General features: G+C 32.0%; 6 protein-coding genes across 9 annotated transcripts; all 6 read right to left on the minus strand.

Moving 5' to 3' along the window:
• Nucleotides 1–15463: 15463 nt before the first annotated feature.
• LOC128162151 (uncharacterized) lies at nucleotides 15464–16426 on the minus strand. The gene has a single exon (XM_052825341.1). The coding sequence runs from the start codon at nucleotides 16424–16426 to the stop codon at nucleotides 15464–15466; it is 963 nt and encodes a 320-aa protein (XP_052681301.1).
• A 19693-nt stretch (nucleotides 16427–36119) lies between these two features.
• LOC128162152 (uncharacterized) lies at nucleotides 36120–42477 on the minus strand. Its single transcript, XM_052825342.1, has 3 exons — nucleotides 42429–42477; nucleotides 40625–40696; nucleotides 36120–38483 (listed from the first exon to the last, which is right to left on the minus strand). The coding sequence occupies exons 1-3, from the start codon at nucleotides 42475–42477 to the stop codon at nucleotides 37000–37002; spliced, it is 1605 nt and encodes a 534-aa protein (XP_052681302.1). The 3' UTR covers nucleotides 36120–36999.
• Nucleotides 42478–50906: 8429 nt separating this feature from the next.
• Nucleotides 50907–53529, minus strand: LOC128162153 (uncharacterized). Its single transcript, XM_052825343.1, has 4 exons — nucleotides 53479–53529; nucleotides 53283–53352; nucleotides 52566–52592; nucleotides 50907–52360 (listed from the first exon to the last, which is right to left on the minus strand). Exons 2-4 carry the CDS (start codon nucleotides 53323–53325, stop codon nucleotides 50907–50909), a joined length of 1524 nt encoding a protein of 507 aa, XP_052681303.1. The 5' UTR covers nucleotides 53326–53352; nucleotides 53479–53529.
• A 5129-nt stretch (nucleotides 53530–58658) lies between these two features.
• On the minus strand, nucleotides 58659–67332 carry LOC128162398 (uncharacterized). Its single transcript, XM_052825590.1, has 4 exons — nucleotides 67202–67332; nucleotides 64228–64293; nucleotides 63199–63252; nucleotides 58659–62819 (listed from the first exon to the last, which is right to left on the minus strand). Exons 2-4 carry the CDS (start codon nucleotides 64274–64276, stop codon nucleotides 61282–61284), a joined length of 1641 nt encoding a protein of 546 aa, XP_052681550.1. The 5' UTR covers nucleotides 64277–64293; nucleotides 67202–67332; the 3' UTR covers nucleotides 58659–61281.
• A 7515-nt stretch (nucleotides 67333–74847) lies between these two features.
• Nucleotides 74848–75705, minus strand: LOC128162154 (myb-related transcription factor, partner of profilin-like). The gene is given in 3 exon segments (XM_052825344.1): nucleotides 74848–75050; nucleotides 75250–75414; nucleotides 75417–75705. Coding segments are annotated over 3 exon segments (657 nt in total).
• A 4618-nt stretch (nucleotides 75706–80323) lies between these two features.
• On the minus strand, nucleotides 80324–114557 carry LOC128163879 (uncharacterized). 4 transcript variants are annotated; one of them, XM_052827556.1, is made up of 8 exons: nucleotides 114469–114557; nucleotides 111862–111916; nucleotides 102510–102572; nucleotides 100231–100275; nucleotides 99686–99721; nucleotides 99466–99492; nucleotides 86098–86130; nucleotides 80324–82246 (listed from the first exon to the last, which is right to left on the minus strand). In XM_052827556.1, exons 2-8 carry the CDS (start codon nucleotides 111902–111904, stop codon nucleotides 80805–80807), a joined length of 1689 nt encoding a protein of 562 aa, XP_052683516.1. In that variant the 5' UTR covers nucleotides 111905–111916; nucleotides 114469–114557; the 3' UTR covers nucleotides 80324–80804. The 4 variants fall into 4 exon arrangements, with proteins under 4 accessions (XP_052683516.1, XP_052683517.1, XP_052683519.1 ...); XM_052827557.1 differs by lacking the exon at nucleotides 114469–114557 and having other exon boundaries at nucleotides 111862–111996; XM_052827559.1 differs by lacking the exon at nucleotides 80324–82246 and having other exon boundaries at nucleotides 85775–86130.
• Between the last annotated feature and the right edge of the window lie 4608 nt (nucleotides 114558–119165).

A 119165-nucleotide genomic window follows, 5' to 3' on the forward strand; every position in this document is an offset into this window, starting at 1 on the left:
TATAAACAAAACACATGCAAAGGTAACGAAGATTCTTCTGGAGAGGTTGTTGATAAAAATATGTTTATTTCTACTTCTCCCAGGTAATAATTGCTCAAACTTTTTGAAATAACCAGAATTATTATATTGTAAGCATGTATTTTGCGGTTTTATCACAGGAGTTGCGACAACCTTAATTCACTAGTAAGTCAGGCCCCTTGAGGGGTTTGACATATCTATGTAACCGAAATGGGAAAACCAAAATATAAATCAACGAGAAAGTGATGTGTTTTGTTTAGAGAGTGACTGTCCCTTTTATTCAATGAGGACCGTAGTCTAGCGAAGATCTTGTAGTTTTCAGCACGTATCAATTATAACCGCCAATCAAAATCCCCTTGGAACAAATAAACAATATAAGAATAATCCGATTTGTTCGACCCTTAAAATTTCCGAAATCTTTTAATAACTTTAATAAGATATCACATGAAAAGGATTTTTATATAATTTAACTGTCAAACGTTATTTTTTTTTTCTAACGATACAATGGGTAAATCTGAAGTTAAACACACATATGTGTTTTCAGCTTTACAGTCTCTTTAAATCTAATTTTCTGTGAACTGAGAGAGAGAGAGAGAGAGAGAGAGAGAGAGAGAGAGAGAGAGAGAGCATAAGTCGAAAAAGGAATGGAAAAGAGTCAGTCATAGAATGTTCCTTTTTAGCTTCGAAGGTTCAGGTGAGTTTTTCTTATCATCTATTGTCCGTCCGTTTGTAAACTTTTCACATTTTAACCAAACTTAGTACAAAATATTCTTATGGGTAGAAGAATCTACATTGATATAGTAAAGGGCCAAACCCTTTTTAATGAGTGCGTGTCTGAAAAAAGAAATGCCAATATTTACACCAAAACACCCCAAGAGGGGTTCAGAGTTTAACATGACAGAAAAATATTGGGGAAATGTTTTAAAATATTCTTGTCAAGAACCACAGTGTTACAATTTGTGAAATAATAATGCAAGCATCCTCAGATACTGTTGATTCTAAAATATGAAAACCGTGACCTTCAGACTAATACTTGGGCCGCAAGTGATGTTCAAAGTTTAACAGAAATTTAGTGTAAACCAACTTTTATTCGGGTGCGAGAAATACGCGAGAGCCCTGTCGTGGCAAATATTTCTCCGAGCAAACCAGTCATTTTCGTAAAGCTGTTATAACAACAAGGGTTTGGAACAATTAAGTCGCCAAAATTAGTCATGTCAAACTAGTTTATCTTCATTAAACAGCGAAATAAAGTCGACGCGAATAAAAGTTGGTTAACAGTATGGGAATATGTTTAAAAAAAACTTTCCACAAGAACCACAATGCTACAATGTGTGATATTACAATGCAAGCATCCTCAAAAAGTAAAGACTTTGAAAGAAGATGGGGGAATTAGATGGCGCAGATGCCCATTCGGTTTAGTGGGGAAATACAATTTTGAATTTATTTTTCCCCAATTAAATCTATTCAAACATATCATAATACAAGTCTGCAAGAGCACAATTTCTAACAATATTCAGTTTTTAATATATTTAACAAAAGATAAGAAAAAAATATTGCCAGAAATTTTTGCGGTATCGAACCCATACCATAAAACCCTAGATTTTTAAGGTTAGCTTATATCGGGTGCTCTAACCACTGTGTCATTTCAGACATAACAACGTAGGCTGTTTAAATATTTTGTGTGACTTTGACCACGAGTTTATGAACCTATTATTATTTTTTCAAAACGTTCAATGGTTGGGATACAAAACGACAAAATGATATTTTTAATGTATAATGTGTCATATCTCCACGTTTTTGTTGACTGAAATCGGTTTGTTTTCAATTAGACCTTATTTAGATTATGAGAAAAATATGGAGCACAGATCCACTCTATGAAAGGAGGGGTTCAAAGTTCTACTTCGAAAAATGCAAAGGTAAACAGTTTTTAAATCTTCTTACGAAATACCGGGCAAGAAATGCCGATATTTATATAAAACGTGTACATGTATACAGAGCAAAATGTCTCTAATGTTAAAACGGTGGCAGTCGGTCTAATACACCGGAGACCCATAAGGGGTATCAAACTTTAACATAGAAATATATAAAACAAATTGTTTTAAAATCGTCTTTCCAAAATGTACAGTGCCGCAATTTGTGGTTTTACTGTGCAATCTTCCTCAGTTGTTGTAGATTCTACAATGTTCAAACCGTGACCCCGGTGCCAATACTTAGGCCTCAAGAGGGATTATTTGCTAAGCATACTCATACCTTCATAGCTTCATGATACAAGAACTGTTGTTAAGGCGGACGCGTTTAATGAGATTTGATCACGTGACCAACCCGTATTTATGTCCCCATATAAACCCAAAATTGATAGTTTATTTCTTAATTATTTTGGAATTTTACTTAAAACAAACCAAAATTTTGGCATTTTTCAAGCTTCAAGAACTATTTATGTGAGACAAGTTCACTACTGATCTTAATATCAGCTTTTCTTCATCAATTCTTACATGTGTATAGAAATAAAACTGAGATAAAATATTAGGCTGTCGAAGCTATTATTACAAACTTATTAATTTTATTACCTTTCAAAACAACATTTCATTGCAATGACTGTTCATCTTTTACATAATCACTCATGAACGATAAAATCCCTGCTGAGTATCGTTCAAATTATTATTATTGTACGAACTTCCATTATGATAAGTTTACATTTTTTTCTTCATGTGACAAGACGTTAATTAATTAAATGGCATTTTTTGTCTATATTGGACAGCCACATTTAACTACGACCAAAGGGATGATTATCTTATTGTCAATAACTTCTTAATTACTTGATAAGTTAAACTGACTACAAAATAGCGGAAAGGGAAATTATTTGAAAAATGTTTATTCGTTGGTTTCAAGTTTTCCCTGTAAATTATTTTGATAAATATAACATTATAAATGTGACTTACACATCTAGGGAATATTTCTATCGTGCTTTTAGCGGCTTAAGAGGGCTGGATAGTCTTGGCCATTTTTAGACTGAATAAATCTCTTTACAAGAGGAGCTATCATAAAGATAATGTAAAATGCCTAAATTTAAAAGCTTAACTTTTTGGTTTATTTCTTTTAAGGCTTAACAAACCATATATAAAATTTAAAGTGCATTGCAGTCCATACACGTTTGCTTACCCGCTTTTGTTTTCTTGCAACATAAACGCCAAGTGCTACAACATCCTCTATTTTTGTCTGCAATTATAAAAAGTATAAAAAAAAGTCATACAGTTTCTGTCACTGTACAGTTCAAATCAAAATCTTTAAATGGGGTTATATATGTATTCTTTTTTAATGTTTAGTTCATAAATGTTATAGGAATAGAGATTATTTCTTTTTGGCTAATTAAGAGGGCTTAATGTTTGGGGTCATTTTGGACAATATTAATCTCCTTGGTAAGAAGAGCTCTACATTAGGATACAATAATTTGTTTTAGATTTTAAGCTAAACTATTTCGATTTTTTTATTATAGGATTGACTGCATACATTTTTTTGTTCATCGACAAATGAATCTAAAAACCGCATCGCAAACTTAATGAAAGCTGAAGGCTTTTAGAAAAAAGTTTGCGGTGCGGTTTTTAGATTCATTTGTCGATGAGTAAAAAAAATTATACTGTCAATGCTTATAAATCAATCTCAAACACAAATGTTGTATATTTAAAGTAAAATTTATTTGTAAAAAGCAAGAGTTAACAAGGAAGAAACAAGGTCATGAAATTAACACCCGGAGTAATTTACTCGAGGAGTTGTTTATTGTGTATTACTCTTGATTGGGCTGATTGAACAATTTTGAAAAACAGAATTGTTTATAAATGATTTTGCTAATACATTTGTGGTTTGTTTTTTGAACAGCGATTCTTGAAACAGGTTTGCACCCTCACTGCCCTGGTCGTCGGGATAGCTGGGCCCCACACCGCCATCGCTAGCTGATGCCAAGCTGGAGAGAGTCTTGCTTATTCGAGTTTCTGGTTTCCCGAGCATTTACTCGCATAGCTGCGGATAGAACCCTCGTTTCTGTGTCCACTCATAAACATTATATGACGAAGTTCCATTCCTGCGTCACAAAGCGCCTGAATGCTAGCTAGTTGCTCGGAGGCAGTGTGCCGTGTACCGTTGTTTACACTAAGCATTTTTGGATATATCAGACATAAATTTTGAGAATTGATATTTTTTTACTTGTCTATCTGAATACCAGATATTTTCGTTTAGATCAATTAATGCTTCTGTTTTACAGTGAGATTAAATAAAGCCTTTGCATTGGGGTCAGTTTTGCTACGGAGTAGTTTCAGTAACGCGACTGGGTATTGTTTGGTGTTTGTGGCATACATTCTTTTATCGTTGTTTGTTTCTTCGTTCGTTAACCCTCTTTGATTTGTTTTTTTGTTTTGTTTCATGGGACGGGACGACATATTCACGTTCATTTTTTGTCGGTTATAAATTCCAATGAATTTTGTTTCAGCTGTTCATGAAACTCTAGGCCACGACTACAAAATGTATTGCTATATCGTACCAAACACGGTATCTCAAGATTACTGGGTTGTCGACGGAGTAAAGGTACTTGCGGATTCTCATCGGATCTGCAGGAGTTATGACTTCCTTGTGCTTTGTAGGCTTAAAATTCCACATTTCACATTATGTTTCAATTTTCTATCCAGAGTATCATTTGCACTTTTAAATTCTTTATCTTTTACGATGTTCATGTCTCTTTCCAGGTCTGAAAGGTGTCTGTTTTTGGCTTCTCGGATGTTTTACATTGTAGTTTTGTGATATTCAGACTGAGCATTTTCTGATGTAATTTTTGGTCGGGTTTTAGCATAAAATTTGGATAATTTGGAATTAAAATTGGCTGCTTCAATCAAGTAAGGGGTCTTAAAATTTAGGGTTGTTTTCAAGCTTCTATAGTTGACACCCCCCCCCCCCCCCCAATACATTTGCATTGGCCACCTTTTTGTATTTTTGGTAATATAGCAAAGTTCAAACAGATACTGCTGTGATATGTTTAATTAAATTATAAATTTCACCAAAGTTTAACTTTAGGAGATATTCTATATTCTAAAAGAAAAATGATTACCTTGTATGATTTTAACTTCCCATTTTGTGATTCCGTTTCTCGACTATTCCGAAACTTTTTAATCTCGTACTCGGAAACTGTTTTAAATCTTTTCATCGATGTGTTCTCAGAATTTGCGTTTTCTAGACTTCTTTTCATTTCAGCAATTAATTTTTCGGAATTTTCGGACGCACCAGCATCACTGATTGTCGAAAAAGGATCAATCATCTCAACAATAAAAAATTCCTCATCAATTTCTTGCAGAAAATCTAAATTTTCACCATGTTCTTCCATTTCTAGTCTAACTTTGAAATCTCCGTGCTCATCCGATTCCATCGGGAAAACGATTAATTATTCTTGCAGAGGTTTATGTATATTTCATTTCCTGACACTTTGCCAGAAAAATATTTAGAGTTATCCTTCTTTGTTATTTTGAGTTATCGTTCTTAATATTTCTTCATTATATTGATTAAATTTATCCCCAATTAAAGAATTTAAGAACATATATGAAATGGTTGTATCAAATAAATAAAATTGTATAAAATTATATCATTAATGATTGTTAAAAATAAAATTTTAGGGGTTTAAAATACAAAATTTTAAAAATAGCTACTGTTAATCTTCTGCACCATTCATATATAAATTTCTTTTTATACGGTATATATAAAACTAAAAATCGTTTATAGTATTGATGCACAGCCAATGGGTAAGTATTGAGTCTGTGCAGAAAGTAGGTCGTAAACCTCTCATTCATCGAGCTATGAACAGAAAAGAGCATGGTGAGAGATAGGAAGAAAGACTCCTTAAAAAGCCGAATGCTTAGCGTTTATACAGTGTTTTGTAGGTGTCAGTAGGCCCCTACGGATGAGAATCGTCACTTTTGGTATTGTCTCCTTATCTTATACATACAATACAAACTAGTAAATTCTTGTAATAATCAACTGTATTTGATGTCAGTATAACTCAAACTACATATAAATATCAAGTTCATAAAGCAACTTAATGATGTTTAAGTAGCAATATCCACCAGTCATTATTCAGTGTTTGGAATAACCAGTTCAGAGGAAGAATACTAACACTAAGGATAACGTCATCAGTCACAGCAACATACATCTTACAAAGGCCGTGTAGACTCCCGTCGATGATATTTTTTTAACCGGCATAGTACCGATTACCGGCCGGAAATTGGACAAACATCGGAAAATCATTATCGACCATCCTACAATAGTCAACTGGTGGCCAGACATCATACGAATATTTTCCGGCCATCTTACACACATTAATATTGTAGGATGCCCGGATAATGGTCGGCCGAAGATTCATAAAGCAATTATCATAAATTGCATGGTCAATAAACAATAATGACTTTGGCACCGAGGCATCTGAGATTAGCCATGTTGCAGCAACAACTCGTACAAGCCAAACAAAGGCCCAGCGATGCATTTCTAAACATATACGGATATTCAAGCGGTGATCTGCCGATGTATTTAATTTCGTTCGTACACTGTTGAACACCGTTCGAATATCCGCAGTAAATCGACCGACAATGGGCAAATGTGAGGTCGACATTCGGCCGATGTTTGTTTAACACCTCTAACCTCAGACTCAAAGGGCACCGGAAAATGCTAGGCCATACATCGACCGATTATTAAATGATGTGTTAATTATGTATTGCCGATGCGAAGCGATGGAACATCGATGGAGACATCGCCGAGTTTTAACTAAAACTCATTTTCTTTCGATGACTTCCACCGATGTGCCTGATGACCCCATTCACTGTCCAATTACTATGGATGTCCGGCCGGCATATCCACGCCACTTTTATCTAAAAAATATTGTTTACCCCATCGCTATGTAATGTGACTGATTCATGAGCAAGACAAGGTGACTGAGGTTTGTTATAAAGCAGCAAAATGTGTAATAGGTTGTCCATGAATGTATAATAGCAATGCCATGTAAAGGTTGTATTTGCTTGCAGTTAAAATGGGACATCCTAGAAATATGATTAATTGAACATTTCCTACCAACAGGTTCAACTTCTGTTGTGCTTTGAGCACTATCCGTTATCTCAATTCCTTCCTCCACAGCCCCTGCAACAGAAAACTTACATCAATAAAATGTTTTTGCAAGATTTTCTGCGACACGTACTTTCTTTTAGCTTTACAACAAATACAAAATTCCACTATACATAAAAATAACAACTGCTTGGATGGGACAAGAGAAAATTATCGTATTTGTTCGGACGAATTAGAAATTGTTCAGACGAATTAGGATTTGTTTCAATGAATTATATATTTATTGAACGAATAAGGATTTGTTCGGACGAATAAGCTAGACTAGACTAGACATAGGCTAGATTTATTCGATATCTTGAAAAGTTTAAGAAATACTGTAAACCAACATTTTTTTGCGTGCGAGAAATTTCTGCAAGGCTCGCGAGGGCCTCAGTGTTGCGAATATTTCTCGCCGCGGACCCTTATTTACCATATAATTATAATAAAAGAAAAAAGTGTGAATAAGGTTAAGTCGCTAAAATTAGTCTTCATGAGCCAGTTCGTTTCTGATAAATCGCGAAATAAAGTCGTCACGAGTAATAGTTGTTTTAGAGTAATTATTTAAAAAATAAAACCCTATTAAAACAATCCCCGGGGTAGGTAAGAGGAGAGGGTAGAGAGAATGTGGTTTGGAACTGTATCTAAAAGAATTATCAGATTTGTTGATATTTTTATTTCACAATCTCCTATCCGTTCTAATATAAGCATTTAACACACCTTATCACACCAAGCCCCAGCCTACCCGCATACCCACATATTAATTTTAAATGTTACTTGGGGGATTACATAGGCACTACCAAATTTCTGTTTTAAGGCTTTCACGACTCAAGATTGTTGTAGAACTAATTCGAGGTTTGATTTAAGTCAATAATTGCAAATAGAAAGAAACAAGGTTAAGTACTTATATACATATATTCTGTTAACGAATTATATGTAACTATAGCTGATGAATATCATTTAAAATTTCTAACATTTAAAATCACCTATATATTGACATCAAAATGGTCAGTTATAAAGGATCTGAATATAAAAAAGGAGCGTAAAATAAATTACTTGAAATATGTACATGAATTCTAAATGTCCTGTTTTCAAAGCCCACTTTAGAGATAAATGCATATCTTAACCATACATACCTGATCTTTCATCAACAATTCTGGGTTCTGGTGGATCTGGTTCTTGAAGATCACCGTGTACTTAAAAAAGAAGATACCGTACCTTCTTTTCAATATAAAAAAAGCGACGAATAATATAAACATTATATCAAAGAATCGAGCAAATAATAATAAGAGACCAAGAGAAAGAGAATGAGAGAAAAAGGAGAAAAGAGAGAGAGAGAGAGAGATAGAGAGAGATAGAGGTGTTCATGTACAATAAGTTAAAGTAAATCTAATGTTCGATAATTTTCTCTTTTTAGAGTAAATATTTAAAATTCTCGTATAATCATAAAAAACCTACTCATTTGTAATCGTTCTAGGATAATTTTGTCTTAGTTTTCTTCTCGCGATTTTTAAACATTTAACAAGTGCAAATGACATTATAGAAAACATTGCTTCCTTTAGAAATATGTAAAAAAAAACCAGGGATAATAAAACATACTTGTAAGGAAAGGTACGCCAAGTCAAACAATTCAATGCAGATGAATATTTCAAAGAATACTGTAATTAGCGATTTAGATAATTTCAAAAAGCTCATTGGAAATTGTGCATACTAGATTAAATTTTTTTTTTAGATTATAGTACTTATCAAAACTGATGTGTTTAGTGTTTTAGGTTCATATTCTGCCTTTTTGCGGATGTTTGTTTTGTTTTTTAAGTTATTTTGTTTTTGCTTTTTGTGTTGTTTTTGAAATTTATTTGGTCGCATTTTCAAATACAGAATATATAAATTCACTCATATCAATCTTTTCAGCTTTTTCTGTGACAAGTGTCGTGTTGTATAAAAATTCTCGAAAGGAATCACAGGGATTTGAGTAAATTGAACATATAAATGCGTTGTGAATATTTGTGATGTAAAACAAAAATTTCAACATTCTTTTATACATGTAGCTCTCAGCTATATAATCCCGTAATTCCTTGTAACCATTAAACTCTATAATATATTATAACTTCAACAAATAGAATTAGTTCATAACCTATAAATTAAAAATTATTATTCGTCTTGATGACTGTCTTCATTAGAAATACAAGATTACTGAGATAGAAGTCATTTATTAACACTTTCAAACGAAATCACTTGCGGTACAAGAATTGTGTGAATTCTGTTCGATACTTTACAGTATTTTGATCGAGGTATCCTTGTTACCATGTTAGTTTTTTAAAAAGCTAAGAAATTCAGCCCGAGAAATATTATTTTCAGATCAAAATTGAATACACAATCTATTAAGATACAAAATATATATAATTTCCTAGGCAATAACAATAATACGAATGCGAATGTACATTTAGTTTGCACTCTTATTTTTTATGGCTGTAGGTGGGAAGACAGCACATACAATGCATACCTACGAATTACTTAAAATTGTAACTTTGCATAGATTGCTCTCTGAATTTCATGGTCCGATCGCAAACAACTGCCAGTGTATCTTCTTGACTCTCCTATTTCACTAAAAGAGTCAGGAAGATTTATATACCGGCTCAAGCCCGTGACTGCAGACGATTCCAACACAATACGCAGTTTGACCCAGAAACTGACCAGTTTCATACCTTCGTATTTCTTTGACAGCCCGCTGGCTGACATATAAAATATTTCAATAGTCATACAGCTATGTCTAGTCTGACAGTTTAGAGTATTTCTTTGTATTGATTGTGACATGAATAAAAGAGGATATTATATGTTTTGTAGCTGGATACGGAAGTTATTTCACGAGTGAGTGCGGATCACGAATGAATACATAAAAAATCTATTTTCACGAGTAAAATAACTTTCGTATCTAACTACAAAACATTTTTAATACATTAAATAATTTTAACGGGTTCTGTTTTCCCCATAATAGCAGTCTCTTGAAGTATAACACTACCACGCGTATCTTACGTAAGTAGTGCACACGTTAAGTAAAAGTCTTAAGTGATCGTATAGTGGTTTTATTCGGCAAAAAGCAAACTAAATACACAGTCCCAATTCGGGGAAGTCAGAGAGAGATGTTAAGAGTTCGAAAGAGCGTCGGAATTAACCTAACTTGCGAGAAGTTAGTAGTTTTATACTATTTGGGGAAAACAACTATCAAAGTAATACAAGTGTTCATTGGGTGTTAAAAAGCCCCTTAAGAGGGCGCCACCACCTTGTTACTATGATGCTCCAAGATGACGTCAAGCTGATCAGTCAAGAACCCGCCCTTAATCAGTGTACTTAGGGTCAATCAAGGTTACGACAGATATTTACTAGTGGGAGGGTCACTGTATCGTGACCAATTACTGTCATCTACCTGAGCCGATCAAAGGGCTAATTGACTTCGATTAGCCGAATGATGTATGTAATTATTTAGTTTATATCAAACTTTACCCCCTCAGGATATTTGTGTACAAATCGGGAACATAATGTCCAAATTGGAGACATACTGACCAGCAAGGATTTAATTACGGTCATTAAAGGATCCTCACCTCAAAACAATATACCCCATAAATATGTAAACATGGTAGATATTGGCTCTCTCTCTGACCTTCCTTTAAAGCAATATAGTCTTTGATGGACACATACTATTCGTGATTCAATTAACATGGAATATACATTAAATAAAGGTATTTACTTAACGAAAGCATTCTATACTGATTCTGAAATTAAATGATAAAGTCAAATCAAAATAGTTCAAATAATAGTATGTAACGTCCAATCAGTATAGTCAAAGTTATAGGATACGTAAAATATAAAGTCCAATCACCAGTGTTCGATTATATAATTACATGTAACAAGGGCTATTTTGTTACACACCTCCACCACATCGGGAAAAAGTTGCTCAATATACTGCAACTTTTTAAGCACAGTCTCGATACACAAAAGAGTCTCTTTACACAAAAAAGTCTCTATACACAAAAGAGTCTCTTTACACAAAACAGTCTCTTTACACAGAAAAGTCTGTATAGAGTTCAGCGTCCGGTATTATCGGAGAATTCATCGAATAGCGTATGACACTTCCGGAATCATCGGAAACGAAACACAGGTCTCGTGTAGGTTCGTCGTAGTCGGTGTCATCCGTAACATCGTCGAGTTGATACTAGAAAGTTGATACTTCTAGTATCATCGGTATTTCCTCGGCTCTGGTTGTGATTATACACAATATACACAAAAAGTAGAAGGTATTTTTCCTTCCGGCATCATCGGAATGTTTAACATGTTCCATTTCCCTCATCTGCTTCACTATACATGATTGTAGTTTGCTGTAACAAGTATTTAAAAGTTATTGGCTATGGGTAAGGTAGCACATACCCACGGAAAGTTCTTTAGGAAAGTCCAGGTCGTTGATACAGGTCAAATAAAAATAAGGCCGTTGATTTACATGAGACGTGCCCAATACATCCCATGTCCGGTAAACCGGAGATGTCCTAATATGCCTTATTCAGTAATAGATGTCGGAGCTGACCCAATTAAAGATGAGGCCCGGCTTGTAATCAGTTGAAATCTTGGTAGATTTGGATAGATAGGCCCGTGTTAAGCAGTCATCCTGAGCGTCTCTGGAGATTGTTGAGGTAGCAAGGTCGCAGTAGGTTCAGTCTCTGCAGGCGGTGCAGTGGATACTGTAGGAATGTCACCACCTTGGGTCTTGACCGCTGCATACGTCGGCAGTACAGACATCTTATATTCTCCACTATCCCCCTTTGCATTCCAGAGCCCAATTATTCTACTCTTGATTCGTTTACGACATTTAATACCAATTAAACATACGACAATGAGTAAGATACCCAAAATCCCTATAAAAGTAAAAGACCAATGGGGTAAGTAAAACTTTTCTTCAGGTGCAAAATACATGTACTTTAGCTCATTTTGCAAATCATCCATATCAATGTGTTTTATTTTGTTTAATTTAAAAGGATAAGTAGAATAGGTAAAGTTTGGTAAGGTTCGGTGAAAATTTTACCAAATATTTTTGGTGTTGAGGGTGTGTACAATTGTAATATTAAGGTGGTTTTCGGGGAATTTGACAGTTGTTTCTCGGCGAAAATATGGGAATAAGGTGGTTTTCGGGGAATTTGACAGTTGTTTCTCTGCGAAAATATGGGAATAAGGTTATTTGACCGTGTACAGCTCGACATGACATCGGTAAACTTCAAACGTAGAATATCCGTCTAAGAGAGGGTTGTGAACAATGGGAAATAACTGCTGGGCTTAAACGTTTTTAATTTAGAAAAAAAAAACAACAACAAAAACAAAAACAAATATACTTTACTAACAATGCTTCAATCATGTATCTAGCTATTCCCACGCTTAAGTCAGTCATTATGACCTAAAGACGTAAATATCGTCCGGATTTTAAAATCCACGTGGTGAGGGTATATACGAGTTTACAAAAATTGATACAGTGCTTTCAAGAGACCCTTAGCCTTACTGCTCCTTGATTTGGGCCTCTTGACCTTGACCTCCTCAATTGACATGTCTTCGTCCGAATTTGACGTTATATCATCCCCACGAAGTTGCTCGTCTGTCAGTGGTTCAACGTCACCATGCACAGTCTCATCGGTCTCAATGTCGTCGGGGTCAAGTTTCAACTGATCACTAATTTCGTTTGGCCTATCAGCTAAACGTTCTTCCCTATGTCTTATTCGTCTATGTAGTTCGGCCAGTGGTATGTCATCCTCATCAGAGGAGTCCGTCCTTTCGTCTCGGAACTTGTTATTGAGAGCTTCTGGCCCTTTTTCTTCGATTGTGGAGTCCATATGATCCTTAGGACGAAAATTAGGACGAAAATTAGAAGAATCAAGGACTCCGATCTCATACGTCTTGGCGCTTACATCCGGTCCCGTCTCTGTGCAAATATCAGAGTCATCAGTCAGTAGTGAGTGATCTATCCGAGAGAGGAGGTCAGCACAAGAGTTTTCTGTACCCGCAACATACTCTACGGTACAGTCATATCCAGTCATACACATTGCCCACAACTGGATTTTCTTGTTCTGCATGGGGGATTCCAAGACATACTTCAGTGGTTTGTGATCTGTGCGGATGATAAAAGAGGCTCCATGCAAGTACGCGTCCAGTTTTTGCAGTGCATAGTAGATAGCGTAAGCCTCCTTTTCAACAACAGACCACCGTGTCTGTGTGTCACTGAGTTTGTGGGATAGGAAGAAGAGAGGTTTCTCATTCCTTACGTTGGGGTTGTCAGGGGGATCATCACAAGGTTGAGTCAAGCAGGCCCCAATAGCATTTTGGCTCGCATCCGTATATAGTATATAACTTTTGGTGGGGTCCGGATACGCAAGGAGCGGCACAGTACTCAAGTAACTCTTCAGTTTCTCAAATGCAGCAGTACACTCTTCTGTCCACTTAAACCTGGCATGTTTTCTTGTAAGAGCCGTCAGGGGTTCTGCAACCTGTGAGTACTGGGGAACAAAACGTCGATAGTATCCAGTCATGCCAATAAACGACCGAACATCGCGGACACATCGAGGTTGGGGCAACGCTTTGATAATTTTAACTTTCTCTGGGTCGGGCTGAATACCTTGTTCGCTGATGATAAAGCCTAGATAATTGGTTCGATTTTGATAAAAGGAGCATTTCTTTAACTTCAATTTAAGCCCGTGATGTCGTAACCTATCAAATACCTGTTGAAGATGTTGTTGATGTTGCTCTGCGTCTGTTGACCAGATGATTACGTCATCAAGATAAGCTGTTGTAAAGTCTTCTAATCCCTGTAAAACCACTGCCATTAAATTTTGAAAAATTGCTGGAGCATTGCATAACCCAAATGGCATAACATTAAACTGGAAAAGTCCACGATGACAGGCAAATGCCGTTTTTGATTTCGATTCCTCGTCCATGGCCACTTGCCAGTAGCCGCTTTTTAAGTCCAGCGTAGTAAAGTACTTAGCCTGGCCTAATTGTGCGAGGATATCATCTATCAGTGGCAAGGGATAACTGTTTTTCCTGGTGATGTTGTTCAAGGACCTGTAATCCACACAGGGGCGGTTGCTCCCATCTGCTTTCTTCACAATTACCATCGGGAAGGACCATGGGGATACTGATCGTTCTATCACCTTCGCTGCCAGCATCTCATCGACTGCTTGGGAAATTATTCTTCGTTTATTCAAAGGAGCGCGGTATGGTCGTTTCCTGATTGGGTGATGGTCACCAGTGTCTATAGACATCTTGACGGTATCGGTCCGTCCTAAGTCCGCGTCTGACTTCGCAAATAAGTCAATATTTTTTTCAAGTAAATTTTTAACCAAAAGTTGAAATTCGTCAGGTGCCTTAAAATCGAGGGCGCCTGTCTGTAAAGCGTTTATTTCCGGTATCGGATACGGATCCGACGTGCGCGGGTCTTCAACACGTTGATCTGTAATCGGCTCGCCCCGGGCCACAACGGCACCTCGTCTTAAAACCATACACTTACCTGTGGTATTAACGACTATTACCATTGAACGATTTCTTTCGTTCCTTGGGGCTACCGCATTACAGACCAGTAATCCTGGATTTAGGGACAAAAATCCGCGATCAAGACCATAAATTTCAATTTCGCGGGAGCGACAATTACTACCAACCTTTACCGGTACTTGTACTGCTGTCTGGGGTTTTATTTTAACTTTACCTGTGGTTCGTAGCAGGGAAGATATGCACAAATCATCATCCAATGGTACGATAGAATCATTAATTTTCAGTGAGGCCAGTCTGCAATTCGTACCTTTTTCTACAGATGAGATATGCACATCCTCCTCCAGGGGCACATACGCATTCTTAATTCTTAAAGATTTTAGGTCAAAATACAACCTAACACCGTTACTAAGCAACCAATCACGGCCAAGGATTACATTTCTGGTCATTGAGCGCGTTACATAAAAATCTTGTACAACACTATTTCCGCCAATAATAAAAGAAATTCTAGCCACCCCATCTATGTCTAATGGGGAACCATCCACACCCATTAAATTTAACCTTTTTCTTTGTAGTTCCGGTTTGTATTTTAGTGAATCGTAAATTTTCCGTTTGATAAGACTCACTTCTGCTCCAGTATCCACTAAAGCCCTAAGTTTCTGGTTCTGAACTTTAATTAAACAAGAATTTGGACTACCAGCAAAATTAATGAAAGCTGATTTTAACTTCTTGGCAGGTGATTGATTACTTAGTTCTCCTACTCTTACCTTTCCTCCTCCGCCGCCGGCCTCATTGCGACGGAGGTTATCTAGTTTAAACGGGTTTTCGGGGTGGGACGTTTTCGAGCTTGGGGCTGTCCTGGTCTTTCGGGGCAATTTCGAGCTATGTGACCTTCTCTTTTACAATTAAAGCATGCATTCTCAGGTTGTTCAGTTCTGGGCCTTCTTCGGTACCGCATGTGACCTATTTCCATAGGCACAATAGTTCGAGGGGCAGGGAGAGGGTTTTGAGGAATTAAAGTTGGGGTAGGGTAAGGCGGATCAGGCGCGACAGGTCTGAGCCTGGGAAATACCACCTCTTCCAGATCTCGCGTCGGGACAAACTCTTTCCCTAACCGCATTTTAACCTCGGTATGAAAGTTCTGTATTGAAAGCGCGCTATCCGCGGCAGCCGTCAGCGTAGTCGGCTTTTGATGCATGATTTTGATTTTCATGTGATCGTCGGACATACCGTCAATGAACAATTGTACCAACTGGCGCTGTACCTCAGGAGGGTCAAGGCTGTCAAATGCGTCGAGGGCCAGTCGAGAGAGTCGAGTGCTGTACACTTGGACATTTTCTTCAGGTTTTTGTTTAATTTTGAACAGGGATGCATATGCGTGATGTTTGTCATTACATTCCCCAAATCTTAAAATTAGTTGGTTTTTCAGGTGCCCCCATCCCCTTTCTACAGTTTGGTCATGCACGCGCTGTTCAATGTACAGGCCGATATAGTCACTTACATCCCCCCTACTATGTCTTAGAGCAAGACGGACTTTTTCATCATCTGTCAAATGGGGATTTAAGACCAAAGCTTTGTTTATTGCATTTATCCAAGCCCGGAATTCCGACGGCTTCCCCGAAAAAGGAGGTGTATCAATTATGATTTCTTGCTTTTTAATGGCAATTTTAATTTGTTTGAGTTTCTCATTCACTGTCGTACTAAGTTCAGTAAACCCTTGCTGTATCGTACCAGCAACAATATTTGTGGCTTGTTCTAAACCTTCAGTCATGTTTACCAGACAATAAATACCCAAAAGAATAATAGAATAAATAAGAATAAATCAAGAGTAGATGAGACTCGGACTTACAAAACAGGACAGTAAAGAATAATAAAATTGTCTTACCGTGACTGGTTAGATAGATCCAAAAATCCAAAGTCTTTTAAAGAAAGTACGAATCCTGGTCACGGCACCAATCAGCCCGTATAACACTACCACGCGTATCTTACGTAAGTAGTGCACACGTTAAGTAAAAGTCTTAAGTGATCGTATAGTGGTTTTATTCGGCAAAAAGCAAACTAAATACACAGTCCCAATTCGGGGAAGTCAGAGAGAGATGTTAAGAGTTCGAAAGAGCGTCGGAATTAACCTAACTTGCGAGAAGTTAGTAGTTTTATACTATTTGGGGAAAACAACTATCAAAGTAATACAAGTGTTCATTGGGTGTTAAAAAGCCCCTTAAGAGGGCGCCACCACCTTGTTACTATGATGCTCCAAGATGACGTCAAGCTGATCAGTCAAGAACCCGCCCTTAATCAGTGTACTTAGGGTCAATCAAGGTTACGACAGATATTTACTAGTGGGAGGGTCACTGTATCGTGACCAATTACTGTCATCTACCTGAGCCGATCAAAGGGCTAATTGACTTCGATTAGCCGAATGATGTATGTAATTATTTAGTTTATATCAAACTTTACCCCCTCAGGATATTTGTGTACAAATCGGGAACATAATGTCCAAATTGGAGACATACTGACCAGCAAGGATTTAATTACGGTCATTAAAGGATCCTCACCTCAAAACAATATACCCCATAAATATGTAAACATGGTAGATATTGGCTCTCTCTCTGACCTTCCTTTAAAGCAATATAGTCTTTGATGGACACATACTATTCGTGATTCAATTAACATGGAATATACATTAAATAAAGGTATTTACTTAACGAAAGCATTCTATACTGATTCTGAAATTAAATGATAAAGTCAAATCAAAATAGTTCAAATAATAGTATGTAACGTCCAATCAGTATAGTCAAAGTTATAGGATACGTAAAATATAAAGTCCAATCACCAGTGTTCGATTATATAATTACATGTAACAAGGGCTATTTTGTTACAGAAGCCATTCACTACAACATTGCGCGGTGCATATATGTCTATAAGAAAGATGCACAAAATGATCAACATAATGGATTTGAACGACTGAACAACTTTTAAAATAACATCATTATAATAGTTTCATTTATTTTTTAAATGTTGATGCATTAATTTTCTTTTTTTAAAATGAATAAGTAGATCGCGTTTAGATATCAAGGGAAGAATTACTATTAAAAAGAATTGAAGCGAGGATTTGAATTCAGATAATTATACATGTATTTTATATGGAAGCGTAATACAGCCACATTTGCAGTCTACACTTTAACCAGTGAGATTCAAACTTCTATCTATACATTTAACACTTTCATCTGTAAAATATATCCTCTAATCTGTAAAAATAACATTTAAATCTGTAAATTTCACACTTTAATGTGTTTTAATCTGTAATATTCACACTTTAATTTGTAATTTTTACCCAAAAAATGTGGTATTTACACATTAATTATTTCTTTCCTTCCTTTTTGGTGTTATTCATTTTTTGCGATTCAAAACGCTTCTTAAAGCAAACTATTCGGTCTTCCCATAAACTAGAGTTATCGTTACTGAAAGAGTTATCTTCCCCTCATAGCAGGTATGCAGTACTTCCGTTTATTCGAAGATGAGTAAACAGTGCGGGAGTTAACATATATGACGTCAATCAATAACGACTTTTCTTACAGCAAAAACATTTGATGGTATTTAAATTACCAAACAGAAAACATCAAAAGTTATCTAAAAAAAATTAAAATGAATGCAAAGAATACGTTTGATTACAATGTATTACGTGGTGTACATAGTTTTGCTTATTCGGCAAACATTGCGAGTGAAAGACATTGCGATTCTTTTTTGGGGGTGACAATTACTCCTTTTGTGTGCTAACGGATGGATGGTGGTATTGTGGTTTCTCTGATAAAATGAACCCATCTGTTACACAGAAATAAAAGATGTTATAAATATTAGAGAGTCAGGAGTTCTTTAGAAATCAAATATAGAAATATAAATTCTTAACGAACTGTCCCTATTTTTTTTTCTTCTGAGGACAACGCAAAAACAATATAAACTTAAGGGAAAGTATGCATTTATATAATTCTGATTAAATTCAAAGATACATATATATACGAGATACCCCCCCCCCCCCTTGCCCCGCTATCTTCACAGACTGGGATTTTGAAAACGTGTGAAGTGGTTATTTTAGTTTATTGTTTTTCGTCTTGATTTTCGGTTAGTCGGTCTGCTCTTCTAACCCTCCCCCCCCCCCGCACACTCTTTCAAAATACGATGTTTGCGCTAGCCTGTTGAGATGCATTCGTTCGAAGTGCCATGCTTTCATGAAAAAAAAAATATGTATGTACACGCAGTGGGTATTGGTTTCTTACCAGGCACCGACGGTCATCAATTCAGGCAGCTGTACCTGTCATGCAGGATGTTTAGTCAATGACAATCATTTGAATTTCTCAACAAAACAGATTTGTTGTATTAGATAGATTCCGGTATTATAGGGTTAAGAGGAATGACAGCATTGAAAATAGAGCTCAGTGCTTTGAAATATAGATTTCATCGAAATTTGAATTTGTCTTTGGTTTAAAATAAGAGATCCCTTTGCTTTTAAGTCTTTGAGGAAACGGCTTTAACAATTTTTTGTAGTTTGTTTCTTTTACTATTAGTGCCTTTATTACTTTTATCATTTATCTCAATGCCCTTTATTTAATTGAACTGTGCCTTATTCACGTACCATCTATAGCAAACACCATTTTAGGAATAAACTTTTCATGAAAAATTAAGAATGGAAAGAACTATACGGTATATAAAAATATAAACGTGAATGTTGTCAATCAAAATCGGAACGCAACTTTAAATGAAAACATGATTGCATGCGGTGTATGCGATAAATTGCGCAAAAGCTAGGTTGCAGATGTTTTTATCCATCTCTTAAATTCCCATGATGATGAAATTGAAATTAGTCATTCATTTATCTAAATGAAATCCATCAAGAGTAAGTATGGTAAGGTCCACCAATGTTCAGTGCAGATACTTACATACATACATACATACGTATAATGCCTATCTTTGTACTTCGACCTACTGATAGATTGAAGTATTTTCTTTTGAGAGGTGGACAGACAAAACCATCCATGTCTTTAGGATTGCTTTGCATGTCCACTTCTCTGTATAAAACAATGTACATGTATCAGCAGCGCTCTCCTAAAACCAATCACTTCACCGCCAGCAACTGCATTGTTTATTGGTAAATGGCAGGCGCGTGGCATCAATGGAGGGGGGGGGGGGGCTACCCTCCCCTCTTCTTGCAACAGATATTTTTCATAAACTTACATGTAAAAAAATGAATAAAAAAGTTACCCCCCCCCCCTTACCTTTTTCGGAGCAAATAAATAAATAGTGAATCTGTGAAAAGAATGAAATGATTTATGATTTAAGGTCCGCGGTACAGTAAAGTACATTATACCCCCCCCCCCCCTTACGGATTAGGATTTTCACGATTTGAGAGGTTGTTATTTTCTTTTTCTTTTTTTTTAGATTTTCTGGTTTGTTAAGGTTTTTTTTTATGAGCCCCCTCCCAATCCACCTTCAAACACCATGGTTTGTGCCTGGATATGGTACGATTAGGTGCGCTCGTCAAATCTCTCTCCTTTTTTTTTTTTTTTTTGTATTTTAGCATAACAGCATCTTTTAATTGCACATTCGTCTTTCTATATTGACAATTTACACCAATAACCGATTAAACAAGACAAAAAAAATTTGTTTCGACAATTTGTTTATACTGGTTACATAGTGCTATACCTGCTCTAATGGAGAGATAACTCGTGCTACGAACGATAACTACAGGTTATGAAAATCCCGAATACCAGAAAAAATTTCTGCGTGTTGAATATTTTGCGATGTGGAAGTTATCACAAAAAAAAAGGAAAATTAGATAATCGCGAAAATTACTGGATATAAAGTATCGATAAACGGAAGAAAAGAATAAGGTTTTGTGTGAATTATATTGATACAAGAATTACAACTTCCCAATGAACTTAATAAACAAGACGAGGTGACTGAGGGTTGTTAAAAGGCATTAAAGTATGTTATAGGTAGTCCATAAATGTATAATAACAATATCATGTAATGGTTGTATGTGCTGGCAGTTCAAATGGGATATACTAGATTTATGATTTATCGAACTTTAAATTTCCTACCAAAAGGTTTGGCTTCTGTTGTGCTTAGAGCATCACCATTCGTCTCAATTACTTCCATCATAGCCCCTGCAACAGAAAACTTACATCAATATAATGTTTTTGCAATATTTTTGGCAACATGTATTTTCATTAAACAACATTTAAAATTCCACTATGCATAGAAAATAACAGCGGCTTGGGAGGGACTGATGAAAAAAAGGTGTTTGTTCGGAGGTATTTGTTCGGATTTATTCAGATGAATTAGGATTTGTTTCGCCGCTTTAGGATTTGTTCAAAGGATTAGCTATTTCTTTGGACGAATAAGTTATATGCTCAGACGGATTATGATTTGTTCGAACGATTAAGCTATTTGTTTGGACAAATAAGTTATTTGTTCCAACAAATTATCTATTTGCTCGAAAAAAAATAAATTATTTGTTTGGACAGATTAGGATTTGTTCAGCAGATTAAGCTATTTGTTTGGTCAAGTAAGTATTTGTTCGGACAAATGTTCAGACAAATTAGGATTTGTTCAGACGAATTAGCTTTTTGTTCAGACGAATAAGATATTTGTCTGGACGAATGAGTTCATTGGTAAAGAGAGAGAGAGAGAGAGAGAGAGAGAGAGAGAGAGAGAGAGAGAGAGAGAGAGAGAGAGAGAGAGAGAGAGAGAGAGACTAGACTGGACTATGGGCTACAGTTATTTGAAATCTCGTTTCATAAATTATTTTTTTCCTTCATTTTTTTGTGTTATTAATTTTTGCGATTCAAAATGTTTCTTACAGCAAACAATACCGGAAAAAATTTCTGCTTGTTGATTAGTTTGCGATGTGGAAGTTATCACCAAAAAGGAAAATTAGATAATCGCCAAAATTACCGGCTATAAGCTATCGCTAAACGAAAGAAAAGAATAAGGTATTGTGTTAATTATATTCATACAAAAATAATACAAGAATACATAGAAATTCAACTACCCAAGAAACTTAATAAGCAAGACAAGGTGACCGAGGGTTGTTAAAAGGCATCAAAGTATGTAATAGGTAGTCCATGAATGTATAATAACAATGCCACGTAAAGGTTGTCTTTGCTTGCAGTTGAGATGGGATATTCTAGACTTATGATTAATTGAATTTTTCCTACCCACAGGTTCGGCTTCAGTTGTGCTTTGAGGTTCATCAATCGTCTCAATTACTACCTCCTCAGCCCCAGCAACAGAAAACTTACATCAATATAATGTTTTTGCAAGATTTTCTGCAATATGTATTTTCATTTAGCTTTACAATAGATTTAAAATCCCACTATACATAAAAAATTATAGCGGCTTGGGAGGGACTGATGAAAAAAAAATCGTATTGTTCGGACGAATAAGTATTTGTTCAGATGAATTAGAATTTGTTTCGCTGATTTAGGATTTGTTCATTGGATTATATTTTTTTTTGGACGAATAAGTTATATACTCAGACGAATTAAGATTTGTTCGGACGATTAAGCTATTTGTTTGGACAAATAAGTTATTTGTTCCGACAAATTATTTACTTACTCAAACGAATACATTATTTGTTCGGACGGATTAATATTTGTTTCGATGATTTAGCTATTTGTTTGGTCGAAGAAGTTATTTATTTGGACGAATTAGGATTTGTTCTGACAAATTAGGGTTTGTTCAGACGAATTACCAATTTTTTCCGACGAATAACCTATTTGTTCAGACGAATAAGATATTTGTCTGGTAGAACGAGTTAATTTGTAAAACAGAGAGAGACTAGACTATGGGCTACAGTTATTCGAAATCTTGAAGAGTTTAAGAAATGATTTTAGAAAAAACTCCTATAAAAACCATTCCTGGGGTAGGTAAAGGAGGGGTAGAGAGATTGTGGTTTGGAACTATTTTAAAAAAATTTATCAGATTTGTTGATATTTTTATTGAGCAATTTCTTATCCGTTCTAATATAGGCATTTTACTCGCCTTATCCCTCCAACCGCCACCCGAACCCCGCGCTTTCGGCCCTATGCAAGATCATACGCGTATCCAGATGATTTTCCCAGAGAGGGGTAGGGGGCTGAGTGGTACATTTTGTTTGCTGGGTAGGGGTTCGCGTAAGGGGATGACAACTCTAGGCAACATAGGTTATTTTCTTTGGTAACAATAACTTTTTTTTTCATGCAGTGACAGAACAAATATCGTGTCGTTCTATGTTTCCGATAGTCATATGATATCGATAGTCGCTTTTTGTCTTGTGAGTTTATTAAAAAAATACGTCATTCCGTGCAAAACATCGTATATTTTACTCTCACTGAACAATAAACTGATCTCCTTGAAAAATCATCACAAACAATTGAATACAGAATCATATCATTTCGAATTTAGAGGGACTGACATTCTTTTCTTGCAGATCAAGTCCTTGCTGTGTTTTAAATTAACAAATAATATCAGTTGCTTCATATATTTTTCAAAATGTTGCATATTTATTTTTAATGTTACTTTGGGGATTACATAAGCACTGCCAAATTTCTGTTTTAAGGCTTTTTCGAGTCAAGATTATTGTAGAACTAGATGTTTGATTCATTTTAAAATATCATACGTTGCAATGAAATATCTATCACCTGAAGATATTTGATAGAAACAAAAACAAAGACATTGTTGTTTTCACTTATTCAGCCAACTCACAAAAAGGGTTTCTGAACAACTGATAACACCATTAAATTGAATAACAAGTATAACTGTAAACTACTAAGAGTGTGTATTAGCACCGATTTAAGTCTAAGATTGCAAATAGAAAGTAACAATGTAAAGCACTTATACACATGTATTCTGTTTACTAATTATATGAAACTAAAGCTGATGAATATCATTTAACATTTCTTACATCTAAAATCACCTATATATTGACACCAATAGAGACAAATTGAATTTTTTTCCATTTTCTGCAAGTTTTTCATCCTCTAAATATGCATTTCTTGAACATATGAATTATGTGTTCAGTTATAAAGAATCTGAATATAACAAAGGAGTGTATGATAAATTACTTGAAATATGTATATGAACCTATAAATGTTAAATTTTTAAGCCCACTTTACCGATAATTGCATTTCTTAACGATACATACCTGATCCTCCAGCAACAATTCTGGGTTCTGGTGGATCTGTTTCTTGAGGATCCCCGTTTACTTAAAAAAAGAAGATACCGTACCTTTTTTTCAATATAAAAAATAAACAAAGAGTAATATAAACATTATATCAAAGAATCGAACAAATAATAAGACACCACCACAGAGAGAGAGAGAGAGAGAGAGAGAGAGAGAGAGAGAGAGAGAGAGAGAGAGAGAGAGAGAGAGAAAGAGAGAGAGTTTATGTACAATAAGTGAAAGTAATTCTAATGCTCAATAGTTTTCTTTTTAAGTGAAATTAAAGAAACATTGCTTCCATTAGAGATATGAAAAAAGACCCTGGGATAACAAAACATAATTTTGAGGAAAATTACGCCAGGTCGAATGATTCAAGTCGGATTAATATTTTTAAATACCGATTTAGATAATTTTTGAAAAGCTCAATGGAACTTTACATTGATTTTTTTAGATTATAGTACTTATGAAAACTGATGTTTTTAGTGTTTTGTGTTCGAATCCTGCCTTTTACGGATGGTTGTTTTTTTTAATTTTTGCTTTCGTTTTCTGTGTTGTTGATAAAAATTATTGGGTGGAATTTCAGATAGAGAATATAAAATTTTACTCAACTAAATACTTTTCAGCTTTTTCTGAGCCTTGTGACAAGTGTCGTGCTGTAAAAAAACCCTTGAAAGTAATCACAGGGATTTAAGTAAATTTAATATATTAATGTATCGTGAAAAAATGTGATGCAAAATTATTGCATAAATTTCAACATTCTGTTATTGCCCTCTGTCATCTATTCACGCAATTCATTGTAACCATTAATCTCTATGATATATGTATAACTTCAACAAATAGCATTAGTTCATAAACTATACATTATAATCCTTTTTTCATCTTGATGACCGTTGTCATAAGAAATACAAGTTGACTGTAAAGGTATTATATTTGGCGTGTACGATATTTGGCGGAAAATAGTTTTTTAACAAGTGTGAATATTTTTACACATACATGCATAGCATTTAGCGATGTACTTTATTTCGTGGAAGCCCCATTCCGCCAAAAACGCTAAATAGAATATACAGCGTTTACAGTATTGAGAAAGAAGCCACTTATAAACTCTTTCAAACAAAATCACTTGCGATTCAAGAATTAATGTGAAGCTTTGTTCAATACTCTACAGGAAATTGAGCGAGGTATCTTTGTTACAAGGTAAGTTACATGTAAGAAAGCTAAGAAAGTCAGCCAGAAGAATATTAATTCTAAATCAAACGTGAATATATAATCGACTAAAACACAAGATATATTGTTTTCTCGGAAAGAACAATGATAATATGCGGGTGTACATTTAGTTTGCATTTATTTTCTATTGCTGTAGGTGAGAAGACAGCGTATAGCGGTGTACATACAATTGTAACTTGCAATTTAAAATGTGAATTCTACAGATAAAAGCGTAAAATTCACACTTCAAAGTGTGAATTTTACATGTTAAACTGTACATTTTACACTTTAGAGTGCAAATTTGGAGATTAAAGTCTTGAAAATTAAGAACAACATGCAAAATGTATACGTGGTACTATTAAGGTTCCGTAATTTTACACGTTTTACCTGCTCTATTCAATAAAGTTCAGATGTTTATTCGCTGTCGTTGTTTAGAGGTAAGATTTGTCTAAACTTGTGCGGCGCAGTGCCATTATCTGTGCTATAGAGTTATTTTGACACGAATGTGTGTTTGTTGCCATTCCCGGATGACATTTTCTCTATATGTGACAAAATGCCATTTTCATATTCTTTCTTAGTGTGAAAAAACAACATCATCACTTATATTAAATGGATAAATTATAGTATTTTATTGTAATAAGTGTATGATATTTTATTTAGTTAGCAGAAACCTTTTTAATTTTCATTATAAAATTTTGCGGCGGCGAAACATTTGATTTTACCCGTATATAACATGAAAAAAATTCCATACCCGAACCTTCAGCAACGTATCTTGGCTTTGGAAAGTCAGGGTTTGGAGAATCCCCATTTAATTCAACAGTGGTCATACTTTCTTCTAAAACAAACAACGCCACTATTATTGTTAACAGCATAGAATCGATGAGAGATGCTCACTTGAAAATATCTTTTATTTTCATGGTATACGCAAGGCATAGTTTTAACATTCAGAGACAAAAAAGTTAAACTTAACGCAAGCGTTAGAAGAACGGCCGCAAATCACTTGTTTTTCTGAACAAAAAATATCATAATTGCATAAAAATTTATTCACAGACATACGGATAAAGTTGAATACAATTTTTATGCAAAGAAACACAATAATATTTATTTTACTTAAACATTTACTTAGTTTTGTTAATTAAAACAATTAATTTTCTTGTTCAACCACACGTCTCTCTCTCTCTCTCTCTCTCTCTCTCTCTCTCTCTCTCTCTCTCTCTCTCTCTCTCTCTAATAATAACTCCACAGAAAGCACATTTACCTTTTATATTGTATCATATAACCGGGCCCGATAATAAAAGTAGCTTTTAACCATCAAATATTATTTTAATTACTTTTGAAAATTAAGAAAGTGTACTTGTACAATAATATAGGTTAATATTGGTTAATAATAGGTTAAACTAAATATATTAAAATTGTGGAAGATGTTCAAAAGACTTCTGAATCGTAAACATGAGAACAAAGTCTTTAATAGAACTTCTCCGTTATAAATCTGATTTAATTTGTGGTATATTTCACTAAAGTAAGTCACCTTTCAAAGTCGTCAAGAACTGGGTCAAGTGGGGAATTGCGATTGAGATGAACTTTGCTTTAAAAAACCCTATACATAAAAAAGGGGTAAAACGATCTAATTTATATTGGTCTCATCATTTATAGATTCAAATTTCTTAAAATTATTTTCAAGACCTTATCTTAAAATTAAAAAACCAAATTAAAATAATATGTGACAAATTTGCGATAGTAAAACGAAGTTTATGCAATGATTGTTAACCCACTTACTGTAGTGTTGGAATGTTTTCTTCTCTTAAATATATCACTAACTCGTTTTGGTGCATTAATTTTTATACTAAATCATAAGGAAAAGAATATTAGAACATCTTTTCTGCGTAATCAGTACTGAAACTTTGTTCAATAGCATACTTGTTCTTTGAACTTATTCAGATTTTCTTACCTAAATTTAAATCAGTCACAGCTGGTCGACCTTCAAACATTTATAGTCGGTCAAGTATAAACAAATAGCAAACAACACAATATCTTACCATCATAATAAGCTCGACATCTTGCCGATCAGTACTATCAAAAAAGTTTACATATTGTTTTTGACAACTTGGCTTTGATGAAAAATATCTTAAGGCAGGCACCTGTTGTTGGTGTCAAATGGTATGATTTCAATCGACAATATATTTTAGCATGTTTCATTCAGTTAATAGTAAATAATGTAGTTCTTGTTTAACGCGGCATTCGATTGGACAGGAAAATGTATTTAAAATTGTATAACCTAGTTAGCACGTCACAAGACACCTCAAAATGCACCAACGTCTAAAACGTACCAATCCGCTTGACGTTACGTAAAACTATTTTACGAATCAATATCATTTTAAAAAATAAATCGCACTCATTTTGTACAATAAAGTACAGAAAATTAAATTATAAGGAACCTGCGTTGTACCAACTAATGCTTTTTATCATCTGCTTCGCGAATTATAAAGCGTAAACTGCCCCTACCTAGGTTATACTCGAATAACTTGGGTAGACATTGAGTTTATTTCTTAAATATGTTGCAATCACTATTGAAATAAAAGCACACATTTTTGCGATTATCATCAGAACGATTTAAAAAGCTTGAAAGGTATAACTAAAATTTTGTTTTCATGATTTATTATTATTTTAATTTGTGATAACCTATATATCTTTAAAGGAAGTGAAAGCATACAATAATTCAGGATTTTTTTCATCAATGATTTTTTAATCTTTACTTTAGGGGAACTTCGAAGCTTTGACTTTGAGCTGTCATAAGTTCAAATGAACGTCATGTCAATTAAATAAAACAATGTAACAACAAGAATAAAGTGTTGCTTCTCATATATTGCAAAATAAAGCAAAAAAAAAAAAAAAACAAAAAAAAAAAAACAAAAAAAAAAAAAAAAAAAAAAAAAAACAACAGAAAAAAACCCATGCCGAATGATTAGATACATGTATTTAAAAAATAACTGTGTTGAATCGAAATAATTATAGAGAAATATCCTAATAAGAACATTTTCCTTTGTAAACGTACCAAAGACATAAATAACAGAGATTGGAAACTCCGCCATTAGCATGTTTTGTCGTTGAAAATGGTACGGGACCAACCTTACTTTGAGAACTAAATTTTAATAAACTAAAATAATGATCTTAAACCAAAAGAATATTGTTAAAATGAAAATCATGCATAGGTTTTAGACAATTTTAAAACAAAAAATTGAAAAATAAGATTAATATATATAAAAAAAAAAATATATTGGCCAGCTATAAAACATCGAAGAAATCTCGGACGACGGGTAGCCAATTGCCTCTTAATACTCCTCTTTTTATATTGTTTAAGACATAAACTCATGAAAATATAATATTTTGAATGTTTTGGTGATAGGTTTTAGCTGTTAATTTTTCGATATAATCGTTTATTAGAAAGATATACTGATATAAACTGGAAGCCTTTTACAATAGGGACACCGTGATTTCACGAGATTTCGATCGGTTGCAAATCTCTGTTATTTATGTCTCTGAACGTACTAACCAAATTTTATCTTTCTCTGAGTTTTTTTTTTATTTTCTTGAATTTATCTTGTATTTCCAAGTGTATTGTTTTGCGCCTCCACCCGTCAGATCCAATGACACATTCCTTTTCAAAATCTAACTAGCGGGCCATAATAGTTCTTCATTTTCGGACTTCGTATGGATTTTATCAACAAGGACAATTCTGGATAATCAGTACTTCACCTGTATTCGAAATCTGATTGATATTTTATCTCATACTCTCCACTTAAAAAATACCCAATGTCAATAACCCAGTGTGCTTCATATAGAAAAAAAGGACAGACTATCTTTACTACAACGTATACGTACAAACAAGCATAACAACAAAAAAAACCATCTGTGGTATTGATCTGGTACTGCGGAACTATAATAATCACGGGGGTCAATGTTTGTGGGTAGCCAAAATTGTCCTGGTTCGTATGGACGTATTTTCGTTGGTAGCAAGTTCGGGATGATTTTGATAAATATTAAACAAATGCCCGTATATACGCTCGTGGGGGTGTAAATTCTAGGACACGGGTTACATATACCGACGAAAGCCACGAACATTGGCCCTCAACGAAAAATGATGATTTTACAGTAAATGTTGCATTCAATCTCGGTACAGATTATTGAATTGTGTTAAAAATGATAAACAGAACGTGATGTTTTAGTTTAATATAGCATTATGATATTGCTTATTTAAAAAAAAAACCATTGTGAAGTCTTCTTCACAATCCAGAAATCTTCATGTGATCATTTACCCATAAATGTGATTTTTTTCACGGTTATTATCGTAACATATAAAAAAATCGTCGTCACTCATATGAAAAAAATGTAAATAAATGAAAAAAATACATTTAACTACACAGCACGGTTTGCCAAGCCTGACTCTTTAGTTTTATTTTGTTTTTTGTTAATACACAATTGTATTAAAAAAAAACCAAATAGAACACAGGAGGAAGAACTCTAAAATTGTAATTTTGTGCATAAAATATGGTCGGATCTTATTTTTTTGTCTAGTGTATCATGTTGATTTTCAATCCATTGAATTAGTTGCCATATTCCTAATTTTGTTTTTAATCATGAAATAAAGTACTAGTTTTTGTGATTAATTTTTGTGTTAATCTCCGAGGTTTGTTTCAAAAGTGTCCAAGATCGGTCTTGTTTTTGAAAAATTAAAGCCTCGACTAAACAACTTTTTACGACCTAGTATGCTATTTTGCAGCCTTCTTGAACGCAAGAACATAATTTATATTTTATAAGCAGCTCAGAATGTCAGATAGAAAGACGGTGTTGGTAATTTAGGAGGGATTTTTGGTAACCTTATTGTTTTGCAAGTAAAACTTAATGTTGACATGTCTATCTATCACAGGATACCAATCAGAAAGATGTACATACGACAAATTTATCGTTGGATGTAAATAACTTTGTTTATATTTAGATTAATCATAATATTCAACTAGACTCTTGTTGCTATAGCAACAAAAAGGTCTTCCGTTCCTCATGTATTAATCTGCACAAGAAATCCAGTTATCTTGGAAACAGAAAATGAATATAATATATATAAGTTTTGTGTCTTGATCTATCATAGTTTCTGAGATCTTATTTATTCTTTGTTTTTAAAAAAGAAGGCTATCTGAGATATATGAGATGTCTCACCGGAAGTAGAAATTTTTTTTACCATGTGTAGATGACTTTTTGTATTTCTATAGCTAAAATGTTACTTCAATGCTAAATAACCAAAATATTTTTAAAAATATCAAAATTGGGTGTACTTCCTGTGAAGACCGGAAGTTACGCCGGATGAAATAAAATAGTGTTAACACGTGTCCATACACAGGTCTATAATCCTACAAAGTTTGGTTGTTGAAGTCGTTACCGTTTTTGAGATCTCGTCGATATAAGGTTTTTTGTCTCGGGACAGGAAACGGACAAACGGAAGTGCTTAATGAAATTTAATTTTTTTATATCTTGTTACTTTCCTCTTTTACATTATTATTCATCGAAGTAGCTAAAACTATCAAATTAAAACAGTTTAACGGATAAACAGTTTGATTTGTTTGAACTCTTCCGCTGTGGACCGGAAGTGACGGAAGACAAAATAAAACTGTTTAAATACATCTTCAATCAAATGTCTATGTTTAGTAAAAGTTTCGTGTCTTGATCACGTACAGTACCTGAGAACTTGCGGGTATAAAATATGTTTTAAAAAAGCTTCCTGAGATAATCGAGATATCTCACCGGAAGTAGAATTTTTTTGTTTATTCAACATTGTATGGATGACATATGTAAGGATCTATACTAATATCTGTATTCTATGGAAAATAAATTAAATACGTAAAAACAAAAACATTTGAAGAGCTTCCGGTGACGACCGGAAGTTACGCCGAACAAAACAAAAATGTTTAAACACATCTACAACTATAGGTCTATCATCCCTCAAAGTTTGGATGTTCAAATCTTTATCGTTTCTGAGATCTCGATGTGACAAGCTTTTTGTCGCGGGACAGGAAACGGACGACAGGAAATGAATTTTTAAAAAATGAAAAAATCGCCTAGAGATATGATCATTTTCTATCAATCCTGAAAATTTCAAGTAAATCTCTTCAGCCATCTCTGAGATATCTTGTGGACAAAAACTGGGAAAAAAATAATAATAATAATAATAATAATAAAAAACATTACAATCACTAGAAGGTCTTCCGTTGTAACGGAAGACCTTAATTAATGTAACTATGTTAGGGAGTTCATTAGAACATGATCCGCATTAAGTTTATATAAATGAACATTTGATGAGGTAATAAAACAAACTTAAGACAGGAAATCGACAATCATATATAGTTTTAAAAATATTACTTTCTGAAATTACATACTCATGAAAAGTGCGAGCCAAATATACCATTCTGAACTGTAAATCCACTGATGATGTTCGTGATATACATGTAAGGGAGAATAATTTCATAGGAATCAATTGATCTTTGATCTATCCAATAAGTGTCGTAGAAATGCTACAAGTCAGGAGGAATAAGCTACCTAAAATTGCAAAATAATATGGCAGTACTTGGAGAAGTAAGGCAATTAATCAAACTTAAATATCTAAAAAAAATCTGAAAATCTCTCTCTCTCTCTCTCTCTCTCTCTCTCTCTCTCCGAGTTAGGTAAATGCGCGATGCTAAGTATTATTTTCATCAAACCTTAATCATTCAAAAACAAATAATAAGATAGTAGAAATTGTAAATGCATTGAGAGAACCAGTAACACATGAATTTTTATTTGGTGATAAAATCTTTAACATACACTGTACATAGTTACACATTTTGTTATTAATGTGAAGGTTATACAAAAAAGCACAACAAATAATGTGTGATTTCAAACTGTTACTTTCAAAGTACTTTTAAGGCAGTTACACATGTACAATCTCTATCGTACGTGTACATCTAAATGCGCGATGCAACGTTTTATTTTCATTAATCCATTATCAATCAAAAACAAATGATACCATAGTAAAAAATGTAAATGCATCAAGAGGCAAGGTAGCAAAAGAATATTTTATTCAATGATAAAATATTTGACATACATTATTCATCACTTACATGTAGTTATTGATGTGAAGGTGATACATAACAAAAAACAAACACACCAAATAAATGGCAGATTACTTTCAAAGTATTAATTAAAGCAGAAAGATAATCTCTATCGTACTTCTCATTCAAGAGTTGTTGTCCAATCTATTTAATGCGTTATGAGTTTCTTTTCTTTTTATCTATCTATCATTCTGTCTCTTTTTTCATGATGCCAATATAATTTTAAAAATTCCAGACTGGTCTGAAAGCGAAAAAATGTTGTAAGAAGTAAGGTAACGTTTTTGAAAAGATTCCAAAAGTCATCGTCATCTACCTTGTAAATAAGATTTTCTTTACTTATGCTATCACTAATCCATAAACCCATATTCAGAATTCCCAAAAGGGAGCATGCAAAGTACACAAATTCTTTAAATCGACTTGCTACACACTCATATCTAATTGAATCATCACAGTTTTCACATTTCACATTATAATATGTTCCTATTATAAAAAAGGATTGAAGTACAGCTGCTATAATGCTAATGATGATTTCTACTATAACGTAGATATCTATTTCAATATCTTGTATATCATTGATGCAAATGCCACACGCTACGTGATAAAAAACGTTTCCAATGCAAGCAATAACAAACAATACCACCCATGCATTAAAACACAATATTTTACAAACCGATTTACATATGTTCGAGCAATTTTTGCACTCCTTAAACAATAAACATTTTATCAATCGTTCACCAAAAAAACAAATGCAGTTGATAATTACTAGAAATAAAATAATTGATTTAAGTACAATTTCTGTAATGATATATGCCTTTAAATCTGCAGATGATTCTTCGGTTAAAAGTTCAGTAAAAGTAAAAGCAACCAGTCCAACAGATAATAGAAGAAAAAAGATTTGAAAAATAACTTTGCAATGCCATGTTTTTATGATTTGGTTATAAAATGCAGTATCATTGTTTGGAATTGAATCAACTGTTTGTAAATCTGAATTAGATAAGGTACATGTAAGACCAGGCTTTGGAAAAAGCAAACTAATTGTCAGTAACGAAAAACTTATGATGGCAGATGAAACCAATGGTTCTGTTTCTTCTATAGTCTCCATTGCTCTAGTTATGTTTTGCACGGGTAAAGAAATATTTAAATGTGGTTTAAAAAGGTAAGCTGAAGAAAGTGCGTCGATCCAAGAGCCAATGTTAGTAAAAATAATTGCTACAACTGACAAAAAAGTATTGCAACATGTATACTCGCATTTTCTCCTGTAAAATACTACAAAGTAGATAAACAAACTAAATACGTGGATAGCAGTCATTGCATAACATATGATACCAAGTTTTCTGTTCACATGCTCTAAAATGTGTTTCCATATGTATAACCCGCAATGAAGAAAATAACACGTTCCAAAAAAATACATCGAAATCAACTTCATTTTTAAAAAGGAAATTCCACGACGATTTAAGCATTCGATCCGTTCCCCTTTCGGGCGAATTTTCCCCAGTATAGCAACTGGCAGTGCCCCAAATAGGTGGGAAACAATTAAAACTATCGCAACATACATCTCCTTTTCTGAATTGTCCGATACTCGATCAAGGAAACTAACGATACAAGGCGGGGCTAAAATAGCTGAAAAATATAAAAATTCCACGTTATAAAACATAAAAATGGATAATGGTTTGATGTTTTTTTTCTGTTACAAGTAACACACGGCAAGTAATATACACCTCCAAAACAAAAAAAAAACCACAAGCAAACAAACAGACAAACAAATACAAATAAACAAAAACACAACTAACCTATCGTTGCTCCAACAATCCATATGGCTAAAATTTTCAAGAAAAGAATATAAATATTTGCAAAACTGATTTAACTTCAATTTGTTTACAATTTGCATTAGTATTTGATTCATACCATACATTAAAAAATATTGTTTTATAAGTCGAATTGAATTTACAAAGAAGTGATAAATCAAAATGCTTTTATTCTCTTGGCAAATAATATCATTTTTCTTAATGAATAGTTACTAGCGTTAACCATAGACTTCACAATAAAAACACAATTACCACACACATATCTACACTTTACCTTTTGATGTTTTCGATGTCGCCCCATGAAACTGTGCGGCTGAAATAATGAAATAAAAGGTGTAGGATTTCAATAATAAAAACCCATATAATTTTGTTCATTTAAAATGAATGGGACTAATAAACGATAAATAGGTCGACAAAACTTATCGTTTACAATTAAAATACTGTAACATCTCCTAGTCATTTTTTTTTGATTCACAAAAGATTTAATTTTTTTATCATACCTCTTTAAATGTTTCTATGTAAAATAACAAGGAATAAACATGCTTTTCTATCTAACTGTAAAATAGTTTCCGTGATATCTGCCCATGGTTAATAGTCATCGAAACTATTCACCAGCGGCATTCAATTCCCCTTCTTTTGAAACTCAGAACAACTCTGAAGTAATCCGATCGCTAGTTTACATTCAAAGTTCGATAGCTCTAATTTGTCTATCATCAAGAAATTCTGCATCGCGACAAATAATTTTTTTTCCAGTAAAATAAAATATCTTTTTTACTGACTATTCGGATTTCATTAGAGTTCATTTTAAGGGGATAAGAAAAATGCTCAATAAAATCATTTAATGATTTTTATTGCTTTTTTAAAACATCTATTTTGAAAATACAAAATATGTTAGTTTTGTGCCAACTTTCTTGCCTTGCAAAAAAAAAGTATTTGGACATGAATTGCCCCCTTTGGTGGCACTTTGGATTTTTATGATAATTTCAGGGGTTTTTTTTAAATTTGAAAATTAATTTTATGGAATTTACTTGCATTATCCCATTTTAATCTAAAGAATTGAAATAAATTGAAAGAATCAATTATAACGTTGGACATGACGATATCATAATTTTACGGAAATAAAGATAAAATCAACGCTTCCAATTTTAATTTTAAAATTTTTTATTCTAAATTTTTAGAGAATCTGACAGCACAAAAATACTAAATAAAGGACGAAATGCGGTATTATGGATTTCTCACCCTCCTCCAAAATAAAGAGCTTTAATAGTAATGTGGGAGAAATCATATTTTAAATAAGTGTATAAAACAGGCACGTAGCACCCCCACGTTTTTACGCAGCAAAGTTTTTTGTCTTCAATTTTCATACAAACAAAATGAAACAACATGGAGTTGCCCCCCCCCCCCCCCCCATCCTCCACTCACTTTTTTGGGAACATGAAAAAATTGAGTTGAAAATAAAGAAACACAGTGAAATTGTAGTAAAAAAAATATAGTTGCTGCCCCCTCCCCCAGTGATAAGGATTTTGAAGATTTTGGAAAGTAGCCTTCCTTCCCTTTTTTTTTTTTTTTTGGTTTGTCAAGATTTTTTGGAAGAGTCGACCCCCCCCCCCTCCCCCACACACTTTCAAAAACGATGCTATGTGCCAGTAAAAGGTTATCCCCACATATCGCATCATGTCATAACTTAGAAATGATCCACGGAGATTGACATATTTTTGTTAAATGGATGTTTTGGAGTAAATTATGGGTGTTTTTCGATGGTTTTTCGACTGGTAAACATCAGGCACAGGATTGTTCAAGTACCATTTTTAATTATGATGTGTATGATTACATCTTTATGAACAAGACATGTGTAAAACCGTACTTGAGAAGACCTGCGCGTTATGTTTTCAAATGCAAAATATACAGAAAAAATGAGAATATTTTATTTTCTTGCAAAATTGCTGAAATTGAAACAGCTAAAAGCCAATAATGACTAATATCAAGATTAAAGTGATTAATGAGTTATGAAGATTTGTTTTTTTACGATACTTTTTTTAAACATTTTTAAAAATAGCCGTCTAATTGGAATTTATTGGACAGCTGAAGGTAACGTATTGAAATGTTGCAGCACAATAGGATTGTGGGACATTATGTAATTTCTTGACACAGTTTAACACAGGAGATGACGTCACAAAAATGTGTTCATTCCTATTTCATACCTATTTCAATACATTCAAAAGTAATGCCATGTGATCAACAAAAGTCACGTGATTAGTATTCCGTCTTATCTTAATCATACACATCTGACAAAAACAATAAATATTTTAATTACAGGTAATTACTTTAATGATGCCTCTTTAGGGTTGACATTTTTGTCATTGTTATACACTTGTTCTTTCTAGATGAGTGTTTTAACAAAACATGATAAAAAAGGTTCAGCTATGGAACAGCAAATTAATGTTAAATGAATTGAAAACGTTGGATCAATAACAATAAAAAACAAAATTTTAATAATTTATGAAGTTTATTTTCCTTTCATGAAAACAATAAAGCAATGATAAAACAATCCAAATAGCATTATCACTTTGAAGATATTCAATATAAACAGTTGTTTTACATATAAAACCTCAGACACTCATACACCAAATAAATCATTCAGAAAAAAGAGTGTTTTGTTACATGTCACTGCATATCAGCTTTTTTTCATAAGAACATATATTCTGTATAATTGCTAATATGATGCAAATATATAAACTTTTTTTTATAAAAGAATATTTCGGACTTTTAAAAAAACCCTGAAATGACACATCATATGAATAAGTATGTTTGCTATTAAAACCATATAAGATATTATGAATTTAATAGTACGGCTAATGTTTGTGCTGTGGTGTTGAAAGATACATCTTTTTTTAATCACTTCTGGTTATTTGTTAACGTCATCGATATTTGATTTAAGTGATATCATTCTTTGCAACAATTTATAGCTCCTAGGGTTTCTTCGGAAGTTCAGTTAGAAAACCTAATTTCTATTCATAGTATTATGCTTCCAATAAAATTCTAAGAAATCTAGCCCAGTATGAAAGCGGAAAAATATTGTAAGAGGTAAAATGATCTTATTGATGAACGACCAAACAACTTTATTAAACGCCTTATAAATGGAAATAGTAAATACTGGAAGACGTCCTTCTCCAATGCTAATACTGATCCATAAACCCAAATTAAGAATGCCCAAAAGGCAGCATGCGTAGTGCACAAATTTGTTATGTAACCACCTTGCACATTTTGTAGGGCAAGTATGACACGTAAAGTTTTTGTAATCTTTAGGTGAATGGGTTCCTAGTATAAACACTGTTTGAAATAAGGCTAAAAGCATGCTAATGATGTTGTCGGTCCAGGAAACACCAATAAACTGACTTTCATCCTTTTTTCCTTCAAAAAATAGAGCAACGCAGTACAATGTATGATAAACAGCATTACCAAAACAAGTGACCAGTAATACAAATGCTGAAACATTTAAATGAAAATTCAAACAAGACCACTCGACAAAAAGACATATGAATACCAATATAAGCATCAGTAATTTTATAGACAGTTGCATTGAAACGTAAACATCAAAATCGTCAGGATGATCCAATATATCATTGGAAGGATCGTTTGTTATTACTACTACAAAGGTGAACACAAATAAAGTCAAAACAACCAGAGAGAGAAAGAATTGACCTGTTATTCGAACACACCTTGGCAGACGTGCAAAATCATTACCATTCGTGAAATTTTCAGCTTCATTTGAAATACCTGATTTTGAGGTTTTTGTAGAACGGTCAGTTTTTAAAAATAACATGTCAATAGATATAAGAGAAAATTCTATCATTGCTGGGGATAAGAATGGATCGGACTTTTCAATTGCCTCCATTGCTCTTTTTGCAGACATGGTAATATTTTTTACCATTGACGAATTATCACCAATTGTTTCATTTTTAAATAGAAAGTTAGACTCAGAAAAAAGTGCATTAAACCAAATGCATGCGCTGGTTAAGAAAATGCCTAGTGAAGCTGCATTTTCTCCAAATGTATTTGCATCACATCGTTCATAGTACAGGGCAAAATAAATAAAAAGAAGGAATGTGTACAATATAGATAATATATTAAAGGCTATACTTAGGTTACTGTTTTCTGGACAAATGTCATAAGAAAAATTTTTCCATGTGTATAATCCACAATGAAACATATAACCTAGACCAAAGATATACAATGAAATCAGTTTGATCTTTAAAAATGTGATACTTGTTTTATGTTCTGAAAGTTCTGACTTAAAATTCCTTTGGCGCAAACACAAGAGAACTATAATGGATACCAATCCAATCGAAACAGATATTATTAAAACAATTTGCCCCATATTTTTGTTCTCGCACTCCGGAGAAATCAGTTGTGCCCAATTAACTGCCATTATTGAAACCACAATGGCTTGTAACAAAACTCCTAGCACAATCAAAAGTGTTGAACCTGAAAAATATATTTTGTCATTTTGAAATTACTTATGATAAGACCGCTCCAATTTTTAAGGCAAATTTTTAACCGTTTCATGATACGTCATAGTGTGAAAAGTTAAATAATATGCAATATAGCGTCTGTGTAATGAAATTTATATTTTGTTCGAAAAGAAATTGATATAAATGCTTAATGTTTTATGATATTTGAACAATGATCAAAGAATTGATTGAGTCTGGTACTTTGAAGAGACAATATTCAATATTGACAGTATGATAAGCAAAACTGATTTGATTTTATATTATCAGGTGGGAGAAACTCATAGGAACATTATTAATTATAATGAGAAACTAAACTCGTTATAACGAAAATATTAACTCGTTTTTACAAGAAACATAACTTTGCTGAGGTGCTTATATATAGTATCTCGAGGTTCGTAAGCGTCAAGGGGCCTACATTTGGTGTCTTATAACTTAAACATTGATATACTTCTATATCTTCCTACCAACATATAAACTATAATGTCCTTTTATTTATACAAATATTTTGTGTTGCTTTGAGGTAGGTTTACATGATTTAAATCACCTTATTTTAATTAATCCATTTTATTCCGTTTTAATTTTTTGATATCAGCAATATAGACTTAACAAAATAAAGAGTGTAAAATAAAATTTAGTCATATCGAGAAAGAAATTCTGACATAGAGCACTAAAAATTGATACATTATAGTTATAATTGGCAGAAATGTGCTTTCGTTTCTTGGAATATATTGCAAAAGTATTATAATATTATAAATTTATTTTTCGGGTGCAGGAATATTTAATCCTTATGGTTCGTCATCTCAATCTGAATTTAGCTCTAGCCAGCGCATGTAATGACATTGCACTGTTGAATCATTGAAATTCGTTTTAGCTCCAATTTGATAAATTTCGTGGATTCCACCATCCACGTATTTTGATTCACAATGAATTATGAGGACCATTTTGAATTCTTAATCATACATGTAATTCCAAGACTCAGTTATTTCTAACCAGTTAAGAGGGCTCGATTGTTGTATACATTTTTAGACTCCTTTAAAAGAAGAGCTCTACATTAAAATATTAAATATCCAAATTCAAAAGTCAAAATCTATGGATGTTGTTCTTTATTTGATAATAGTTCATTGGTAAACAGATAGCATCTTAGATTTTAGGCAGATTTTATAATTAGTTTGTTGACCATCGAGCCTCATTAACAGGTTATTTAGTCGGAAGGATAGTAGCCGATCAGAAAGTCAGTTATCAGTCGTATAAAATTAAAAAATGCATATTTCAAAGCAGTGTTATTACAAATTTGATTTCACTTTAACTAGTGTAACTGGAGACATCAAATGACTCGGTTGAGATTGTGAAGGGAAATTGGTTACAATTAGATTATGTTGATTTAAATGGCTGTTAAAACAACACGTCACTACCTTGTATGTTTGACTGGCTTTTCATTATTCATCAATGAATTAGAATTAAAGCACTGTTGAGTATCGCTAGACTTATTATTACTTTCAGTGTGTTTATTTACATTTTCTCAATTTAACAAGTCATTAATAAATAAGATAGCAAATGTTTTTGTCTATATAAAGCACAAAAAATGTAGACGTTATTACGATGTGAAAGAATATTTAACTCAAACAGAAGATCTAAAATCTAAATCTAAATAATGTTAGCTTTAATAATCACATTTGGTTTGAAATTTGAACTGACGACAATATTGCGATATGTGGTCAGATAAATTATTGAACAACGGTTTGCTCATTGTTTTTTTGGTTTGTTTGTTTCTTTTTTGTTTTTTTGTTTGGTTTTTGTTTGTGTTTTTACTTTTCTTTTGATGAATTCGTAAAATGTATACCCTAACTTTTTACAACGAAATTATTTATTTGTTATAACGGGATCATACCTCGTTAAATCCAGATCACAAGCTTGTCATATCCTCATTATAACAAGTTTACTAACTTTTGTTCTATCGAGATCCTAACAAATCCTTTAGAATTTTGCAAGCACAATCAAACTTTCATTTAAAAAAAAACTTTTTTGTGACATGAATGGCTATGCTTAACTATTCAATTCCACAGTATCAACATTTAATAGGAGAGCAGAAATTAAGCTAAACCAAAGAAATCTTACCCGAACAATTACCACTAGTTTGGAGGGAAGGGTTTTCTCTGTCTTCATCAATAGTCTCAATTTCGGAAGAAGCTAATTATAAAAAGAACATTTCTATCAATGATTTGAGATGTTAAATGCATACTTATAACTTATTCTGAAATAATTAATTTTGTGTTATACTAACCATTTAAACGTAAAAAAAAAGTTTGACATTTCAAATACTTCATTCTGAAGCTTATTGCTCATGAATATATATGACCGACAACGAAATAATTATCATAAAAGAGCTTAAGACGGTACTAGATCTTTTGAATTTTATTCTTACAAAAGACAGGAACGTTTCAGTTACATATTATAAAATCTATAATAGATATATATTACCAAGTGGTTTTTTGGATTTGGTTGACTACCACAGATCTCAGCAACATTTTCATCATCATCTGGATCACAATTTACGCTGTTCCGGTGATCTACAATTTTTAGTGTCTCATAAGTTCTGAAATTTTCGCATTTCTTTTACTTTTGTTTAATATCTGTGTTGCTTATGTTTGGTTCATTTAAACGGAAAATCTACTATTTAGTTGAAATTATTGCAGAAGTTTATCACCAATCGTTTCAATTTTAGTTTAAAACATCCGTCTTTAAAAAAGTAACAGATTTGATAAAGTTGCACATCCTCATTAAGGAAGGAGTCTTTTTATTATCAAACATACTTCTTATAATAAGAAATGCATGAAATTTTGACACAGTCAAACGGATCATATTACTTAATGATTCTATCAGTTTAATTAATTTTGACCTTTTTGTTTTCGGATAAAGGTCAGGTCAAGGTCACTACCTTTTTCCTCAACGTAAAGAGTGATAAAAATAAGTGTAGCTCTTTATAGTTCTGTAGACATTTGTTTAAGATTTGAAGATTCAAATCTTCAATGAAATCATAGACCATGAGAGTGTCTATCAGCTTATACTACTAAATTGGAATAAATATTTATACTAAAATTGATATTGCTTAGCCCGCATTTCCTCTAATTTTCTTAAATTTTGAAGAAATTTTGATTATTTTTTTATGCTTCCAATAATAAAATATTTCTAATTTTTATGTATTATGAAGACTTTATATAAAGATATAAATTGACAGAAAAGCTAATATATTGACCGTTTCATAAGAGAGAAAAACTGATTTTAGTGATTTTTTCACAAAAATCAATGTATAGAATGGGCACTTTAAAAAGCTTATAAAAATGTTATTTGATAGGCAAATCATATTTTAAAAACATATTCTGAAACCCAAGTATCATATTATTAGTTCACATTAGTAAAAAAAATCCAACATTATTGTTATTGTTTTTAAAATGCTAAAACAGACTCAATATATATATATAATCTGCAGCAATTCTGAATTGCGCAACATGTGATATTTTCCTACGCCAATATTACGCCAAAAATATAGTCCTTGTTCCATTCTAAACATTGATTACATTTTTCTATGCCAAGTTGTATGATAGTAAAAGAGAAAGAAAAATATACTATTTCAATTTCCTTTCATCTTGATTTAATGAACAATTAATCAAATTTACGTTTGACAAGTCGAACACCAGAAAAGACTCCTTCCTTAAGCGGTTGTTTTTGTTAAGGAGGCTGGATGGTCAAGTTGAACAATTACCCATTAGATTGACCTTCAATTTTTAGGGTATGGAATTTGATTTTGTAAATTGGTTTTTAAATTTGAGCATTTTTTTAAATATGTTTCTAAAAAGTCCTTCTTCTAAATGAGATATACAGTCTAACAATGATCAAAACTATCCAGCCCTTATTGATTTGCCTTCAATTCGTTCTTTTGCAATAAGGGATTCGTTTTCGCTGTCCTCCATTTTTGAAAAATTATGATAACGAAAATGATTTTCTACAATGCAAGGAGAAAAATATGGACTATTATTTAGTGTGTTACACATTTGTCATACTTTAATATCATGTATATAGACAAGTTCCTTTAAAACGATTCCCGTCTTAAAAGATTTAAAAATCTAAAAAATCAAGATTTTAATCATGAGATGCATATATTAAGATTTCTTTTATTCAAAATTTAATTAACGGATTCGTAATACCGGGATTTCAATGAAATGTCAAAATACTAAAAGCATAATCATAAAATCAAGGTAACTTCCTAATGTTTTTTTAGTATGAATGAAATTGTTAAGGAATTTTGATGGATTGATTTAAGTCAGTTACTCTACATAAATTTTTTTTTCAATAACCTTATCAAAATTCCATCAAAAGTTTTAAACAATTACATGACTCGCTCTAGAGTAAAAGAAAGGCACACGAGGTAGAAAACCACATCAGAATGAAAATCATATTAAGTTTTCAAACACATTCTAGCAGATAAGTGAAAATTTCATAATTATAAACGTTTCTTTGTTAATATTCTTAATATACTTGTGAGGTGCTTGTTGCAACAAAGCGTCTTTGAAAGCAAAGTTGAAATTTTAAATGGATTATATATCAAAAACTTGTTAAAAAAAAAGTTGTTTTCAGTCATTGATAATCTTTAAACTTATCATTTTCTCTCATTCTAGCGTTTAGCTAATAAGTTCAAACAACATTAACATCAACTATTACTGTTAATTGCAAAACGAAATGTAAACGAAACGAAACGAAATCTACCGAAACGAACCAAAATCTTCCGAAACCAAACGAAACCAAAACGAAACAAAATGAAATAAAATCGAGCAAAAAGAAATCAAGTTCATTGCTACACATGTATATGTGACCATTTCAATCTTAGAATATATAACACGTGTTGAACTTGTCGATTCTTGTTTTGCTATTGATTATTTTAAAAACAAACTTATTAGATCATGCACTTTTATAAACAGAAAAAATAAAGGCAAAGGACTAGTAATTTTTTGAGAAATATAATGGTAAAACTGGTACCGTTTGAAATAAACTGAGTTGTCACACGTGCTTTTGCTTTTTAAGACAGACAGTATTAGTTGCGAACTGACAGACTGCCTAATTAAGTTATCCCAGTGAACTGAAGAGACCACATAAAAGGGGAGACAGAGAGACAGATTTCTTTTTAACAGGGTATTGAGAGATGCTACATAATTAAAGTTTTATTTTACTGTACTGGCACTGTACCAGTTATCGGCTAAAATGAAATGTTTTCTTTTCGTATTTTCTTATTTCTTGATATTTTTGGATAAAACATGCCATACTTTAAATAACGAACTCCTTATTTATCAATCTGTTAGTTTAAATATCATTTTTTAGAACCGCAAACATCTTGTTTTGTGATTTTTATCAGGCCCCGAAATTGCCGAGTTTTTACGATCTACTGTAGCAGTTATCGGCTTCGTGATAATAACATAGTAAAATCCCTGTATATGTTGATTGTATACTCTGCTAAATGAAATTTGAATTATGCCCCTTGTGGGGTCAGACTAAAGTAGTCGGGGTTGTGATACATTATAAACAAAACTCATTAGATTATTCGTTTATCATCATACGATAATTCACCAAATCGTACACTATTCAATACATAATTGTGCAATCAGGCGTTCAACTGCGCTACGAATCTCTGGGAAATTAATTAATTCCTTTTGTTTATACATGTTATATGTATTGATATTATATGTCAAATTAAAGGAGGGATATAATAATGTATCACAAAGAGGTAATATTCTATTTTTAACTTATTACGTCATTTTCCCCACTGCTGAAAGTGCAAAGATGTAAAATCAGCGGTAAACAATGATCGTTTAAGCTCATGTATAAAATATATTCAAGAAAGTTTTCAAGCAAACCTACTTTTCTTTATACGAAAAAGACGACTGAATTAAAAAAGCTTGGATTGTCCCGTGCTATAAACCCGAACTCTCAGTTTAGCCGATAACTGGTCTTAGCCGATAACTGGTACAGTACCAGTAGACGCAGTCCTAAGGTTGGTTTACACTCCTTCATACTGGAAATTTTATTTTGGATACTCTTACATAACAAAAACATAGGCCTTGAAACCCACAGTGTGTGTGTGTGTGTGTGTGTGTGTGTGTGTGTGTGTGTGTGTGTGTGTGTGTGTGTGTGTGTGTATAAAGCACTGAATAGAATCAACAACATTAGGCATCTTTAAAGTGTCGGGTCTAATACTGGGTATATAGATACTAATTAAGCCAGTAAACTGAATATATAAAGAATGGCTAACGACACGAACAATAGAAATAGTCAAAATTTCGGGACAACCAGTCCCTGCTTCAGGACCAAAAAAAAAATTATATGAGTAAAAAACACAGAAATCAAAATCTAAAGCTACTACTAAACTACTTAAGAAACTATTAAAAAGAACAGCTACATTATAAACATCTTTTGTTCACATTCTTAAAGAAGGCGTTGATACTGCCGCCGATCACTCGAAGGAAATCAATCGACTGCCAACTTCACGCCTGATTAAGTTAATTAGCTAATTAGAATTGACGTCCGAGTCAATAAATCAAAACTTGGACAGCACAATTCCAGGGTTGATGATACTTTTGAATCTAATAAAATTACTACTATATTCAAATAATCGACTTGAGTTTCTGGGCTTTAATACCGAGAAATCAGAAGAGTACTGTCTTTTGTTTTATATAATTTAAACATCATTGGTACTTGAAGATTACCAATTTGTTTTTATTTTTTCTCAATCAAGCTTCGCTAATTAATAATTAACAAAACTTCCTAAAAAAAAATTCCGGAAATCCTCCGGATTTTTTTTTAGATTTTACAATTTTGCACATGCGCATTACATTCACACTAATTCACGGAAGGCTATCTTTCCATAATATCACATTTGGATAAACTCAGAAACGATAATACAAATACATGTCAATTTATTTTCATAGGAATTTTGCTTATATATTCTGCTCATCAAAGAGAATTCGGGAGATAACTCTAACACAGTGCGTTTACTAGTGAAGAGTTCCGAAGTAACATGGTGTTTTTAAACACACCATTTAAAAATTTGAAGCGAGTAAATAACGTTGGTGAAAGGTATGTACAGCCCCAAATTTTTTTGTTATGAATAATGTAATGTTATTTTTGATGCAACTTCATTAATTTTCTCAAAAATTGTTTCGGAGCGATTCTGCAATTTTCTGCTAGATTAGGGGTCTATGGGAAGCATTATAACAGTGGTGAAGGTCTGTCTCGAGACACAATTAGATTGTTCTAACTAAGCGTAGTGAAATTTATAGCATTATTGTTGGCTTAGTGAAAATGTGATTAATTCTTCAATAATATGAATTACATTTTTAGATGAAAGGTATGTACAGCCCCAAAATGGTTTGTTATGAATAATGTGATGTTGGCTTAAAGCGTGTCAACAAAAACGGTGTGTCGATTAATCTATTTTGTAAATGTCCGATATCATATGCAATGTCAACCCGTGCACGCACGGGTCAAAGTCTAGAAGCTGTATTAAGTATCTTTCAAATAATTATCAAAATTAATTAATAGGCATGCACGAGCTCGAGACTTGAACAGCTTCACATACTATTAAACTTATAGTCATTTCAATAGAGCCAGTCGTTGACCACTGCAGTAAAAATGGTCGGGAAACGGTATTGAAGAAATAATTAAGATATTCAAAGTGCGTTAAATTGGGACAAAGATAATGCACCTTTTTTTCAAAGTGCCTTGGTATGGTTTATATTACCCTATTAAAAGAAAATTAAAATGAATAGTAAAGGGTCCATTCGAAATTGTTAAGACCCTCAAATATGATAGATTATTGTACAGTTCTAACCTGGTTTAGTTCAATGGAACAATGACAACTTGAAGAGAACCCAGGAATTTTTTTTACCAGACTGAATAGCAATTTCGCTTGTCGATAAGATCATTTAGTTTAACAATTTACACATGAAGAACAATTTATTTAGTTATTGAGATTTGTATATCGAAATATCGCATAAACTGCTACTGCACCAGCCTTCAGCTGTCCTTCCAATTTTTAAAGAATCTTTTTACTTTGTGAATTAAAGAAAGGGGAAAATGATAAATTTTATGGAAAACACTACCTGAAATGGCTTTAATAAGCTTACATACAAACATTATGGCAAAGTTTAATATCAAATAAAAGACTACATGTTGTATGATATTTATTGATAAATTTATATATACAAGAACAACATCGTTAACATGAAAATTGGTGCAAAATGTGAATACTCAAATGTCTATATTTTAAAGTTGATGTTGCATTAACGTGCGGCTTTAATTTTCTTACTTTTATAAAGAAATAACTCATTTAGTTTGAATTTTAGCTTTAAAAGTTTTAGAGAATGCATTATACCACGCCAGAAGCTATTAATTTGTTGGCTTATTTTTTTTTTAAACATGATTCAACTCTGTTTATATAAGTTTATGGAATTTAAATACATTAAGAGAGATGCGGGTTCATTCTTTAATTAAGTAATCAATTCGAATAGTATATTGGAAATTGGACTAAATCTTTCGTTGTTCCCTCTTCGTTCCCAGGGATGCTAGACCATATTAAACAATGTTTTTTGTTTTTTGTTTTTTTTCTAATTCTTTTTAAATTTTTGTTCACATATAAATCCACATACACACATATTTCAGACATATTTCATACATTTCAAGATTCTACAAATTGTAATATCTTATTAATCTAAAGAAAATGGATTATCCATATAGTGTGAAAACATGTGTTTTTCTTGCCCCCCCCCCCCCCTAAAAAAGAAATAAATAATAGCAGCAAATGAAAAGAGAAAAAAGAAACAAAGAAGAAGATAAAAAAAATAATACAAAAGAAAATGTGGTGGTGGGGGGGGGGGGTACATGTATCAAAAGTATATGTTCACAAGTCAATATAGTCAAAAAAAGAATTATAATATAAGCAATCACAGATATCATAAAACCTGTTATAATTTCTCACAAATTGTTTGCCAGTTGTTTTCATAATCTGAGTATCTACAGTTTTTCAATAACATAAATTTTTCAAGCAGAATCCTGTTTTTTATTATTTGTTTTACTAATTCAAAACTTAGGTATGGGTTTTTGTTATATTTGGTTGCAAAAATACCCCATTTAATAACCATTGATATTACATTTTACAGTTTATGGATGCTTGGTTTTAGAAATTTACCAAATAAAACAGATTTCCTATCAAAAACTATGGAAATATCAAATTCATTTAAAAACCATTCCTCAAAATTACACCATAGTCGCAGTCCTTTTACAAAAAAAAACCTTCATAAAAACATGATCAATTGTTTCAATATTTGTCATACAGAAGCTACATAAGAGAGAATCAATTAATTTTAACTTGTGCAGATAATAATTTGTAGGTAAAATTCTATGTAAAATTTGGTATTGAAGCCAGTTGAGTTTACGTTCTTGAACCGCTTTAAAGCAGAGACAGTAGATTTTAGTCCATTCTAAATCGGAGAAATTTTCTCCAAGATCTCTCCATCTAATTGATGATTTTATCAGGTTTTTTTTTTATGTCCCAAAAAGAGTTCATTATTTAATTGTATTTCAGTTTGCTTACTTGTTGATTTTATTATTTTTGCCCAGCTAAGCAACACTTCTTTCCAAAATAAATTTGGTATTTTTCTAAATCATTTCAAAAGTAAAACTAATCCCTTTTCCATAAATCTGATTTTTCAATTTCTAAGGTTGTTTCTAAAAGTTTTACCCATTTTGCATTAGAATTAATTAATCTTTTCATCCAGCTGGATTTTAGGGCAATGATAAATGCTGGGTAATCAATCATTTTTAGCCCTCCATATTTATTATCTTGAATTATAGTGTCTAACTTTATTTCATGCATGTTGCATCCCCATAGAAAGTGGTATAAATCATTTGCTTTTTTTTTTTATCAATTTTGTATCTGGATTGGGTGGAATTAATATAAAGTGATTTAATTTTGGTATAATTAATGATTTTATTATTTTAAGTCTCCCTATTGGTGTTAGCTTTCTATGTTTCCATTGATTCATTATTTTATAATTGATTTCTGATAATTTAGGAGTATTATAGTTTAGCTCGGACATTTCTTCAAGATTAATTGAAACTTTGATGCCAAGAAGGTCAAATGTTGTGTTTTGTGTCTGGCTTTCATCGGGTATGGTGAAAAACATCTCTACAAAATTTTTGGCTACCTATCCATACCATTTTTGTTTTTTGAAAATTAATTTTAAGACCAGATATATTTTCAAAGAAGTCTAATTCTCTTAGAACGCCATCAAATGTTAGGGGAGAACCATCAGAAATAAGTGATGTATCGCCTGCATATTTGGACAGCTTAAATTCTACATAACCACTTTAAAAACCTTTTATGTCTTTATTATATTTCGAATTATTATTCCAAGATTTCTGCACAAAGGAGAAAGAGATAGGGTGATATAGGATCTCCTTGTCTGCAGCCTCTTTGAGGGTATATGTAATCTGAGCTAAGTCTTTCCTGAAAAACACATGTCTTTATTAAACAATGTTGACAATAAATATAAACACTTAATCTGACTAAATACGAAATCAGTTTAAAACAATTTTCATATTTTGTGACTTATACATTTTTTCAATGTGCGTTAAGTGTCTTAATAATTAAAAAAAAATGTTGAATATATTGCGTTGACTTTGTCCCAAATTTAAAGCACTTTGAAAAAAAAACCAAAGTGCGTAATTTTTTCAGAGTGCGTTGGAGCAACCTCTTATGATACACTGTCCACTAATGATATAATGTTGCATTAGTGGTCAGGATGTTGACTACTAATGATATAACTTTATCATTAACGAAGTACCTAACCGTCCGCTAATGATATAATTTCAGATGTATATCATTAGCGGTCAAAAATCGTAACCTCTAATGATATGGGGAAAAATGTGAAATAAGTACTTCCTTGACCACTAATGATATACATTTGCACACATTTTCAATTGCATTAGAGGATGGATTTGCAACCTTTAATGATATATCATGATATAATATAATATATCTGCGCTCTATACTTACAATGGCAAAATACCAAGGAAAAATTACGACATTTACAGTTGCAAACAAAATTTACTTAAGTGACGTCATGGATGGACAGGTCATGGACAATGGTGACAATGTTGAGTCTGATATGTTAGCCAACCTCTGTATAATGTTGGATAAAGATTTGATTTTGATTCGATACTACATAAGAATTGGTTAAATTGGGGGGAGGGGTTTCAAGTAATTTGATCATATATAAAGTCCTTTATTGTAATATACACCATTCTGACATTGCCCCTGACATTTTGCCGTTTTACTTGAGATGAAATAGTCGCATACAGACAAAATACATACAATTCATGACTTCGTTTGCTCACTTCAAAATCCAAATTGATCATAATTAAATAAAAATGAGTTGTGCTAGATATTTTTCGTAGAGGAAAAATTTGATGAAAAGCAATTTTACGATATCAAAAAGTTATTGTAAAACAATTAGAGGGATTAAAGTAACATAAAAAGATTCAATTGATAAGAGTATTTGCTATTGTGGTCTGTAGTATAATTTATGTATTATGAGAGAAATTAAAAGCCACCCTCCCATCCCCTTATGATGGTTATGAACATCTGTCAATATTAATGTGGATTAAAGTATATTATAATTAAAATACTTTCACCAGTTTAGAATTTTCTTTCACAGTATTCAACCAAAAAATACGTTTTAGAAAATTTTGGAAAATTAAAAATTATATCGTCCTCAATGGGAGTCGATCTCATGACCTACAGGTTTGTAGTGAAACCACTAACCCACTGCGCTACGCAGTAAGATGTCTACAATCGAAAAGAAACTATATAAAATTTATACTTGATTTTATTGTTCATTTCGATAAATAATTCGCCACAACGTGAAGGTGTCACATTACTTGTAAGTAATGATTTTCCAATTAACAAATGAAATTTAAGACTATTCATTTAACAATTTTCTTATAAGAGCGGTCCCCATACAATTCGCCTCATTTCAAATCAGCCAGTACCGGAATTGCATGCTTCCAGATTTACTTTTTTGCGTACTGCGTCATCAAAAAGTGGTGTACAGAGCCACCTTAAAGAAGATACCACAAACAAATGAACATTTATACAGTTGTGTTCAACATTATAATATATATATATATATATATATATATATATATATATATATATATATATATATATATATATATATATATATATATTTATATATATATATATATATATATATATATATATATATATATATATATATATATATATATATATATACTGTATGATTCATTTCGAAGATTCATTTCGTTTTCATCATTGATGTAGCTCTATCGAATTACTTTTTAATGTTCCATTGCACCAATACAATTTTAAAAACTCCAAACCGATTTGAAAACGAAAAAAAGTTGTTAGCAATAGACCGATTTTATAGAAGAGATTGCCGTCTGGTTTGTAAATAAGCCTGTCATTCCCAATGCTATCGCTGATCCATAGACCCATATTTATTATGGCTAAAAGAGAGCATGCAAAGTACAAGCCATCATTATAGAGCCATTTAACGGACTCTCTTCTCTTTGACAAATCAATAGAATTTTCAAACTTCTTACCAAAATAGGTTCTTAATATGAAAAGTGTTTGGGAGATACCTATAATTATGCTAATAATGTTATCAAAGATAACATAATCTTTTACTTTGGTATCTTGTAGATGAGCTGTACGAGTCAGACATTTTACATGATAACAAAGGTTACCTATAAAGGCAAGTATCAATATAAATATCCAAATATTGAAATGATATCTTATGCTAGAATTTGAGGAAATTGGTATAGATTCCTCACAGAATTTATATTTTGTTCCTACACCAATTATGATTATAAAAATTATGAAAATAAATGACTTCATGATAATATGAGAAGTAACGTATACTTTCAAATCTGCGACTGAATAACCCGTTAAAAGACCTGTAAATGTTATAGCAAACAGCCAAACAGATGCAAGAAAAACGGCTAGTTGAAACAATATTCCACATATTTCAATATTTTGGTTATTTAAATAATTATGATCAGTTACACATGAACCACTTGTTTGCATTTGGTTGTCTGAATTTGGAAGGGCATCATGATCACAAGCATTTGGACACAGCAAATCCATTGTCAATAATGAATATCCCACAATGGCAGATGACAATAATGGTTCTGTTATCTCTAAAGCTTTCATCAGCCTGGTGACGTCTGATGAAATTGAAGTATTACTACTTACAATATAATTATTTGCAGTATTGTTATCCATATGAGTCACAAACAGAAATCCAGACGAAAGTGCGTTGGACACACTTCCAATATTCATAAAAAGAATTGCTCCAAGTGATAAACAGGTGTTGCGAAATTTGTACAGGTATTTTCGTTCGATAGAGACATCAAAGTAAATAAAGAGAATACATATATTCAAAGAAGTTATAAGATAGCTCGCTACACCAATTGCCTTTTGTCCATTACTTTGAACAACGTGCTTCCAAATGTATAACACACAATGAAGAAAGTAACACGCTCCAAAAGTATACATCGAAATTAATTTGAGTTTTAAAAATGTTATCCCTTGTTGATTATAACAGTCGTTAACATTTTTATGGAAATATTTAAGGAGTGCTATCAGAACAGTCGCAGACAGGTGACAGATAATCAAAATAATTTCAACACACATCTCCTTCTTTGCCACATCATCATACCCCTTATTACAAAGGTAGACACTCGTAAGCGGAAAAACAATAGCTGTAAATAAACAAATAATATTATTTCTAAATTTTCCTTAGAAACTTGCGTCAAAAAGCAGCATTGAAGCATTGTATTCTTAAACTGTTTATTATTTCGAATTCTTTATAGATTCATTTTATTTTAAAACTGATTTTGGCATAAAAGTACTCATCTGTACAAACATATAAAACATAAAATGCGCAATTCGGTGATCTATATATACCTAATATTGCTCCGATGAACTTCAGAACTGAAATGAAAAAAAGCATGAAAGAATTATTAATTTCGTTTAAAATCAAACATTCCTTTACTTAATATAAAAGGTAGGATAGAATTTTGTATTCACAAAGAAAAGATTGGTGTGCTAAAATCCCAAAAGCGTGTTTCTATTTACTATAAATTAAGTGGCAAAGATCAACATATACTGCATTTACTGATAAGTATTAACAAAAAAATTAACCAATAACAGTGGGTAATTAAAAATGTTGAGCAAGTCGACCGTAATTCAAACACAAACCATCGACAAAAATGCAAAGATTTCACAATATCCTTGGCTGTTTAGTTTTTGGTCGCCTACACATGCACATCCAGTGTTTCTTTCAGAAAAAATGGCTAAAAGCATGCTAAATGTAACAGTTATGAAACTTTGTATTCCCCGTATTGACCTTAGTATCATTATAAGGATTTAATTGGTACTGTGTTCCATATGAAACATTACTAATTTTTTTGGAGTAACAGACCAGTTCACTAGACAAAAAGACAAAAATACTGTTTTCTAAACTAAAATAAAGCATCTGAGGCATTTTAGTTATAGAAAAAAATAGCTTTGAAGTTTTGCAGCGCACCGTCCCTGTGGAATGGAATGGTAAGATGATTTTCCCACGAGAGAGAGAGAGAGAGAGAGAGAGAGAGAGAGAGAGAGAGTTTAAAATAGCATTACCTTCCTCTTTTGGTCGGGTGATGTTAGTTTCCTGGTCTTCCATTTTTGTTGCCTTGTTCTCTATCCGAGTCTGATAATGATACTATACATTACTAAAGTAAATTGAAACTTTATATATATTTGAACATATATATAAAGCTGTCCAATTTAAAAAAAATTAATCTTAAAAATGAAAAGCAAGCTACAGCAATCCTACCTGCTAAACTAGATTTGAGTGTACAATCAATTTCAACCCTTATTAAAAATTGGCTTTTCTTGATAACACATTTCTGTGAATAGGTCATCACGATTAGATGTTAATCAAAAACGTATGATATAGCACCTGAGATATGTAATCTGAATGTTATTTGCACTCATCGATAACAAGTCAAATTCAATCATACTAGACTTTGACCCGTGCGTGCACGGGTTGACATTGCATATGATATCGGACATTTACGAAATAGATACATCGACACACTGTATTATTGACATTTACAGAACCAAGCTTTAAGCTTACAATAATGCTATTCATTTGAATACATCCTGCTTAGTTAAAATAATCTAAATCTAAAATAGTCTCTGAACAGACCCTTAACACAGTTAAAATGTGCAATGTAACAAACCATTTTGAGGCTGTAAATACCTTTCATCTAAAAAATCAATTCTTTTATTGAAGAATTCAACACTTTTTCACCAAAGTATTATACTCGCTTTGAATTTACACAATATGTTAAAAGCACTGAGTGAAAGTTACCTCCTGTATTTTCTTTGATGATCAGTATTTATCGCAAATTTCCAATGATGAAAATTGACACGTATTTGTATTATCGTTTCTGAGTTTATCCATGCAAATTTGATATTGAGGAAACATAAACTAATTAAGAGTCTCCCGTGATTTAGCGTGAATGTAATGCGCATGTGCAAGATTGTAAAATCCAAAAAAATCCAGATGATTTCCGGATTTTTAAAAGAGATTTTCGTACTATTAATTAGTGAAGCTTGATTGAGAAAAAACAAAAACAAATTGGTAATCTTCAAGTACCAATACTTTTTAAAATATATAAAACAAAAACCAGTACTCTTCCGATTTCTCGGTACTAAAGCCCAAAAATTCGAATTCTATTATTTTAATATAATCGTATAGATGTAGTACAACAATCTTTAAATATATGCTTTTTTTTTTTTTTTTTTTTTACAGAGAATTGAACGTTTTAAAATTAGTACAAACCAAATCAAACATACAGATTTGCTTTTGTAAGCAAAGTAAAGCATTCAGGGTAATTACGTTGTGGGACGTTACTTTTATAATTGGATTTATTATGTACGTGAATAATCCCATGAATTTAAACGAAGGCAGCAAAATATACAGAAAAAATGAAAACGTAAATCATATCTTCTGCTTTCAGTTTTATTTGGACATTTTTTAGATATTGTTTTCAAACATAGAATACCCAAATGAATCAGGTAGAATAGATCCAAAAATATACATTGAAATCAATTTGATGTTCAAAAATCTAAATTTTGTTGTCATATTCATATCGTTTCTTTTTTCGTAAATACTTAAGTTATCCCCCACTAATTGATTCTATAGAGTGAAATGTAAATGAAACAGCGAGAAACATAATTTTGGTTCACATATACTGGTATAAAGTCAAGTAAATTCTATACTGGGACCCAAAAATGTAATTGAATTCACATCAATGAAAACTTCAATTTACTTCTAATGAGGCAACAAATATATATATCGTGGCGACTGATGGTTCAGGCAGCCATTTATGAATAGGGTGTCTAATTTTAAAATAAAGCTACGACTTAGATATGCAACCTTATTCTTTACAAATGGTTGTAAAGAGAACATCCACGTCATGACCTCTTTTCATATATTTGAAGATTTTTAAATCTATTAATCTGAGTCCGCTGCTTAGTTTTAAGTGATTACAAATATTAAGGCATTGTACATATTCTTTTTGCACTTTTATTCTTCGTTGATGTGCATTTTCCGCTCGTAAATAATGCCATTGACCAGTACATTTGAAGTTATTTTACTCTTAGCTTGGACAATGCGCAGAGATAGACTCAATGAAAGAAATATTGCCATATTACGAGCCGTGTCCAGCTTTTAATTACTATATCCAGTTTAATGATTTTTAAATAATGACTTTTTATCAATCGGGCTAAACATAGTTAAGATTTCTAATACATGAACATGCAAATTACTTTACAGATACGGTATTGATTTTTGAGAAAATTAGATTGTGATACAGGTAAATTTCTCGTAATTGTGGGTTCCAAGAATTAGTTTTCATGAAAAACATAAATTACAAAAATGTCCGTGGGGAATATTCTATGAATATTCTATTGAATGTTCATCCATGTTATTATTTTATTATATGCTATTATTCAATCGCATACACTAATTAGATACCACGTAGCCCTATTTGGCGAGACACATTTGGTGGATTTGGGCCAATAAGGTTTTTTACCATTAATTTTGGTGGATAATTTTGGTGAATCCATTTCCCGTCATTAAAATCTACCGTCAGTTTATCTAAAGTAGCCGAAACGTTATTGTACTTAAGCAAATACTCAAAGTCACCATTACAAGGTGGTAATAGTTTATGTCCGAACTTCGTTCAAACAATTCAGTATTGTCAACAAAAATAACGTAATAGTCTTCAATATATGCAAGAAAAAAAACCCATACCTAAAGAACAATCAATTTTGATTTTATTGTTAGTGAAAACAACATTTCCATTAATCAGCTCAGATAATTATCAGCACCTCAGTTGATAATTGATCACGTCTTCTAAACCAATACAAGCTAACACCCCTGTCACTGGGGCTAATTTGCCCGCCTGAACTGGGAAAAGTGGTATGGTGTTTAAACAATCAGTAATGTAAAGCTTTCATTTTTTTTACATTTAAAATTCAGTTTTTTTATTGATCATGAGTACAAATTTATTGTACATTTGTGTCTGTAACACTGTTTGAATGAAACAATTGTCCTATTTATTATGCTCATAGATTTGTTAAAAAAAAAAATTGTGAAAGAATTAGCTCAAAAACTAAATGGTTGTCAACAAAATCTACATAAGTGTACCAGCACTTTAATTTCGTGATTTTAATTTTGGTGAATTTTCAAAAATTCCCAAAAATAGGCCAAAACTATATCCCTGCAAAATAACAAGCTATACGGTATAAGGGTTGCCCGCCATTATTAAAACTCTGCTAGAAAAACGGCGCCTGCAACAGGCAAATATACAATAATCCTGATAGTAGATTTAAATATCTTAAAGAAATAATACTTGTTAAATAAGAAGTTAATATTCTTAACTCTCTGAGTTTAGTTTAGCATTTACCATCAGGATGTTTCGTATAACTAAAGCCTGATTGTGTGCATAATTGTGCTTCTCATTTTTACTCAGGTCAAAGATTACAAACGACGCAAAAATCTCGTGTATTTTCTTTATTCAACACAAATAGGCATGTATTATGATATTGAAATAAGAGTTATTATGCTTAAAAGTATAGTAATAACAGTTTATTGGTGAATAATTGGATGCAGTGAAAACTATCGAAATTAATAACAAACGTCAACTGCTCGATTATTATATTGTACTAAGTCACAATGAGAATATGAGTCATTTTCCATTTAACCGTAAATCAATTATTAATAAACTCACAATTATCCAAGACGTCATCAATGTGTAAATTTACGTAATGCAATCAAATACTTTTAAGTCGGAAAAGATTATTAGTTTCAAAATTATTGGTTTTGGTCAAAGTCTAGGCTTTAAAATATTTATGTTAGAACATAATTGTCTGTCGTCATGACGCAGGCATATCTCAGGTTTGAAAATTGCCTTCTCCGAAACAGTGCAGACAATGGGGGCAAGCAATATCAAAATTTTTCATTAAAAAAAGATCAACCGACGCTTGTGTGAATTGTGTCAACATTTACATTCACAACTGATGAAAATATTATATGGGTTGAAAAAGGCAACAATGTGCAAGAGTTTTAAAGAAAATGACTGTTCATCATGCACGTGTGTAATCCAGATTTAAAAATAGATTAGCCATATTTGAACGGTGGAAAGTGGGAGGGTCATCAAAACAAGTTGTTACTTATTGTCTATTACGGTACAATGTAAGGACTAATTCGTGTTGGATTATCATCATTACCAAATGATTGAATCATCAGCTTGGCTTCAAACAAAGATATATACTTCATATAGCTGGAATATTTACTAAATGAACTAAATCGCCGAAACAGGGTGTGAGCAGATTTTCGATCAGTTGGGCGATTTATTCATATTAAAAAGGTAGCTCAATGTATATCTCCGAGTACCCAAACTCCGTCACCATAAGCAGAAAACATCTTGTGTTTCTCTGTATTTTTGTGGCTTTTATCATTTGCAATGATTGATATAACCGGAAACATCATAACTCAAAATTATAAACAAAAATATTTTCATTTTAATTGAAATAAGCCCACTAAATACGACGTGTACCAGACGTGCAAATCATATCTAATGAACCTAACTCCGTGATCCACAAGCTCTAGGATATGTCAGGGAATGAAGACACATTAACAATTTAGTTATAACTCAATTTGTATCTAAGACAAAGTGACGACACAGGGACGAGCAATAAGTAAATATTGTATGAGTTTTCGTGATAGGAATTGCATGATGTTGCTTAAAGTGAGCTTATTGCATTCATTCTATCATCAAATATAATCTCTTTAAAAAATTTCAGGGAAGCTTTGCACAAACATGGTGTGCTTAGCTTTGAAACCGGCGCCATTCATGGAGAAAAAGCTGTGGCACGTAGACAGTAGAAAGTGTAATAGTTTTGTCATTTCGCCAATTTACATTTATCTACTGAAAAATTGCCTATGATATTTAAGAATTATCTGGTAGTGTGGTTTCATTAACATTTGTGGGCATCACTTTTCGTGGATAAGATGAAAATCATAGTTTCAAGGATACCTAAATTCGTGGCCAATGATCTTATCAATACAAAATGTGAGTAGAAATTGCACTAAAATGAACATTTTATTTCGCGTGTTAACCTAAATGAAATTGAACGAATATTGATGAAACCACAGTACCATGTGTCACAAGAAATTGTAGAAATAAAATCATCTTTCCCAAATGCATTGAACAGGTTCCTCGCATGTTTTGTCCAAGAAAAAGAAAAACATTTTAAAAGGACAAGTATGACAATCATGGTAACATCAGACATTATCTTCACAGTAGAAGCTTTGTCACCACTAAGGCTTCCATTTAAGTTCTTCTGCTGCCTTTTTTTTTTTGGTTAAAGAACAACAAATTCTTTAACATACGAATCAGCTAGAAAGTTGAAAAAAAATCTAATAAGACTTCGTAAATTAATCATTTGATTTTATTTTTCTAATAGCATACATATATTACACTTTATAACATTTACACAAAAAAGCGTTTAAATATATATGATAAACATTTGATTAACATCCAGAATTCTGATTGAATTTTATTCATAATTAAACGATTTTAACAAGGATAACAAAATTGAAACATAATCAAACTCTTAATTACACTCTATATGTGTTTGAACATTGATACGTAATTACGTTTGTAGCGAATGTGATAAATGACTATGTGCGGTTTGGTCAAATATCCGCCCCAATTTTAACCAACTTTTAAATAGTGTCCAATAAAAATCAAATCTTCATAAATCATTGTACAGTACATGCCTATAACTAAAATCATGATTTTAGTCATCATTGCTCATTTAATTGCTATTTATCTATGACGTCAACTAAATGACCTAATTCCTGCAAATTTGTAAACAATTTGAAAATATTTTCAATTTTGCTTTATATTTTGCATTCGGAAGTATAGAGCGCAGGTCTGCTCAAGTACGATTTTAACATTTGTTTTTCTTCTGATAATTATACACCTTATACTAAAAAATGATACTTGAGCAAGCCTGCGCTCGATGTTTCCCAGTCGAACAACCATCGGAAAACACCCATATTTCGCTATAAAACATCAATATATCAAAATTAGGCATTTTTCATGACGTCATTTCTAAATAATGACGTCACTGTGGTGATAATTTTTGCACCCTTATATTAAATATAATTCAAACTATCTTCCACCTTATTTTCAAAGCTCTTTATAAAACTTTAATTTTGGGGGCAAAAAAAGCATAAAACCGCACATAGTCCTTCTTAACTAATTTTCTTAATACTAAAATTACATTAAACATGCACTACTGATCTATGATTGTTGTATTTCTGAAAATAATTATCGGTAATTATTTTACATAACGAAAATCGTTTAAATTGTTTAATTGTCTGAATTTTTCATTAAAATTTAGGGTCAAAGTTTAGATTTTTTCCTCAATTACTTCACAGGTTAAAACAATCGTGCATGGGTTATTGTTTAATTTGACTTTAAAATTATAATGGGCATTTCAATCGCGTGAATTTTATATATTGTTCTGGGTTATAATTCGTGTAGAAAACACACGACACGAATGAAAATAAAACAACAGATGTAGAGTATGTATATATAATAATCTAATATTAAGATATTGCAGTACAACAAGTACAACAACATTTTTAAGGTCTTCCGTTTCCAACGGAAGACCTTGGACTGATTCTGATGGCAATTCTTCCTTATTATTTCTCTATTCCTCTTCTAGACGTTTTTAAACCTTATATTTTTTTTGTTTGTCATCCGATTTCATTCAAAGTTTCAGGGTGAATTGTAAATTAAATCTAGCTTTTAAGTCACAAAACGATGACAAATCGTAACTTCCGGGTTTGAGATATTCCCCCTTTTTTTAATAGTTTAGGGACATTCGTTCCGGACAAAGGCTCCGTAATGGTCCGTAGCAAATAATCCAAAGTGAAAAGTCTTTAAAATTGACACTTTTAATGTTGTCCTCAAATTTTTGTATTTCATTTTTTCCAATTGTACCACTTGAATTTTATAATCGAAATCTGTTTTTAAAAATTGCTAATTTTTACTCATTTCGTTGTTGTATCTTTTTAGTTTGAAATATTTCATAAATGCATCTAGAAAAAAGAAATTGATCATAAATTAAAGGGCTTTTATTTTAGACCAAGAAAGGGGCTGGCTCCTTAAATAAGGGATCTAGGCGTCTGGAATGTCTTTGCTGCATAACTAAAAAACGATACATGCTACGAAAATGATGTCGCTGGAAAAATTGTTCTTCATTATCCTATCAATCTTATTGTATTATTGTATTGTTTTGGTATTGCGTAATATGAGAGTTAAAAGCTTTACATGAAGAAATGCATACCTGCTTTCATTTTGCTTATAGGGAATAGCTCCCTGTACGGAATAGTGTTTTAAAGTCGCAGTCAATACTTTTCTTCTCTAAATATACCCCCAACTTATCACAGACATGCCTTTATCTGTTTTATGAGTGGTCTAACTCTTCAATACTCTGCAGTCTGGGGGTTACATTAAAACATAGATAATAGGCGTAAATTAATTTTCAAGAGTTCAAATTAATTTTTTAAAGCCCTTATTGGTCACAAGTTAAGCTAGTCTGAAAGTGGCCTCCTATCAATATCTCTTAGTCCCTGACAAGTAGGAAAAGGGTGATGGTTTTATTAAGACTGATTGACATTCCTTTATTGGATTGTAGTTGTAACGGAAGACCTCCTCGTTGCTTGCAACGATCTCGGCTCTAGTTTTTAGTTATATTGGAGTAAATTAGTTTTAAAACAAATTAAGATTAAAAAAAGGGGAACACTGTCACTTGGGTTAAATATAAATCATGCTTTAAATAATTTCTTAATATTGATGCCAATTCATACAAATTCTGTAGATGCATATCTGTAGAGTCTTTTTTGTTTTCTTTAATAGAATATATAATTTTATGCATTCTGAAAGTATTGTTTATTTCGTTTTTGCATTATCGTTTGCTTATACATTTTTAAAAATTCCATCTTAAAATTGGATTTACATATTGTATTTAGGGCTAATTTTGATGACTAATTTGTTATCAATGTATTAGTTTTATTTTCGCTCCGTCTGTGCCTCCAGTAAAACTCTAACAAATCTAGACCGGAATGAAATCGGAAAAATATTGTAAGAGGTAAAATAATTTTGTTGATAACAGACCAAACTTCTACTTCATATGCTTTGTAGATTGAGAAGCTAAATATAGGAAGCCGCTCCTCTCCAATGCTATCACTGATCCATAGTCCCAAATTAAGCACCCCTAACAAAGAGCAGACATAGTATACACAATTTTCCCAGTCTTTCGATATCATATTTTTATAATTCTTTGGTGAATGGAATCCTAATATAAAAAGAGTTTGAAATCCAGCTATAATTATACTAATAATGTTATCAGCCCATGATACGGTTATGAAACCTTTCTTGATGCCGTGTTCTTCATCTTTTTGGTTACTCTCAAAATGAAGAGCAAAACAGTACAGCATATGATAGACGATATTACCAAAACACGTGACAATTAATACAAATGCAGAAACATTAAAATGGAAAGTCAAAAATGGCCATAGCGATAAAAGACTTATTGTAACCAGAACAAGAATGATAATTTTCAAGATTAGTTGCATTACAACGTAAACATTAAAATCGTTGATATTTGTTACCACTTGGTGTTGGGACTCAGTTGTTAAGACAACTGTAAAGGTGAAAGCAAACAAAGCAAAAGAAACTATACCGAGCAAAATCTGAAGTACTGCCTTGAAGAAATCTTTCCATTCGTTTCCTTCATTGTGTGTGGAAATATTTCTATCGTCCGTATGATCTAATGTGACACCATTTTCAACATCTCTTGAATCATTCGGTATGGAACCTTCCAAAGAGTCATCCGTTTTTGTGAAAAGCAGGTCGATAGCCATTAATGAAAATTCTATCATCGCGGGGGATAAAAATGGATCTGTCTTCTCGATAGCTTCTATCGCTCTATTTGAGGAGTCAGTTTTGTTAAATATTGATGTAGAACTGTTGCTATCTAAATGCTTCTTAAACAGAAAATCCGACTCCGAAAAGAGTGTATCCAACCAAATACATGAATTAGCTATGATTATTCCTAACGAAGCAGCATTTTCTTTAACATTATTTTCACGTTTTCGGACATAAAAGGCGGCGAAATATGCAAAGAGAAAAAGTGTATAAATAATACTTATTGCGTTATAGGCTATTCCTAAGCCTTTGATCGTGTCATTATTTTCTTTATCCGAGCATTCTTGTGTAACGTTGTGTTTCCACATATAGTATCCACAATGAAAGAGGTAGCCTACCCCAAAAATATACACTGAAATCAATTTAATTTTCAAAAATGTATCTTTTGTTGTCAGATTCATATCACTGGCTTTTTTACGGAAATATATAAGAAATAAAACGCAAATTACACCTATAGATTGAAATGTTAATAAAACTGCGAGGACCATTTTTTCGGATTCACATTCAGGATATATCAAGTTCGCCCAGTTGACCGCCATTATTGATACGACTATGGCTAGAACAACGACGCCTAACACAACCAAATGCGGTACACCTGAAAAAAAAAATGGAATATACATATAACTCCACCATTACAGTTGTTAGAAATAGATCTGTGCAACAGAGCTAAAATAAATATACTCTCGTGCTTTTTCTTCATTTATAATTTGAAACCTGGAATAAGAGGCCACCTGTCTTAAGCGGCCAGTTTGTCACTGTCCCACAAGTGGCCTCTTAAAACAGCAGCAACGGTAGAATAATCTGAGAAGGAAATCGTCAAATTTTATTGGCAATTGTTTTGATGTTATCTTGTGTGTCATTTACTTTGTTTCTAATTAGATTAACAATATAGAACGGTGCTATAAAAGTATATCGCATTGTAAAGTAAATACCGTGCAAAATGAATGAATAAAATCAAAATTTATTTATTTTACCTGGTCTTATCCGTTTATAAATGCATTGGCACCAACCAACATTGGTATTCGTATCTAAAAATAAAAATTTCAATTGACTGATGTGATTTTTGTACTTACTTTTGCATCATTTAGAGGAACAAGAACTGAAAATGTGTCTTATCCGTGTATTAACCCAAAGCTAATACATGGACAAGCTGTTGCAAATACAGATAATAAAGCAAAATAAACTCATAAAAGGAAAGAGTATTGATGTAAAGCAATATTTTGAGGGTAAGTATTAGAGCTCCATAAAGATGGTAAGTCCAATTAACACTGGGCTGAAGATATGTTTTCTTATCCCAATGACCTGTTGATTTCACAGCTATGTGTAAGGAATCAAACTTTTTTCTATTACTAGTACACATTGTATTGCGTCCTTTTCTATTGTCTAGATAGTCAAGACTTTTAAATAAAAATCAACCTCTATAGAGAGCTCGAGCATAGATTTGGTTGTAAAATGCACTTTGTTTGACACAAAAAAGTTCACGTGTACAGTACCTTATCTTATAACTATAACATGCAACAATTCGTTCTTCCAGTGTTATAAATCAATTCTAAATTGCTTAAGTGGATAAGGTATAGAGATTTAATTCTATCTTTAGATTTTTCTTATATTGTATATTAGTACTTAATTTGCGTTTACTTCGCCATTTTCTTATGGTACATCCGTGGCATAGTGTAATCATTTCATCTTAGAAGAATACAAACAAAATTCAAAATTTGGACAAAATATTACATGGTATTACCTACTAGGTAAAGTTTATGTCATAGTTCATTGATTAAAACTGTTGGCACTAGATATACATCATCTAGACAATATCCTATAATCTAGAACCACTAATTTTGAATATCGTATCTTTGATATGTCAAAAACTGCTAAACATGTGTGTCGAAAGTTTTCAAGTAATGTTAAAGCTACCAATAATCCAGTTCGTTATAAAAATGGTACAGAGATTAGTAATCTAAGTTATTCGGGATTTTTGTGTTTTAAAATGTAACAACAGGTACCTTGTCTATTCTCATCGGTGATGATTTGATCCCTGTCGCTGTCCTCCATCTTCGTTTTTTCTCTTTCTGTAAAAAATATTATCTTTTTAAAAAAGTTGTATTTTGTAATGTAGTTTTTAACATATATGAGCATATATGCAATCTTTTATACTAATGAAAGGATGAATGAAATATACGACCGTATTTTGGGTCTTTTTTCGGTCACTAATATTATGTTTATCCCTCGCTCAATTTTACTTCAGGTCATTTGTTATACAGTGTTGTCAATTCTTAATAGAAATAAAATGTCTAAAATCAACTAAGTTGCAATAAAACAATTCGATGTTTTCTTATCCTGAATACCTTGCACATACCTTGAATTTTAAATTGTCTGCCCTTGATCGAAGACAAAACTTTTAAATATGCATGGAGGGTTGATCTAAGTAACTATTGTAATGAGTGGTATTAAATTAGAGTAGAGGTACTAAAATTGAACATCCTCTCTTTCTCTCTCACACAAATGTTGTTCGTCGTCCGTCTGTCCGTCCGTCCGTCTGTTAACTTTTTACATTTTGAACTTCTTCTCTAAAACCGATTGGCCAATTTCAACCAAATTCAGAACAAAGCATCCTTATGGGAAGGCAAATATAAATTGCAGAAACGAAAGACCGATCTTTTTTCAAAGCGGAGAAAACCTCGAAACTGTAGAAAAGATGGGTGCATTTTTAAAAATCTTCTTCTCAAGAACTACTAAGTCAAATTCAACGTAATTTAGCAAAAATAATCCTTATGGGAAGGAAAATATAAATTGCAATAATTAAGGGCTAATTCTGTTTCAAATTTGAGTAATTTACGAAAATAATAATAAGAAAGAGGTAATGGGAGTCAATCAGTGTAAGTTCGGGCTCGATATTTCATATACCAGTTTAGAGGACCAGTCTATGTTAGAAGCAGCCAATTTGAACAAAGATGAATTTGCTTGTTGTGGAACACTTGACGTCCAAAGAGAATTTTTGAAACATCCAAAATATACTTGTGCCGTTTATGTGAAGTAAATTGAGGTTAGATATTTCAATACGTTGACATTCTCATTTGTGACGATGGTTTTAGCTTGTTTTGATTTTCGTTTTGCATGTTTAGTTTCTTTTCATTTTAACTTGAGAGGAACCATCGTCTTTGTTTTAGAATTTAAATTTCAACGCGTAGACCGGTAAATCAGACAGCTGATTGTTAACATGAACCTGCACAAAATCTGATGCACTAACAACATATTATAAAATACTATTCATTGTTAGTACATGTAATTCGGTACGATCTCTACGTAACCATGGTAATGGTTGATTAATGCAACATGTTTTATTAAGATGCTCAGCAATTCAGTCTAAATGGAGATCATTCTCGCTGTTAGAAATATATAAGTATATATGTGATGAAAAACAAATTGTTTTCTTCTTTTTTAATGCATTTTTCTCTTTTTTTAATTGTTTACAAATTTCTATTTACTAACATGAGAGTTAAGCTTCGCGCACAATGCTACTGTATGTTTGTACACAAAGCTGAGGTCATGCTTTAGTTCGTTTATATTTTAAAGGCAGCTAAATAGAAAATACCAAGTTAGTTTAAAAATCTTAAGTTGAATGTAATAAACTCATGTGAACAAAAACATGACTCATGTGAACAAAAACATGACTCGAACCAAGCTACAGCAAACTACATTGAAGCGTTTAATAGGGGTTAACTCCAGAAAAGTTTCTACGTAATGTTTTGACTGACCTTTGTCCAATCAGATCGTAGCTGGGCGGAGTTAAGTTATAAGTGGTGCCGGTGAAGAAATTATCATTAGTTATTAACTTGCAAACAAATTAATTAAGACCTTAATAAAAAAATTACATGTATATCCTATATTGGTGTAAATTTAAAGCGTTTTAAAGAACGATTGTGAAAATTTCATTGGCCAACATCGACAACATGTACCTGTATAGGAATGACGTAACAAACCATCTAAATTTCCTAGCTTGGAGTCCGAGAATACGGGCATCAAATATTTTGAAATGCGAACGAATGATCACTTATGAATTTAGATGAAGTGATAAAAAAAAAGGCAACGGAGGCGGATGCTTAGTGGAAAATAAAACAATGGCGGACAAATTCGTCCTAAGGTAAAGCATATTTCACACTGAGTAACCATGAAGAAAGTTTTTATACAAAGTAAATTTACAACCTATGTTTAATTCCAGGAAGATTGGGCAAATTTTGATTAGGATACTAGCGGTAACACTTGTAATAAAAACAGTTTCTTAAACAGCTGTTAAATATTCGTACAGTCTTTGATGTTTAACATTACCTCATCACATTATCTATATATAGAAATCGTTGTTCCCCGGTTAAAGAATTTAAAAATACTTCAAAGTTTCATAAATTAAAAAAGATATACTAGACATTGATTTGTCACTTTATAACTATTGTTGATATATAGTTCGCTCATCTGCCCCCTCTAGGCTAACGTTATAATTTACTCCATTAACCAGTCAACTCTCGCTCTCTCTCTTCTCTCTCTCTCATTCAAGTCACGAGCGGTAATGTCTAAACTCCGCCGATGTGATTAGACAAATGTCAGTCATACATGACGTAGAAAGTTTTCTGGAGTTAACTCCTATTAAACGCTTCAATGTAGTTTGCTGTATGTATCTTGCTTATAATTCTACGATTGACGCTGAGATTTGGGTTGGTCAATAGAAATGTCTTGCTAAAAGGATGATATGCCGTAACTACTTTCTGGTGCCCTTCTTAAAAATTGAATTGCATAAAATCTAAACAAATTTTTTGGTAGTTTTTCGAACACAAGTAAATAAAACAATGTCTTTTAAACAATAGCCCTGACACATTATTATTATACATCCTTGCTCGCTGTAATCATTGATGTTATACGATGCCGCAAAATGATGCAAAGGGTTTACATATATGCCATTAATCAAATAATATAAAGAACACTTACTTGAGTTAGCTGCTTAAAATAAGAATGACTATTCTCAAATGATATCAATATCCTTTTGATATCTGTTGTTCATGATAATCATTTCTTTGAATCTAAAATTACGAGAACTTTATCACAATGTTATTTTCTCGGTAATCAATACAGTATCTTAATATGAACTCGTCAAAACAGACGCGTGGTCAGATAAATACAGATAGCAATAGTGTGTCGAGGAACAGTACAAAGGTTACCAATAAGTATACCCAAGAAAACATATCAACATTTTACATAATGATATCAAGCATAAGTAAAAGTCATGCATAAAAATCCATTTAAAAGTAAGTTTCATGTTTGTGGATTCAAAAGCTTTTTATATTTCAAGTTTAGATAATAACAAAGTCATAACTTAAACTGATTTATACTTATTTTAATACTTACCATATATAAAATCCAACCACGACTTTTTTGTATTTATTCTAATACAACAGACCAGTAAAATATAATATTGATACCACAAATATTTTTAATCGACAAACCTCGACAGGTGTAGTTTTGCATATGCACTCAAGAAGGTGACGACATCATAGATATTAAGAAAATAGAGAGAAACATATTATGTCTATGTCATAATCTTAGGAATAAGTGTTGCATGGATTAAAAACTATTTTAGCCTCTAAGGAGAAGGTACTCGGTCAGTTTAAGCTAAGAGACATTTAGGAAAGTCATCAATGCACTGATTGAACTTGAATAGGGCGATAATACATTAACATATGATACAGCAATTTATAATTGATAAGGCAATGCAGCGTTAATTGAACAATTCACACATTTGTAGGATTTAGGATTACTGTGGGGGTGTATGAGTTACTAAATTTGAATAAAAAATAATAACATTCTACAAGAAATTTAGAGGACTTGATGATAGTGGCTATTTTGGGGTTTATTAAACCACAGTATTTTTCGAGGCGTTTAATTGGTCGATTGTTGTCACATGACCGTGTTATGAAATCTGTTTAAAACCTTTCTACATGTACGTAGGAGTGTTAAGGAAGCATATGGGCAATGGAGCGTCCTATTTACTGTTATATCCAAAATCGTGAGATTAAATAACAGCTTTAAATCGGATCAAAAACTTGGTATTATTCTTTGAAATAGATGTCAATGCAATAAAATAGGGAAGTACATCACTGCCTCATCAGTGCATTATTACGTGGCAGCTATAAATAGCTTAAGTATATTCCTTAACATAAAATGATATAGAACAACACTACCCTGCGGTTTCCACAAAACAATAAACATATTAGTGAAGGCAAAACATTTCAATTTTATCAAAACCGCTGCTAGAATCCTATATTCTCCTTATTTAAATAGTTATTCATCCGGTTCTCAGAAAACCTTCCCAGCCTTTTTTCAGTTTGCATGGAAAACGATATGTGGCATCAAAACAACACATAACACAGGATTCTAGTACCACTATTCAATTTAAGCATTGATGATCAAGCTATCGATACATGTAAAAGAAGTTCAATATACATTGTATACGGGGTGGTGTTGTTCTAGTCGGATTTTTATATCATAAACAACGGCAGAGGAAAGCCTGGCCAAGAATCAAAAGCACATTTACATACCACTTATGTAGCAAATAATTGATAAAACTAACATCTCTCCTAAAATTCTTTTGCCCCTTTCTCAAAAAATCACACGAAAATACTCTATTAGAGTGTTTTGATTATGTTTAAAAAGCTTTCTGATCAAATTTACACTACATTCAACTTCCAGTTTTGACGTCATTAATGTGCAAATGTACGTAATACAATCAAAATTGTGATAAGATTGTCTCTAGAATTTTTATTTTGATCTACGTTTCGTTGCATAACTACTTGAATATGAACATAATAACAAAGATTTGTGATTTCATGAAATTACATGTAACTAAGATTCCATATGCTTCCTTAACACCCCTACGTATTCTGAATATAAGATTTCATTATACAAGATTGGTTTTAGCATGTGCAACAACGCCTTTACATTATGAATAATATATTATACTGTTATATCTGATAAAAGATTGGAAAAAATTATTTTTCCATGCATCACAACGATGTCAATAACGAGCGTTTTGCTTGATTCGACACCCGGCATTGTCATAGGGATGGCCTTAAACTGTTAAACTCATTATAAAAGACCACAGTCTTTCGTTTTATATTCCAATAACTGTTTAAACTGCCATTCAAGGAATATATTTTCATTACTTCACTTACTTTTTCAAAACGTGCTCATGATCATGCGGATGGTGCAGTGGCCTTGGGTGTTGAGACTCGATGCATTCTTATATTCGTCCTCTGTTTAGCTGTGGATTTTCCAAAAGTAAACACTCCATTGACAATGTTTTTTTTTACCTTGTGCACAACCTTATTCTCTTATTTTCATTCATTTTACCATCTTGATGATGGCAGACAACATGGCAGCATCGAATGTGAAAATTGGCGGCTAGCAATTGATCGACCAATCAGCGCGCGCGTAGTTTAACATTGAAACAAAAGTAAAAGTAGAAACAAACAATGAACAGCATACGGACAATTCTTCAATCTTTATGAGTCAACATCAAGTGGTTTAAATATTCAAATCTAAGTTGACTAATATTTGAACGTAGGAAAAAAGAATATAGCATAGCAAAAGAACAGACAGGTTAGTGTTCACGTAATACGTGGGGTCTTCGGGAGGGGGGTGTCATTTTGCCTTTTATGTCATTTAACATCATGCGATTAAAATTGATCTCATAAATACGTAATATTAAAAGAAATTTTAATTGAGACTATCTTAGAATAAAACTTAAATCCGATTATATTAATTAGATTTATTTTTTCTCTGTACTTTATAAAAAGCAATTCATTATGATTGACAGTCTTAAAGTTGTGCTGAATGTGTAAAATTGTATAAGCCTTGTTTCTGGTAAAGCTTTGGCAAGCTCAGAAAGTAAACAAAACAGGGAAGAAGAAAAGGTAGTGGTAAAACTAATCTTCTGCCAAATTTCTAGGAGTTTGCCAAAAGTTTCCCACGTCTGGTGAAGAAGCTGCAAGTGAGGAACTACAAGCAATCATAGAAAACCGCGATAGTTCCAATACAAAACAATGCATAGAATCAGGGAAACGAGTGTTTATTACATATTGTACTGAAAAGGATTTATTGTGGACAACATACTGTATAAACAAAAGGTTAGATTGCTGAATTTCTGATAAACTTTTACGCTGAACTCAGAAGAAAAGATGGTGAATTGTACAGTAGATCCTCCATGATCAGTATCAGGTTTGGTTTGCAGAGAATTTTCCCAAAAATTAACTATGTCATTATCAATTACCCAGATTTTCATTTATCCAACAAAATGTTCAAGGCAGTTTTGACAAACATCAAAAGAACTGTAATGGGTACCACTCAACACAAAACGTTAATAGCAATGCTGACATAGCAACTTTGTATAGCAGCGGCATCTTAAACAGAAACAATCCACAGGGATTGCAATACAAAGTCTTTCTTGATGTAATGTTTTACACATGTAGATGAGGAAGAGAAAATCTGAAAATATGAAGAAAACAGATTTTGTTTTGAAGAGAGATGGCCAAGGAAGAAACTAATATCTAAATGCCGCTCAGAATGAAACCAAAAATCACAGAGGAAGTGATGTAAATGACGATGATGCATCTTCAGCAAGAATATATGAGATACCAGGTAATATACTGTACTTCTTGAAATAAATGTAAAATAAAAATAATTCAACTAGTTTTAGATATATCATCATCATCATGTAACAACAACAGTCAACATCCGATACACGCGCCGCCTATGTGCCACTGTGTTAACCTATTTTTTATTAGGACAATTCTATTGTAATAGATGATTCTGACAGAAGATAAATCGATTAAAATTCATTTAATAAAACTTTAATCTTTTATATTTAAACGTCAAAATCAACTTGTAATATGGGTCGATAATTCAGGATCACAGTTCATCAATTCGCACCGGAAATAGAAAAATATGGAGATCGCCATTACAAATGAGGTGACAAGAGGGACACGGTTTTTTCGGTTTTTTGTCCTTAAGAGAAGAAACATTTCACGTACAATTTAACCAAATTGAAGAGTAGAATCTTCTTTATAAAGAACACATCCGGAGCACAAGGAAACTGTTTTATTTCTAATATAAGCATCGATTTTATTTGTTTTTATAAGTAAGATGCTAAAATTTTATATCATTAAAATAATTCGAATAAAATGGCATACTATATTTCGATAGTGTAAACATTTAAGCATCAAATTCTTTTCGTTTGATGTCGAACCGTGCTTGCGCAGGAGAGCGCATGTGACAAAAGTCATTTTTTGGGAAGAGTTATCTCCCGCAATCACTCTCTAGTATATCAGAAGAAATTCCAGCTGGTTGCAACAATAGCTTAAATTTTATGAAGCGAGGAATGAGCGCTTAATCATTAAGAGTTGACATTTGCATATTCCTATATATTCCTAAAATTCATACAATTTAATATATTTGCTCGATAACTTTAGGAGAATAAATCCAAAAACAACTGAAAGTGAAAGTGATACCACCATCAGTGACAGTGGCAGTGATTGTGAACCTGAGGCAGTATCATAAGCAGTGCCATTGGACTGGTTTGATGTTTTATCGTATTCTGAGCCCACATCACCATTTGGATCGCAGTCACTATTTAGTGACACAGATAATAAACCAACGCAGCTACCATCTGAAGCAAATTATGAATTAGAGCCAATGTCTTTTGTTGTCTTCTTTGTTTTGTTTTTATTCTAATTTTAAAGAAATAGAAAAAAAATGTTCATACTATAAATTATTAAAAACAATCATGATGCAAAATTTTACATATCAATTAATAAATTATATTTTTTTTAGCTAAGTCCTTTGTGTGGCGACTGTACCGTAAAGAGAAGACGTTTAGACAAAATATGTATTTATCTGTAGTACTGGTATAATTAGAAGCCTGCTTATTACTAATTTTGTGCTAATATGCAAATATAGTGTGCTCAATGCATAAACATGCAGTGAATAATATCAATTTATATGCACGCTATATATATATATACGCACGCTATATATATATATATATATATATATATATATATATATATATATATATATATATATATATATATATATATATATATATATATATATATATATAAACTTATGTATATAAAAAATATTAAAGCTCTAATATAGGCATGAGATGACTTTCTACTTAAAAATGAACTTTGCTTACACCAAAAAAAAAATTATGTGTATATCTTCACTACTGTATTAAAATTATAGACTCGAATATTTGGTCTTCAATACCGAGAAATCGAAAGACTACTGTCTTTTGTTCCATTAATTTAAACATCATTGGTACTTGACGATTACCAATTTGTTTTTATTTTTTTTAAATCAAGCTTTACTAATTAATAATCAATGAAAATGCCATTTAAAAATCCGCAAATCATCTGAATCTTTTTTTATTTTACAATCTTGCGCATGCGCATTACATTAACGTTAAATCACGGGATGCTCTGTAGCTTATGTTTCCACAATATCACATTTACATGGATAAATTCAAATACATGTAAATTTTCATTGAAATTTTTTCATATATTCTTTTCATTAAAGGAAATACGGGAGATAACTCTAAGATGAAAAATCCCTAGAGTTTCGAATGTCAACATGGTGTATATATATTCGAAGCGAGTAAAAAGTTGATGAAAAAGTGTTGAATTTTTCATTAATTTGAATTAAATATTCAGATGAAAGATATTAACAGCAACAAAATGGTTTGTTATGAATAATTTAACTATTATTTTCAATGCAGCTTTGTTAATTTTCTCTAAAATCGGTTCGGAGTGAATCTGCAATTGTTTGCTATATTACGGGTATATATGGGAGGCATTTTAATTGTGGCGAGACGCAGTTGGGTTATTCTAACTAATTTAGGCATATTGTAATGAAATTAAAAGCATTATTGCAGGCTTAAAGCTTGGTTATGTAAATGTCAACAATATGGTTAGTTGATGTATCTATTTCGTAAATGTCCGATATCATATGCAATGTCAACCCGTACACGCACGGGTCAAAGTATAGTATAGTATATATATATATATATATATATATATATATATATATATATATTCAATTAAGTAATTGAAGTAAGTACTAGCACTAGTAAACATTAAAGCCAACAATCTACCATCAGCTTCCACTGTTCAAAATATGAACATTGAACGACTTGTGATTGCACAAAAACAATTAAGCGAATACTTCTTCCTAACAGAGAAAAATTGACAACATTAACAGATGAGACACTAAATATGGAACAAAGTTTGGTGGATATCATTTATCCGACATTGAGGGCCGAATGTATGTATTTGGTTTGCGCCAACTATTGACAAAATCTGGAAGAAATACACTTGCAGTGTTTCAGGTTATACTCCAAGATATAGATGATAGATCTGAAAAGACTGATCTTGCATCAAAGAAGATTTTGCTGAAAATTACAGCAACAATGAGCGACAGACCAAGCACAGAGCTGATATCTAATGAATTCCTGGAGAAATTTAGGGCAGATGTGCTACCAGAGTTGATGACAACTTGGACCAACGCTCAGCTAGCTCATTGCTGAATTTTTCTTGGGGTTTACATAGCCTAGTTCACTTTGCAGAAGCTTGTAACATCTCTTTAGCAGTAGCAGGAAAAGGTTTTTTTTTAAGACAGCCCTCCAATATTTGACAAGCCATTTTTACAACTCAAAGAAGCAGGCATAACACGTCTTATTAGAACAGCATATAAAGATCTTTCCAGGGTGGTGATGAAAAATCTGGCAGATTTAGAGATTTCTCAAATTTTCATTTGAATTTTTAAGACAGAATATTCCTTACATACAAACCACCTGCAACCATTTCATGGAAACAGATTTAATCTTTTATTTGAATCATCTTCAGCAGTATTTTTTCTTCATGAGAAAATTAAGAGTTTCTTGAGGGAAATAAACACAACAAACTCTTGAGAGCAGTTGCACATGCCATTTCTGTTCCTGAATATGTTGCAGGAGCTAAAGCATTAGGGCTGATCAGCAGACATATAACTGGTCCTCTTTGGAGCCTTCTGGAAAACAAATCAATTCATATCTTAGAAATGAATGTAAATTACTTACAATTAGTGAACTTTGTCTTAGATCCATCTCAAAGCATAGAGGCTGTGCTGAACGGTGATCCACTTGATTTTGGGAACAGAACTATAGTTAAGAGAGATGCTATTTATGATAGTTTAATTCAGCCTTGGAATCATGATGACAAAGTGGTGGTGTATTTAATCATTCTTCTGGATCTAATTTGGGAGGTGGCGAAGAGGTTGTTTAAAGACCATCTTCCTGGTGGGTGTTGGGAAAATGTAACAGAAGATATGAGAGAAAAGTCAAGACGGACAATATAAGCATAACAAATTTGCGGAATCTGTCTTTGGATACTTAGACCAACTGATGAGAAAAAAATCCCAATATGTCTATTCTTGCGTCAGAGGCTTACATCATGTTTACAGCTAATAAGACAAAACAATGGTTAGACCAAATGCCAAATCAGAAGAGGAAAAAGAAGATGCAATGAAAGTTGTTCCAAATATCAGAGAAGCTCAATGGCAAGTCGTTGTCTCTCAACGTCCAGTCTCTCAGTTTCAATGCGTAGTCTTTCTCTTTGTACCTCCAGTTTCTGTCCTTCGATCTTTAGTAGACTTTCTTCATAACCTTCTTTTCCCGTAAGTCGTAGCCTCTTCATTGGTCGACTCGGAGTTTCGACTGCTAAGGGGGAAGAAGTTTCAGCCATCTCTGTGGAAAAGCGAAAATATATTATATTATGAGAGCATCCCAATTTTTCTCATTTTTAAATATAAAAAATAGATTTAATGTAATCAATATAATAGATATATACTTAAAACAGAGAATATTTAAATCGACTAAAACACTTAAAAATGCTATCTAAATTGAGCACTTTGAAACAACGCATAATTTTAATAAATTATAATACCGGGGTGGTCTGTATAGTCTGCATCTCTGCACGAGGACAATGCAGACGACATAGAGGATGAAGATGTATCCCCGCAGGTTTCTAGGCCACCTTCTATCCCGTCAATGGGAGTGTTCCCCAAAATCCCCGAAACGTTTTCCTGTAGGGGCGTCAGCTCTGATGGGGTGCCATCCCTCCCCCTGTCCTTGCAGCCTCTCTCCTGCTGTCGGCGATTTTCTTTTTTGTCTCGCTTGTATATGTGGAAAATTTCTTTCGAACCTCTTCCACGGTCCTGACATGGCGACTTGTGTTCACAGCGTTTACTTTTTCACATATACTTTCCCAAACTCTTTTTTTCTGGTTGTTGGTGACGATATTGGACAATTTCGAAAAAATCACGGTCCTATTTTTCTCAACTTCGTCTAATAATATTTGGATTTCGGCCTCGGAGAAGTTTGGGTTTCGTGTTCCGCCCATACTGCATGAACTATATCACAGACTGAACAGCCTTTATATATGGTTTCTAAACAATGGAATTAGTGCACGGGTGTCTTGATGTTAGGACTACTGAGTACTGTTTATTATTACAAATAAGGAGTGGATCAAAAATTTAGTTTTATTTGAGAGATAGAGAAAGAGAGAGAGAGAGAGAGAGAGATGTTCTGAAAACGATGGAGTATTGCTGAAAATTAGTTCATATCATTGTTTGTTTTTTTTTTTATTCTGTATTAGATTATAATAAAACAAGTTTTTGGCCATTGGTATTGACCGCTTATTTATAAAGGTCTCGTTTCTCCATTATCATTTAAAATTGTACACGTAAGACAGCGGCAAACTCGTTTGTTTTGTACATAAAAAAAATTAAGATGAAACTTAAGACATCTTAACCTAAAACATTTCTAAGACGCTTTCGTTTTACATCCTAAGAGATGTCATAAGAATGTCCTAAGATACGTCCTAAGACATACCCTAAGATATCTCTTAGGACGTATCATAAGAAATTTTCATAAGCATGCCTGCTGGTTGTAACGCGGCATTCGATTGGACAGGAAAATGTATTTAAAATTGTATAACCTAGTTAGCACGTCACAAGACACCTTACAATGCACCAACGTCTAAAACGTACCAATCCGTTTGACGTTACGTAAAACTTTTGAACGAATCAATATCATTTTAAAAAATAAAACGCACTCAATTTGTACAATTAAGTACAGAAAATTAAATTATAAGGAACCTGCGTTGGACCAACTAACGCTTTTTATCATCTGCTTCGCGAATTATAAAGCGTAAACTGCTCCTACCTAGGTAATACTCGAATAATTTGGGTAGACTTTGAATTTATTTCTTACATATGTTGCAATCACTATTGAAATAAAAGCACACATTTTTTGCGACTATTGTCAGAGAGATTTAAAAAGCTTGAAAGGTATAATTAAAATTTTGTTTTCATGATTTATTATTATCATAATTTGTGATAACCTATATATCTTTAAAGGTAGTGAAAGGATACAAAAATTCTGGATTTTTTTTATCAATGATTTTTTAATCTTTAGTTTAGGAGTTAACTTCGAAGCATTGACTTTGAGCTGTCATAAGTTCAAATGAACGTAATGTCAATTAATAAAACAATGTAACAACAAGAAAAAAGTGTTGCTTCTCATATATTGCAAAATAAAGCCAAAATAAGCCCAAAAAACAACAACAACAACAACAACAGAAAAAAAACCCATGTCAAATGATTAGATACATGTATTTCAAAAGTAACTGTGTTGAATCGAAATAATTAATAGAGAAATATCCTAATAAAAACATGTTCCTCTGTAAACGTACCAAAGACATAAATAACAGAGATTGGCAACTCCGCAATTAGCATGTTTTTGATAATGATCTTAAACCAAAAGTATATTGTTATAATGAAAAGCGTGCATACTGGCACTGTACCAGTTATCGGCTAAAATTTAACGTTTTTTTTCGTAATTCCTTATTTCTTGATATTTTTGGACAAAAATTGACATACTTTCAAAAGTGAACTCCCTATTTATCCATTTGTTAGTTTATATCATTATTTAGAACCCAAAACATCTTTTTTTTTTTAGCTTTTTAGCGCGCCCCGAATTTGCCGAGTTTTTACGATTTACTGTACCAGTTATCGGCTTCGTAATAATAACATAGTAACATCCGTGTTAATGTCGATTTTATACTCTGCTTAATGCAGTTTGAATTATGCCCCTTGTGGGGTCAGACTAAAATAGTCGGGGTCATGATACATTATAAACAAATCTCTAAAATTATTCGTTTATTATCAGACGGTAATACACAAAATCGTAGACTATTCAAAGCATAATTATGCAATCAGGCGTTCAATTGCGCTACGAATCTGTCGGAAATTTGTGAATTCCTTTTGTTTATACATGTTAAATGTGTTGATTTTATATGTGAAATCAAAGAAGGGATATAATAACGTACCACAAAGAGGTAAATATTCTATTTTTAACTTATTACGTCACTTCCCCCACTGCTGAAAGTGCAAAGATGTAAACTCAGCGGTAAACAATGATCGTTTAAGCTCATGTATAAAACATATTCAAGAAAGTTTTCAAGCAAACTTACTTTTCTTTATTCGAAAAAGACGACTGAATTAAAAAACCTTGGATTGTTGCCTGCATTAAACCCGAACTCTCAGTTTAGCCGATAACTGGTCTGAGCCGATAACTGGTACAGTACCAGTAGGTTTTAGACATTTTTGAAACAAAAAAATTGAAAAATAAGATTAATATATAAAAAATATATTGGCCAGCTATAAAACATCGGTGACATCTCGAACGACGGGTAGCCAACTGCCTCCTAAAACTCCTCTTTCAATATTGTTTATATGACATAAACTCATGAAAATATAATATTTTGAATGTTTTGGTAATAGGTTTTCGCTGTTAATATTTCGATATAATCGTTTATTAGAAAGATATACTGATATAAACTGCGAGCACTTTACAATAGGCACCACGGGATTTCACGAGATTTCGATCAGTTGCAAATCTCTGTTATTTATGTCTCTGAACGTACTAACCAAATTTTATCTTTCTCTGAGTTTTTTTTATTTTCTTGAATTTATCTTGTATGTCAAGGTGTATTATTTTGCGCTTCCACCCGTCAGATTCAATGAAACATTACTGTTCAAAATCTAACTAGCGGGCCATAATAGTTCTTCATTTTCGGACTTCGTATGAATTTGATCAACAAGGACAATTCTGGATAATCAGTACTTCACCTGTATTCGAAATCTGATTGATGTTTTATCTCATACTCTCCACTTTAAAAATACCCAATGTCAATAACCCAGTGTGCTTCATATAGAAAAAAAGGACAGACTATCTTTACTACAACGTATACGTACAAACAAGCATAACAAAAAAAAAAACATCTGTGATATTGATCTGGTACTGCGGAATTATAATAATCACGGGGGTCAATGTTTGTGGGTAGCCAAAATTGTCCTGGTTCGTGGGGACGTATTTTCGTTGGTAGCAAGTTCGGGATGATTTTGATAAATATTAAACAAATGCCCGTATATACGCTCGTGGGGGTGTAAATTCTAGGACAAGGGTTACATATACCGACGAAAGCCACGAACATTGGCCCTCAAGGAAAAATGATGATTTTACAGTAAATGTTACATTTATTCTCGGTACAGATTATTGAATTGTGTTAAAAATGATAAACAGAACGTGATGTTTTAGTTTAATATAGCATTATGATATTGCTTATTTAAAAAAACCCATTGTGAAGTCTTCTTCACAATCCAGAAATCTTAATGTGATCATTTACCCATAAATGTGATTTTTTTTCACGGCTATTATCGTAACATATAAAAAATCGTCGTCACTCATATGAAAAAAATGAAAATAAATGAAAAAAAAATACATTTAACTACACAGCACGGTTTGCCAAGCCTGACTCTTCTAGTTTCATTTATTTTGTTTTTTGTTAATACACAATTGTATTTAAAAAAAACCAATAGAACACAGGAGGAAGAACTCTAAAATTGTAATTTTGTGCATAAAATATGGTCGGATCTTATTTTTTTGTCTAGTGTATCATTTTGATTTTCAATCCATTGAATTAGTTGCCATAGTCCTAATTTTTTTTTAATCATTAAATAGAGTACTAGTTTTTGTGACTAATTTTTGTGTTAATCTCCGAGGTTTGTTTCAAAAGTGTCCAAGATCGGTCTTGTTTTTGAAAAATTAAAGCCTCGACTAAACAACTTTTTACGACCTTGTATGCTATTTTGCAGCCTTCCTGATAACAAGAACATAATTTCTATTTTATAAGCAGCTCAGAATGTCAGATGGAAAGACGGTGTTGGTAATTTAGGAGGGGTTTTTGGTAACCTTATTGTTTTGCAAGTAATGTTGACATGTCTATCTATCACAGGCTACCAATCAGAAAGATGTACATACGACAAATTTATCGTTCGATGTAAATAACTTTGTTTATATTTAGATTAATCATAATATTCAATTACTGTAACTATGTTAGGGAGTTCATTAGAACATGATCCGCATTAAGTTTATATAAATGAACATTTGATGAGGTAATAAAACATACTTAAGACAGGAACTCGACAATCATATATAGTTTTAAAAATATTACTTTCTGAAATTACATACTAGTACTCATGAAAAGTGCGAGCCAAATATACCATTCTGAACTGTTAATCCACTGATGATGTTCGTGATATACATGTAAGGGAGAATAATTTCATAGGAATCTATTGATCTTTGAACTATCCAATAAGTGTCGTAGAAATGCTACAAGTCAGGAGGAATAAGCTACCTAAAATTGCAAAATAATATTGCAGTACTTGGAGAAGTAAGGCAATTAATCAAACTTGAATATCTAAAAAAAAATCTGAAAATCTCTCTCTCTCTCTCTCTCTCTCTCTCTCTCTCTCTCTCTCTCTCTCTCTCTCTCCGGGTTAGGTAAATGCGCGATGCTAAGTATTATTTTCATCAAACCTTAATCAATCAAAAAAAAATAATACGATAGTAGAAATTGTAAATGCATTGAGAGACACAGTAACACATGAATTTTTATTTGGTGATAAAATCTTTAACATACTAGTTACACATTTTGTTATTAATGTGAAGGTTATACAAAAAAGCACAACAAGTAATGTGTGATTTCAAACTGTTACTTTCAAACTACTTTTTAAGGCAGTTACACATGTACAATCTCTATCGTACGTGTACATCTAAATGCGCGATGCAACGCTTTATTTTCATTAATCCATTATCAATCAAAAACAAATGATACGATAGTAGAAAATGTAAATGCATCAAGAGGCAAGGTAGCAAAAGAATATTTTAATTAATGATAAGATATTTGACATACATAATTCATCACTTACATGTAGTTATTGATGTGAAGGTGATACATAACAAAAAACAAACACACCAAATAAATGGCAGATTACTTTCAAAGTATTAATTAAAGCAGTAACATAACCTCTATCGTACTTCTCATTCAAGAGTTGTTGTCTAATCTATTTAATGCGTTATGAGTTTCTTTTCTTTTTATCTATCTATCATTCTTTCTCTTTTTTCATGATGCCAATATAATTTTAAAAATTCCAGACTGGTCTGAAAGCGAAAAAATGTTGTAAGAAGTAAGGTAACGTTTTTGAAAAGATTCCAAAAGTCATCGTCATCTACCTTGTAAATAAGATTTTCTTTACTTATGCTATCACTAATCCATAAACCCATATTCAGAATTCCCAAAAGGGAGCATGCAAAGTAAACAAATTCTTTACATCGATTTGATTCACATTCATATCTAATTGAATCGTCACAGTTTGCACATTTCACATTATAATATGTTCCTATTATGAAAAAGGATTGAAGTACAGCTGCTATGATGCTAATAATGATTTCTACTATAACATAAATATATATTTCAATATCTTGTATATCATTGATGCAAATGCCAACAGCTACGTGATAAGAAACGTTTCCAATGCCGGTGATGACAAACATCACCATCCACGCATTAAAACACAAAATTTTACAAACCGATTTACATATGTTCGGGCAGTTTTTGCATTCCATACACGATAAACATTTTATCAATCTTTCACCAAAAAAGCAAATGCAATTGATAAGTACTAGCAATAAAATAATTGATTTAAATACAATTTGTGTGATAGTATATGCCTTTAAATCGGCAGATGATTCTTCAGTTAATAGTTCAGTGAAAGTAAAAGCAACCAATCCAAAAGATAATAAAAGAAAAAAGATTTGAAAAGTTATTTTGCTTGTTTTTATAATTTGATTATAAAATACAGTGTCATTGTTTGGAGTTGAATTAACTATTTGTAAATCTAAAGTAGCTAAGGTACATGTACGACCAGCCATTGGAAAGAGCAAACTTATCGCCAGTAGCGAAAAACTTATGATGGCTGATGAAACCAATGGCTCAGTTTCCTCTATTGTCGCCATTGCTCTAGTTACGTTTTGCACGGGTAAAGAACTATTTGAGTGATACTTGAACAGGTAACCCGAGGAAAGTGCGTCGATCCAACTACCAATATTAGTAAAAATAATTGCTACAACTGACAACAAGGTATTAAAAATAGTATACTCGCATTTTCTCCTGTAAAATACTACAAGGTAGATAAACAAACAAAATACGTGGCCAGCAGTAATTGCATAACAAAAGATGCAAAGTATTTCATTTACATTTTCTAAACCGTGTTTCCATATGTATAACCCACAATGAAGAAAATAACACGTTCCAAAAAAGTACAATGAAATCAACTTCATTTTCAAAAAGGAAATTCCACGACGATTGAAGCATTCGATCCGTTTCCCTGTCGGGCGAACTATCCATAGGATTGCAATTGGCAGTGTCCCAAGTATGTGGGACACCATTAAACCTATCGTAATATACTTCTCCTTTTCAGAATCGTCGTTCGGTACTCGATCAAGGAAATAAACAATACAAGGCGGGGCAGAAATAGCTGAAAAATAGAAATATTGCACAATATAAAACACATTTAATGCATAATGAGTTTATGAATCGCTTATTTTTTTTTCTCATTACAGGTAACAAAACACAAATTACACACAACACAAAAGGCATTGACTAATCAATGAATGTTCCAAAAATTTCATATATATATATATATATATATATATATATATATATATATATATATATATATATATATATATATATATATATATATATATATATTTTGCCTGGTTACTGTTACCAAGATATCTCGCTGATTATAGTATATATGCATGCAATTGATTGTGATCATGTTTGATGACAAAACTTGATCTAATTTTAAAAGAAGGTACATTGTAGTTTCTATTTTAGCAAAATATTACCTGATAAAAAATAGTGAAGATGCAATGCTATACAAAGTCATTGCTCCCTTGTAAACATTCCTGGCTAACTAATATGTGCGTGATCCGTTTATTTTATATATCTCCAGTATTTGCACACACGTGTTTAGGTTTCATTTGGGTTTTAGAAAAATGAAATACAGTTATGAATTGCAGTGGTACCAATAAAAGACAAAGCAATAGATTTTATTAAGGTCTTCCGTTTCCAACGGAAGACCTTATTGTTTTTCTTAGGTTTCTTTTTCCCTATTATTATTATTTTTTTTTCTTACCGATTTTGTGCACGCGATATCCCGGAAACGGCTGTAGTGATTTACGTCAAATTTTCAGTTCTGATAGGTAATGATCTGAACCTTGTTGGAAATTTTTTGTGATGACGTCACTTCCTGTCTTGAGATATCGTGGATTTAACTGTTTTTATAGGGGTATTTTGTGCGGAGAACTCCTCTTTTATCATTTAAGATATGATGTTGAACTTTTCAGGGCTGATAGACAAAAGATTGAAATAGTGTCTAATGGTAATTAATCATCTTTATCTCAAAGAGCGCCGAAGCTCGCCCGAGCTTGAAAATTAAGATTAGAAAGGCGTCGTGATTTTTCTTGGTTTTCTTTGAATATCTCTTTTCTCGAAAGCATTTTGTTAAAACAAGTAGAACAAAAAAACCTAATTAAATCAAGAGCTTTCATTTGAGATCAAGAAAAAGGGGCTGACCCTTCAAATTAGGGGCTGAGGGGGCTCTAAAGTCTTGTAATGATAACTTTTTACCGTGAAATATTTTGTGATGCGTTGTAGAAACAATTATGTTTATTCTTAAGTCATTAACATAATCATGGCAATCATTTACTCCTATGTTACGTAATTAGGGATTTTAAGGGGCCAGAAGTCCAAAACTGTGATGCTCAATATCTCAAAATGAAGAAACATTTGGATAAGCAATATTGAACAAAAGATGCTCAAAATATTGAGTTTAACAATCTGAAACCATAATTTCCTTGTTATGCGGTCCCTAAAAGAAGTTACAGGGTCGGCCCCTAAAACGACCCTCTCAAGATATCTCGAGAACGTACAACATTTGTAATTACTTGTTGAACAAAATGTGTTTGAATTGACAGGAGCTTTCATTTGAAATCATGAAAAAGGGGCTGGCATTTCAAATTAGGGGCTGAGGGGGCTCTAAAGTCTTGTAATGATAACTTTTTACCGCGAAATATTTTGTGATGCGTTATAGAAGCAATTATGTTTATTCTTAGGTCATTAACCTAATCATGGCAATCATTTACTTCTATGTTACGTAATTTGGGATTTTAAGGGGCCAGAAGTCCAAAACTTTGATGCTCAATATCTCAAAATGAAGAAACATTTGGATAAGCAATATTGAACAAAAGATGCTCAAAATATTGAGCTTAACAATAATGAACTATAATTTCTTTGTTATGCGGTCCCTAAAAGGAGTTACATGGTCGGCCCCTAAAACGACCCTTTCAAGATATCTCGAGAACGTACAACATTTGTAATTACTTGTTGAACAAAAAGTGTTTAAATTGACAAGAGCTTTCATTTGAAATCATGAAAAAAGGGCTGGCCTTTCTAATAAGGGGCTGAGGGGGCTCTAAAGTCTTTTAATGATAACTTTTTACTGTTAAATATTTTTTGATCCGTTATAGAAGCAATTATGTTCATTCTAATGTTATGTACATGTACATGGCAATCATATACTCTTATGTTACGTAATTAGGGATTTTAAGGGGCCAGAAGTCTAAAGCTTTGATGCACACTATCTCAAAATGGAGGAAAACTTTGGAAAGCAATATTGAACAAAAGATGTTCAAAATGTTGAGCTTAACAATGTACAACTATAAATTGTTTTTATGTGGACCCTAAAAGGAGTTTTAGGACCGGATATCAAAACGATTTTTCCCAGATATCTCAAAAACGGTAACCAATTTCTAAATACTTATTAGTGGTACACAAAAATACCTTTTGACTAAAATGAATGAAAAGGAGCTGATCCCTCAAATAAGGGACACCAAAGGGATAAATAGTCTTTCACCCATTACTCATAGATCCCGCCTCCTTTTCCGGATACGTTTCGTTGATGAAGGTCAAGAGTAAGGTTATTCCATATTCTAAAAATCGGACGGAAGACCTCCTCGTTGCTCGCAACGAGATCGTGTCTAGTTTTTATTATTATTTACAAATCCCTTCCTGTGTTTGATTTTATCTAATTAAAATATAGTAATGATAATTCAAAAACACATATAGCATTAAACTAAATTAAACTAAAATGTTTTCACATTGATCTTACTATGCTGGCAAAAAGTTATACATTAATAGTGTGCATGTAAATGATTACAATTTTAAGATATGGTGTCTTTTATTGCTTTGAATAACTTTTCAATGTTTTTGCACTGCGTGTCATACGCTTATTTTCATGAATACGTGATATAAAACCAACAGAAAACATGCAAAACTATATTGATTACATGTAACATATTAAATGTTAACTTTAAAGAGACACTGCAGCTCAATTTGCACAAATACAGTGGAATAATGTTTTACAGTAATTTGAACGAATTTTCTTGCTAAATGCTCAATTTCTCGCTAAATTAATAATTTTAGATGACTTATACAGTAAATGGTGCTACCATAGCATTTCGTTCAAAACTGCATGCGCATCGATTGTAAATATTTCAGGGTGATTTTAAGCAAGACCAGGAATTTTGACAAAGAACTATATATATGATATTAGTCAAATTTGGCCCCCATAATTCGCTATTTTTAAAATGATTCAGATACATTGATTTGTTGTGTTATTTTATAAAAGAGTTGACATAAAATATGTTTTTCGCCTATTTATTTGATTTATATGCACTCACTGGCAGCTTATGACGTCAGAAGTGACGCTCTTTTTATAATTCAATCAAAATCAGTCAAAAATTTACATTTTTCTTATCGTTTTTCGAATGGGAAATATAGAGCGACTCCTTGAACAAGAACGAACTTTTTGTCACTTATAAGTATTGGAAAGATACATCTTTGGTGACAATATTTTGTTTGTTCAAGCAGTCGCTCAATGTTTCATTAAAGAAAAACTGCTTCAAAACAAGCAGTTTTATGCTAAAAATGAGAAAATGGCGGGACAAGGTAAACTCTATGATGTCATATTTTTAAAATTGTGGGCACTAAAATCAAAATGAAAATTATGAAAACACTTCAAATGTATATTTGTACAAATAAAACAAAGAAATACAGTAAAATGACGATGTTCATTTAAGGGGGCCATTTTAGGCTCAAACCATATATAGTCCTTTGACTGAAGAAAGATCCCCAAAAATAGAAAATAATATTTTAACACCTAGATACGCCGAGCATTTCCATTTTCTTTTTTTTTCTCAGATGCCTTATTTAAAATAATGAGCCACAAAATATACACAACACAAAAAGGCAACAACTTACCTATTAATGCTCCAATTATCCAAGTAGCTAAAACTAAGATACATATCTTTTTTTTAATTATTTAACGTCAATTTGTCAGGCATTTTAAAAAATACACAATGCATCTTAAAACAATAATATTTATGTCAAGTAAATTCAAAAAGTTTTTCTTGTTGCAAATGATATTATTGGCCTTTATGAATAAACACTAAGGTTAGCCATTTGTCGAATTTAGTTTGCTGCATAAAAACAGACCTCCTAACGCAGCACGGTTAAGGCATACTATGAACATATCAGTGAATTTAAACGTTCATAAAACGATGAATCTATTATTACAAAATGTTTATGTTAAGTTATATTATCATGATACAAATGTGATATTAATGGTACAGGTAACAGTACAGTAAATGCTACTTTGTATGACACTTAGCTTAGCTTGGTACCCTAAATTGAAAGTCACGTGATTTGTGTTAACGATTCCCCCAAATAGAGGTCATATTCAAACACCAAATTTCAATATTACAAGGCATACCCTTTTTGAATTCAAATTTTAAATGATGATTAATTTCTACTTTTGTAGTAGATGCTGAGAAGTGCTGCTGCATTTGTATAGAGTTCATCTTTTAGAATAAATATTAATGAAATAAGCTAAAACTGGAATTTATATGACCTTTGCCTAATATTTTACGTATTCATCAATTTATTCTGTAGATTTCATTGAAGCAGCAGCACTTTTTTATAAATTTAACATTCCTTTAATTTATATCCAAAAAATGGAAATGATCTGTTAGGTTTATGCCCTTGTAAATAGCGGATTTAGACAGTTGTAGGCTTCCTGATGTCAAACACATCGAACTTGTACATTAAACACTCTAGAAAAGAAATAACACACGCTCTAAAAAACAATTACATGCCGAATCAAAACAAGGATACTAGATAGGATTTAATGGTATAATAATTGTTTTATGATTATGCTTCGTTCATTTAAAAAATGAGTTTTCTCATGTTAAAAAATTGATTGATCTGCCTCTCTCTACACATGATATGTGTCAAAATTTACATTATGACGTCACATCGACAAGTGCACCGCGATCAGTCTGTTGTTTATATTTATCGTTGTTGGACATATTCGATTACAAAGTTACAGGAATAAGTAATTTTTAATGTAGTTTAATGTTTTCTTACCCATAACAATCGGAAATTACTTTATTTATTTTTTTTATGACTTCTTCTTTTGTGTGATGTCATAGTTAAAATTTTCCGTACTTTCTGGTTGGCGCGACCACAAAGAAAACCTTAAAAGTGCTGCGAATAGCCCCCCCCCCCTACACACTCAACGGTACATGTACCACTACTACGACCGACTACTTCCACTGCTGCTGCTACTTTTATTGAACATTTTTAGAGTCTCACCAACCCTACAGCGAACCTCAACCAAATATCTGTTTTTTGGGGGATAATGTACCAAAACACGCTTTTAAACTAAACAGGAATTTACTTGCTCTATCTTTTTGTTGCGTTTATTTTTGGTTTGGGGAGGGGGGGGGATAATATGAAACCAAATATGGTAATGTCTCATACCGAGTCATGTTTTTAATATGTATTCAACAAATGTCAGCCTCTGTCTTTGGGTGCCGCGTTATACCCCTCAATGCTTTGTATTTTTGATGTTGTAAAACCATGGGATTTTGATTAGATTTCCAAAACTGTGTTCTCAATAAGGGAACTTTAAAATTCTGTAAACATATAGTGATACGGGCTTACTAACTGTCGGTTTGTAATATGATTTAAACTCTGCGTAAACTGGGACACAAATGTGCAACCTAAATAAACAATGATCATGGTTTTCCCCGAAAATAAGTCATTAGCTTTGGAGAGCAATTCATTCTTGATGCCCCTATTTTCTCCTCAGGTGTCACTATGAAATACATGAATCTTGGGATTACATTCTAGAAAAAAAATCGACAATAACTTGAAAGAACTATATATGATAAGAGTTGAATTTGGACCCCATAATTCGCTATTTTTTAAGTGTTTCGGGTACAATAAAATATTAACTAATTTTTTAAAAGAGCTGATATAAGATATATTTTTCATCTATTTATTTGATTTATTTGCACTCAATGGCAGTATATGACGTCAGAAGTGACGCCATTTCTATAATTCAATCAAAATCGGCCAAAAATTGACATTTTTCTTATATATTTAATAATGGGAAATATAGAGCCCATGCTTGAACAAGGAAAATTTTTTGTCACTTATTAGTCTTGGCTAGATACATCTCTGATTAAAATATTTTATTTGTTCAAGAATGTGCTCTATGTTTTCTAAAGGAAAAACTGCTTGAAAACAAGCTGTTTTACGCTAAAAATGCAAAAAAGGCGAGAAAAAGGTTGTCTTTACAATGTCATATTTCTAAATTGTGGGCACTTGAACCAAAATGAATATTATGTAAACACATCACATACATATCTGTATTAAGAAAACAAAGAATGATAGTAAAATGATGATGTTCATTTTAGGTGACCATTTTAGGCCCTTATCATATATAGACCTTTGTCTTATAAATCATAGAAAATATCGGAAAAAACTGTTGAAAGACAATTTTATTTTATGCATATTTATATGTAGTTCTGTACTTTAAAGAACAAATAGGTTAACGTAACTACAATTATGGTTAAAATTTAAGTTCAGTAAAACAAATAGTAGTACAGGTAGAGCATTTAAATTCTTCGAATTTCGTTTTAAAACATTCCGTCTGGCGGGTATCTGATATTCCTCAAATTTTCAGTACTACTACTTCTACTATTATTACTGCTATTATTACCACAACTACTTTACCTTTTGGTGCTTTTAATTTCTCCACAGGGATATATGTGGCTAAGATATTAAACAAATAGATTTCAATTATAAAATATTATCTAAATATTATTGTTAGCAGAGTGACCGAAATTTGAATAAAACGTAGTTGTTTCGATTTTAAAACGAGGAAAATTGGAAGCTGCGGGTTATAGTTCAATAAGTATTCACATGGGCGAATATCACGAAAACTAAATCACGTTTACATAGAATAGAATGTTCATCCGTGATAAGTTTACATCAAAAATATTCACAGAAAGATAATAAATTATTACTTAATTGATATTCACCTGCATGTGATCCAGGAGTCAACATTACCAAATTTTCCTACATTGGACTAAACATTTATCGCCCAATGATATTGATTTTTAAAATTACTGAAAATTTCGTTTGTTAAAGAGGCTGGGTTCGACATATTAACCACCATATCAGCCTTTAATATTAGGATATGATCTATTCAGCTATAAACTATTATCTAGAACAGATCATAAATTTCTACTTTTTTGTATTTTCCCATACCTTTACACAGTCCTTTTCTTCTAAAGGAGATAAATACAAACTAAAAATGACGACGACCATCTAGCCCTCTTGACACTCAATTTGAAATGTCAGTACAGTCATGTGAAAAGAAGGGCTTAATGATATGGTATTCTTTACTATGCTATGGTATGCTATGAGATTTGAACAAAAACGCCTTCATTTACGGAAGAGTTCTAACCATTTCGAAGAAAAATGATAAGAAGCCAAAATTCACCACTAATCTTAAATGAGAACATAAATATCAGCATTTAAAACCTGGTTTAAATAATGTATGCTATGCTATAGTATGGTATGACGAATGAAAATCTATGAGATTGTATGGTATGGTATGAGATGATAATGCTATGCTATGAGATTTCAATGCAATGATATGTTATGTTGTATGTTGTAAAATATATGCTTGATCTGAATGTATCAGTTCGTCGCTAAATCATATCATAAAACAGTTATTGATTGAGGGAAGTTAAATCAATACAGTGATTTAGCTACTCTTGAAGTACAATAATCATCTCGTCTTCCGCTCGGTGGATATTGTACTTCACTTTTATCATTGTTTTTACCTCAAAAATAGCAATATATGTATAATATATCTGATGAAAGGGCTTCTTTTACTCTTTCACTAAAAAAGGGCTTCAGAAACCGATTGTGTGTTAAAATCAATAAATAATTCATAGTTAAATAGTCATCATTACTAACATTAACACAAAATGTACACGTAATATTATTTGCATCTGTAAAGTATTTCTAGGAATTTAACATTTATGTCCACTCATTCTCAAGTTTTCATCTATAAATGATAAATTTGTTCAGCAATATAAAGCTCAAATTAATTTTGACTTTCCCATTTCCCTTATTAAAATAATTTACGTTACTGAAATGTTTTACGTGTACAGACGTTGGTCTTAATTGTGATTCCTTTTTAATTAAGAGAAATCATTAATGATAAACTGTTTTACATTAGGTATCTATTTTTATTTTTTATGATTTACCTTACAGTAAAGGGAGACTGCATTGCCGGTCATTACTTGATATTTTGGATTCCTGTTTAAACAATATACTGAAAAGAAGGTGTTGCAATTCCTGTGCTATTTCTCCTAAGAGTGTTCCTGCTAAAATGGAAATATTTAAGAAATCCATATAAATCTTTAAATATGCAATGTTGTAAATGATGCAGTGCATGATATTTTCGTAGACCTTTTTTTCCCAAATTAGTGTTTTGATATAGCATTATAGAATCACGGAGGTTAAGTCTATAAATAGCAAAATAATGTAAAATTAATTTAAATACTGATATAATATCTTTTTAAAATAGGATTGCAATGGTTTATAAATAAAAGATATTTTGATAAATAACAATTAACAAAATGATAAAACAATCAATACCTCATATTTTGATCTCCTTTATTTGTTACAAAATTACCATTTATAGCAATTATACATAGAATTACACTTAAAAGAAAAAGAGAACTTTGTTGAAAATTATTCCAAATCAAGAAACATACATTCTGTATACAAGCAAAAATGATGCAAAGAATTAGTTATAGACATAGGTCAATTTGCAATCATATTAAGACATTATATATATATATATATATATATATATATATATATATATATATATATATATATATATATATATATATATATATATATATATACACACAAGAGGCCCACCTGCCTTGAAAGTCACATAAGTATCATAGTCCTTAGATTGAAATATCAGAGAGTCTCATGTAGGCATTTTAAGCTTCATTTCAAAGTCTAGACACTAATTTGAAACTTATCAGAATGTTACCCCGCCTTTATTACTTTATGTTTTTAAAAAACATTCATTCATTAAAATTTGGAAAGAGTGGGATTCCAGAGTTCGAAGAATATCCTATCAAATTATCTATAGCTATACCTTAACTTCCGGGGCCAAAAATTGTAAAAGTTTGGTATTAAGAGACCTGCAGACGATTAATGGTCAATCTTTTATAATATTTACAGTTTCTGAATGCGTACAATTTTTTCTACAAGTATACAATGTACAAGGTAATTCATAGATTTTCTTAAATAGAACATATATTCATGATCAATTTAATATTTATAAGTGACAATTTACCAAGTTGTTTTCAAGATGAAATTAAAGATTAAAAGCCTAAAGTTCTGCCAAATTGCCTAGAAAGTTATAACAATTTAACAATTCAACATAAAGACAGTATGACCATATTTACATTGTATTAATTATACCCCCGACTGTGATAATACAGAAGAAAATATTATTTAAACAAAACAGTGTCATTGTGACCATCCTTGCCCAGCCCTAGGGACTGATTTACTTGTCCCAGTGATCATTAATTGAACAATTTAGGTAGAGGACGTCATGGACAATATAACCATACATTCTGTTAATTCTAAAAAAAAACCTAATTGTCCCATCCTAGGATCTGAACCCCTTGACCATGACTTTTACAATTTTTGTACAGAGTTTCATGGAGATCAAAACCATAAATACTGATTTTCCCACATGTGTGTAAGAAAGAAGATATTTGAAAAAGTTCTCCAACATATAAATGAGAAGCCGGTAGTGATAAAGCCATGAACTTCACAATTTAGATTCCTCTTACCATAAAAATGCTTTACACACAAACATATTCTTTCCTTTTTCCTGTAGTTTTTATGAAAAATTTAAAAATGCCAAATTATTATCGCACGATGCACGACAGACAACAGAAGACTAATTACAATTGGTCACCTGATTGACCTCGTAAATAAACAAACTCCTTTATAAATTAATATTTATGGTTTTAAACTAAATTGTAAAATCTTATATGAAACATTTGATAAAAAAGTATGTTTGCTATTAAAGGTGTAAAACTTTAAATGAGAGGTTATCTTTTCAGTATGGCTAACTTTACCGCTTGGGTGTTGAACTTTCATTTATTCAAAGTTCAACTTTGAAAAGAAATTGATCACTTCAGATCGTTTTGTCAGCCTCAACTACACCGTACATTATTTGCAACTATCAATAGATCTATAGATCTAAAATTTTCTATGGGAGTTCGGTTAGATAGATAAACTTGTCTACACATTTTCATGCTTCCAAAAAAATTCTAAGAAATCTAGCCCAGTATGAAACCGGAAAAATATTGTAAGAGGTAAAACTATCTTGTTGATGACAGACCAAACTACTTTCTCGTACGCCTTATAAATTGAAATGGTAAATACAGGAAGACGTCCTTCTCCAATGCTACTACTGATCCATAAACCTAAATTAAGAATACCCAAAAGGCAGCATGCGTAGTTCACAAATTTGATATGTAGCCAATTCTTACAATTTCTAGAGCAAGTATGACACATAACGTTTTCAAAATCTTTAGGCATATGGGTTCCTAATATAAACACTGTTTGAAATAAGGCTAAAAGCATGCTTATGATGTTGTCGGTCCAGGAAACACCAATAAACTGACTTTCATTCTTTTTCCCTTCAGAATATAAAGCAACACAGTACAATGTATGATAAACAACATTACCAAAGCAAGTGACCAGTAATACAAATGCTGAAACATTTAAATGAAAAGTCAAACATGACCACTCGACAAAAAGACATATGGATATCAATATCAGCATTAGCAATTTTACAAACAGTTGCATTGAAACGTAAACATTGAAATCGTCGGGATGGTCTAAAATATCATTTGATGGATCGTTTGTTATTACTACTACAAAGGTAAAAACAAATAACATCAAAACAACAAGATAGAGAAAGAATTGACCTGTTATTCGGACACATCTTGGTAGGTTTGTAAAATCGTTACTATTTGCTACATTTTCAGATTCGTTTGATATAGTTGGTATTGAGGATTTTGTCAAACGAACAGTTCTTAAAAACAACATGTCAACAGATATTAGAGAAAATTCTATCATTGCTGGGGATAAGAATGGATCGGACTTTTCAATTGCCTCCATTGCTCTTTTTGCAGACATAGTAACATTTATTGCCGTTGACGAATTATCAACAATTATTTCATGTTTAAATAGAAAGTTAGACTCAGAAAAGATGGCATCAAACCAAATACATGCGTTGGTTATGAAAATTCCTAGTGAAGCGGCATTTTCACCAAAAGTATTTTCATCAAATCTTTCAAAGTACAATGTAAAATAAATAAACAGAATGAATGTGTACAATATTGACAATATATTATAAGCTCTACATAAGTCGCTGTTTTCTGGACAAATGTCATAAGAAAAATGCTTCCAAGTGTATAATCCACAATGAAATATGTAACCCAGACCAAAGATATACATTGAGATTAATTTGATCTTCAAAAATGTAATGCTTCTTTTGTTTTCTGACGGTTCTAACTTGAAATGTATTTGACGTGAAATCAACAGACATATAACGGAAATCAGTCCAATTGAAATGGATATCAATAAAACAATTAACACCATATTTTCGTTCTCACACTCCGGAGAAATCAGTTGCGCCCAATTAACTGCCATTATTGAAACCACAATGCCTAGTAACAAAACTCCTAGCACAATCAAAAGTGTTGAACCTGAAAAATATGTTTTGTAATTTTTATATTACTAATAAGAAGGCAGTAACAATTATTTAGGCATATTATTTATCGTTCCATGCATTTGATATACCATAGTGTAAAATTTAATTAATATGTAATTTGCTATTTGAGTGTGTACAAAAAATGCAATCTCATTAACTTCATATTTTATTCCGTAAGGAGTTCATATAAATGCCTAAAGTTAAGTATGATTTTCTATGTTATGATATTTAAACAAATATACATTCGTGTAAGGAACATGATTATGAAAAAATTATGTTCGAATAGTTAGAATGAAATGTGGCGATAAAGAGGAATATTATAAATGAAAAATAGAAAGGAGAAATATAAAACATGATCAAACATGATCGGACATCTAAAAATATTAGAGGTAGGATCAGGTGCCATGGGGGAGCGAGCATCCTCTGTTGACCGATCACACCCGCCGTATGCTCTTGGTCGTAATCGGGAAAACAGAAAATCCGTAAACATTTCGGTGATTAATAATGGTCTAACAATTGATATGAAAAACGTCAGTCAGCATTCGACTTAGCAGAAGATTGTATCTGCTAATAAGATCGTTGCATCGACCCCAGATCTTTCGAAATTATTCCTTCAATCGAGACAGTTGTTAATCTTGTTTAAATAACTTGTTTGTCAGTAACTTGTCTCGTTTTTTAAATTTCCATACGTAGAGCATGCCATTGCGTATTAATTGTGAGTTATAAAAATACATATAATTTATAATGTCACGTGGGTTGGTGAGTTTATTTTTGGACAAAATTATTATTGAACATCGATGTGATAGCAAGTGTTGTAATGCAAATTTCCTATCCTCGGAATTTAATATGATTTCTTATTTTGAAGAATGCGACTGTTACATGCTACATGGTCAAAACATTTAACTTTGAAAAAAAGTAATAAATATTTGGTCCATTCATTTTACAAATAATGATTAATTGCATGTTTTTTCGGACTTTAAATACTGTTTAACATGTATAATATAATATGCGATGATATTTTTAATCAGCCGAAATGTAATGCCATCAAATTCAGGTATGTTGCTTTCATTTCAGTGTTACGTAAATGTAGTGAAATTTCAATGCGGTGTAAGATGTAGATGCAGAGTTATAACAATTACACTTTGGTAGCCTATCCTGAATTTTATAATATAACAGCCCTTCCCGAAATATAATATATTTAAAACTGCAGATATTACATTTAATAATCAAAACAGTTATAGAAAAGTTAGATAATGAAAGTTAGTAAAGCATATCCCTGGACTACGAGGACTCAGAATTCAGTGTGAGTTAACATTGAAACAATCAAAACAGAGAAAAACAGTTTACAATAACTGGATTGGCGAAAATACCAGTTATGAAATATGTAGGGGAAATTTAATAAAAAAAATCTAGCATAGCAATTTTTAAAAAGTCTTCCGTTTTTATTGGAAAACCTTATCATTTTTTTTTAATTTTATTCATTTTATTTATTCATACATTTAATATTTATTTTGTTAATACCAATTTTGAACACACTATTTTTAAAAAACACTCGTAGGATTTTTATAACATTTTCAAAATTTACTATTAATGCTCTAAATTTGTTCGTTTCCGTTATGAAGATACTGACTTTTGAGATTTATTGAGTTCATCATTTCAGAGATGACGAAAGATTGTGAAAAAGTTCTTGTTTATTCATGATTAATTAGGACAAAAAGCGTTGAATCTCGGAAAGGCACAATAATGAGATAAAAAGCGTCTCGATTTTGCATGTTTTTTTTCTAATTTTTTTCTTTTCTCGAAAACAATTTGTTAAGACAGGTAGAGGCCAAAAAATTATAGTTAGATTGTTATAGATTTTTTTTTGGTTTGAAGTTTTAAAAAGGGCTGCCCCGTATATTAAGGGCAAAGATGGGTTGAAATTATTTTATCAATAGCTCATTATAAAGGTTATTATACATAGAGGATATTATGTAAAATATGTTTAAGAAACAAATTAAAAAGCAATGATACACTTCTTAATGATATGCAATCTAGATTATTTTGTTAAACTGTCACTATATAGAAAAAGAGGGTCGACCTTTAAAACGAGATTGATCAAGAACGGTAAAGAATTTCTTAACCCAAAAGACCATTTATTTGATATCGAGACAAAGACGTTGTACCTTCCAAAAGTTACCGAGAGGGTGAAAAATCTTTCATATATAGCCTTTTATTTTTTATGTATAATAGTAACAAAATGTGTATTTTACAAATATTTACTAAAACAATACCATTATTTGTGTACAGTGTGCACAATTCAACATTTTACTTTCAAAACAAAATTATTTCTAACCCTTCAGATCACGACTGTGTCCCCATTTCGAAATTGTGTTTGGTTGCCGAATACCGTATACACGCGGGTATTCTAGGGGGTATGTATTGTATCCCACTCCTTAGTGGTGATGTATCAAGAATTTCTTGAGAAGCATATTAATGAAATCTGCAGACAAAATATACTTTGAAAAATAAAAAACTACATGTAATAGGGAGGGGGTCTGTATTTATCCCTCAGAGTTTTGACAAATTGAATTTGACTTTTTGCATCTAAAATGCACATTCAGCCTCTTTAGGATTTGTTGTAAGTATTTTTGATTAAGCTAATTTATATCTTCAAATCTTGTTTATTCATTATGGAAAATGATCACAATGAATAGTGGGATTACGAAAAAAAAATTGTACAAACTGAATAAAAACTTTTGTGACCGTCTTGCGCTTAAAATAGACAGTTTCTATAATTGTTACATATAGATTAAAAAAAAAAACTTTTTGTATATCAATATTTTTTTAAAGATCAATTCAGTTAGCCCAGATACAATGTATGTATTCGGTATTATTTTGAGTTAATAAAACATTAGTGCCAGTTATGTCAAATTTTAGATATCGAACTTCAAAGCTTAAATTCCCGCAAAACTCAGACGATTTCTATATATTTGCATGATTTTTTGCTAAACGTCTATCACTTTCTCAAGATTTTCTTTTGTTCAAGTCACACAGAACCTCAAGAATATGTTACAAGACTCTCACATGTTAAAAACGTGAATAATGATTAACTGAAAACAAGAGGTCAAGAGGCCATATCGCTCACCTGTACATCAATTGCCTTAACTCTGATCAAATAAGCATTACATAATCAAAATTAAAATATCTTGACAAATAAGTAGATCTTGCTCAAAAAAATTCTATCTTAATGTTTTTATGATAAATATCAAGCCCCAATAACCCCTACTTTATGGCCCCATTTTTGTCTAGAGAATCACGGTTTGATCAAAATTTATTCTGCACAACCCATGCTTTCACAAAAGTTACTGCTTTTTGGACTAAAACATTCCCAGAATATTTTTGAAGATTTTCTCAATTTTTTCCTATGTAAAAATGCATCCCTTATTACCCTCAGGGACCATAATTCTAACAAACTTGAATCAACACTATCTGAGGATGCTTCCACACAAGTTTAAGCTTTTCTTGCTTAATAGTTTGGGAGAAGAAGATTTTTAAAGATTTTCTCTATACATTCTTATGTAAATATCCATCCCCTATTGCGGCCCGCCTTATTCCCGGGGACCATGATTTGAATAAACGTGAATTTACATGGTCTGAGGATGCTTCCACTCAAGTTTAAGCTTTTCAGGCCAAATGGTTTTTCAGAAGAAAACTTTTAAAGATTTTCTCTATACATTATTATGTAAAAATTCATCCCCATTGTAGCCCCACTCGGGAACCATGATTTGAAAAACTTGAATCTAAACTACCTGAGGATGCTTCCATACAAGTTATAGCTTTTCTGGTCTAATAATGTTTTAGAAGAAGATTTTTGAAAAAAAAACAACAATTTTCAATAATTCTAAATTATTTCCCCTTTAAAGAGGGTGCGGTCCTTCATTTGAACAAACTTAAATTCCCCTTTACCCAGTGATGCTTTGTGCCCAGGTTGGTTGAAATCTGCCAAGCGATTCTGGAGAAGAAGATGAGAATGTGAAAAGTTTAAAACGACGACAACGCCAACGACAACAGACAACGGACAAATTTCGATCAGAAAAGCTCCCTTAAGCTTTTAGTTCAGGTGAGTTAAAAAATGATACTGAAAATTAACAAAATTGCTTGTTTTTGTCATTTTTGGCTGCAAAAATACCTTCCCCACAACCACAACCCCCCCCCCCCCCCCAAAAATTTTCTTTATGAATTTTGTGTAATTATAAAATATCTTTCTGTGATGATTAATGAATAAAAACATATTCATTTTAGATATAATGATCATTTGCGCAAACGAATCAGATCGTTAGGAATAAGATACTATAAGGCTGTCCGATTGATTTTACAGCGATGTGTATAAAGTCACTTGTCTGTATGTGATAAGATATGATGCCATAATGAACTCTGCATGATCTGCATTTCTTTCGATCATTCTGAGAGAATGTGCCGTAACGGAATAAATGAATTTTATTGAACATTATAAAACAGCTTGATTCCTTTGATTAGTCGCTGTTGTAAATACTAATGATACTAAATTCAATATTATCAATATCGGGTATCTCTAGATCGGCAGTGTGAATGCTTTGTATATGGTAAATAAATATTTATAAACTAATTGTTTTGATACTCCTCCCGTTACATGTATGTGTAAACTAATGAATGGAGATATGTACGTATATGCATGTAAAAACCAGCTTGGCGCAAGTTAAAGATCAATGCAATATTAGTATATTTTACGTGAAATTGGAAGAGAAAATAAGAACCAATGTGGATCATGCTGGAAAAACTTACTTATTGACCAAATTTTGCGTAAATCGAGCATAAAAAGTAAAAATGTGCCTAATTTCGATGATGATAAAAAAAATGACAATATTTCAAATAAACGAAATATCTACATGAACCCCCAGCAAGAAATGCAGACTAAATTACCGATCGAAAGATTTATATGACGTTACAAAAATGCATAACATATACATGTACTGATGGATATCGCTGTTAATGAAAATTTAAAGAAATTCGCCCGCCATTTTTTTTTCGATAATTAAATCAGTATCGATTTTCAATATAAATTTAGCTTCGGACAGCCTTAACATAGCTGCGCAGATTATTGTTTTTGCCGTTCTGCACTTGCAAGCGGCTTTGATCCGTCTTGATATCGCCGACACAAATTTCTTTTTTTTAAAGAGGGAATCTTAAATTTGCTCACCGACAACGAATAGGCCGAGTATTTCTTTGTATACAGTCTTAAAATGAAAAACTTCTTTGTTGCGGGCAAAGAGATCACGTCTAGTTATTTATTGATTTTTTTTATAATTATCACTATTATTATTATCATTAGTACATTATTTTTTAATTTACTATATTTAAAATTAGCATCACCATTTTTGAAAAAAAGATAAATTACCATTCTTACTCAATTTTAATGTACAAACCTGGTTCACAACATCGCCTATTCTTGCCTGCAATTCAAAACAAACACGTTTGCAATGATAAGAAAACGTCATTAAATTAAAAAAAACACTTAACAAAAAGAAATAGTGACAAAATGATATTGAGCGTAATGTGATATCATAAGGAAAGAAATAAAAGCTCAAAAATACATCTGAGAATTTATATCCACTAGATGTACTTATTAATTACAAGAAAGTTTACCTTCGAGAACCTGCTTTTCCTGGGTTTGTTCTGAATCTTTAATATAAAAAAAACACTTAAATTAAAATTGAAAATGTTGTGCGATCATTTATCTCTATGTTTTTATATTAATATTGAGCATTCGATATTCGAAAAAGATATTATACAATATGTGTGCATTTAACACTCAAATAAACACGTAAATGCATTTCAAGTTTTCCTTCAAAATTGTATTTTCGAAGTAGGTTACAACGGCCATTTTAAAGCTATTAAATAACAAAAATTCCAATACATGTTTGACCTATCTATATATTTTTCTCTTGCGTTTCGTCGGGTTTTTTTTATGAAAATAAGAAAAGTACTAATTAATGAAATAATGCACATTAAAATGACAATTCAAATATGTAAACAACAATTTAACATGTTACATCTATTGTTTCTTATATATTTCTAAAATTAAAAAAATTCATGTACATTTTGTTAATAAATTACCCCTAAAAAAATGAAATAGTCTGGTTTGTTTCGTAAATAAAAAAAAATCTACAAACTGTTCATGAACAATTTACCTTCATCTTCATTGTTTTCCTGCTGAATAAAGAGCCTCTGAGATTCTGTAATAAAGCTAACAGTTTTTAGAATAATGACGTCTTAAAGCACTTGATTTGTTTGTGGACAAAATCGTGTTACAAATTCAATGCAACATTTTTGAAAGAACCCATTTTCAAATGTAGTACCTCCGTTGGATACCAAGTATGTGGGCAAAGAAGGCACATGTATATGTTATATACTAGCGGAAAAAATAAACTGTGCATTATAAAATTTAGTATAATTTTTCTATAACTACTGTTTGTATTTATAAAATTTAAAAAATCGATAATGGGAATGTTTTTGACAATATCGGATGGTAACCGTCCGGGTGCACGGACTTTTTCATGGTTAGTGAGCACCTGATGTTTACTGAAGAATTTGTACGCACGACTTTTACGTGCCAATACTGTTTGGAATAAGAACTGTAAAGGATTTGTTTAAACTTTTTTGTTAAAAAAACACTTTAGTTTCAACACAATTTACCCCGAAGTCATGCCACGACTCAGAGAAAACCAACGTAATCGTGCTGTTGGGATGCTACAAGCTGGAATGGCACAAAATACTGTAGCAACACACTTAGAAGTTCCTCAGAACACCATCCAGTCATTATAGAGACATCTTCAACAATCTGGAAACACTCAGGATCAACCGCGCCCTGGACGACCTCGTTTGACGTCACGTCAACAGGGAAACCACATTAGACTTGCGCATCTGAGAAACCGTTTCCAGACAGCAAATTTGATTGCCCGTAGCATTTCAGGGCTTCGACCAATTAGTCCAAGAACTGTGCGTAATCGTCTGCGCGAGGAAAACATCAGACCAAGACTTCCAGTGGTGCACCCAGTACTGCTTCAACGTCATCGTATCGCCAGACTAGCGTGGTGCACACGACATCTGCGATTCAGAATACAGGACTGGGCCAATATTCTGTTCATTGATGAACCCAGATTTCATTTGGATAGCAGTGACGGCCGTTGTAGTGTGTATTGTTGCGTTGGGGAGCGTTACCAGGACGCTTGTGTTGTGCAACGTCGACAATTTGGTGGAGGTAGCGTTATTTTTGTGGGGTGGAATATCAGCACGTGGGAGGACCCCACTGCAAATTGTCAATGGAAATCTCACCGGCGTACGCTATCGAGATGAAATTATTCAGCGTCATGTGATACCCTTCATACATCAAAATCACATCACTCTGCAGCAAGACAACGCTAGGCCACACGTTGCACGTGTAGTCAGGGACTTGTTTGTTCAGCAGAATATCGATGTCTTGCATTGGCCAGCTGTTTTCCCCGATTTGTCCCCAAACGAGCACGTCTGGGATGAAATGGAAAGACGTTTACGCCGTTTACTAAATCAGCCAGTGACATTAGCTGATTTAGGCAAGGCTTGCATTGGCCAGCTGTTTTCCCCGATTTGTCCCCAAACGAGCACGTCTGGGATGAAATGGAAAGACGTTTACGCCGTTTACTAAATCAGCCAGTGACATTAGCTGATTTAGGCAAGGCTTTAACCAACATCTGGAACAACATCCCTTAAGCATTTTTGAACACTTTAGTGGCATCAATAAGGCGTCGTTGTCAAGCATGCGTGAACAGTGGTCACATGCGTTATTAGTTTTGTTAATTTAGTTTCAAATAACAGTGACTTTCGAGTGTGCTGAAATTGACGTTATTCGACGTTGACATTAATGTTTTATGAGATGCTGTTACGAATACATGGGTTAACAGTATTACAAAAAATAAAATTTGTTCATTGTAATTTTTAAAATGTTTTTTTTCATACATTAAAAAATGCACAGTTTCTTTTTTCCGATAGTATAGACCACGTCCTTAGATTGATATATTTTTTTTTAAGAAAAAGCATTTTTATACGCTATCCCATATATATATATATATATATATATATATATATATATATATATATATATATATATATATATATATATATATATATATATATATAATATGTTGTAAAATAGATTTCTCCACATCATCTTTCTTTTAACAATGAAACATGTTTGAAGCTGATTGATTTAATAATCATGTACATGTTGACCATTCAAGTTCTCAATATATATGAACTTACTTTAAGGTCTGTATAATTGAAATGAAAAATAAGTCAGAAGACTTTAACCCATGATCATAGTGAGGCATTTTCACAGTAACTAATAAATATGTTATTTTGAGGTCATTTTAAAAATTTAATATTGCATGGGCATAATTATAGTTCTACTAATTTTCGATTAAATTTGATTTACCTGGTTGTGTAGTCTTGCAACACAAACACCATCCTAAATTGCAACACCAACTTGCTTCGATATCTGTAAAAGGAATGAATTTTTAAAGGTATCACAATTGCATTAATTACAAAAAGCCAATCACTCATTTTTATCAACTGTTTTTGGAATAGCTGCATCGAGTTAAGACTTCTGAGGACTTAACAAAAATATTTTTTGTCTGAATAAAGATAAATCTGTATAGTAAAAGTTAATATAAGGGGTATAAAGCGATATCCATCGAGTTAGAAAAGTATGTTTCAAAGCAGAAATATTGCAAAAACTCCTGATTAACGGATTTTGAATATATGCATGACCAATTGAACACAACCAAGAGTGAAGACTAGGTTCGTTTTCTTGTTATTTTCGGGTTTTGGCTTACTAAAATCTTGCTGATTGGTAAACAGCTGATTAATCATTATGTTTTATCAGTAATGTTTAAACTAAGTCTAACTTGGGTTTGCTGACAGACTTTCCTTCATAGACCAAGGTGTGTATTTGGAACTTGTTTTAGTCAGCTCGGAGTTTGCATAGATTCCGTCTTGACAGACCCAATCTATCTATCTATCTATCTATCTATCTATCTATCTATCTATCTATCTATCTATCTATCTATCTATCTATCTATCTATCTATCTATCTATCTATCTATCTATCTATCTATCTATCTATACAGAATGTTTAAAACAAACTTTAGAGATTTATCATCATATATATCAGGAAAAAGAAATCCGTTACAAAATGTATAATATTAAGGTAGACCCAGTGGCTCTCGTGTCCGGTTCATTTTTACAAAGCGTGTTAATTTTCCGGTTATAGTTTTGGACACATCAATGATCACTTAAGACAACATGTATTTGATTTCAAAACTTGTACAAATATGGTATGGTAGCTTCAGTACAAATATATTGCTCATATTTTGAAGATGGAGAGGAATACCACAAATATGTCAAAACACTTGGTGAAAAATTACTTGCCGGAAACTGCTGCATTTGTGTCTACAGTTTTGCCAGCTAGGAACAAAATTTTGGTATTTATTTTACAGTTTAATTGATTATATATTTTAATAGTCTGATAGATGGTCTATTTCGTTCATTTCAATCTTTGCGTTCAAAAGATATTGTGCCATATGGTCCATCGGTAGAATAACAAAAAATAAATATTGTAAAGTATTCGAATTTTACACTTATTTTTGCATACACGTAATCTTTGACATTGAACCTTCATGAAATACTATTTTTACCAGAATAAAAAAATCCTACGCAAGATATAAAACTAAACATTTGGTAGGGGTACACTGTTAAGTTGTTAACTTCCGATTCCGGTCACGTGATGAAAGCTGACTGACGGTTTTTTAGACGGCTCCGCAAAAATTGCTCTTTTTTGTCTCTTTAAAACTTTAAAGGCTTACTAAAGGCGCTGAATCCATAAAGGAACAGTAGGAAATCCGGCTGTTGCTGTATTTTGTGTTCTTTAAAGATATTATATTGTGAACTGTGAAGTTAAAATATTCGTAGTGAGTACCTACTCATCGGACTGTTTTGTGTTGGAATATGTCGCTGGCTATGGAGGGAAAACAAAAACAAGAAAAAAAGAACGAGAAAACAACAGACAAAAGGTTAGTACAATTGAGTCTGCATTCCGCCCCATCGTCTGTAAAAAACTCAACTGTATCTGACAAAAGACCGTCAAAATTACAGCGCACGAGTAGTTCAGATACGGAGGGCCACGCCACTGATATTTCCGATGAATTGAAACTCATACACCAAAGTTTGTCAGAAATCAGAACATCAATGGTTAAAAACGACGATATTAAAAGCATTGTTACGACGATTGTGTCCGAAATCAAGGGAGAAATAAAAAATGAAATCATCAAAGAAGTAAAAAAAGCGCTTACAGAGGAACTCACGTCTACGGTTACGGCCAAGGTGAGAAACGAGTTTGATAGTAAGATCGACACAAAAGCTAAAGAATTTGAATCTTGCACCAAAGACATTTCAGAGGGAATGAATATGGATCTAGACGCATTGAAAGAGAAATTCCACGAACATCTGAAAGAACTGCGATCTTTAAAAGATAATTTGAAGCGGTATCAAACTTTAACAGAAACTGCATATACATTAGCGAATCAAAACCAGCAGTATTCCCAAAAGAACAATATTAAGTTCATAGGATGGAAGGAGAAAGGACAGGAAAATCTCCGAGAGGATCTCTGCGCAATTATGAATGACACAGTAGGAGTGATCATCGACCCTGCCGACATCTTGGAAATCCATCGGATCCCGGGGGAACGTGGAAAAACTCGGCCTGTCATCGCCAAATTCAAAAACACAGAGGCAAAAGTTAATTTGATTAAACACAGATCAAATCAAGAAGTAAAAAAGAACTTTATTATGTTTGATCATATCACTCAACAAAATTCACAACTTCTTCGGCGACTAAACGACGACCAGCGAATTGACAGAGCCTGGTACTTCAACGGGAAAACGTTTGCACTGGACCACCAAGGAGTTCGGCACAAATTCGATCTACTGGATTCGGTGGACTTGAAGCTAAAGTAACTCTAAATCCGATATTGCGGGAGCAACAATTCGATCGGGATCGAGGACAAAGAACATTAAATTGATCGGGATCGCCATACCAAATAAATGAACGATAGGTGTGCTTTGTGGTGTGAATGTCTATGTGTGTGTGTGTTTTTGTCAAATAATGGGCTGGTAAGTGGTTACTTGCTGAAATCTAAGTCATTCTCTATTATGTTATTTTGCACTGTTTTTTATTTCATTACTTTCCACGATGCCACAGTCAGATAATATTACAATAGCTACGGTGAACTGTCAGGGGCTTGCAACTCTAAATAAACGTAAAGATGTCATTAATTACTACAAACAAAAACAATACTCGATAATTTGTCTTCAAGATACGCATTTTATACCTGAGCATGAACCATTCATTGAATCTCAGTGGGGATATAAATGTTTCTTTAACTCATACATGTCAAATTCAAGAGGTGTTTGTATACTTTTTAATAACAACTTTGAATTCAAAGTCCTCAGAGAAAGGAAAGACACAGATGGTAACTTACTTGCATTGGATCTAATCATTGAAGAAAACAAGGTAACACTTATAAATATATATGGGCCTAATATGGACACCCCTAGTTTTTATGAAAATATTAGGGATATTTTTCTAGATTTTGATAATGATTATTTTATACTATGTGGTGATTTTAATTTAACTCTAAATCCTTCTCTTGACACTTTTAATTACACAGGAGTTAATAACCCTAAGGCTCGTAGTAAAGTTTTAGAAATTATGGAAGATTTGCAACTTATCGATTATTATAGAGTTCTGAATCCAGATAAAAAAGTCTACACTTGGCGCAAGAAAAATCCATTGAAACAAGGCCGCCTTGATATTTTTCTTATTTCTAATAGTTTGTCAAATTTAGTTGAAAACTGCTCTATTAAACCGGGTTACAGGTCTGATCACTCCATTGTTTTGCTTGAGTTAAAATTTAATCCTTTCACCAAAGGACGTGGGCTTTGGAAGTTTAATAATACTCTTTTGTCGGACAAAGAATATGTGGTAAAAGTAAAAGATATTATTCAGTCAGTTAGTAGCCAATATCTAGACAATGTAGAGAGTGGTAATTTTCAATGTAAAAGTGGTATTGACGAAAGTCTTTTCTTTGAGGTGTTAATGATGGAAATAAGGGGGGCAACTATTTCTTATTCAACATATAGAAAAAAGGTCAGAAACAACACTGAAGAAAAGCTTATTCAGGAGATAGAGTATATTGAATCAAATTCTACTGTTGATATTAATACTTTGGATGAAAAAAAAAGTGCTTTGGAAAAACTACGCAAGGAAAAGTTACTTGGGCATATGGTTAGGTCTCGTGCCCAATGGTTGGAGGAAGGCGAAAAACCTTCAAAATATTTTTGCAATTTGGAATCTAGAAATTATTTAAATAAAACAATAAAAAAAATTGAAGCTGAGGATATTGGAACGCTACATGAACAAGGAGAAATACTAGATTATGTTAAGAAGTACTATGAAAAATTATATGCAAGTGTGGATACAAATTTGGTAAAGATTGATTTAGATAATATTATTTCTAATTACAATTCACCCAAGTTAGAAAAGGAGTTGTCAAATGGTTTAGAAGAGGCTTTCTTAGAAAAAGAGGTATTGAATGTCATAAAACATATGAAGAACAACAAATCTCCTGGTAGTGATGGGTACACTGCTGAATTTTTTAAATTTTTTTGGAAAGATATTAAAAATTTTGTTGTACGAGCCATTAACTGTATATTTCTGAGGAAGGAACTCCCCATCTCACAGAGGCTTGGAATTATTTCATGCTTGCCTAAAGGTGATAAACCTAGACAGTTTTTAAAAAACTGGCGACCAATCACTCTTTTGAATGTTTTGTATAAGATTATTTCAGGGTGTGTTAGTTTCAGAATCAGGAAAGTTTTGGATTATTTAATATCTGATACACAGTCTGGATTTATCAAGGGAAGGTACATTGGAGAGAATACTAGATTTATATTTGACCTTTTATCTTATACTGAGTTCAAAAACATACCTGGTCTTTTAGTACTTATAGATTTTGAAAAGGCGTTTGATTCTATGTCATGGTCATTCATATACCAAGTCCTTAAATATTTTGGCTTCGGGGAGAATATTATTCAGTGGATTAAGATTTTAAATACAAACTTCCATGCTGCTATTTTACAGTGCGGCCATTTATCACAACAGTTTGTTGTACAAAGGGGATGTAGGCAAGGAGACCCTGTTGCTCCATATTTATTCATCATGTGTGCAGAAATCCTAGCAATAATGATTAAACAAAACAAAGAAATTAAAGGTATATTTATTAACGATAATGAACATAAGATATCACAATATGCAGATGACACTTCACTAGCCCTTGATGGTTCACCCAAATCTCTTTTTGCAGCTCTAGAAACCATAGAATTTTTTTCTAGTTTTTCTGGTCTTAAAATAAATACATCTAAGACAAAGATTATTTGGATTGGATCAAAAAAATTTTCAGATCAGGTCTATCATCACACAAGATGGAAATTGGATTGGGGGTCAACAACATTTAACGCTTTAGGCATTCAGTTCTCGGTAGATCTTCATAATATTGTCGATATTAATTATAATTTACTAATTCCCAAAATTATAGCTATGGTCCAGCAATGGAAACGACGAGTTCTTACTCCCATTGGTAGAATTACTGTTATTAAAAGTTTGCTCATTCCAAAACTAAATCATTTATTCATATCACTACCAAATCCAAAGAAAGAAACAATTTCATACCTTAACAAAACTATTTTTGAATTTTTGTGGAAATCTAAGATTGATAAAGTTAAGAGGTCAGTCATTACTCAGGACTATTCGTCAGGAGGGTTAAAAATGGTTGACATTAACAATTTTATAACATCTCTTAAGTGTTCTTGGATTAAAAGGCTTACAAAAGCACACAAACCTTGGATGGATTTTTTATTTACCATTTATGGAAATGATTTTTTACAGAAATTGTTTGATTTTGGTGATAGTTTTGTAATTGAATGCTTACACAAGGTAAACAATGTTTTTTGGAAAGATGTGTTAAATTCATGGTTATGTTTTATTACTACCTATAAGAATCACCCAAAGGTAAAAGATAATTTTTTAAATACTCCAGTGTGGTATAACTCAAATATACACATAGCAAATAAATATGTTTTTATTAAAGCCTGGTACAAGACCGGTGTAAAGGTTATTCAAGATTTTTATGATGAAAATTGTAATTTTTTAGATATTGAGGAATTTAAATGTAAATACAGTCTCAAGGTTCTATGTACAATGCAATACAATAGTGTAAAAACAGCAATTTTTAAGTTTTTCAAAATGTCTAATATTGACAGGACTTCTGTTAAAAGAAATCCTAATCCATGTATACCATTTTTTTTCCAAACAGTTATACCCCATGAAAAGTGTACAAAAATTATTTATAATGTTTTGAATGAAAATGTAGTTGTTCCAATTGCTGTAACCAAATGGAAAACAGATCTAACGGATTATAATGTTGAAGATCTTACTATATGTGACATTTTTAAGATTTGTTTTAATACTACCAAAGATTCTTCTGTACAATGGCTTCAATTTAGAATTTTACACAAAATTCTTCCAGTTGGCTTCTACCTTAAAAAAATTAATGTCAAAACTACTGACATATGTGGGTTCTGTAAAAGTAATGTTGAAACTATTATACATGTTTTTATTTCTTGTGAGAAAATACATACCCTGTGGAGTGAACTTAGTTTATACATTTACAGAAAGACCTCTGAAAGAGTCGGATTTAATATGTCTAATATTATACTTGGCCAACTTCCATTGTCGTTTCATAACAAAGTCATTAATTTTATAATTCTTTATATGAAACAATATATATTTTGTTGTCTTATGTCAAATAAGATTCCATGTTTAATTGGTTTCCTTTGTCATTTAAAACTAAAATACAATATTGAAAGATATGCTGCAGTACAAACTTGTAAATTACAATATTTTGAAAAATTATGGGATAGTTGGAAATGTATCTTTGATGCTGACATCTAATCTATTCTCATTATGACTATTTTTTCTATTTCTGTTTTGTCACTTAAATTTTCTTTTTTTTCTTTTTTCTTTTTAAGTAGGCAAGTAACCACTAAATAATACATTTAGGTGTTTTTTCATAAGTGTGGGTGTGTATGTGTGTGTGACTGAATGTCTTTTCTGTATGTTTTTTCCTTGAAAAAGAAATAAATTATAAAAAAAAAAACTTCCGATTCCCTATATTTTCGTTCTGCCCCCTCCCCCCCCTACTTTCTAAAGCGATCAAAATATATGAGAGCATATAGGTACATTTTTTTCTTCAACTACTTACTAGTTATTGTATATTTTTAAAAAAATTATAATAGTTGTTTTTTATTTAAAAAATCCTACTTGTATAGATGTGAAGAAGAAAATTGTAGCTCAATGTGCTCAATTCCTCAAACTAAAAACATTCAAAAAATTTATTTGTCTTCTCCATTATAATTAAATGACTGTTATTTACTTTGCGTACAAACTAGGATAATTTTCCGCTGAGATATTTTTTAGGAATAGCAATTATTACTTTATCCCCGCAACAGAAATGTGTCAGAACTATGGAAACTGTTTTAAAGATGTCGTTTTTATTTACTCGTGTCTGAAAAACTATCAAAATTGATGTAGATTTCACATTATTTATTGTATAAAGAAGGGGCCCCAGAGAGTAGGTATATACAGAATATCATTCTTTTATTATGTTTGTACAAGTATTTAACATACTCTAATTCATATAGCATTTCTAATGTTCAGCCAAATTTTCAGCGTCAATCGTAGAATTATAAGCAAGATACAGAGCTCACAGTTCGCCTAGGTTTGAGTCATATTTTGTTCACATGAGTTTATTACATTCAGCTTAAGATTTTTAACTTGGTATTTCCTATTCAGCATTTAAAATGGAAAAAAAGAATGGCCTAAGATTTTCAATTCTTTTATTCACTCAAGACCAATTCACTGGTATTTGAGGTTCAAAATCAGTTTATACAAATGAACACAAACACAGTGAAGGTCACATGTACATGTACAGTAGGAGTAATAATGACGAAAAAAGGTTAAGTTTACAATACAATAAGTTGTTAAAGTTGGTTTCTGGAAGAACAGTCTTTGAAAATGTTCTTAATAAATATTGACCAATTTTTTACTTTTTTAATCTTTAGTTATTAAGATCTGTGTACAAACATAGAATTGTGAGCAAATCTCTGTATCTTGCTTATAATTCGAAGCTTAACACTTAAATATGGTTAGTAAATAGAAATTGTAAACAATTAATATATATATATATATATACATACATATTTCCGTCAGCGATATCAAACTCTATTTAAACTGAATAAACTCGAGAAAATGCCGAGCATCTCAACAAAACCTATTGCATTAATCTATTATTACGCAAAAGATAATGCCGAATTACCGATAGAAGGAATTGTATTTCAGTACTTTTTTGATACATCAGATTTTGCTTAATTTGAGCAGGTAAACAGTTAACTGTTTGATGTACCGAAGTCTCTGTTTGATTTGATACGTAAAAATCACGAAATACAGACGATAGTTCCCAGGTTACAAAGCATAAATAATGAAAACGAAACGAAAACAGAACAAGCTAACACCAACGTCATGTGTGAAAACTGTCAACGCATTGAAATATTTCGCCTCAATTTACTTCACAAAATCGGCACCAATAAATTTTGCATGTTTCAAAAATTTCCCTCCATACGCGAACTGTTGCACAACAAGCAAATTCATCATAGTCATATCGACCCTTTTTCGTATAATGTCATGGCTGCTTTAAACAAAGAACCTCGTTTTAGAAGTATGAAACACGAGTCTTGGTAAAATGGGTATGAAAATCCGGGCCGAAGGAAAATAAAAGCCGGGGCAGATCGGCAATCATTAATTCCAAATACGCATTATTTTGCAGCAATATTTACAGCGAATACAAATATACTGGTCCATCAAATATCCTGAAATTTTAATGAGATTGTCAGACAAATACCTGCCAATCTTTTGTTTTGCTCAAGCCAAGTCTTGCCTACCCATTTTACCGTATGCCGAAACCGAAGCTATTAAACTGATTGAAACACGCCTTTCCTTTATTATTATTTTCGTAATAACTCAGATTTAAAACAGAATTAGCACTTAATTTTTGCAATTTATATTTTCCTTCCCATACGGATAATTTATGCTAAACTACGTTGAATTGGACTCGGTAGTTCTTGAGAAGAAGATTTTTAAAAATGCACCCCCTTTTTCTACAGTTTCAAGGTTTTCTCCGCTTTGAATACAGATCAGACTTTTATTTCTGCAATTTATATTTTCCCTCCCATAAGGATGCTTTGTGCCAAATTTGGTTGAAATTGGATAAGCGGTTTTAGAGAAGAAGTTCAAAATGTAAAGAGTTTACAGACAGACAGACGGACCAACGGACGGGCGGACGGATGGGCGGACGGACAGACTGACGACGGACAAAATGTGATCAGAATAGCACACTTGAGCTTTCAGCTCAGGTGAGCTAAATAGCATATCATTACTTTGTTCATGTATGGCGATTATTGCTGAATTATATGATAAACCAATGCCAATAAAACTTACTCTTGTATCTTTTTTTCGCATCTCCTATCATAGCAAATGAAAAACAATCAAACCATTGGCAAAAACATTTTTTTTTAAATTCACCTTATTTGAATACTGAAAATAGAAATAGCATTACTTTCTTGTCCTTGGTCGTTGATTTCTACAATCCTATCGTCCATCTTCGTTGAATTCTGAAGAAATGTAATTTTCAAAATCAGTGCAGCGTTCACAACATCGGCTCCTATTACTATTATATCATTGACGGTTTGTTTCTGCCTTGACACGATTACTGTTGTAAAAGAATAATTTATAACCATATGTTTAGCGCATTAGCGGGTTATGTAAAAAATTTTCTGCAATGATCGCTACCTTCATCAATAACCCGCATGAAACTTTGAGTATATATATATATATATATATATATATATATATATATATATATATATATATATATATATATATATATATATATATATATATATATATATATATATATATATATATAATAAAAAACTTTTAAAACACTGTTTCAAAATATTTCGACCGTGTTACCGGTTTTCATCAGTCGGTGTTTATTGTCTATAGCAACACAACGTAGAACATATATTATGACGTCACAATATAAATACAGTCTGGCAAGTGACGTCATACAACAATATATTGCGCCAAAAACATATGAAATATAGGTGAGAGTCTATAGAAAGCACATTGATAGCCGTAATTAGTACATAAACAAGTAATATATGAAAAATGTATAGATAACGGGACATAAAAAAGGAAATGTCTATACAAACTAGTAATAATGTAGTCTAAAGACAATAATGTTCCCTTTTGTTTATACCAAAAGGCATATAAGTATTTAATTTTTTCTTCCACAAATTTTCTCTGAATTTTCTGTAAGTTTCATCTTTGTACAATTTTTCGATACCTATTACAGAATAATCCTCAACTGTGTGTTTGTCAGTATAAAAATGCATTGCTACAGGGTCGTTAGTTTCTCTCCTGATCAGTGACAAATTTAAAACATGTCTTTGATATAAAGTTACCCCCGTTTCCCCAACATATACAATTTTGTTACACTTTTTACAAAACACCCCATAAACAACATTACTTGACTTGCAATCGATATGATTTTTAACTTGATACGTTTTGCCCTTAGAATCTTGAAATTGGCCAGAACAAATAATATATTTACACATAACACATTTTTTGCACCACACGGCTCGGATAAGTGTTGTTTTTTAAAAAAGCGGTTATTATGTTTCTTATGGACCAATATGTCTTTCAAGTTTTTGTCTCTCCTCAATGCCACTATAGGTGTGTTATGAAACGCAAGTTTTAGGCGGTCGGAATTTTCGAGAATTTGGTAGTCCTCTGGAATAGTTTAACACAAACGGAACACGGTTACACTTTTTGTTATTTTTTCTGTAGTTCAATAAATCCGAGCGGTTGAGTTTATCCACCTTCGCCAGCTGATCCTCGACATCCTTGTTGAAATATCCACATTTGCGTAGATTAGTTTTAATTTTCTCCCGTTGTTTGAAATATCCCTCATCTGTTGAGCAATTTCGGCGCCCACGGATACCCAGTCCAAATGGTAAATATTTTTGTAGATTCAGGATGGCTGGATTTTTTATTTAGGTACATATGTTTGTCAGTGGGTTTACTGTACAGGTCGGTAGAAAGATATCCTTTTTCAATAGAAATATTTACATCTAGGAACTCTATGCTAGATTTAGAAAAGCGTAGATCAACCTGAATATTTGGATGTATACCATTTGCCAGACTGTATTCATATTGTGACGTCATAGTATATGTTCTACGTTGTGTTGCTATAGACAATAAACACCGACTGATGAAGACCGGTAACACGGTCGAAATATTTTGAAACAGTGTTATATATAATATATATATATATATATATATATATATATATATATATATATATATATATATATATATATATATATATATATATATATATATATACCTTGAAATAAATTTAAAAATCAGGATTTTATAAAATTTTTAAAAATCAGATATATATATATATATATATATATATATATATATATATATATATATATATATACCTTGAAATAAATTTAAAAATCAGGAAAGAGAAAGATTGTCGATTCTAAAAAAAACGCGTGTTTTGCAAATGTAGTGTATTGATACAACTTATAATAAAATATGAATTATGTTTATGTGGAAATAATTAATATTTTTCGCTCTTTTGCCACAAATGTTTTGGTGATACTGAATGTTATATAAGAGAGGCTTGTCTTATAATTATCAACGTAATCACTGTAACGTTCTACAAAACGTCAAAATCTTCAAATACTGAACAATTGATTTTAATTTGTTTAAATGCGTATAATAATCGTGATGATGTATATGTATAAGCTATATATTATTATTATTGTGGAACATTTTAATGGCCTTAACTTTTGCTACCATTCCCAGCACAATGAAGTGGTAAATAAATGTTTAGAAAAGGGTGTCATCTGATCAAAACCACTGCCTGAAGAGAGTTAAATTACTTGACACCATAAATCTGTAATATATTGTAAGTTGGACAACAACCAAAGATTATCATATTTAACTACAGTATATTCTAAATCCGTCAACAAACGTTTGAAAAAACATTCGCATATATAAATATTTATCACTACTTTAACAATTTAATCCATTTTGATTTCTATTATATTTATACAGCACTGTAATAATACAAATAGCTTACCTTTATTTACTCCTTAAGCTTTCCTTTGTTGAATATTTGTCGCAGATCAGGGGACTCTGATTTAATGTGACATTACCAGACAGTATGAGAACAATATCAGAAAATACTTTGCTGGAAACCTAACACGATAAGTTATCTCAATGTTCTCAAGATTTACTACTTAACCCAAAAAAACGTTCCAGATTAACAAAAGAATAGACCTCCACCAGAGATAAGGCTTTTTTGGCAAAATCAAAATTATATGCATGACAAAGTATTTCAAAAACCAAACTAATCTGGTTTTAAAAGATAGCAAATTACATCTTAATCAATAATTGTGAACACTGCATAAATATTTGATATAAACCTGCATATAAATCAAACTCATATTGAGGCATAATATTAAAAACCAAGAATATTTTCTCAGGGTGATAAGGACTGACACGGCGATATTTTATCTTAAAATTCTTGAATAAATGCGCGCGTACTTAACAAAAAAATAAGGTCAAGTTTTCCAGAAGTAAAGAGGTCGATATTAAAACGATTGCATGCATCCTTATCAACCAAGAAACCACTTAGTCAGAAAAAAAATTGTTTCGCAATGACCTTATTTTTATTTGGAGTAGTGAACATATACGTAAAACTGCTTTACATCAAAACATAGCAAATGGACCATAATAATTCTTACACAGTTTAAATCAGTTTAAAAAATCTTCTCTCGCTAAATGACAAAAACAACATATCTCTTGAAAGGAATTATTTTATTTTTATTTTAGCTTTTCAGAAATAAAACAATAGCAGTTACTGTTAACAAACAAGATAATAGATGAAATGATACACTTTACAACCAGACATGTGTATGTAAAACTAAAAATGACCAATATGTTGTAAAAGCGCATACTATACTGTGTGGTGATAACAACAAAGAACTTTTAACCGGAGGACGATACATGTAATTTATCATCATTCATTGGATAAGTGTTTGCTTGATTTTGTAATCAACTGAATCACAATAGAAATATATTTGCTTCTCTTTCATCCCATGGGTGTCATACGTCTTTCATAAACATTTATTTTTTATTTGTTAAAAAATTTAGAACTTTATATAACGATCCAACGGATTGAAAATCTTCATATTTTATTTAATGTTAAAACCCTCTTCATATGTTCCAATTCAATTCAAAGAAAATTTATTCTAGTGTACAGACTTAACATCATTCCTTTGACAAAAATCGTGAAAATCATGGCTTCTTGATCAGGGGCTCTGAGCTTATCGCAAGATTTGCAAGTGGTTCTCTAGAACATCAGAAGAGAGTCTGGGCTCGGGAATCTTTAAAGATTAAGCGAGTTAAATAAAACAGTCAAAGATTAAAAGGGGTCAAGTATCAATTTTTAAACCCGTTTTCACAACAACGATTTTAAAGTTATCAAATATGTATTCATTTAATACATTAGAATTGATATGAATTTGAATAAATAAAAACACAATGTTTCAAATAATTCTAAATTACTAAATAACATATTTTATATAGTCTTGCAACACGATCACTGAGATAAATCAAAGCTTGACATTTTTAATGGTTGTAAACTACAAATGATAAAATGAAGTATAAATAAGCATCGCAGTTGCTTCTTTAATAACTTTTTTGAAGATTTTTTTTCTTTATTCGAAAAACAAAATGCCCTCCTATTCCTTAATCTGATTAAGATTATACCAGTATATAAAAATAATCTAATATATATTCTATATAATCTATATAATACTAATACCTTTTTACGGTTTTTTTCTTATATGTGCCACTTAAAAAATAAAGGATTCGATGTATGTTGTAGAATACCATCAAAGGTCTTGAACCGTTATTTGAAATATAAACGCCTTGTCTAACAATAACCTGTCTCGACCTTGGATTTTTAATTTGCTAACATCTATGATAAACAACTGATCTTTTTCTCTTGAGAAATAGGTTGATGCGAAGTTTGTGTTGCGTACCTATAAAGTTTTGTAGAATAATTTGGCTTTCCCTTTAATTAATAAGAAAACAGGATAAATTCTCGTTATTTTGATTGAAAAACAAAACTTTGGTTTTTCATCTTTACTTATTGCCTTATAAAGGTCCAGAGATTTTCCCTATTTTATTTTAAAAGCAGACTGTTGCAACTTTTATATATACGTATAATTGAAGTTCAGTGCTTGCCTTTATTCTTTTTTTCATCACTTTATAAATATATGTGTAGGATGGAAATTACATTATAGTGTTGACAGTTGCGATGTATTACTAAATAAAACGATGATTGAATAACGGGTCGACTTTTCCAAACAACCAACATTAGAAAAATTGCAGTTTCCCTTTTCATAATACTCACCAGTGTGTGTTCCGTCCATCCCTTGAATAAACGTATGCCTTGATTCATTTAATGCCTGGGTACAAAACATTATACTCTGAAACAAAATTATCACTCTTAATCATAGTTCCAAATTAAAAAAATAATCAGAAATAGCAGGCAGTTATTTCAATTCAAATTATGCTGATAAACGATAATCACTACTTTAATGAAAACAGCTTTTTAAAATATTGTTGATATGCTTTTGATTAAATTATAAATGAATCAAAATTATTTTTCTGCTGTCTTAAACATTAAGAAATTAACATTAAAAAAACAGTCAATTATAAGAATCATAATCCATATCAAATGTTCCCCGCCATTGTAGATTTTGTTCATGATGATTGTGTATTCAATCATTTCCTCTGTTTTATAAGTCTGCGTGGTACAACGGCCAAGACGTTTGCTAAAATAACAATGATATCCTTCACCAAACACAATGAACCTAGCAATTTCAGTTACACCGAGGGATTCATAATGTTGTTCGAACGTTTTGCATATTTAAATCATAAATTACATTTAAACATCAAATTTTACAAGTCTCATAGCTGAGAGCAAGAGAGAAATAGGCAAATATCAAACATACTAGTAATTTTTAGTCCAAAAAACATTTTATACGTTCTATCGCGGGTTGTAAATTCTTATAAAAAATTTGATTCGAGTTGCAACGAATGTAATGTCTCGGTGATATTTCATATTAACCTGTAAACGATTTAATTATCTGTTTTAGAAAATTCAAATTTCCTTCAAACATGTATAAGCTTACTCGTATAGAGAGATATATGCATCAGACATTTTGTGCAGTGTTTAAAATTGATATTGATTATCAGCTGTAAATTAAATCTACATATTCTATTAGACTTAAATGCTTTGCCAAACGTTTCCGCGGTATCTTTTTTCCTTTCACCTGCCAGCACCTTCTGTGTTCAATTGCACGGAACTTCAGAGCCGAAAACTTTTATTTCTGTATCTCAGCGCAAAAGCAAAACTGTAGTTGCTGTAGGCTTCAGGCTAAATAATAAGACAATAATATTCATTCAAGACATTTTCTAATACATGACTACAATTTCAAACCATCTCTCTGAGTGTTGAATAATCTTAGAAGGAATGAAGTACTTTGAGTTATAGACATTGCTAGCAGTTAAATATTACTGTTTATTTCTGTTTCTATGGTATTTTGGGACAGGATAGTCCTTATGTACATACTGACATGTGTTTTTCAATGCTTGTGTTTAACTTAAAGGGGTGTAATAATATTATACCTGTTGACAAACACTTACGGTATATCGCCAATTAAAACACCATTGGACTTGGACAGCTTTTCAAAACATCCCATTTGAAAGCTGCAATTTTATTTTGAACAGTTACACTCCAATCTGCATTTCCATTCATAACTTGGATAGACACATAACTTGTTGCAAATTGCGCCTGAGTATTCAATGTTACATTCTAAAATGAAACTGTTGCTTTTAATAATAATAATAAATAGGTTTTCTGTTAATTTCACTTCAAATATTTATTAAAAATAAAAAAAAAACTAACTGAAGATGTTTTGCAAGGACACTAATTTACCTGCTAAATATTTTTCACATTAAAATGCTTTAGAACTCTATTTGATCATTCAGGCAATGAAGGTATATATCGACAATTGCAGAATAAATTACATATCAACCCGCGTCAATATAGTGAATCTTTTCTTTAATTCTTGCAACCTTCATATTCGAGTACACCGATAAGAAAGTAACCTGGAAGTATTCAAACTTTTAGAGTGATACACAACAACACTGTATATGATATGTCCACATTGAATTTTCATTGATAATTTACTGCATACTTTTAGAAAAAGTATCTCAAGCCTAACGAGTTAGAAACATATATTAGTTTGTTTCAAATTAAAACGAATACAATGTCGCATTAATATTTCACTAAAATGATTAAATCAATTTATTTCATCGAATTAAAATTTCTTCAAAGCGATTTTCTGCTTACTCGTTATAAAGAAACATTAGATTTTTTTACTGTGATTATTTTTCATTTACCTCCTATTGCTGGCTGTTTTCAGTGGTTACTCCAATGGTTACCTCAGAATTTAAAGAGTTTCTATATATTCTAGCGTTGTTGTGTTCTTCTGAATTAATGTGATGCTTAGATCTTAACTTCAAATTACCAATATTACATGTAGTTTAGTATCAGTTTATGTGTTGGTGTATGTAAATAATGAAAATCATTGTACTGCTGACAAACAGTTAAAATGTACTGCTATTTCAAACATGGATGTACTAACAGGATGACGATTCCAAACACCCAGTAAAAATGCTGCAATTGTTTTTGAGCAG

The sequence above is a fragment of the Crassostrea angulata genome, chromosome 9 (genome assembly GCF_025612915.1).
Source record: "Crassostrea angulata isolate pt1a10 chromosome 9, ASM2561291v2, whole genome shotgun sequence".
Classification (NCBI taxonomy): Eukaryota; Metazoa; Mollusca; class Bivalvia; order Ostreida; family Ostreidae; genus Magallana; species Magallana angulata.

Bases quoted from the DNA above. Each gene is read 5' to 3' on its own strand.
- LOC128162151 (XM_052825341.1), bottom strand. From the start codon at position 16,426: ATGACTGAAGGTTTAGAACAAGCCACAAATATTGTTGCTGGTACGATA.
- LOC128162152 (XM_052825342.1), bottom strand. From the start codon at position 42,477: ATGGAGGACAGCGAAAACGAATCCCTTATTGCAAAAGAACGAATTGAA. The intron at 40,697-42,428 runs GCAAATCAATAA...TTTTATAATTAG, and splicing joins TGCAAAAGAACGAATTGAAG to CTTCTTCCGAAATTGAGACT. The intron at 38,484-40,624 runs GTAAGATTTCTT...TATATTTTTCAG, and splicing joins AACTAGTGGTAATTGTTCGG to GTTCAACACTTTTGATTGTG.
- LOC128162153 (XM_052825343.1), bottom strand. From the start codon at position 53,325: ATGGAAGACCAGGAAACTAACATCACCCGACCAAAAGAGGAAG. The intron at 52,593-53,282 runs GTAATGCTATTT...TTTTCATTTCAG, and splicing joins CACCCGACCAAAAGAGGAAG to TTCTGAAGTTCATCGGAGCA. The intron at 52,361-52,565 runs GTATATATAGAT...GTTTATTTACAG, and splicing joins GTTCATCGGAGCAATATTAG to CTATTGTTTTTCCGCTTACG.
- LOC128162398 (XM_052825590.1), bottom strand. From the start codon at position 64,276: ATGGAGGACAGCGACAGGGATCAAATCATCACCGATGAGAATAGACAA. The intron at 63,253-64,227 runs GTACCTGTTGTT...TTTTATTTTTAG, and splicing joins CACCGATGAGAATAGACAAG to ATACGAATACCAATGTTGGT. The intron at 62,820-63,198 runs GTAAAATAAATA...TTTTTTTTTCAG, and splicing joins TTATAAACGGATAAGACCAG to GTGTACCGCATTTGGTTGTG.
- LOC128163879 (XM_052827556.1), bottom strand. From the start codon at position 111,904: ATGGACGATAGGATTGTAGAAATCAACGACCAAGGACAAGAAA. The intron at 102,573-111,861 runs GTAATGCTATTT...TTCCTTTTACAG, and splicing joins CAACGACCAAGGACAAGAAA to ATATCGAAGCAAGTTGGTGT. The intron at 99,493-99,685 runs GTAAACTTTCTT...TTTGAATTGCAG, and splicing joins GGAAAAGCAGGTTCTCGAAG to GCAAGAATAGGCGATGTTGT.